The sequence below is a fragment of the Notamacropus eugenii genome, chromosome 5 (genome assembly GCF_028372415.1).
Source record: "Notamacropus eugenii isolate mMacEug1 chromosome 5, mMacEug1.pri_v2, whole genome shotgun sequence".
NCBI classification, from domain to species: Eukaryota; Metazoa; Chordata; class Mammalia; order Diprotodontia; family Macropodidae; genus Notamacropus; species Notamacropus eugenii.
This window is the reverse complement of record NC_092876.1, coordinates 12,163,587-12,291,644: the sequence shown is the minus strand read 5'-3', so window position 1 is coordinate 12,291,644 and position 128,058 is coordinate 12,163,587. Positions and strand designations below refer to the sequence as shown.

Sequence of the window (128,058 nt, the reverse complement as noted above, 5' to 3'; positions counted from 1 at the left end):
CAGGCCTGGGGAATGAAGGATCATGAGCAGGGCAAGCCTGGCTCTCCCAGCAGGCTCCAGGAGGAGGAGGCCCCTGCCCTTGCCCTCCCAGGGGCTTCCCGAGCTCTGCCTGCACAGACACTGTCGCACGTGCTGGGCCTCGTACACCAGATCGATGGAATCGACAAGATTGAACGCCTCGGAATCTGCCACCTTGGGCAGAGGGAACTTGCTGCTCACCCCGTTCACTACCAGCTCCGGGGGGGACCACATGGTGGGAGGGATCTGGGAGGAGAGAGGGGCCACGGGCAAAGGGTCACCCGTGCACCTTGCCCCACGTGTGCCAGGCCTGGGTGACCCTCGGGCCAGGGTCCTCTCACCTCCGCCTTGCCCTTGGTTCCAAACACCCACAATGAGTTGGACAGCTCAGAGCCCACCAGGGTACCGCAGGATGACCGTCACTGTGTCGTCCACGCCCAGCGGGACACACCAGCGGTCAGTAGCGAAGGCAGGCGTTGGGGAAGCCCCCCCCAATTCTCCCCTACCCTCCTCATGGAGCAGCCCCACGGCGTGGATCCGTTCAGGCCGCTGGCCCCCCGCCACCATGGACAGGAACTGGACGCAGTAGATGCCCAGGTCCAGCAGCCCGCCCCCCGCCTGCGCCCAGTCCGTCCGAGGAGCGATCCAGGTGGGCACCGTCGCTGCCAAAGGGCGCGTACACCAGGCGCACCTCCCTCAGGGTGCCCTGGCACAGCAGAGCCCGCAGCGCCTCGGTGGCGGGGAAGAACCGCGTCCACATGGCCTGCAGGGCGAGCCGGGTGGAGGCCAGGGCCGGCCGGGGCCTAGGACCCGGGAAAGCGCCCCCTCGGGCCCCCGCAGCGCTCCAAAGCCATGTCGTTCCGGACCTCCGCCACCGGGGGGCGCTCTCACCTCCATCAGGAAGGCCGCCACCATCTCGCGGACCCGGGCGGCCGTGACCCCGAGAGGCTTCTTCTCACCCGGGACCGGCTTGCCCGCAGCCAGGCTCGGCAGCACAGCGCCCACGTGCCGCGGCTGCGGGCGGACCTAGCCTGGGGGCGGGGCCAACTGAGGCTCCGCCCCCAGGGAAGGACGGGCCGCCCTTCAGCACAGGCCCCGCCCCTGAGCCTCCCTCCCGCCAGGTCTCCGCCCCCTGGGCCATCCTCCGCCGCTCTCCCTCGCTCGGTCCCTACCCGTCCCCAGGTTCAGGTCTCACCCACATCCGGGTCCTTCGCCATGTCCTCGTAGGAGCCGTAGGACCTGGGGATCTCGTGCCTTCTGGCGAAGTCCTGGGCCCCGGCCGGGTGTCTGGCGGCCACGGCTACCGTCTAAGGCCAGAGACCCGGTGCAGAGCCCGCTCGGGCCCAGCGGCGCTCCCCAGGGGTGCTGGCCACCCCAGCGACCTGGACCCCGGAGCCCAGCCCGCTCCCCTCTCCCGGCGCCCTACCTCTCGGTGACCCCAGAGCCCCCTCCCCTGCTCCACCTCTGGTTCCCAAGGGCCCAGGAGTCCCCGACCCCAGCCTCCCTCCGAGCCCAGCCCGCTCCCCACCCAGTCCCAGCCTCCTCAGCCCTCCCCGTGGGGACCTAGGATTCCCCTGCTCCGGCCTCCCCTGGAAGCCCGGCGTCCCCTCTGGCCTCGGCGGCCGGCCGGACCTGCCGCTCGGGGCGGGGCAGGCTCCTCAGGGCGGTGGCGAAGTCGTGGGAGATGCGGCCGGCCCACCCCAGCCCCCAGCGGAGAACTCCCTCCATCTCTGCGGGTCCCCGCGGCTTCTGGACTCCTGCTCAGCAGGCCATCCAGCCCTGCCTCTTGGCGGCTGCTCATCGGCTGCCTTTGGAATCCCCCTCCCCCCTCCCCAAAGAACCCAGGTCCGTCCTCACCTGCACCAGCCTTTGGCCCAAACGGAGCCAGAAAGACTCCCGCGGCTCAAAGAGATTAGACAAGGGTCCAAGTCGCTCAGACGCAAATCGGAACAACCCTGAGGAACCACGGCACTCCTATCAGATCGACTAACGTGACAGAAATAGAAAAGGATCCATGTTGGGGAGGACGTGGGAGAGCTGGAACACTACTTCATGGCTGGTGGAGCTGTGAGCAGGTCCAACCATTCTGGAGAGCAGTTCGGAACTGTGCCCACAGGGCTGTAAAAAATGAGCATGCGATATCTCTCCTAGGGCTGTACCCCAGAGATCGTAAAACGGGGGAGACGTCCCACATGTACAAAAATACTTATATCAGCTTTTTTTATGTGCGTGTTGGCAAAGAACTAGAAATTGAGGGAATGCTCATCCATTGCGGAATGGCTGAACGAGGCGCGGTACGTGAATGTAATGGAATACTATTGTGCTAGAAGAAATGAGGAGCAGGAGGACGTCAGAAAAACCTGAAAAGACTTATATGAACTGATGGTGAGCAAAATAAGCAGAACCAGGAGATACATAGTAACAGCCGCTGTGGGCAATGACTGACTTTGACAGGCTTAGCCCTTCTCAGCATTCCAGGATCAAAGACTCAAGATGGAAAATCCTGCCCACTACCAGAGAAAGAACTTTGGAGTCCGAATGCAGATGGAAGCAGCCGATTTGCTCTCTTTTTCTTTTGCTGGTTTTTTTCTCCTTCTTTCTTGTGGTTCTTTCCATTAGTCCTAATTCTTCTTTACGTCATGACTCATGTCATGATTTTAATATGAATGTATAAGCAGAGCCTATATCAGATTGCAAGGGGGGGAAATATAAAACTCAAAATCTTATATTAGTGAATGTTGAAAACTAAAAATTATTTTTAAAAAAGACACTCAGAAACCCAGAGAAGTTGCCAGGCACTTAGAGGGAGGGAACTCTGGTGAGCTTCGCACATCCTGAGTGCCCAGAGGAGGAAGCCCACCCTCACCTGACACTGGCAGGGCTCTTCTCCCTGCTTCTCTCTCTTTCCTCCTTGTCTCCCATTCACAGTTTCCACGCTGGCTCTTCACTTCTGACTTCCTTCAGCCACCCCAGCCTACCTTCCAAAAAACTTCAGCAGAAGCAAAGGTGGATAGAGTCCAATCCAATGAGATCCTTCTTTGTCTCCAGACTTTCTGGACATCTTTCCAGCTCTGAAAGCCTTGGCTCACAAGTCCTTGGTTCTCCTCCCTCCTCCTGGGGCTCCTTCCCAGGCAGGCCTCCTCTCCTCCCCTTCCCCTTCCTTGTTTCAGCTCCCGCTGTCTCACTGCTGAAGGGACTCTTCTCCTGACACCCTCTCCACAGCCATCCCCCAGGCCCTTTACCTGGGCCTCTTCCCTCCAGGCCATCTTTCCAAGGGGAGAGAAATGGAGGTGGCCCCATTACCTCCTTGTGGAGGATACCCAAAGCCATCCTTCCACCCTGGGTTTCCAGCTCCAATCTGCCTGCTCAATGTCTCCCCAGAGGGGCCTGTAGTCCTGTCTGAAGGGTACTCAGTCCCTTCTCCCCAAAACGTGCTCCATTCATCAAGGATGTAGGGATCCCCAGTGCTCCTCTGGACATGTACTCTGTCACCTTTCTCTTCCAAGGCCCCACAATGTACAAGTCACCTTCCTTGGCCTCCCTGACTCTCACTGGGTCAGGTCTCTTGGTGTTCCTAGGACCCTCCTCTACCCTTCAGCTCAACCAGGCCAATACCATCCTGCTGCCTGGCACACAGGTAGGGACAAGGAGTAATCTCTAGGGAGCTGTCCCTAAACCAGTAGCATTTAGTCTGTGCCTACTATGGAGCAGGGACTGCGCTAAAGACCCTCCACAAAGGCCTGACACTGGGCAGATAAAAACATGCACCACCTTGGTAAAGAGAACCTCCAGTTCCGACTTGTGCAGGACCCCGTAGCTATTTTTGTCTGGGGAAGTCAGGAAGGGGGGTGGGTTTCAGGGAGGCCTGAGGCTGAGGAGGCTGGCAACTGGATTCAGGGGTGGGCTGGGGGCACCGGGGACCCTCAGTACTAAGTCACAGGAACAGGACTGAAAGTCAGTTGGCCTGGGTCAGCTCTCATTAGGTGACTTTCTATTTGTCCATTCCCTACCACCAAATGAACCAGTAGAAAGAACCACTGTGGCCCATGTGGCCGTGTCACATGGGCAGGATCTGCCCGTCAGAGAGAGAGCCTGGGGTCTCCCAAACTCCTAGTTTCAGCCCCAAACCAATCTCCTTTGTGTTTGAGTTTGTGTTTCTCCTTCATTCTGGAAGAAGATCATAATATCAGAGAATGCTGACATGACTTGCAGTTGACTTGGATTTGAGAGAGAGAGGGCTGTGAAAGGTCACCAGCCTCACTTTCTCCTATGGAGTCATCCGGGTCCAGTGGTCTGATATTCATCAGGACAACTGAAGATGACCCAGGATACAGGTAGAAGGTTTGGAGATGTCCATGAAACTACAACTCCCAGAAGGATGCATTATGGGTTACTCCCTCTCTCATTTATTGTTCTGCTGTAAGTCTTTTGGGGAGTTGTAGTACTTTTGGTTTTATGCTCCCCAGAGTGCTACAAGGTGGAGATCAGGGTCCTTTAAGGAATCTAGAAGTTTCCAAGCTGGAACGTTGAGCCAGTTGCTAGGCAAGGGATAGGGCAGGGGGTTCAGTGGCTGCCAAGGAGCCCGGTACAGGGGACCTAGAGGAGGAGGAGAAGGCCAAGGGGTGGGGGGCAGGCTGGTGCTGGGAGGGGGGAATCCCCCCCACCTGGGCTCAGAGCATCAGGAAAGCTAGCTAGCACCTAGCCCCCCACCCAGGGACCTGCCTGCCCTTGGGAGACAGAGGAAACCAGGTTTGGGGGAAGAAGAACACATGAGAAACTGACCAGATAGCATGTCCCTTTCTTTTAGGGACCCTGAAATTTATCTCCTCCCAGTCCTCACGCTCAGTGGAACTCTCTTTCCCAAGCACAGAGGCATTCTGGCATTTTAGGGACCAAGGAGTCTGAGGCCCCCAGTCCTCATCCCTTCTTCCATCCAGCTGTCCTGGTCCATATGCCATAACTCCTTAAGGTACTCAAACATTTGGGGCAGAGTTGTTAGCCTTCAGAAATCACAACCATAGAGCTCCAGTTCATGTAGGGAACTATTAGTTCCCCCCCCCCGGAATAGTTTCCCAGTCTCTCACGTATCATGGAGCATCTGTTTCCCTTCCAGATCAGGAGAAAAAGCTGCTATTGTGCAGAAGTGGAAGGCATATTGGCTAAGGGAGAAATAGAGGAAGAGAGAAAGGGGGTGAAAGAGTGAGGGACTGTACGAGTGGGGTGGAGGAAGGGGCCAAGGCTGTGAAGCTGGTGCAGGTCTAGAGGCTAAAAAGTCAAGGTTTTCCCATCAAGCTGAAGAGGGAGAAGGCAGGACTTTTCTGTCCTCAATCCCTAATCATAGCCAAATTAGAAATACACTAGCCAGGACATCAACTGAGGGCAGGAAGAAAGCAAAGTGGAAGTCACTTCAGGGACCTCCTAGAAGAGGCAGAGGCCCTGGCTCCTTGATGTCTGATAGGGTCTGATGCCACACTCCTGGGTCCTGAAGGGGGTTGAGACATCAGGGTCATGCTTTTGGGTTCTGAGGGAAGTTGAGACTGGAGGGCCACATTCCTGGGTCTCTGAGGGAGGCTAAAACCCAAGAACAGGGAGCCTAAATCCTGAGGCCTGATCCCTGTATCATTAGGATGTCTCAGGACAGTGACCTGTGGAGGAAGGATTCGTGAGTTTTGCCTTTTTCTTCTGGGGGTGGGGTGGTGATAGGGTGGAGTCTGGAGACCCTGTACATCCTTAGGGGTGCAGGAAACTTGGGAGTAGGCTAGAGAAAGACAACCTAGGGGAGGGGATACCTAGATCCCTAGGGTAGGGGGACTTCTGGCCCCCAGAAGGCAAAGGTCACCTTCGTCCAGAACCAGCTTCAGTATCTCTCTCCTCAGGTGTCTGGGAGACGAGCTGGCAGCTGTGAGGCAGCAGAAGCTGGAGCAGCAGGTACTGGGGCCCCTCTGCTTATCCCTGTTCCCTGTTCCCCACAAAGCTGAGCCCCAGCCTGATGTGTGACCTCAGCGTGGCCACTATGCCTCTCTGGGCCTCAGTCTTCCCCTCTGTGAAACGGAACGGACAGGGTGGGAGCCTTGGGGCTAGAGGATCTCTAAGCGCTCTGAGGGCCTTCCTCAGCGGCGCCTGTTTGAGAAGAAGCAGAGACGCAAGCGCCAGGAGCCACTGATGGTCCAGGCCAATCCCGACGCTTCCCTGCGACCCAGGCGGCCCCGGCGGCGAGAGGAACGCGGCCCCGGGGAGAGCGGTGAGGGCTAGCTCCGGGAGACTTGGGGGCGGCCTGCTGGGCGTGGCGATTCGGCCTGTGGCCTGTGGCAGACCTGCCGTCGTCCTCTAGGTCCCGGGAACCCCTTTCTCCTGGAGAACGTGCCAGAGGCGCACCTGCGAGCTGGCGCGCACAGCATTCTGGGCAGCGTTAACTGTGGAGGGGACTGTGGCAGCGAACGCATCCCTCGACAGACCTTAGGAGGGGCTGGTAAACCCTGCCCTCGAGACCTCGCCTCCTGCCGCTGACTCCTGGGAGGAGGGCTCCTTCGCCCCCTCTCAGTCCTTTCTGACTCCCCCAGTCGTCTCCCCCTGGGGAGCCCAGCTGGTCCTGTCTCCCGGCTGCAGCGCTGCTTCTCGGGGCCCAGATGACCGTGTCCCAGCCTTTTTTTCCCTCAGGATCTAGGTCTCCCCCTCCCGTGGCCCCCGTCAGCCAGAGATCCGGTCATCCCAAAGGGCTTACCCTCAGCTCTCACTCTGTTTCCACAGATAGCTCAGACACAGAACTGGAAGAGGTCGCGGTGGAGGACGCCCCTGTCTCCCAGTCTCCCAGCAAAGAGCTGCTTGGAACCCGACGCCGGGGATGGGCGGCTCGACAGCGGTCAGGTGAAAGGAGCGTTCCCGGGGCGGGGGGCCGGCCGAAAGTCGGCATAAGCCGGGACGCGGGGTTGGGACAGGTGCCACCATTACCCGTTACACGTCACTGCCACCTCCTCAGGGAGAGTGGACACTGTGCAGAAGCCCAGCCCCTCGCAGACCCCAGTACACAAAACCGAGGAAGAGATGCCGGGGACACCCAAGGAGATGCTGGAAGGTGAGGAAGGCGGGGGGGGGGGGAGGGGGGGGGGTTCAGAATTGGCTCCTTCTCAAAGAAGAATACGGTCTCCTCCCCACTCTGGCCCAACATGAACTCTCTCTCTCTTTCTCTCTCTCCCTGTCTCTCTCTATCTCTCTGTCTCTCGGTGTCCCTGTCTCTATGTGTGTCTCTGTCTCTGTCTCTCTCTGTCTCTGTCTCTTCCTCTCTCTGTCTGTCTCTGTCTGTCTGTCTGTCTCTCTCTCTCTCTCCCTCTGTCTCTCTCACCTTGCAGATCTAGAAAGCCCTGCAGAGTACCAGACCGCTGAGGAGGAACTTGGAGAGCCTAGCCTTGGCGATAGCCAAGGGGACCAGATGGATCTGGGGGACAAGAACAGTCCTAGTGGACCAGGTAAGCTGGAAAATAAGCAGCCGCGCCCAGCCCCCCATCATTCCACTACCCGTGCTCTTAAGGGTCCACGGTTTTGGGTCCCCACGCTTCCCGCAGAGACCCAGGTCTCCAGAGACATAGCATTTCTAGTTTGTCAGCCCCCTATAGAAACTTGTAGAAATGCTGAGCCCCCAGAATTCCGGCCGCGGGAATTTCAGCACCCACCTCAGTGGATGCTGAGGTTCCTGCCCTCCAGCAATCAGGTCCTCGGGACCTGCTTTGGACCAGGAGTACCTAAGTACTTAAGTAGCCTAAGAGGTCTCACGCCTACCCATCCTGGACCTGGGAGTTGGAATGCCCTAGCCCAGAGCCCCCAGGACTGCCAGAGGTCCCAGGCCCCGTGCTCTTTCCACCTGCTAGGACCGTCACTGCCTCTGCCTCTGTTTCCCCCAGAGGAAGAGGAGGCGTCACAGGCGGACGATGAGGACAGCACGAGCTGTGATGCTTTGGACACGGCACTAGAATGTGGCTCGGAGTGGGGCCAAGACCACGGTGACTCAATGTCCAGCAAGGTTAGCTCAGAGCTGAAGAGGGGTTGGTGGATGAAAGGACTAATCAGAGCTCGAAATCTGCTCGGTGGGGCTGGCCTGGCCCTTAAGGAGCGCTTATTACAGCGTGGTTTGCAAGCCGGCCTGAATCAGGATGCAGAGCTCTAGTTTGAAGGAGGTGGGGCCACAGTGTGTGTGTCTCTTGGAAAGTGGAGGGAATGCAGAGCTCCTAGCCGCTGCAAGTGCCTGAGTGGCATTGCTGGGGACCAAAGAGCAAGGGGAGGCTAGGGCGGGGAGGGGGGATGGATTCCACGCTGGAGGAAGGCACCCTGTTCTGGATCTGACTGCCTGTGTTATGTCAGGGAAATAACGCACGTCTTTGAGCATCATGTCCCTTACCTGTTACATCTGTAAAGACATAGGGAGAGAGCATGTATCCAGTCTAGGACTCCACAGTAGTAAAGGGAGAGTGGCGAATCCCCGGAGGCCAATGAGGCCAGACTCACACCTGGGCCACTACACAGGATGAAGGGGAAGGCGAAGATGAAGTAGAGGCAGAGGTGGCGACCTTGGCCCTGGAGTCTTCAGAAGACATCAAGGCTGGGGAGGAGGGAGAAGACATGGACACAACCCAACACTCCTTCCTTCGTGCCCCTGGCCCAACGCCAGGGGAGGACATGGAAGCCTACGTACTGCGACCAGCTCCTCGCGGCTGGACGATGCAGTGCAGAATCAGTCGAGACAAGCGGGGCGTCTTCCCTTTCTACTACCTCTACTTGGAGTCACCCAACGGCAACAGGGTGCGTCCCGGCTGACCTGCGCTCTGAACCTTGGAGTCCCTTGTCCCCATTCCCAAGAGTGACTTCTCAGGCTACAACCCCATAGGGGAAGGACACCAGTTCCCCAAGCCCTAGGAGTCTAAGCCAGTGCCCTTACCCTGGAATTCCTATCGTTGTGATCCAAAATACCAGGCTCCCCCTATTTGGGGAACCTCCTCAGAAGCTAGGCTTTCCCTCACATGCCCCAGGCTTTCCACCTGTGCCCTTTAGGACTTAAGGGCCTTTGAGGCTGACCTGTGCTGCTCCTCACCTCCTGATCCCAGCCCAGCCCCCCCTCCCCATTGCAAGTCCTCAAAAACCAAGGGACAAGGATGTGGAGGGTGGCAGGGAGACTCTAAGATATTTAACTGAGGACCTCCACCCCACACCCTATGCCTAGCGTTTTCTCCTGGCTGGGCGCAAGAGGAAGAGGAGCAAGACTTCCAACTACCTCATTTCCCTGGATCCCACTGACCTGTCTCGAGATGGGGACAACTTTGTGGGCAAAGTCAGGTGGGTCAGAGGCTGGAGCATGGAAACCTGAGGACCCAGAGGGGCTGGAGGGAAAGGATCCTTGGATCTCTAAGGGGGTGGGGGCTGGAGCAAAAGGATACCTGAGCATGTAGAGGTGCCAGAGGGCAGAAGGGATCTATGAGGTTTTCACAGTGTTGCCCAGACTCTCAGAGATCTTATCCTACTGACAGGTCTAATGTCCTGGGCACTAAATTCACCATTTTCAACAACGGGGTGAACCCGGAGCGTACAACATTCACTCCAGAGCCTACCCGGATCCGAGAAGAGTTGGGGGCCGTGTGTTATGTGAGGGCCGATTTATAAAGGGAGGGGTTGGGAAAAAGAGGTACCAATGGTGATGGACAAATCCTGGGCCTTTCTTGCAGGAGACCAATGTGCTAGGATTCCGGGGACCCCGAAAGATGACAGTCATCATCCCCAGCATTGATCCCCAGAACCAAAGGCTCAAAGTCCAGCCACAAAATGTGAGTGAGACTGGAGGGGGAGGTGGGAGGTGGAGGAAATTCCTAAGTCCCTGAAAGTGAGGCTAAACACTGAGGCATTGGGGCCCATTGTTGAAGCTGCTGGACATGGGAGATGTGGACTCTGAGAGCAAGACTGAACACTGGGGACACAGCAGCGAGTATGCAGGCCACTGAGGTCCCCAAAACAGGTCTGTGGCTGGGTCCTTGTCTTTTCCTAGGAGCAGGAATCCCTTCTGAGCCGTCTACAGAGAGGGGCCAATCAAGGCCTGATCCTTCTACAGAACAAGGCCCCATCCTGGAGCCGCCAGAGTGGAGCCTATGTCCTCGACTTCAATGGGCGGGTCACAAGGGCCTCTGTCAAAAACTTTCAGATTGTGCACCCTGATGACTGTGAGCCCCTGAGGATGGGCCCCAGGGGGAAGAGCAGGGTGGGAAGGGAACCAGGACCCCACATCCCAGCAGCTTCTCAGGTGAACATAGAGCCCCACATCAGCCAGTCAACTAGCAATGAGTAGGCATCTAAGACCATCAGTCCCCACTCTCAATGAGCTCCTGTCCAAAGCAGGAAACTACATACAAGCAACTGTGTACAAAGAAAGTGTAGACAGGATAAACTGGAGATAAGCAGCAGAGAAGACACTAGCATCACTAGGGGACCAGGAAAGGCTTCTTGCAGAAGGTGGGGGCTTGTCTGGGACTAGAAAGGACCCAAGAGAGGAATGAGGAGACAGAGCATTCCCAGGTGTGGACCTGGAGAGAGAGCTAGCACTGAAACGGGCAGCAGAATTCCCTCTGACAGGAAAAGAGCCAGGATATCATTCCCCACCAGGGATGGGCCCAGGAGCACAGCTCCCAGCTGGGGTCCCTTGGACGCTGCCTCTCTTTCCCCGACTTCACCCCTGCAGCAGACCTTGGGCTGGGATGGGTACTGGGCTACATTTCCCAACAGACCTTGAGGCAGAGCCTGCTTTTGGGCCTCCTCTGCCCAGCTCTGTTGAAGCTCAGGTGCCTGCTGGGTGTTGTAGTCCCTCTTCTGGGAATGGGGCCGTGGGTCTCTGCAGCTGCCTCTCCTCTCCTCCAGCTGAGTACCTGGTGCTGCAGTTTGGTCGTGTGGCCCCGGACACATTCACCATGGATTTTCGATTCCCCCTTTGTCCCCTCCAGGCCTTTGCCATCTGCTTGTCTGGCTTTGACGGGAAGCTGGCGTGTGAGTGATACCCCCACCCCTGGGCCCACATGGGGCTGGTCCCCAATAAAGCGTTATCTTTCCCTCTGGTGGTTCTGGTCTGTTCTTCCTGGCTCAGCCTTCCCAAACCCTCTGGAGCTGGAACAAAAGAATTTACACCTTCCTTGAGGCCCTGGAGCAGGAGAGCCAGTGAGCAATATCCATGTTGACTAGGGCCATTTGGGAATCTGTAGTTCTATCTCCTTCCATAACTCGCCCCACCCCCCTACCCTACTGTCAGCATTTCATCCATGGACTCCTAGTCCTGGAGCCCTCTTTTTACAGGAGAGGAAAGTGAGGCCCAAGGAGTGAGGTGACTGCTCAAGGTCAAAAAGTTGGCAGTGCCAGGGTTAGTACTGAAGTCTCCTGACTTCAAGCCAACAAGGATTGGGAGTTGGTGGGTAAGAGGTGTCAGGCCCAGAGGAAGGCAAGAAAATGAAAAAGACTAAGAGAGTGAGAAACTGAGGCTTGCATCTGAGGGGTGACAACCTAGGGGAGCTCAGTGGCTTCACTCATTGGTTATTCCTGGGGTCACTTACCTTCTATTCAGGTTCCCCTGCCCCTTCCAAATTGAGGGGGTGGAGTGGGAAGAAATATTGTCAGAGACAGAGACCCAGAAAGATCCCTGAGTCCAAGAGATACAGAGAGCTCATCAGAGTGAGGAAGACCTAAAGATGGAATCCTCTCAAGAGACATTGGCAGAGATATTGACAGAAACTGCAAGAAATGAGGGAGATTGTCAAAAGGCCCCTTATGGACAGCCTTGCTCAGCAAGCTCCGCAGACTTTCTCCAATCTCCAGAATCAACTATCAACTCTTATTTGACACTGAAACCGGTTCCAACTGAGCTTTCCAGATTTGTTACCCATCCTTCCCCTTCACACTGTGGCCCAGCCAAACTGACCCTTTGCTGCTTTTACATGTGCCAATCCATGTCCCACCACTGTGACTTTGCATTGGCCATGCCCTATGCTTGGGGTGCTCTCCTTCCTCCCCTCCTACAAAATTCCAAATGAGGTCACAGAGAGTTGTACAGGACACAGTAATAACAATAATAGTGCTGTCTCATAGTTATTGTCACTACCCATTTATGGATGAGGAACCTAGGACTGAGAAGAGATAAGGGATTGGGGCTCAACAGTTAGAGTCCTAAGGCAGGATTTTAAGTCAGGTCTCCCTTGACTCCATATCCAGTCCTCTACATACGATGCCGTTGAGCTGTATCTCTTATGGGGAAAGAAGGGAGGATCAAGGAAAGAACAGCTTGCTTGGAATGGACGGAAGATAATAACTGTAAATGGACAACAGAGCTACTCACTTCCTCTTTTGTTTCTGTTGCGTCTGCCAAAAAGAATGATCTTTGCCCTGGAAATCACAAAATCAGAATGACTCATAGGCACTTGCTCCCCAAGATAAGGAAGGAGATAGTAAGAGAAGCCTCCCCTGCTTTGGGGTACTTCAAGTCTCTGGGCCCATCTTTGGGTCCTAAGGAACTGAAAGGAGTAATGGTTGAGTCACTGCCAGGGGCAGTGGAAAGATTTTGGAAAATGGTAGGTTTTTCTAAAGTCTGCCTGTTCATCTTTTCTTATAGCACAATAGTATTCATTATATTCATACACCTCAACTTTTTCAGTCATTCCCCAATGGATGGGCATCCCCTCAATTTCCACTTCTTGGCCAGGACACCACAAAAAAAAGCTGCAGTAAATATTTTTACACATGTGGGGCCTTTTCTCATTTTTATGATATCTTTGGGATACAGTCCTAGAAGCGATCATGCTTGGTCAAAAGGTATGCACATTTTTATGCATGCCTTTGGGCATAGTTCCAAACTGCTCTCCAGAATGGCTGGATCAGCTCAAACTCCACCAGCAATGAATTAGTGTTCCAGCTCTCCTCTATCTTCTTCAACGTATATCATTTTCCTTTTCATGTTAGCCAGTCTGATAGGTGTGATGTGCTGAGTTGTATTTTCAATTGATACTTTGTCAATTCTCTTATATTTACAATTTATTCAATTAAGAAAATTCTTTTCACATGCTATGGTTAAACTCATATGAAGATCCCAAATCTGGGGGACAGAGACATCCTTAGTTGGGATTGTTCTAAAATGTATTTAAGGCTTCTCCTTTTTATCAGGCTTAAAATCTGGCTCCGTGTATATATGTATCTGCTAGCTTTAAGGAAATAAATGATATCACCTAGCCTTTTTGGCTCATTTAACCAAACTTCCTGGTTGACGTTAGTAAGGAGAAGATTAGGGGCCAAGTTAAGGCTTTCTCCATGGAGTCAGCAGAATGGGGAACTGAGCCATGACTGGCCTTCATGGCACACAGGAAAGAGAGAGGGCTACACGGTTGGGCAGTGTGGGGCCTGCACAGGCTGGAGGCCAGGGTAACCATCAGCTTGGGGTCCAGTCAGAGGTGGACTAGTGGACCAGGGTGGACATTATTTTGTCCCATGGCTGGGTATGAGTAGCCAGACCTTTGAGCAACTGTCCAACCCCTCCATGAGCTATGGCAAGCAGGAAATAGATTTGAAGGCTTGAGTAGCCATCCCTCCTGTCCTGCTGAGAGACTTTCTTATGTCTTAGGGACAGTCAGAGGGCCCAGAACCTCAAGGGCTGCTCTGCGCAGCCCAGGGTGAGGACCATGAGCCACGTGCCTCCTCCACCTCCACAGTTAGGGTACCCAGCAGGGCAGGGGCGGAGAAGCAAACTCAAGGATTTTCAGAACTAGCTCACTTTTGGTGCTCCCCGAGTCCAACAGAGTTAGAGAAAGAGAGAGGTACAGGGCTTCTTCTTAGGGGGTTCTGGGGACCCTACACACCCAGATCCTCAGAACTAGCTGCTCTCTTCCAGTCTCCTGGTCCCTCCAGGATCCAGTGCCTTCTCCACAGCCCCGTCTGACAGCCTTCTCTCACACATCTTCCTTTTGTATCAATCACCTCCTGCACATGCTTCAATAACCTGGCCCCCATCACTTCCATTCAAATCATACTCCCTAGGTGCCCCTACAGCTCTATCCTGCCCCTTCTCTTCTCCCTATATGCTATTTTTTTGTGGTGACCTCCTGAATTCTCAGGGATCTAATTACCATCTCATGCATTTCCATGGCCAGCCTCAGTCTCCCTCAAGCTCCAGTCCCACACCCTCACCATTCTCACCAAACCCACCTCTTCTGCCTTCTCCATTCTTCCTGTTGCCCAGGTCCAGGCAACCTGGGATCACTCACAACCCCTTCCTCTCTCTCACTACCGATCTCATTGGCACCACCTCTGATCTCTGCCTCGGCCCTCCACTCACCTAGTCCCGACCCACATTCAGCCCGTCATCTTCTGACTTCTGGAGTACTAGACTGTCTCCTTGTTGGCCCCCTCACTCCAGTTTCTGCTTTCAGCTGCCCAAGTGGAGGAAGGTGTGATCATGGCATGCCCTCAGAGCCTCCCTTCCCCTTTGGGATGAAGCAAGCTCCCTGGGCTGGCATTCAGCTCTTGCCTCCTTCCCAGGAACCAAGCTGGCCTGGAGGCCTGTCCCCCAATCCTCTTTCCCTCCCTCTCCAGCTGCTGGATCCTCCCCACCACATACACTGCCTCCTCTTAGGATCTTCCAGTCTCAGCTCAGATACCACTTTCCTCTCCTGATCAATGCTCTCTCTCCTTAAACACCAGCCATTCACTGAACCCTATCCCAGTGGTCTCCATCAGTAGAATAAAAGCTCCTGGAGGGCAGGGCCATCTTTCCCAGGCTCACCCAGTATCTGGTCCCTGAACTCTGCCCCCATGCTACTGGGGGCCCTGGAGTGTCCTCCCAGTTACCCCCATGGGCCCTGATATTCAAGCCCCAGGCCCATCTCAGACTACAGTTATTTCAGACAAAAATCTTTTTATTTCATAATAAGTCAGGGGAGTCCAGGTCCTGCTGTCTCAGGAACAGGCTGTCTGCAGAGGCATGGAGATCATCAGGGTCTGGAGGAGAGACAGCAGACTGAAGACCCAGGCCTCCAGGTCTGCCCACCCATTCCACCTGTAGCCCAGGCATCTCCTGCCCCCACCTTGCTCTTCTGGTTGAAGGCAGCTCGGCACTGTTCCTGGTTAATATCGTGGGGGACAAAGATGTCCATGTGGTAGGGGATTCCTGGAACCTCTAGGACCAGTCGGTCCCCCCCAAGCTGAAGTGAGAGCTCCCTGGCAGAGGCCTAGAACAGACAGAGAGGCAGAATGAGACAAGCTCAGGGCCTGAACCCTGGTTAACTCTTTCTCAGTACCAGACCCTCAGACTGATGGGAAAATTCCAGGCTTCACCTTTCCCCACCCCAACTGGGTGCTCTCTTGTACTGGAGGTCCCATGTGCTCTTGGCACTTACCACTTTAGGCAAGACCACCTCAGCCAGAAGCAGGTCTGGAGCCTCTAGCCAGAGCCTTAGAGGGGGATCCTCAGTCCTAGAGCATGGGAGAGAGACAGGAACAATCAAAGAAGAAGCATTTATTAAGTGCCTACTGTGTTCAAGTACTAGGGCTACAGCGTGAAAAAGAAACTGGCCGTGTCTACAAAGGACTGATGCTTTGGTTTGTTTTTTTCAGACAAAGACTCACCTTCCCTCCCTCCCACTTCTTCTCACCTGCATAGCGAAGAAGCGTGACAAAAACGTGGATTATGAAGCGAAATGCTTCCATGAATTAGCCACGCACATAGCTTGCCTTCTTTCAGAGATGGCACCACAGAGAACAGACCAAAGAAGTCAGCAGGCACCCAGTAGCAGTGCAGGATATGTTGCCCCCAGCCCCTCTCACCCATCTCCAAGCTCCAGGATAGTTGGAGGCCGTTGCTGGCTTTGGGTGCGGATGCTCTGCTGGGATATGGAGCCTAGGAAGGGCCGGTATTTCAGCAGGCGCCACTCTGTGGGCAGCAAGGAACGGGTATCAACAGGCCATGCCTGGCCTCCCAGAGCCCTTCCAAGCACCAGACCTGAGGACTCTAAGTAAGGCCTCACCTCGGCTCAGCTGGGTCCCATATTTGTCCTCTAAACCTTCCATGGCCACCGTGACAAAAAATTCCAAGAAGAAGTCATTACTCTGGTGAGAAATGGGGAGATGACCCTCACAGCCTGAACCCCCCCAAATCCCATGGTCAGGCTCCTGCCCTGGCTCATCCCTGCTCCGTAGGCCCCAGGCTCCTCACAGCCTCTCGATTCCATACCCGCAGCTTCTTATAGAAGTCACTGTTGATGGCGACATCGTAGGCAGTGCAGCCATTTCCTCCTGACAAGAGAGGAGCAAAAGAGATGCTGAGGACGAGGACCTCCCAACCTCCCTCCTACCAGTCCTTGCCCAGGAACAGAGAAACCCAGGGGCAGGCTGGGTGAGGCGGAGACGTAGTGGCAATAAAAAAACAGACGGAGATAAGAGGATGAAGACAGAGAGAGAGATGAAAGGAGGGAACCACCCCAACTAGAGACAGACAGATGAGAAACAGAGATATCCCCAGCAACCTGGACACTGCCCTGGGAGGTTCTGGGGATGGGGGGGGCCGGGAAGGAAGCAATGCCTGGGGTGGAGGGCTGGTGTCCAGGCCCACCTCGGTCCAGCTCGGCATGGGGCTCTCCCAGGCTCATGGGGATGCGGAAGGCAGCCTGATCCCCCTCGAGCACACACAGCAGCTCCTGCTCACTGAGATCAGCTGGGGCTGGGATGGCATCCGACTGACAGACATTGATGAAAACCTTTCCCTCTGGGGAGTGAGTCTTGACGCAGAAACCTGGAGGAGGCAAGGCCATGGGGCAACCAAGGCAGGTTCCCAGAGAAAGAGGCAAGGGGACAAAGACCACCCTCCCTATCAGTTCAGATGGAGACACAGGCAGGGATGGAGGGTCAGGGAGTCACAGGCTCCCCCCTCACCCCACTCTGCTGCTGACCCTAGCCCCATGTGTTTGCTCCACCTCTCCACTTCCCCCCTCGGCCTCCGTGTTTGGTTTCCTCTCTCTTCTCTCCCTCCCTGTCTGTCCCCCACGTCCTCCCCCTTACCAGGTTTGGGCTGGATCTGCCTGGAGTCAGGCATGGGAGACTGGGCATCCAGGATCTTCTGCATGGCCTGTGGGGACACAGACCCCAGAATCATCGGGCGGAACCTCCACCTCCCCAGATCCAGTGGAGCCCCTTCGGGCACCTGCCTACCTGCAGCAGCATCTGCTCACACAGGCCCCTGTTCTCCTCCTCTGCCTCAGCTCTGGCCTCCTCCCTCAGCTCCGCAGCCAGCAAGGAGCTGTCCCGACCTGGGGCTGAAGCCATGGCCTCTGGGAGGGGGCTGCCCTGTGGTTCGCTTGGAGATCCTGGGGCTGGACCACCCTGGGGGCACGTCACGAAGGGTCAGGGCAGTGGGGAGTGGGGAGAAGGGGCCCCCCTTCTCTGCACTGCCCCTCCCCCACCAAGGCCGGGGCGCCGGGAGTCCAGGCTGTCCCCGGACAGGGCATGACCCCGGGTGACCCAAGGGACCCTCCCAGACAGGCCTAAAGGGGGCTCAGGGATTCCCAGTCGGGGTGTTCCTGGGGGCCAGGGAGAGTCTGGGAGTGGGGAGGGGGAGCTGCAGGGCCCACCCCTAAAGGACGCTCAGAGATCCTCAGCCTTGGGGGGCTGCGGGAACTAGGGGAGACATCCCCCTGGCCTTGACCCCTGGGGGTCCCGAGTCTAAAGAACGGCTAGAGATCGCAACTCTCTCCGGGACAGACCCGCTAGCCGGAATCCCAGAGGTGAGGAGGCGGGGTTCACGAACAAATCGCTCAGACCCCAGCCCTGGGACGGAAGACCCTCCCAGACGCCCCCAGCCCCACTTCCGGGGGCTAGCAGGTGTTGCAGTCACCTAGGAAGCCGCACTTCGGGCCTCGTGCCACACTTCCGGTGCACGGCCCCGCCTCATCGGCGATCGGTGCCACACTTCCGGTATGTCTCGCGAGCCAATGGGAGGCTGCAGCGGGAAAGGGAGGCGGGGTGTGCGATCCCGGGAGGAGGCGCTCGGTGGATTCCCAGTAGAGTCCCTGGGGAGCATCCTGGCGGCGGGCGGAGGGCACTGCTCGGGGGCTCGGCATGGCGGCGGCGGCGGCGGCGGCGGCGGCGAGCGGGGCTCCCAGCGCCCGGGACATCTTCTCCTCCCTGGACTACGGGCCTGCACCCGAGAGCCCCTCGCTGGCGCTGGTGAGCCTGTCCCGAACCCTCGGCCAGGCTCCCCCTAACGCCCTCCAGCCCCCGCGGCTCACCCCTGCCCTGCCCTGCACCCCCGCACCCAGGGCACCCCCCACCCAAGCCCCGCGCTGCTTGTCCCCCTGCACCCAGGGCACCCCCGCACCCAAGCCCCGCTCTGCTTGTTCCCCTGCACCCAGGGCACCCCTGCACCCTACCTCGCCCTGCTTGTCCCCCCTGCACCCCTACCTCGTCCTGCTTGTCCCCCCGCACTCCTGCCCAGCCCTGCTTGTCCCCCCGCACTCCTGCCCAGCCCTGCTTGTCCCCCCGCACTCCTGCCCAGCCCTGCTTGTCCCCCCTGCACCCCTACCTCGTCCTGCTTGTCCCCCCGCACTCCTGCCCAGCCCTGCTTGTCCCCCCGCACTCCTGCCCAGCCCTGCTTGTCCCCCCGCACTCCTGCCCAGCCCTGCTTGTCCCCCCGCACTCCTGCCCAGCCCTGCTTGTCCCCCCGCACCCCTACCTCGCCCTGCTTGTCCCCCCGCACTCCTGCCCAGCCCTGCTTGTCCCCCCGCACTCCTGCCCAGCCCTGCTTGTCCCCCCCGCACCCCTACCTCGCCCTGCTTGTCCCCCCGCACTCCTGCCCAGCCCTGCTTGTCCCCCCGCACTCCTGCCCAGCCCTGCTTGTCCCCCCGCACTCCTGCCCAGCCCTGCTTGTTCCCCCGCACCCCTACCAAGCCCTGCTTGTCCTGGGTACCCAGTGTACCCCCTACACCCAAGCCCAACCTCATTTGTTTCCCTGCCCCTCACACAGTGTAACCAATTACACTGCAGTCACCCCAGGCCCCAATTTTTTTCCCTCTACCTGTGTGCCGTAGATAGGGTTACCACCTACAATTCAAGGCACTCAAGGGATTGAGAGTGGTAGTTTAAGAAGCCTGCCCTAGACCCCTGTGCAACGAGACCCTGAGCCCTGCTTGCACTGTGTGCCCCTCATCCCAAGCCTCACTTATACCAGTGTACCCCATCCCCTGTGCCCTAATCCCAAGCTCCACTTACAGCCATGTTCCCCAGATTGCAACCTTGTTTGCCTTTCTTGCCCTATGGATCCTGAGCCGAGCTTGCCACCCCTGCACTCTGTCCTCTGGACCCTGGGTACATCCTAGCACCCAGACCTGTAGACCCCGCCCTGTGTATCCTCCCCAGGATTCTAGGGCTGCCCTATGGGCACTTCACCTGTTCCTCATGGTTCCTCTCCTCCTTTCCTCTATCCTGCGCACCCCAGTCTCCTGGCCCATCCCTGTGCCCCTACTGGTAGATGCCAGTCCCTGTCCCCTGTCCCATCTCCTGTTCCTCAGACTCCTGCCCTGGTCACCCCATCCAAATTGTACATTAATTATGCCTGGGTGTCAGGGCTCGTGGGGCCTTCCAGGTACTGTCTTGGCCTGTTGGGAATGGGCAGGCACCTGCATGCCTCCTAGTTTGGAAACTCTTCCTACCCTGGTCTCAGTATTTAGCCATCACAGCCTGGAGGCCACTAGACTTTGACCCTAGCCAAGTGCCTGGCTCCTTCTGGAATTTTTAGAACCTTCTTCATCCCCACCCCCAGGGCTGTAGGTTCTACCCTTTAATTTCCTTCAAGATGCTAAATGCCTGAGTCCCTTGAAGGCCAGAGGCACTGGCCACCTGAGACCCTGGGAGGGCAGGGAGAGAAGCCTGGATCCTGACACTACCCCATTTTACTCAGGCCTGGCTGGACACCCAGGGCTCAAACCTGGGCCACTTTGTGAATGGAAAGTGGTTGAAACCTGAGAGCCAAGGCACCATCAGCTGCAGGGACCCTTCCTCAGGTACCTGGGCCCTTGGGCCCCAGTGATCCCCCTCTCTCCAGGAGTCCTGGCCCCCTGCTTGTCACTCTCCCTCCCTGATTTTCAGGGGTGTTGGATGCCCTCATCTGGGGGAAAGGGATGGGCCAATATTGTCCTATGATTCTAAGAGCTCTGTGGCTAGGTAAGTTCCTAGCCAAATGCCACCAGGCCAAGAAGGAAGATGTGACTTTGGCTGTGGACGTGGCTCTGCGGGCTTTTGAAGGGTGGAGCCAGCTCCCTGGTGCCACTCGTGCTCAGCATCTGATTAGGTAAGGGGGCCCCAAACTTGGCCCCATGGGGGTGGAAGGGGTTGTGGGGCAAACATAGATGTTCCTGCCCTCTTTGGGACCTTCAGAACCCAGAGAAGCTCTCCTCTGAGCCTACTAAGCAAACAAAAGGAACAGTCCCTACCCTAAAGGAGGGTCTACTCCACTGGAACATAGTCTCTTCCATGAGTTTCTAGGGGAGCCAGAAACTTTGGCCTCCTGGGAGGGTGGGTAGAGACATGAGCCAGAGGCTGAGTTCCCCCATCCCCCTCATCCCCCAGGCTGGCAGAGATGATCCAGAAGCATCAAAAGCTCCTGTGGATTCTTGAGGCACTGGCATCAGGCCGCGTGGTGCGTGAGATCCGCGATGGGGACATTCCTCTGGCCCATCAGCTCCTGCAATACCATGCGTACTGGGCCCAGATTCAGGAACAGGCCCTCTCAGGATGGGAGCCCGTGGGTGAGAGCCCCCAGCCCCTGTCTTGGCACTTTCCCCTGGGTCTGCCCCACACCAGCATGTGCAATGCCAACCCTGTTCTTCATTCCCCAGGAGTGGTAGTTGTCATCCTCCCGCCAACATTTTCCTTCATTGAGATGATGTGGAGAATCTGCCCAGCCCTGGCAGTGGGTAAGTCAGGGCCAGAGGGTGAAACATCTGGGGCCTACCCTGGACTCCATTCTAAAGGCTCTGGGTTGGGAAGATGGCTCAGCCCCTCATCTGTCCCAGGGCTGAGGCTTCTAGGAAGGACTAGCCAGGACTGGAACCCCCCTCCCCTTTTCTTTAGTGGACCCTTCTATTTTGCACAAACTGTCCTCTATCTTTCGTCCCCTTCCCAGCCAAACTTTTCGAAAACAATCTACCACCCTCTCATCCTTTGCCCGTCCTCTCATTCTTTTCTAAACCATCACAGTCCAGTTTCCCTGCCCATTGTTGCTCTCTCTTCAACGTTATCCAGTGATCTCCGTGACCAGATGGCAATCTTCAGAGACCTTCTCCTTCTGCCGCTGTGGGGACCCTCTCCTTTCCAGCCTGCTTTCTTCTCCCGACTCCTCCCTCTCCCTCTCTGACTGCTCCTTCTTGGCCTCCCTTGATGGCTCCTCTCAACCACCCTGTTCTGGGCCCTCCTCTCCCTTGGTGACCTCATCAGTGCAACCCAAATCTTTGTCCAGCCCTGGTCTGTCTACCCTACTGAATGTCTCATAGGTACTTCAAACTCAGTTTATTCAAAACAACGAATTCTCTATCCTTCACAGCTGCATGCAGCAGCATCCTCCCAGTGATAATGATGCTAGCACTGTACTAAGCACTTTACCAAATCTACCGTATTTATCCTTACAACCCTGGAAGGGAGGTACTATGATTAACTCCATTTTACAGGGAGGGAAACTGAGGCACACAAAGCTTAAGTGACTTGCCCAGGATCACACCACTTGGAAGGGTCTGAGGCTGGATTTTAACTCTGGTCTTTCTGACTCCACATCGAACATTCTATCCACCAAGTCACCTAGCTCCCTGTCCCTTAGGTGCCCAACCTTGGAATAATCCTGAATTCCTCATTCTCTCTTATATCCCATGTACAAGTTGTTGCCAAGGCCTATGTTTTCACCTGCCTCCCATCTCTCAAAGATGCCCCCTTCTCTCCTCTGACAACCCTCCACCCTGGGACAAGCCCTGGACAGTGACCACAGCTGTGGGGGGCAGTGTGCTTCCCTCTAGTCTCTCCCCGCTCCAGTGCAGCCTCTGTTCAGCCACCAAAGCGCCCAGTCAGCCATCACCCCTTGCTCATTGAACTCCTGTGATTCTCTGCACCCTCCTGAGTCCACTTGGCGTTTGGGACCCTTGCCAGTACAGCCTCTGCCTGCCCACCCAGCTTCGCTCTGACTGGGCCAGGTAGCCGGCTAGCCTTCTCTGCCTGCATCTCTCCCACAACCCTTCTTCCTCTGTGACTTGGTAGCTCCGAAATGGACTTTTTCCTTCCTTCCCTTCATACAGTCCCTCTCCTTGCCCCAGTCTACCTTGGATGCCTTCTGTGTTGTGTCGTCCATGCTCAGGAGCTCATGGAGTATGATCCTGGCTTGTAACAGGGTCTTGTTTGTAGAGGTTTGTTGTATGACTTGCTCACTGATTTCTGGCCTCCATGCCAGGGTGCACCGTGGTGGTCCTTGGAGGCCCAGCCTCTCTGACTGCACTGCTTGTGGCTCAGCTGAGTGAGGAGGCTGGGCTGCCTCCAGGTGTCCTCAATGTGGTCATGGGAGCCACTTCCCTCGAGACCTTGCTTCCCACCCTGCCTGGCATTGCCAAGATCACCTTTTGTGGGACTGTAGAGGTACAGGGTTGGGGACTCAGGGTTTGGGAGGGCCCTGGTGTCCTGGCTGGGGATGGCTTGCCAAGGCCTGGGCAAGGTACCGAGTGATTGGGGTCCTCCTCGTCTCTCCCAGGAAGGCAAGGCCCTGCGTAAGGTGCTAGCCGGTAGTGGCACTGATCTTTCCCTGAGCCTGGGCACAGAGTCTCTGATGGTGATCACAGATACAGCCGACCTGGATTCAGCTGTGGAAGGGGTGGTGGATGCAGTCTGGTCTGACCGCAGCCCGGTGAGTGGCCTCTGGGGGGGACAATTGTGTGTGTCCTGCTGGCTTCCCACATGTAGCTGGTGAGCATGGTAGAGGACGGGAAGGGGTTGGAGCAGGGTGGGCTATGGAAAGAGGTCTTCCCAGACTGCCCAGCTGACTGGGACTTTGGGGCCTCAGGGTGGGCTGCGGCTGCTGGTGCAGGTGTGTGAATGGGAAAGGGTCACGGAGAGACTCAAGGCCCGCATGTGTGGGGTACGTCAAGGCCAGAGCTTGGACTGGGCCGTGGACATGGGATCACCCGGGGCCTCTGCCTGGGAGAAAGCTCAGAACTACATTCAGGAAGCCCAGAAACAGGGGGCACAGGTGAGGAGCCTGGAGTGGGCTGGGATGTGGGGAGATGCCATGGGATGTGCCTCTGGATGAGAGCAAAGGCTCCTGCCTCCTCTCTCCTTCATACAGATACTCCAAGCTGGGAACGTCCCCTCAAACAACCCCTTCTTTCCCCCAACACTGATCCTGGGTCTGGCCCCAGCAAGCCCATGTGCCCAGGCAGAGGTGAGTAAGCCCCCAGGTGGGGGACATCCCAGGCTCAGCCTCCACAGCTGGCACAGTGACCAGAGCCCTGTGGGAGGAACAATCAGGACTGGGGACACCCGGGTCCCTTGGGAGCAGCGGGACGTAGGTCAGGGCTGGGGGCACCAAGGTCCCTTGGGAGCGGGGGGACGTGGTTCAGGGCTGGGGGCACCCAGGTCGCCTGGGAGCAGCAGGACATGGGTCAGGACTGGACACCTGGGTGCGGGTCATGGGTCAGGGCTGGGGGTACCTGGGTCCTTTGGGAGCAGCAGGATGTGGATCAGGGCTGAGGGCACCTGGATCCCTTGGGAGAGGGAGGACGTGGGTCAAGGCTGGGGGCACCCGGGTCCCTTGGGCACCCGAGGGAGCCTTCTGACCTTTGTGCCCACGTGTGGCTGCAGGTACCGTGGCCTGTGGTTTTGCTCTTCCCATTCCGCACAGCAAAGGAGGCGCTGGCTCTGGTCAATGGCACCCCTCGAGGGGGCAGCGCCAGCGTGTGGAGTGAGAGGCTCACATTGGCCCTGGACCTGGCCTATAAGTAAGGAGGCCCCGTCACTGTACCTTTTCCTGCCTCAGTTTCCCTCTGTCAAATGGGAGTCATAATAGCACCTACCTCCCAGGAGGTTGTGAGGACCGTGTGCAAGGAGCAATTGTGAAGCTCTTGGCACAGGGCCTGGCACTTAGGAAGCATACAGAGGAAGTACATGTCCCTGTTCTTCTCATCCTTGCCGCAGGGATGGGGACGGTCTCTTAACCTCCTGCTGACCTCACTCTCACCAGGATCCCCAGGCCCTCAGGCTCACAGCCTCAGTCTCCCTCTGCCTCCAGCTGCTTAGTTAGACCCTACACCATCCAGGGCTCCCCAGATCATCTCACACACACCCCCCACCTTCAAAGTCTGTATCTCCCTCTATCTCTGGGTGTCCCTAATGATCTTGTATCCTGTTCTGTGCTCTCTTGCCAGGCTCCAAGTGGGCACTGTTTGGATCAACGCACATGGACTGAAGGATGCAGGCGCCCCAGTGGGAGGCTACAAGGAGAACGGGTCATCATGGCACGGGGGCCCTGATGTGAGTGACCCTCACACCCTCTGGCTCTCAGTCAGCCTCATCTCTCTCTGGGGGGTTGCCTGCTCCCCTAACTGGTGCTCATCCCTGGCTCCTGCAGGGCCTGTATGAGTACCTCCATCCTGTAGACTTCCCTCCTCGGACTGGAGGGCCCTCAGAGAGCGTGGACTATGACACATTTGGCCTGTGTGCCCCCCCTGTCCTGCCGTCTGGCCCTGACACCTCCTCCCCCAGGTCAGTTCCCTGTTCCCCCAAGCTCTCCTGCTCAGGCCCCGGAGGGAATTCCAGAGTGGGGTCTGAGGACAGAAGGCTCAGGGTCCTCACCAAGCGTCTCCCTTCAGCACCACTGTCCCATATGGAGTCTTTTTGGCTGGCCGCTTCCAGAATCCTGCTAGCCGCAGCTCAAGGCCCATCTTGGGCTCCAGTGGGAACGTTTGTGCACACGTGGCGGAGGGTAGTGCCAAGGACATCCGAGCGGCCGTAGAAGTGGCACACCAGGCGGCAGCCATGTGAGTGGAGTGACGGGAGGCAGGTGGGCTCGCCCCAGCTCCCATGGCTGCCCTCATCCCACCTCTCCTTTCCCTGTCCACCAGCTGGGCCAGCCGGGTACCAGGGACCCGGGCATCAACCCTGTGGGCACTGGCTGACGTGTTGTCCCAGAGAAGCCAGGCCCTAGTGGAACAGCTGACCAAAGTGACGGGCATTGACCTTGTGGGCGCTCAGACTGAAGTGGTGCTGAGCATCAACCGGCTGCGGGCCTGGGGAGCACAGGTCCATGCCCAAGGAGCCGGCCTGCACGTGAGCCTCTTCTCCATTCCTGCCCCCCATCCTTCAGTCCCCCATCCTAGCCCTTCTGGCAATCCCTGATCCTGTGACCCTCCTTCCTACAGAGCACCGGGCACCAAGGGCCTTTTCTGCGCCTTCGAGAGGCCGTAGGAGTTCTGGGCATCGTCTGCCCGGAGGAATGGCCCCTACTTGCCTTTGTGTCTCTCCTCGCCCCAGCCTTGGCTTATGGCAATGCTGTCATCATGGTGCCTAGTGGGGTTTGTCCACTGCCAGCCCTGCAGCTCTGTCAGGTACTGGACCCCAACTCTCCCTGCTGCCCACCCCTGAGCACCTTGGAGTGAACTTAGGCCACCTCCAGTGCCCATTTCTTCCTGCCAGGACATGGCCTGCCTGCTCCCACCTGGACTGGTGAATGTGGTGACAGGGGACCGAGACCACCTCACGCGCTGTCTGGCCCTTCATCAGGATTTACCTGCCCTGTGGTATTTCGGCTCTGCCCAGGTACTCTCCCTTCTGACCTGTGCCCCTAGCATGCCCCCAGCCCCTTTCCCAGATGCCAACCAGGAATCATTGGACCTAGTGGCCTCTGAAGCCTTATTCAGATCAGAGATTTTGAGCCTGAGCCCCAGTACCAGTCCTGGCCTCGGCCCTACCCCCTTGTGACCTCGGCATCTCTTCCCAGGGCTCCCGGTTTGTGGAATGGGCCTCAGCTGGGAACCTAAAGGCGATATGGGTGAACAGAGGTCAGAGCCTATCCTGGGATGAAGAGACAGAGGGGGCCAGACCCAAGCTGTGCCTTCATGCAGCCCGTACTAAGGCTCTCTGGCTGTCTTTGGGAGATGTCTGAACCCTGCTTCAGTCCTGCAACCCATGGTTGCTGAACATGTGGAAGGATTGAGCAGAAAGACTGCTGGAGCCCAGACTTATCCCCTCATTGTGGTCAACCTAAATAAACGATCTGACATACATCCAGTGTGCTTCTGAAGAGAAAGAAGGGGGCTGGGGAGGGGTCAGGGAAGCCCAGGGTTCATAGGGGTCTCCTTCCCTGGGCTTCAGCCTGGGGTGGGGGGACCCCCTCCCCTGCGGGGCAGCCTGGGCTCCCCAAGCCCTTTGGTGTGCCCTCAGGCCTTCTGTTCTGCTCTGGACAACTCTAGCTTCTTGGGGCTCTTCTCAGACCAGTGCAGACAGGGTGTGGCCAGGGCAGCTCCTCATACTTGGGATTGGGCCAGGTGGCTTAGCATGGAGATCACATTTCCTTTGGGCTACTAGTCCCTTCATTCCTCAGTTCCATACCCTGCCAGTCCCTTCTGTCCCTCTGACTCTGTCCCCGCAAGCTCCATCAGTATCCATCAATCTTTCTACATCTCAGTTCAACCATTGTATTAAGTGCTGCATGTCCTGCTAGGCCTGGGGACGCAGACAGGAATGAAGCTGTTCCTGCCTTCAAGCAGCTGCCATTCTGTGTGGAGAAGGAAGGGGGTGACAGCTGCCATGTTTCTATACAAAATACTTTCAGTGGAAAGCACCAGTGGCTAAGGAAGAACTGGAAGAATGTGGCATTTGAGCTGAGCTCCCAAAGGAGCTATGATTTCTAGCAGGCAGAGTAGAGGAGGGAGGACACTCCTAGCATGGGGAGGGAGGTGTGCTGGGGTGAAAACCCATACAAAGACATGGCGATGGGAGATGGAATGATAGAGAAGAAAAGATGGAGATTGGGGCTTAAACACAGTACATGAAGGGGATGAGGGTTGGAAGGACAAGCTGGACCCAGATTGTGAATGAGGCTGGGTTTTTCTCAACGTTTTTGATGATTTAAAAAAAATTACCATAATTTCCTCCATTATCCCTCACCTTGAAGAGCCATCTCATATGACAAGTATTAAAAACAAGAGAAAATCATTACTGATCAACACAGTGAAAAAGTCTTTGAATATATACAATGTAACACCTATGGACCTACAGTCGTCTCCTGTCTCTTCTTTCCTGCCTGGTTTGTCCTTTGTAATTTTGTTGCGTTTTTCTTGTAGTCATTCTTTCCATCTCTATCATTAAAGTTACTGTGTCTGTATTCTCAGCTCTGCTGACTTAATTCTCCATCAGTTCATGGAGATCCTTTCAAGCCTCTTTTATTACAGTGCAGCGATCTCCCATGACATTCACGTGCTTAGTCATGCCTCAACCCATGAGCACTTTGTTTCCAGTTCTTTGCCAATACAAAAAGTGCTGCTACAAATATTTTGGTGTATATCAATGACCTCCCTGGGATATAAGCCCAGTAATGTACTCTCTGGATCAAAGGATATGAACATTTTAGTCACTTTATTTGCATGATTCCGGACTGCTTTCATAAAAAAGTTGTACCATTTGACAGCTTCACCAACAATGTACCAGCGTAGTGTGAAGGGTTTGAAGTGGTAAACAGCAAGGGTTATTTCATCTGTGAAATAATAGGAAGGCAGTCAGTCTGTAGCACCTTCTTTCACCTGCCTCTGTTCCCATTTCCCTTCTCTGACTGCATCTTTTACTCCCTCTCCCAACTTTTTTAGTGAATCTCTGTGTCTGTCTCTCTATGCCATTTCTTCTTCTCCTGTTTCTTCTCTTCCACCAGCTGTCTCTCTGACCCTTTCTCCCTGAATCTTGCCATCCTTATCAGTGCTTGTCTCCCATGTCTCCCTTCTCTCATCCCTGTCCCTCCCGTCTCTCTGAGCCCTGCGTGACTCTGCCTCTTCTTTCCCTGACCCTGTTTCCCTTTCTCCTGTCTCTGCCTCCCTTTGTCCCCACCTGCCTTTCCTCATCACCGTCTGTCCCTGTTTTCCTCTCCCAACATTATCTCCATTCCCCTTGCTTACATCCCTGTCTCTTGTCTTTGTCCCTCCTGGTTGGCCATTGCTGTCTATCTGTCTTCCTTTCTCCTCATTACTGGCAGTCCTACTCCCTCCCCTATCTCAATCTTTTCCCCTATCTCTGCCTCCCATATCCCCGTCTCCATCTGTCAGGAATACGCACAGTGAGGGGCCAGGCTGGGGCTGGGACGGTCATCTTGAGTTGGGCCTTCGCCCTGTGCCTGTTTGGGCACTGTCATTCTGGATTCAAAACCTCAGAGCACCAAGGGTTTTTTAGAGATTCCCCATTCCAACCCTGTCCTTTCTCAGAAGAGGAGAGAGCCTTGGATAGATCTGATAGATCAGGGTTGTAGGGCCTCTGCAGAGGCTACAACCCAGTGCTCCAACCCAGACCTCCAAACTCCCAGCTGATTCAGGCCTAAGAAAGGACCCAGGCGTCCCCTGCCTCCTGCAGCTCAACTCAAAGCCACCAGAGGGCTCCTCCCCCATGGATTCCCAAACTTTTCCCCAAAACATCTTTCACTTTCGATCTCTGATGTCTGGGCCCAGACCTGCCCTGGGCCTTCCCGGCCTGGACAGGGACCCTGGTGCGGGGCTGGGGCAGAATGCCTGGGTCCCAAAGGGGATAGAGGAGGGCAGCCTGGGTCCCCAAGGGGTCTGAGAAAGGAGTGCCTAGGTTCTTGATGGGGCTAAGATAGATTGCCTAGATCTCCATTAGGGTTTTGGGGGGATTGGCTATCTGAGGAGAGAGGATGGGGGAGACGATGCCTGGGTCTCCAAGGGGTTTGAGAAAGGGGGTGCCTGCGTTGCCAAGGGAACTGAGGCAAGGGATGCCTTCCTGGAAGGTTGGGCATGATTCACAGTAATGAGGCGGGGGCAGGAAACAGGGTGGGGGAGGAAACTTAGCCACATGAAGGGGCTGGGGGAGGGCACCCGGACGCCTGGGTCCCTGGCTGAGCCGGCTCTGTCCCCCCCAGGGCCCGGCAGCGGCATGAGGGGCCCCAACTCAAGATGACCGTCCCAGCCCCAGCCTGGCCCCTCACTGTGCGTATTCCTGACAGATGGAGACAGGGATATGGGAGGCAGAGATGGGGGAAAAGACTGAGATAGGGGAGGGAGTAGGACTATCAGTAATGAGGAGAAAGGAAGACAGATAGACAGCAATGGCCAACCAGGAGGGACAAAGACAAGAGACAAGGATGTAAGCAAGGGGAATGGAGATAATGTTGGGAGAGGAAAACAGGGACAGACGGTGATGAGGAAAGGCAGGTGGGGACAAAGGGAGGCAGAGACAGGAGAAAGGGAAACAGGGTCAGGGAAAGAAGAGGCAGAGTCACGCAGGGCTCAGAGAGACAGGAGGGACAGGGATGAGAGAAGGGAGACATGGGAGACAAGCACTGATAGGGATGGCAAGATTCAGGGAGAAAGGGAGGTAAAGGCAGAAGTGGGGAGACAGGACAAAGAGACACAGGGGTGGGGCAAAAGGGCGACGGAGGCGGTCAGAGTCAAGGAGATACATCCAGACAGAATGAGTACTGAATCAATGCCCATCTAGGGGAAGGGACCCAGGGCCTCTCCCCAGCTCTGTCTTCCCAACACCCCAGGCTTCCAGGCTGCTGCTCCTGCTCCTCCTGCTCCCCCAGGAAGTCACTGCCAGTATCGATGATACCTGCACCTTCCCAGACAGTCCCATCAGCTCCACCTTCCTCCAGGCCATCACCGATTTGGTGAGAGCTGCCTCTGACTGCCCTCCCTGACTCTCTGTTTTGGTCTTGAATGTTCTCTCTCTCTGTTTCTGACCCTTTGGATTTATTTCTCATGTCCATCTCTCCCTCCAGTCTGACTACATGCTCACGGATTACCCAGTGGATGTCCCAGATAATCTCCAAGTGGTGAGTCTGGGGGTGAGGCGGGGCGGGGGGCGGGGGAGGGGGGAGGAGAATTAGGGGTGGACCCAGGTATCCCTACTTCAAGGACTAAGACACCTAGGCATCTCTCCCTAGGATGAGCAGTGTTGGGCCCTGTGGCACTTGGCCTTGGCCAAGAAAACCCTGGAGCACCTGAAGCTGGTGGCAGGGAAAAAGTTGGAAGACCCCCTGGAGGCTGTGTACACTGAGGTCAACTTTGTCAGTCAATGCATCAACCAGGTCAGTCTCTTGCTCTCTGTCCCTGATCCTAAGGGCCTTCTGCCTCCTCAAGGTCTTTGGGTCCACCACAGCTATATGAAGAGATGTGGTGGTCTCAGGCCTGGGCAGCTTGGCTGGGAGACAAAGGGATGAGGAGGCCTTCATCAGTTGCCCCAAGCTGCTGCCAGGGCTGGTTCTGAGAAGGGGGGACTAGTATGGTGTGTGACGCCCCCCACCTCCCTTCCTCGGCTCCCCAGTCCTTTCCCAGCTGCCTCCGTTTCCGTAAAGCCAACATCTCTCACCTCCTCCTGGATGTCTCCAGACACTTGGGGGCCCTGCAGCCCCTCATTACTCGCCAGAGCTTCCGGCCCTGCCAACAGTATCGCTGCCAGCCAGGTGAGGTGTCCAGGTGGGAACCCCCTCCCTTCAGGAGGAGGACTGGGGCTCCAAAAGGGAAAGGGCATAGCTTCTCCTTAGTACTCCCCTCTCCCTTCCCACAGAGCCCTCTACTGTCTCCACACTCCCCTCACCGGGCAGTCTTGAGGCCCTGGGAAGCACCCTGAGACCACCCCAGTCCTCTAGCTTCCATCTGCTGTCCCTGGGGGGGCTGCCATTTCTGCTGCTGATCGTGGTGGCTGCCTGGTGGTGCAAACGACGAAAGAGGCGGTTGAGGCCACCAGGATCCCCCAAGTCCCAGACACCCCAGGTGAGCTTGGCTCAACTCGGTGTGGGTGGGGTAGCGGGTGCCCCCCACCATGTGCACAGACAGCAGCTGACTCTGCCCCTGGGGGCCGCGGCTAGGGCCCCCCAGACTCTGTCCGCCAGGATATACAGTTGATGGTGCTTTGAACGACGACCTTGAAGGCCAAACCCGGGAGCTGGGGCTACCTCCTGAGGAAGCCTTCCATAAGCAACCCAGCTTAAGACTGGCCTCATTCTCTTCTCCTTGGATGAGCTCGAGTTACCGTTCTCTTCTGGGGGGCTAAGGGACCCCCCAGGCGGTGCCTGCGGTCCCCTTTTCCTCCTCCAGAGGGGTACCTGCAGGCTACCTTGGGGCCAGCCCACCTTGTGTACAAAGCTCTGAGGATGTATATAAAACGTTTTCTAATAGCTTTTGTTGGGTGGAATCTGTGGACAGAGACGGGGCAAGGCAGGAGATGCCCCGGCCGACCTCAGACCGGGATCTGGAGGCTGGTCACCGGCTTGGGCCGCGGCCACAAACAAAGAGCCCCTGGAGGGGCGGGGGCGGGCCTTCGGGGTTTCCCAGGAGGGGAAGGATGACCAAGCCCCGGAGAAAGGGGTCGCTCCCCACGCTGCGCCCCACGCCCCTTGGATTTGTCCAAAAGCGGAGTGGGCTAGCTGGCTGCGAGGCCAGGTGGTGAGCTCCCCATCTCTGGAGGTCTCCAGCGGAGGCTGCACGGCCGGATCCCCACGAAATGCCCGGAAGTCTAAATACAACTGTTCACCCCGGTGCTACCTGGGGAGGGGGGGAGGGGAGAAAACTGACGCCGCGCTCCAGGCCCACGGCTGGTAACTAAGCAACCGCAGCCCGTTGGGGCCGCTTGGAAGGGCTGGGGGACTGGGGGGCGGGGGAAGGCCTGGTCGGAACTCTGTGGGCTGCAGCCGCTCACGTGGTGGGACGGAATGGACGTGCGGATCGGGGGGAGGGGCGGGAGATCGCCCCTCACAAAGATGGCGTTGAAGGGGGGCGGGGGGCCCTCACAAACGTGGAGGACGACCGGCGCTCGGCAGCAGGAGCACGTGAATTTCCCTCAGCCTCACTGAGAAGGGTCTGCCTCTGCGCCTGCGCCAAACTCCAGCCCGCAGCTCGTGGCCTCGTTCTGGGGAGTTCTCCCTCCCATTGACCGCTGCGCATGCGCCACAGCCATTCGCCGTCCCTGGGGGCAGGACCGAGGCGTTCTTCCACCTATAGGAAGCCGTGGCGGCCTCGCGTCACTTCCGGCGCCCTTGCGAGGTGGATAAGGAGGCCCCGAAGTGGAAGAGCTCCTTCTTTTCCCGGGCGTCGTCGGCAATGGCGGACGGGCAGGTGAGCGCTCCGGCCTTGGTGCCGGGGCCCAGGCTCCTCGGGAGCCTCGGCGAGCGGCAGTGCGGCCCCGCAGGGCAGCATCCGGGCCGGCCAGCCATGAGGGGTAGCAACCCCGCAGGGTTAAGCCGTGGCGTCCCTGTCCCGGCGTCCGTGTCCCGCACCCGGCCTAGCCCCGGCTTCGGCCGCGGCGGGGGGGGGGGGGGGGGGGGGAGGGTCATGTGGCCGTGGGGCCCTGGGCCGGCCTTGACCCCCGCGTCTGCTGCTGTTTCCCCAGGTCCTGGTGATCGACGGGCGGGGCCATCTCCTTGGCCGCTTGGCGGCCATTGTGGCCAAGCAAGTCCTCCTGGGTAAGTGCGGGCGCCTCCGCGGCCCGCGTGGGCCCGGGGTGGGAGGCGAGGGGCCCGGGACGCGGCGAGGCCGGTGATGAGGAACATTCACCATCTTTCGTTCGAGTCTCACGACCATGAGACCAAACCATGCACCGCTCTGAGGCCCTGCCCACCAGAGCCCCTCACCCACCTCCACTGGGGCACTGACCCGCACCCTTCTCCCGCACGCAGGGCGGAAGGTGGTCGTGGTTCGCTGCGAAGGCATCAACATCTCAGGAAACTTCTACAGGAACAAATGTGAGTCGGGGGAGCTGTGGCTGGGCTGCTGGCAGGTGATGTCCTTTCTCAAGATGGTCTTCAGAGGCCGTGACCCATGGGCTCACTGTTGATTGTGCCTTAAGGCTCAGCTGATGCCAGCCCAGGAGAGGAGCCAGCCGCTTCTGGCATCCCGAGGGGGGTGGGGGAAACAGTAACCCGAGAACTTGGAGGCATCTTTTTAATTTCCTCTTAACTCCAGTGAAATACCTGGCCTTCCTCCGGAAGCGAATGAACACAAACCCTTCTAGAGGCCCTTATCACTTCAGAGCACCCAGCCGGATTTTCTGGAGGACTGTCAGAGGTGAGCGGGGTGAGGGCCTGACAGTATTGATTAAGGGGTATGGGATGCTGAGACTATGATGATAATGATACTTATCACACGTTCGAGTTTTACCGGCCATGAGATGAAAAGATCCATGCACCTCCATCTGAGATCTCTGGGGACCGCTGAGAATTCTTTGTTCTGAGGCTTAGAGATTTCTAGGTTTAGCTTCTCACCATGAATTATTCTCCCTAGGAATGCTTCCCCACAAGACCAAGCGAGGTCAGGCTGCCTTGGAACGCCTTAAGGTCTTTGATGGCATTCCTCCCCCATACGACAAGGTGAGCTTATCCAGAAGTGGTCTTGACCCTGGCGTCAGTGATGTCTTATGACTTACCTACATTGTTTGACACCTCCTTGAAAAAAGCTGTTATCTGAGACGCCTTCTTCTAGGTTGCCCCGGAGGGAGGTGGGCTTCTCCACATTGCTCTTTTGTACTCTCAATAGAGCACTGGCATTCCCTGTCTCCTTCTCATCTCTCCCAGCATCCCTAGTGTTCTGCCATCACCCACTGATTGGTTCCTTCCCCCTTGCAGCGGAAACGCATGGTTGTCCCAGCTGCTCTCAAAGTCGTCAGACTGAAGCCAACTAGAAAGGTGAGTACAAGTCAGCTACCAAGGAAGGAGGGATAGATACATATCAGCAAGTGTGCCAGCCCAAGAAAAAGTGGTTTTCTCTTCCCTTTGGGGTTTTTTTTCCCAGAACTAAGGATGCTGAGGGATTCTTTGGTCTTTGGTGGGTGGGAAGAAAAGGTGTCCTGGATGTGATTTTTTTTTTTTAATCCATTCCCCATACTACAGTTTGCATATCTGGGACGGCTGGCCCATGAGGTTGGCTGGAAGTATCAAGCAGTGACTGCTACATTGGAAGAGAAGAGGAAGGAGAAAGCCAAGATTCACTATAGAAAGAAAAAGAAACTTACGGTGAGGTCTGGGTTCTGGGGGGGGTAGGGAAACCCCCTGGCAAATGATGTTTGTTCTCACGATGGTCTTCGGATGCCCTCGGGTACTTGCCGACAAAGCCACATGGCTCAGCTGATGCCAGAAGGGTGCAGGATGAGGGCCTTGGTTGCCTCAGTTCTGGACCTACAATCACACTTTGTGTTTTCTCCCACAGAAACTCCGCAAGCAAGCTGAGAAGAATGTGGAGGGCAAAATACACAAATACACAAAGGTGCTGAAGAAGCACGGGCTGCTGGTGTGAGTCCAATAAAGTCTATCCTCTACGGCAACTGGATTCCTGGCTCCTTCTGTCCCCTTTTGCCAGCGCCTCCATCAGGGGAGGGAGCCCTCTGGGGGCCCCCACATATAGCAAGCAGGGCTTGGAAGGACGTTCAATGCTATAGGCCTGTCCTTAACTAAGGAAGGCAGGATGTCTGTTCTGAGGTGGGGGTGCCTGCCTCTAGGAAGAAGTGGTTCCCCTTCTGGGGTAAAGTGGCCCATGGGAATGTAGAGACGGGCTAGTCTATATCTGTAGCTCCCCCTAATATTGGGTTGAGGGGCCTGGGAAGCGGGAAGGTCCTGTGGGGCTGAAATTCTCTTCAAGGGCAGAGCTTTGTCTCTGTAATGCTTTGTACCCATAGCCTGGGTGCTTAATAAATAAAATGTTGAATTTTTCAAAGCATATTTTGGTTAAAAACCATTTAGGGCCTAGTGTTACCCATATTAAGATTTTTGCTTCCTCACCATCAGGTGCTATCAAGCTCTACTTGTACCACCATAAACTCTTTTCTGTGTCACTACCCTTGGTCTTTCTCTGCTAGTCTTTCATACATCTGCTTCCTGAGCTTGGGATCCTTGTCCACAGCCTCATCTTAAGCTTGTACAACAAACAAGGCTCTTCTGGAGTTGTCCCTTTGTGTTATTCTCTCAAGTAACCACTGGTTGGGTGTGCTGTCACCTACTTGTTTAGCTTTAGGCCAACTTACCAACCCCGGCTGATCCCATCTTTAACCTAGCACCCAAGAAACCCCACCTTAAGGCCACAGGATGTGAGCAGCTTTTCTCAAAGTATAGAGCCTTTCCCCTTCCCTGTTTATTATCTGTAAAATCTGTTTACAATCTTTCATCTCAGATCTACACTAGCATTTCTTTCTCTCTAATCCCTCTAATTCATTGGAAATGACCAGTGGCTGTGAACTCGTTCTCACTCCCATCTTTACATCTCAACTCCTTGAGATCTTGTTAATGTTATATTCCATTTTCTGAAAAATGGATGATCCCTTAAGCAAAGATTAACCGTTCTATAGGTACCCTTGGTCCCAACAGAGCCCATCTTTAGATTGCCCCCAGGTAGAGGGAACAAAAAAAATGAAACTTCACCCAGTCTGCGCTCAAAATGGAAGACTGGTACCTAAAAGTTAACACAAGGTGGCTTGGGAAGAAAGGAGCTAGCAATTGCAATCAAAGGTTTTGTGGGAAAATGGCACTTGGCTACAGATTGAAGAGATGATTAAAGTTCATATATTCCTTTCTGGGCTAGGAAGTGAAAGATGAACAAATGGAAGGCTGTTCTGGGACTGCTGAATTGCATAGGCTGGGATGACATGCCCAATTAGGGTGATGCATGAAAGCCTGAATGGAGGGCTTGGTTGGGGATAGCACTGGTTCTGACTTCACATGATTTTTGTGTGAGTGGAAGTTTAGAAGAGATGTAGTTGGGGAGTGGAGTTGAGCTGGTTTTGAACATGTTAGGTCTTAAGTACTTTAGGTTGTAGGAGGGATGGAGTGCTAGGCCTGCAGTCATTCTCATCTGAGTTCAAACCTAATCTCCACTATGAGTTGTGTGGTCCTGGAGAAAGAAATGGCTAATCATTTTCAGTATGCCAAGAAAACCCCTAATTGGGTAATGAATCACAACTGAAGGAGATAGAAGGTAGGGAGGAGAATGGGGCTAGACGTACTGACCTCAGTTCCCATGAGTGAAAACAAAGTGAGGATGAAGTGACCAAGTGAAATAACCTGGAGAGCTGACATCATGTATCCAGGAACGGGGTGGTCCCCAAGTAGGTTGCCCAATAGTAGTTGGACTACAGCGTCTTACAAATCATTGGTGACTTGTGAGCAGTTTGGGGCCCAATGCTAGAGGTGATGATTGTGAATGAGAAAGGGGGTAATCCATAATGATCGCCTGAGGGGATAGCTGTTGATGACTGGGAGAGCCTTGGGCAGGTTGAAGGTTGGAGGAAACCTGGGGGCCTGCGATTGATTATATGTGTACAAGACCAGGTCTTTGGTAAGGAAAAGGGGGCCACCTTGTCCAACAAGGTGGGAAAGGATGAGAGGTGGGTGATATAAAAAGGTTGTGGGGAAAAAAGGGACCTCACATGAATGGTGTAATTTCCTGCAGTTATGTTCAGTAGTAAAGGAGGTAGGAAGGGGGTGCATTTACTCCTGGGCAGGGGGGTGATCAGTGAGAGGAGAAGAGGACAAGGGATTTGAAGGTTTGATGACGATGTAGGATTGAGCAGATTCACTGGAATGTGAAGTAGAGGAAGGATGATAACCTGCAGACCTGAGAGTGGAGGGTGGGAGGTATCAAATTTGCAGTTGTGTCTGACTGATCCCACTTGGGGTTTCCTTGGCAGAGATCCTGGAGTAGTTTCCCATTTGCTTCACCTCGTTTTACAGATGAGACAGGCCCACAGGGTTAAGTGACTTCGCCAAGGTCACACAACTGATAAGTGTTTCAGGTCACATTTGCACTCAGGTCTTCCTCTAGCCAATGTCTCCCTCAAAGAGCTAAAAAAAAGTTTGAGTGGGCTGAGAGGGAGAGAGCCAAAGAATGACAGGTTAGAGTCAGAGGAATTCCTATTAAGGAAATGAATAGTCAGAGGCAGGTTAGGACAATCCCTGCATTGGGGCGTGGTGTAAACGGGCTATTCATGGGTTCTGAGAGGATGTAACTGGGAAGTCGGGAGTTGGGTGAGGGCAGGAGAGGGGGGTCCAACTTGGTGATAGGAAGAGAGAGCCAGTAGCTGACTCTTCCACTCCACTTCATTCTCTCCCTGGGTCTTTCCCCTCTGTCTACAACACACTCCAATCTCCTCCTTTTCATGGCAAAGGACCAGAAAAAAAGCTGTGGATTCTCCTGGCCTTCATTTCACAGCTCTTTGCAATCTGGCCTCTGACTTCATCAATCAATTCTCCAAAATCACAGCTTCTTTAGCTCGCCAGAACTGATGACCTTTTCTTAGTCCTCACCGTTTGGAGTGGCTCTGCAACATCTGAGAAGAGTCAGTAATCATTTAAGCTAGGTGGTACAGTGGATTTTATTTGGGTTGAGGCTGAGTTAAGAAAGGCTTCCAATGACAAACAACATTTTGTATTTGTTCCTGGAGGCCATAGGGAGCCCCGCTGGACTTCAGCGATTGTGGGGAGTGGTGATGATGTGGTCAGACCTGAGCTTTAGGAAAAACCCTTTGGTTGCTGAATGGAGGATGGACTGAGGGCAGGCTGTTCCACAAGTGGCCCAGGTGTGAGGGGCTGGGGGCAGGGTCAGAGGAGAGAAGGGGGCGCGTTGGGGAGATGCTGCAGAAGTGAAGTCTACAGCTTGGATATTGGGGTAAGAGTGAGGAGTCCAGGATGACTCCTAGATTGTGAGCCTGGGGGACATCTCTGGTCTCTGATGATAGCGTTACGTAGCTTTACAAATAATCTCACTTGCTCCTCATAACCCCTGGGAGGTAGAAGATATCCCCATTTTACAGAGGGGTTACATGATTTGTTCAGGGTCACAGCACTAGGAACCATCTGAGACTGTATTTGAACTCAGGTCTTCTTTACTCCAAGTGCACCACACTGCCACTTAGGGACCACTAGGTGGTGCTGAAGGGGATAGAGTGCAGGGCCTGGAGTCAAGAAGACTATTCCTGGGTTCCAGTCTGCCTTCAGTCCCTGGGCAAATCACTTCACCTTGTTTGCCTCAGTTTCCTCATCTGTAAAATGACCCGGAGAAGGAAATGGCAAGTCACTCTATATCTTTTCCAAATGGGTCACAAAGAGTCATATACATTTGAACAAGTATTTTCACATCTTTCCATGCTCACTTGGAAGGAAATAAGCTTTTATTAAGCACCTGTACCTATAGAGAGAATGAGAACAAATGAGAATATCTCATTTGATCCTCAAACAACCCTGGGAGGTAGGTGCTCTCATTAGCCCTTGTCCAAGGTCCCTCAGTAGTAAGTGTATGAGGCCAAATTTGAACCCAACACTCCAGGCCCAGCACTCCAGCTGCTACATGAGTTGAAGATCTCTGTGCAGATGACTCCCAGACCCTATCTGTATACAGCCCTAACCATTAACCTGATCCATCTCCAGCTGCCTATACAGGATAAATCGTTAACATAGGGAAGACACTGACCTTGAGAGGGAATGATAAAGCCTTCCTGGAGAAAGTAGAATTTTATCTGGGACTTGAAGGAAGCCAAGAAAGCTGGGAGGCAGAGATGAGAAGGGAGAACATGTCTCCCATCTTCAACCGCCTATCAGTCAAACATCTCAACGTGGATGTCCTGCAGACATCTTAATCTGAACATGCTGGAAACTGAACTTATCTTTCCTCCCAAGATCTCCCCTCTTCTAAAATTCCTTCTATATCATAGAGGATATATATATGACATATCATATATCACCATCCACCCAGGCACCTAGGTTTGAAACCTAGAAGTGTCCTGGACTCTTCACTCACACTGACTGTAAGAATCCAGACAGTTCCCTTCCCAACATCCCCTTCTCTCCATTCACCACCCTAGGTCATGACCTCTCTCCTGAACTCTCTCTGCTTGGCCTCACTCCTGCCTCATTCTCTCCATAAATAATTTTCCTAAAGCACAAGCCTGACCACATCATTCCTCCGCTCAGAAACTTCCACTGCCCATAATGACCTCTAGCACCAAATACACCACCTTGCCTCCCCCTGCCTTTAGAAATGTATGGCGCGTCCTTGGCCCCCTGCAGGGTCTGAGGCAGATCTCTGTGCGCCTCAGTTTTTGCAGGAGGTCTCTCGTTATCCCCCCAGTTCTGGCAAACTCCCCACATCACATCGGATTTACTTTGCTTCCTAAAATAAAGCTTATTGGTAACTTCTGTTTACGCATTGCTTTTTTAAAGGCCCTCAGGCAGCCAGGAGCCCTGGGACCTGAGTTCCAATCCAGCCTCAGACACTTACTGTGTGACTGTGGGCAAGTTACTTAACCTCACTTTGCCTCAGTTTCCTTATCTGTAAAATGGAGGCAATGATCACCCTACCCGAAGGGCTGTCGTGAGGATCACATGAGATGATAATTGTAAAGTGGTTGGCACAGCCTGGCACCCAGCAAGATCCCCACTTTCTCCCAGACTAATTCTTTATAATAAAGAATAAAAAGGAGGAAGAAAAAACTTTCACATCCAGAGAGTCTGACCACAGGCGGCCCCCGACTTGCGAAGTGGGGAAAAGGGCGGAGCTCCGGGTAACAGACGCCCGATGATTGATTGGCGGATGGGAGAGGACGCACGACGTTCCCCGGAAGTCCCGCCCCGCGCCGCGGTTCCTCCCACACCCCACGTGGTGTTTCTTTTTCTCCGCCCCCTGGCGGACACCACGTGTTTCTTCTCCGCTTCCCGGAAGTCCTGCCCACACCCGCTTGGTTCCGGTCTTGGTCCCCGCCTGCCCGCTCCCGCGTGTTGCGTCACTTCCTGCGCGGCCCTTGCCTCGTGTTTAAGGAGACCCCGGCGGCGGCTTTTCGGCCTTTTCCCGTCCGTCCGTCCGAGAAGTGAGGAGCGAGAGGCGAGTGAGGCGGCGGCATGGCGGACATCCAGGTGCGCGCATGCGCGAGCACGGGCCCGTGGCACGGGGGACGAAGGAACCCCCCAGGCAGAGTCGACTACCCCCCACGTGCCTCGGGGCCTCCGCGCCGACTCTGGGTCTCTGAAGGGGGGTGTCTCGGGGATCTCGGCTGTCCCTCGGGGTGTCCGCCCCATCTCTCTGTCTCTGAGGGTCTCTTGGGGTCTCTCAGGTATCTGTCTCTCTGTCTCTGAGGGTCTCTGCTGACCCTGGGGGTCCGTCCCACCTCTGTGTCTCTGAGGGTCCCTGCTGACCCTCGGGGTGTCCGCCCCACCTCTCTGTCTCTGAGGGTCTCTTGGGGTCTCTCAGGTATCTGTCTCTCTGTCTCTGAGGGTCTCTTGGGGTCTCTCAGGTATCTGTCTCTCTGTCTCTGAGGGTCTCTTGGGGTCTCTCAGGTATCTGTCTCTATGTCTCTGAGGGTCCCTGCTGACCCTGGGGGTCTGTCCCACCTCTGTGTCTCTGAGGGTCCCTGCTGACCCTCGGGGTGTCCGCCCCACCTCTGTGTCTCTGAGGGTCTCTGCTGACCCTGGGGGTGTCCGCCCCACCTCTCTGTCTCTGAGGGTCTCGGGGTCTCTCAGGGATCTCTGTGTCTCTGAGCGTCACCTCCCGCAGCCCTGTGTGTGTCCCCCAGCCCCGGGGCTCAGCCTCCAGGCGTGCCTCTCCCCCTGCAGACAGAGCGTGCCTACCAGAAGCAGCCGACCATCTTCCAGAACAAGAAGCGGGTGCTGCTCGGGGACACGGCCAAAGAGAAGCTGCCCAGATACTACAAGAACATCGGGTTGGGCTTCAAGACCCCCAAGGAGGTGAGTTCCAGCCCCCGCAGGCCCCGCCCCTGGCCTCCAGCCCCGCCCTCACCTTCCCTGTCCTCCCCCGCAGGCCATCGAGGGCACCTACATTGACAAGAAGTGCCCCTTCACGGGCAATGTCTCCATCAGGGGCCGCATCCTGTCTGGTGAGTCAGTGACCCGGTGGGAGGCGAAGTGGGGGGCCAGCCCTGCCGGGGACCGCCCTGACCTGCCCCGCTGCTCTCAGGTGTGGTGACCAAGATGAAGATGCAGAGGACCATCGTCATCCGCCGGGACTACCTGCATTACATCCGGAAATACAATCGATTTGAGAAGCGGCACAAGAATATGTCTGTGCACCTGTCGCCCTGCTTTCGGTGAGACCCGGTCCGGAGCCCCCCTTTCCAGACTTAGCACAGAGGCTGGAGGGCTCAGAACGGGAGCTGGGGTGTGATCCCTGCTCCCCCTCTCTGAGAGCAGCCAGGTTTTTAAAAGGGGGACAGGGACGCTGAGGGTCGTGAACCCTCACAAGGTGAGAGTATCCACACTGGCCTGACTATCAGGACTGATAGGAGGAAGCTGGGGTGAGACCCCTTAGAGCCAGGCACTGTGCCAGCCTCACACACGATGGAGGTGAAGCCAGAGAGCTGCCAAGCTTGTACTTGTAAAGGCAACTTGGTGTGCCAGGGACAGCAAGGCCAGTGTGACAGGAATGAAAGCCCAGAGGGAAAAGGGAGCTAAGTAGGCCAGGGTTATCAGGCACCTGGGAGATGGGGGCTGGGGAAGGAGGCCAGGCCCCGAAGAGACGCATCCAACTAGCCAAGTGTCTGAGGCCTCCTGACTCCAATGCTCTTCCCCCGGGCCACCGGCTGAATGTCCCCACCTAACCCTAATCCAGCTTTCTTTCCTAGACTGTGCAAATTCCAGAAAAAGTCTGGTCTCTGCCCTCAGGTCTCTTCCAGTCTGAGTCTGAAATGACATCTGTTTGGCCCAGGGAGCCCCTTTTCTCTCCATCAGGCTCAGTTTCCCCTTTCATTTTGATGGGGGGGACAGCAGTACAGCTGACCATCCTGTGATCTGTGTCCCCAGAGATGTCCAGATTGGAGACATTGTGACTGTGGGCGAGTGCAGGCCCCTTAGCAAGACCGTGAGGTTCAACGTGCTGAAGGTCACCAAGGCAGCTGGCACCAAGAAACAGTTTCAGAAGTTCTGAGCCCCTCCACACTGTTGGTGGGAGGGTGCGGGTGCTGGAGTGTCCACAAGGCTGGACCAGCTGCTCTGCTAATAAAGGCATCCTTCCCACATACTTTGTCGGTGTGCTGTGTGTGACCCTCACCCCCTCTGCCTACTGACCTTTCCTTACTCCCCCCTGGAGTCCCTGCAGCTCCTCAACCACCCCCAAACGCCCAGGAGAAGCCTGAGCAAGAAGCTGTGGCTGCACCTGGCTTTATGCTGCTTGGGGGGCACCCTGTGCATGGCAGCCCTGCCGCCCCTCTCTCTGAGAACCAGCCCTCAGGGTGTGGGACCTGGTCACCTCTGATTCTGGGGTTCCGTCCCCTGAGAAGTGATGATAAAGGGCTAGGGTGGGTGTCTGGGATGGAAGATGGGAAGCCCACCTCACAGCAGCTAAGACAGGCCATTTTGGGGAGAAACTTCAGACCTAGAGGTGCCGGGCAAGCAGCAGCATCCAAGGACCTGGTTGGGGGTCATCATCCTGGGTCAAGCTGATAACACCTGGCTCCCCATCCCCCACAGCCCGTACCGGGTCTCTGATGGACTCTGGTACGAGGGTTGGGAGAGGGGGCTCCAGGCCTGGCAGAATCGGGCTGGGCTCCTGCTGCTGCGCCCTCAGGGGACCTTTAAACCAGCCCCCCACCAATCCGCTGCCACCACCCGCCCAGGGTGGGGGTGTGGCAGATTCCTGTGAGAGGAAATCCTGGGGCCACATCAAAGGCCACTGAGCAACAGGAAGTGCTTCTGTACCCCACCCTCCTACACCACCTCCCCAGCAAGGCCCAGGATCCAGGGGTGGAGGGGAGACCCCACCCTTGTCTCCTGGCCAGAGGGGCTCAAGTAAGGGGGACCTAGTGGACCTCCAAGGCCTCAGGACCCAGCACAGGCTCAGCCTATGGCCAGGCCTCTTTCTTCTGTCCCCAAAGAGCCTGGGGCTCTCCCCCCATTCAGTGCTGAGATTGATCTGTGTCCTTCATTGGGCTGCACAGGGATGGAATGTCCAGTTTAGCAAAGTGAATGCTTCCTAAATCTCTGTATCCTGCCCTCATCCCTCCTGATCAGGTGTCCAGACGGGGAAAGGGGGAGGGGAAGGGCATAGTCCTTGAGTCAGAGACCAGAGCTCAGATCCAGACACTTACCAGCCATCTCGCTGGCCAAGTCACCTAAGATATCAGCTTCATCTGTAAAGTGCATGTGATGATGACAGCACCTACCTCCCCTGGTGGCTTTAAGGGGACAATATGAGGGTTACTGCTATATTAATGGTACCTGTTATTATCGCTGCTATCACACAGCTTCCTCTGACCTGCAGAAGAGATGTGACCAACAGGTTTAATCAGGAAGGATGGCTCAGGTTTGGGTCCTAGAAAAGTCCAGCTGATCTGGGGACCTGACTGGCCTGCTGTGGCCTCTGGGGAGACGGGACAGTTTTCACACAGATGACCACTCTCCAGGTTGTCCACCCACCAGCTGGTGGTGAGAGCCTTCCCCTGGGTCAAATATATTGGCCTTGACACCAGCTAGAGTAGGGGCCCAAGGGCTCGTGGCTGGCCAGGCTTGTCTCACCCACTGCCTTGCACTTGATGACCCTCCCCCACTAGAGACCTCTCCATCGAGTGGCTCACCCTCTGACCTTTGGCCCAACAAGGTCAGAAAGGGCAAACATCAGTTCTACTGGCTGTGCTAGCTTGGGCAAGTCATTGAAAGATTCTGGGTCTTGGTTTCCTCATCTGAAGCAAGGTTGCTAGTTGAGATGGCTTCAGGTCCCTTTCAACTCTAAATAATCAGGATAATCTGCTCTAAGAGAATTGGCAGAATTATTGGAGGAGGGATTGGGAAGGGGAGAGAGTGGAAGGGGTGGAGAAAAAATAAGGCTTTACGTGACTGAGAAAACCATGAAAATCAATCCACCTCAAAGGCAAGTCATGGCTCTGGGAAATTCACTGTTGATGAAGCTGTAGATGAGTCTGATTAAAATAAGCTGGCTTTTGTCCTCAAACATCAGAATAACTAACGTGCACATTTATTAAGTGCCTCCGGTATGCCAAGCACTGTGGCTAACAGCCAGGCATACAGAGAAAAGAAGGGGCAATGTGCAAACCACTCTAGGAATGATCCAGGCAGGACCCACTGGAGGCAGACTCACAGGGAAGGCCCTGGGATTAAGGACTGGGAAAGGCTCCTCATGGAAGGTGAAACTCTAGCTGACAACTGGAGGTGCCAGGCAAGCAAGAAAGGGACGTGCAGGGTGGGAAAACATAATAGCAGTTACCATGTATACCATGTTTACCATGTGCCTGGCATGGTGCTAAACACGTCACAATTATTTGGTCCCAAGAACAATCTTTCAAGGTGCATACTGTTTATCCCCATTTTACAGAGAAGAAAACTCCCACAGATAGAGGTGAAGTGACTTGCCCAGGGTCACACAGCTAGTGAGTGCCTCTGACTGGATTTGAGCTTCGGTCTTCCTGATTCCAGGTCCGGTTCAATATACTTCCAAATATGCTAAAAATGGCTTCATTTCCCAAACCCTTGGCCCTAGAGATCTTGTACCAGGCATATCTCCCAAAGAGGTCCTAGACTGCCTGGATAGCCCTACCAGCAATGTGTGTGGTAGCAAAGAAATGAAAACCAAAGGGAAACGCCAGAACACATCACAGTCTACGAAGGCCACAGAATATTCCTGCTACATAAGAGGTGATGACCTATGACCATGAAGAATTCAGGGAAGCCTGGGAAGACTTATTGTACCTGATAAAGAGAGGAGGAAGCTAAGCCAGAAAAATAGACTCCACATTGCCTGCAGCAATGTTACATGGAAAGTACCCCCCCAAAAAAAACCCAGAAAATGAACGTGCATTAAAAATAACACCCAACCTTAGTTCCAAAGAAGGAAGAGCATGCAGAAGTGGGGGACTGTGGGCGTGGACGGAGGGTGTGGGTGGGTGTCACACTTGGAGGTTGGTTGGGTTTGTTCAACTGTCTTTTTTTTTTTGTTTTCCTCTTTTAAGTTTTGTTGCAAGGGTAGCTCAATGTTTAGGGCGGAGGGGGAGGACAATGAGGTTTAGAAATAAAGATGATATGAAAACAAAGTACATCGATAATATTTTTAAGGGAAAAAATAGGTCCTTGAAATGCCCTGTGAGTTGCGAAATGTGTAAGAACTTGGTAATTCATTGGTTCTAGGTAGAAGGGAGCAGGAATCTAGGACAAGTTTAGGGTTGTGAACTTGAATAACTGGAAGTAGATGAGACCCTCAGCAAAATTCAGAATGTTTTGAAGGAGGGAGGAGGTTAGGTCATGATCTCTGGTGAGTTTGAGATTTTTTATTTTTCCCTTGGTCTGACCTGTGATTTCATTAAGTGTAGGGAGATTTCTAGGCTTTCCTGTTGCCGATTATGATGCCTGCAGTAATTGTTTCTCTTTTACCCGGGAACTGTAAGGGTCTTCTCCCAGTTTGATTTTTTTTTTTTTTTGATTTAAGGGGTATCCCTTGAATACCTACTTAAAAAAGCCTATTCATTGAATGGGTGTCTCCCATTGCATCCTGGGCCATCTTCAGTCATCTTGATGAATATCTGGCCACTGGATCCAGATGGCTCAGGAGAAGAAAGTGAGGTTGGTGACCTTGCACAGCTCTCCCTCACTCAAACCAAAGTCAACTGCAAGTCATGTCATCATCTTGATGTCACGGTCCTCTTCGAGAATGAAGGACAAACACAACAAAAACCTGATAGTTTCCAGGACATTCCTAAATCACTCAGTCCCAGCCAGGGTTAAAGTCATAGGCTGGCTCTCTCCTTCTTTGAGATTATTGATGAAGGTGAGGAATTCAGAAAAGTATGAGAAGACTTGTTGGAACTGATGCAGAGCAGAGGAAACAGACCCAGTAGAACAAGATGCAAAATGATGGGGCAGCTGATTATTTCTAATGTCCCTGGAAGTTGGTTGGGGGCAAGGGGGAAGGAGAGTGGTGGGGAATAGAGAAGGCAGGGAGAGGAATAGATTAGTGTCCATTTCTCCATAGTTTCCAATTTTCCAGGCCACTTCTGGGTTGGGCAACTGTGAAGTCTACCTACGTCACACACACAGTAAAGGATAGATCACTAGGACAAGGGTATTGTGGGCATCAGGAAGTAGGAAGGATCAGGAGACAAACTAGCTTCCCCAAGAAGCCTAGTTAGATTGGACTGGGAGACCCATTCCAAATCCTTATTTACTTCGGCTGTTTGTAGAACCAGTGTGGGTGGGGTCCACCACAAAATCCTTTCTTTTATTCTTTGTTCAATCTAGACCTAAGAGGAGGACTTTTTGGAGGGGTGGGGATCGGGAAAAGGCTACAGAAAACTAATGAAGCACCTATGTAATATCCCATTCACTAGTCATCCTTTTACTCTGTTTTAATAAATCAGTTCATTTTCTGAATTTTATCACTAAGGTTCATGGAAGCAGAGATTTCTGATGATGCTGAAAGGGACTGAAGTCAAACCCAGGCTGACCAACCTTGGTTCCCCTCCCAGCTGTGCTTCTGAACTTCCAGACTTTGCTATCTTGAGGGAAACTTTGCCCTCCACTCCCCTTCTCAGCTCCCTCTTTGAGGGCAGGAGATGTTGGGTTGTTGTTGTTACACTTGTATACCTACCTATACTTAGCCCAGAGCCTGGCACTTAATACATGTTAAAGACTTCTTCAAGGTCTTACTGGTAGTGAGTGGCAGAGTCAGGTTTCAAACCCACATCTTCTGACTAGAAAATCAATGCTTTTCTACTACAACATATTGGTAGGTTGAGGGCTCAAGGGTTTCCAAATATACCTTGAGGGCACAGGTACTGAGAGTTATATTGATATGTTCATATTTCCATATTTCAGAGTGATATTCCATTTCCTTTCCACTACATTAAATTTTGAATCTAGTCAGGTCACCCTAGGAATCCAAGGCACTAGAAAGTGGAGTAAGCAGCTTATGAGTTAGCAGGCAAGTTCCCTTTGCAATGGAAATAATGTCGTCATTGGGAAAGCCCATGCAAACCCAAAGGATGCTTGATGATCTCCCCAAGGCTGGTGGCTTGAGTGTAGCTTTACTTAGTGGGCAAATGATATCACAGTCCCTTGCTAGATAATTAATTAAGTGGCAGGCTGCCTCTCGGTAGGTTCAGAAACGATCCAGATGGGGGCTGTTATTGTTTCTGCAACAACTTCAAGTATATACTTAGCTCAGTCTACCTTTAGAGTTTTAAAAGTGTAAATGAAAGCCATATAGCTAGCAATATAGGGGCAGCTAGGTGGTGTAATGGATAGAGTGCCTGTCCTGAAGTCAGTAAAACTGATCTTCCTGAGTTCAAATCTGGTCTCAGACAATTACTAGCTCTGTGACCATGGGCAAGCCTGTTTGTCTCAGTTTTTCATCTGTAAAATGAGCTGGAGAATTAAATGGTAAATCACTCCAGTACATTTGCCAAGAAAATTCCAAATGAATCACAAAGAGCCGGACATGACTGAACAACAACAAATCAGAACTCTAAGCAAAAGTACAATCAGTTATTGATTTACAGACAACAGAGGATGTCTTCCACTCTCTAGGGTACGTGGGGTCTGTGGGTGCTGAATGTTGTATACATTAGGAGATTCATTCTTTCTGTGTCAGGTTTGCTGAACAGTTTTATTTTGTCACAAGGACAGGGTGGGGGTGGTGTGTCCACCGAGGGGAAGAGATCAAGCGATGACTGGCAAGAAATGAGTGTGGCATGAAACCCACAGATCAAAGAAGAAGCATTTATTAAGCACTTGCTGTATATCAGGCATAGTGTTAAGTTCTGGGGATCCAAATACAACAAAAAGAAAGATAACCTCTGACCTCATGGAGCTTACATGGAAATGAAAAGTGGTGGAAGGAGAGATGCTGAGGGAAGGGATGCTAGTGAAGTCCAGAGAAGGAAATATGGTTAGTCTGAGCCCTTCAGCAATGGGGTAAGGGGGCTACAGAGCAAATGTCATCAATAAAAATTTAAAAATTAAAAAAATTAGAAGGCACAGTGCTAGACTAAGGCTATTTAGTCTCAAGAAACACAATATAATTTCCCAAAGGCAATTCAAAGGCATCTTCTTCCTCCCTTTTAATACTAGGACCAGCTAATTGTCTATCTGAGGTGTCTGTCATATACATGAGCCCTGTGTACTGCCTATCAACAACACATCCTACTTTGTCTTCATTCAGTTGGTTTTTCCTGTGTGGATGGAAAACTGTAGGGAGCCATTGAGGACCACAACAGTTCCATGAGTTCATGAGGGCCTGATAAACCCACTCTATTGTACTAATGGAGCAAAGGTTGTTGGTTCAGCCCTCTGGGATCTCATACAATAGCCCCAAGGTTTTCGGGTCTTAGGTAAATATCTTACTATTTGACAAACATCCTGAGGCAGTCATTGGATCGTGAGTTTGTTAAGGAAAGAGGATTGGTGAAAGTAGTCACAGCACAAGCTTGCCACAAGTACGGAACTTAAGGCTTGTACTTCCTAATAATAAATGGAGTTTGTAACATCTCTGTCTCCAGCCTCATCACTGCGAGCCTGAGATCGAGAGGTCCCGTGGGTCGGGGGTCTCTTCACTGAGCCGGCCATAGCAGAAAACCTACATTTTTTTCAGTAACTATACTACATGGTGGGTGTGAGTATGGGGAAATGAATCTTTAAGGAGTAATCATATGGAAAAAAAGGATAAGTAGTATGTGCCACCAGAGTGTATATTAATATGGAATATGTATATGGAAAAGGATATGGGCCAATCATGCAGTGACTGATAACTGATGAAGAGCCCAGATTTTCCATTGGTGCCCAAACATTTTTAAGAGAAATAGAAGAAGCCCTGCAGAATGTTGAGTGGAACCTTGGTGAAGGTCTAGAAGGCTATGGGCACTAGATATGAAGGATGAGAAGGGATGGGAGGGTTTCACTCTGCACCTTTGGAGGAGCACCTACTTCAGTGGGATAGTCAATTTAGCAAATTAACAAAGTCAACATAAAGTCTTACCCTCGGTTTAAAAAATTCAGTTTCCCAAATACAAGATCAGAGAGGCTAGACAGCAGTTCATAAGAAAAAAGATCAGGGTGTCTTAGCGGACCACAGGTTCAATATAATTCAACAGTGAGACATAGCTAAGAAAGGTAATGTGATCTTGGGTTTCAGAAAGACACAGTATCCAGGTCAAGGGAGGTGATGGTCCCCTGTGCCCTCCTCTGATTAGACTTCATGTAGAGCACTTGGACTCAGGTCTGGGAGCTATAACTTAAGAAGAACATTTCATAGTCTTTCTAGGGTACCATTCTTTTCTCCCAGCCTCCGGTCCAAGCAATGTAAGGAACGGTTGAAGCAACTGGGCATGTGTCCTCCGGAGAAGAGAAGCCTGGGACCGGGATCCTCCAAATGTTCCAAAGATTGCTGAGTTCAACTTTGGAAAGGGCTGTTGTGCAGAAAAAGTGTCAGATTTGTTCCATTTGTCCCATGGGGAAGAGCAATGGGGCCACGGGGAGAAGTTGCAAGGTGGCAGATTTGAGCCTTCCTGATGTAAGCAAAAAAAAAAAAAAAATCCCTGATGATGGCAGCTGTCTCCTAGTGCTATGGGTTGTGTGCGAAGATAGCAAGCTTCTTGTCACTGGAGTTCTAAGAAAGATTGGCCGATTCCTTGGAGCGAAGGTTGTAGACAAGATTGTGCACGATTGAGTTGGACCAGGAACCTCCTAGATCCCCTCCTGTAGAAGGTGCAGCTCTCTCTGGGTCTGGAAGGAAGCAGAGGTGAGGAGGAAATGCATTTCAGGCTTAGGGGAGAATAGAGAGGCAAGGAGAAGGAGGTGGGACCTATTTGGCAGGACTGGAGTGTAGAGGAAGAAGATTGGAAAGGTAAGCTTGAACTAGCTTGTGACTTTAAATGGCAGCCAGGGGGTTTCTGTATTGGACCCTACAGAGAGGAGCGAGTCACTGGAGGTTAGATTTGTATTTTAGGAAATTCCCTTTGGCAGTGGGAGGGATGGGAAAAGAGAGACATTCGAGGCTAGAAGACCAGTTAGGAAAGAAACAAACATTTATTAGGCACCTACTATGTGCCAGACTTTGGGCTAAGCCCTTTAGAACTATTTCATTTGACCCTCACAACAACCCTGGGAGGTGGGTGCTGTTATTATCCTCATTTTATAGTTGAGGAAACTGAGGAAGAAGGTAAATGACTTGCCCCAAGTGACAGGTTAAAAAAAGAGGGAGTTTGGAAGACAGGCTGATTTGGGGGTGGGAGATAACTTCCGTTGTGGTTATGTCGGGTTAGCTGCGTCTACAGCAATGATGTGAAGCTTAAATAGAAAGGGATCCAATAAACCTTAGACAGTGAAGTCGGCAGCAGCTTATTGACTAGAAAGCCACATATCAACATTATCTATGTTCTACTGTATTGTTGTTTTCCTTTGTTAATTATTTCCCTGTTACATTTTCTTCTGCTTTGGGATACACTTCAAAGTGTTGCTGGGTGGCTTAGAGGACAGACACCAAGACACAAAGTCCAAAGGAATTGGTGATGTGGGGCTGGAGCTCAGGAGAGAGTAAGACTGGAGATGGAAGGCGGGGCTTCTTATATAGAAATGAAAATTAAACTTGTGTGACCCCACGAGTGGGTCATTCGATAAACCATTTATGAAGCGCCAACTACATGCCAGACAATGGGTCCAGCGCTGGACCTACTGTTGTGGTTGTGTTTGTCCTTCCTTCTGGAAGAGGACTGTGACATCAGGATGATGACATGACTTGCAGTTGACTCTGATTTGAGTGAGGGAGAGCTGTGCAAGGTCACCTACCTCACCTTCTTCTCCTGAGCCACCTGGATCCAGTGGCCCGACCTACAGAAAAAGGCGAGGACGATCCCCTTGGAGGAGCCCTCCTCTGATGGGAAGGCAGGGCTCTTAGTGCCCAGCCCTGGGCCCTTTCTGTGTCCAGCGGAGGCCAGTTCTTCCCCCGAATCTCGCCTGCCCCCAGCCCTGGCCGGAACCGGGAGGGAGCGGGATATCCTGGGAGCTCCCAGGCTCCTCCTCGCAGGTGTTTCCGCAATCCCAGCAGCTGCCTCTGCCCTGGGGGTTCATTATTTACCTCTGGAGTTGCCAGCCCTCTAGGCCCCACCCCGAAGTTTTTGTGAGTTCGGACCCCCCCCCCCCAGTCCCACCCGCCCGGGGCCACTGAAGGGGCGGATCCCGATGGAAGCCCAGCCCCTTCTTCTCCCTAGTTATTGGGGCTCTCTCCCCGCCCTCCCCAACCCAAGGAAAAAGCATACAGATCCAAATACAGACAGGTATACAGACGGACGTGAGGACAGACAGAACCACGCACGCTCCCTGTCCTTCAGAGAGCCACTGAGGGCCGGGCCCGGGGGCAGGGGAGGGTCCGGGCTGACAGCCCGTCTGGCAAGGCTCGCTGTATGACCTTGGGCAGATGCTTGCCCCTCTCCGCCACACGGGACATTGGAAGGGGCAGGGCGGTTGCCCGGGCACGGTTGGATAGTTTTGGTCCTGTCTCCACCCACTGCTAGAGGGGAAGTGGGCCAGGGGACATTCCCGGAACGGAGGTGGGGGAGTGCACGGCGCAGATGGAGCAGGGGTAGAACGGAAGAGAGGGGAGGCCGAAGTTCCAGCCGGGGTGGGCTGGGCGTGGGGGAAGGCAGGATGCAGTAGAGGAACTGACCGAGGTCAGTCACGGGAGCCCCAGGCCAGCGTGAGCGGGGCGGGCCGGGCTGGGCTGGGGAGCCCGGGGCTGGAGGCGGACATCGGAGTGCCCCGAGGGGACGGGGAGCCAGGGTGCCTCGAGCAGGAGGGGGAACTGGGGGGCCTAGGAAGTTTGGTTCTCGCGGGGGCGTGGCCGGGCCTCTGGGATCCTTGGGGGAAGTGGAGAAGGGGAGGGCACGGTCCGACGGAACATCGCGTTCCTTTAGGGGATAGGGCTGGGGGAGAGGTTAGAACCAAGGCACGTGTAGGCCTCCCCATGAGGGGTGGGGCCTTCAGTAGTTTTGGAGGTGAACGTGCCATCGCTGGTGGGGAGTGTGGGGTGGTGGTAGAGGTCTCCCCGTTTCTGATGAGCCGCACTGATTGGGGTCAGCACCTGGGTCCATGGAGTGTCTGTGACTCAGTTTCTCTCTTCAGGTCTCAGCATGGGTAGGCCCTTTCCTAACCCCCAGGGTCTCCCTTTCCTATTGTTGCTGCTTCTCCCAGAGCTGAGGGTGCTGAGTGCAGGTGAGGGAGAGAGGGAGCCTGGAGCCTGGGAAGGGTTGGGAGGCAGGGCTGCGGGTCACAGGAAGCCCTGCGCTCACAGCGTCCCTTCCCCCTTTCCTGTCTCTCCTGGCTGTCCCTGTGTCTTTTCTCTCCCATGCTGTCCCTGTCCAACCTCTGGCCGCCTGACCTCGGACCTGCAGAGGCACCCTCCTTGTTCTACCAGCTCACTGCCGTATCAGTGGCCCCTAAGGGGACTCCCAGGTTCTGGGCCTCAGGGTGGCTGGGTCCCCAGCTCTTCCTGACCTATAGCTCTGGTGGCAATGCAGAGCCCTGGGGGGCCTGGCGCTGGGAGCCTCAGGAACCCTGGTTTTGGGAGAAGGAGACCTGGTACCTGAAGACCCAAGAACGGTTGCTGCAGGAAGCCCTGAGTCTCTCTAAGAAGCAGGGTGAGGTTGGATGGATGCTGGGCTGGAGGGGGCTCCTGGAAGGGGGAGCTTCCTCCCTCATATCCTCATCTGGGGCCTCCCCCAGGGGCCCACACTTTTCAGGGCCTGGTGGGCTGCCAACTGAACCCCGACAACTCATCTCATCACACTGCTCGATATGCCCTGGATGGGGCAGACCTCTTGACCTTTGACCCTGTGTCCAGAGTTTGGTCAGGAGACACTGTGGAGGCCTGGAATGTGAAGGAAAGCTGGGCCAATGAGAGCCAGCGGGCTGAGAAGGATGCAGAATTCCTGCTTACCACCTGCCCCCAGAAGCTCAAAAGTCACCTGCAGAAGGGTCAGGGCAACTTCCATTGGAAAGGTACGTGAGCAGCTGGCATCAGAGTTGCCAGAAGTCACCACAAGTCAGTGGACTCCAAGGTCTGGCTCCTACCCAGGCCAGAGAAGAAGGAGATGGACAGAGAAAGAGGGCAGCGGGATCCTGATGCCCAGTACCAGAAGGGGATCAGGGATGGAGTCCCCCTTACATAGGCAAAGAAGAGGTGGACCAGGGAGGGTGAGGCTCATCTGGGGGAGGTCTCAGAGTCTGGGGGCTGCATCACAGAGCTGGAAGAGATCTTTGTTATTCATTTCAGTTTTATCTGACTCTTCGTGACCCCATTTGGGGTTTTCTTGCCAAAGATACTGGAAGCTCATTTTACAGATGAGGAAACTGAGGCCAACAGGGTGAAGTGACTTGCCTGTAGTCACAGTTAGTAATTGTCTGAGGCCAGATTTGAACTGACTTCAGGTCTGGGCACCCTGTGCACTCTGGTGCCATCTAGCCGCCCTGTACAGACCTTAGTTCCAACCCTCCACTGATGTGGGAACTGAGACCCAGACAGGAGAAGGCACTTGCCCCAGGTCACCCAGGTGACTGACTTGGGGGCTGGTCTTGTGGGTGCCATTGATCTGGGCTCATTTTCCCTTAGAGGCCCCAGAGGTGCGAGCTGGAGGCCATGTCGAGTCAGGGTCCACCCAGTCCATCCTCACTTGCCAGGCCTTCTCCTTCTTCCCACCGGAACTGGAGCTGAGCTTCCTTTGGAAGGGGCAGCCAGTGGCTGCGAAGGGAGTGGAACCATGGCCCAACGGGGGCGGTGCCTTCTATTCCCGGGGCACTCTGCTGGTTCCCTTTGGGGATGAAGCCCTCTATAGCTGCGTGGTGCAACACCCTGCACTGGCCAGCTCCATCACTGTGAACTTCGGTAAGAGCAGGGGGCTTCTAGGGCCACTGGATCCTTGGTCCCAATTCATCAATCAACATTTCTCAAGCACTTTGTACGCCCACTGATCAATCCTTTCCCACCTCCCCACACCTGCAGAGGCGTCTGGCGGACTGCCCATGCCGATCAGAGTCAGCTTGGTGGCAGGCTCCCTGCTCTTCCTGGTGTCCCTGGGGGCTGTGGTGGCTTGTGTGGTGATCTGTAGGAAGAGAGGAGGACGCCCAGGTAAGCCGTGGTCCGGAACTCCGCTGGGGCCAGGAGAAACAGAGGAGAGATGGACCTCAGAGCCTTGCCCTCTCATCCTGGTTCCTCCTTTTCTTTTTCTCGCCCATTTTAGCTCCCTGGATTTTCCGGAGGCGTGCAGGAGACGACGTGGGGTCCCTGCTCTCGGCCCCAGGGTCTCCCCAGGACTCCAGCCCCTAAGATCCCGGCGTCCTGCCTGGCTGCTGCTGGACCCCCTCTCCACCCTTGCAGGGGGTTGTCTCTGGATGCTGTGCGATCCCCTGATAGAGTCCTGTCTCCCGCCCCCTCCGCATCCTCGGCCCTTTCCAGGCAGCCCTCCTCGATTTCACCTTTGACAGTGCAGAAATGTTGATATACTCCTCTCTCCCAAACAAAACAAGAGGCTGTTGGGTCCAGATCTCTGCTGTGTCCTTTTCTTCCAATTCTGTTTGAGGGGAGTCAGAGTGGGGATTCACCGTATGGGGGGAGGGGAAGTCCTTCCCGGGGTCTAACCTTCGTCTCACTTGCTGCTGCTGCGCAAGCTCCTGTGGCTGTGGCTGCAGCTGCAGCAGGGATTGCTCGGCACCGGGGGCGGGGCTCCCCACTGAGTTCTGTCTGTCCCGCACGCCTGCCTCGGGTTTGGAGCCCCAGCTGCGTCCCGGGCCCCGAGGCTGCTGGGAACTGTAGTTTCCTAAATGTTCCGCAGGCATTATGAACCAACGGGAGGAGGGGATGGAGGCCCCCTCCCCCCTCCCCCCAGCAGATACCGCCCCTGGGCTCCCACCCTGCGGACGTGGCGCCGTGAGCCCAATGAGCGCCCAAGAAGGGGAAGGCTCCGCCCCGGCCTGGGGCCTGAGCGGCGGGATTGGCTGGAGGGCGGGGCCACAAGGAGCCTGCGATCCGGGCGGGGGGATGAAAGGAGGGAGCAGGGAGCTGGGCTCCCTCTGAGCTAGCGCCGAGGGACGGGACGGGACGGGACGGGGTGGTGAGGAACCCCGGAGTGGAACGCGGGCCCCTGCAACCCCACCCTTCCCCAGTCCAGTCCTCCAGGCAGCCCCTCTCTGCATCCCTAGTCCTCTAGCCCCTTTCTAGATCCCTAACCCGCCCTCCATCCCCTCTCTGGCCCCCAACCCTTTCCCCAGTCCTCCTCTGTGCCCCAACCCACCCTCTGTCCCCCAACACTCTCTCCGTCCTCTCTCTGTCCCCCAAGACGCCCTCCATCCTCCCTCTGGCCCCCCAACCCTCCCTCCATCCTCTCTCCTGCCCCCAACCCTTCCCCCAGTCCTTTTCTGTGCCCCAACCCACCCTCTCTCCGTCCTCTCTCTGGCCCCCAAGACGCCTCCATCCTCTCTCCTGCCCCCAACCCTTCCCTCAGTCCTCTGGCCCCCAATCCTTCCTCTATCCCCTCTGCGACCCACAACCCACCTCCCTTTCTTTCTGGACCCCCAATTTCCAACTCCTCTGTTCTCCAATCAGCAGCTCTACTCCGTGCCACCCCCATCCCCCAGCACATGCTCCTATTCCTTTCTTTGTAATCCCTGCAATTTTGTGCCCCTCTCCCCTATGCTCCTTTGTCCCACATCCCTTAGCACTTCTGTGCCCCTTTCCCCAGCCCCTCAGTCCCCTAGATATGTCCCAATACTCTTAGCTAATGTATGCCTCCTGTGCCATCTCCATTCCTCTTTGTGCCACTACCTACTGTCCATGCCTTCCCTGTGCCCCACCTCACCCCCTCAATTCATTCTCCAGCTCTCACCTATGCCTTCATCCCCAGTCTCCTTTCCGTGCCACTCCCATTGCCCAGACCCTATCTTGCCCTCAGACCCATCCCCCACTATGTACCCCTGCCCCCTCTTCTAGCCCCTCTGTGAGTTCTTAACCTATTTCCTAATCTGCCACCCCTGAGCTATGTCCTCCAGCTCCTTGGTGCCCCATAGTCCCCACTCTATATCCTAGTTCTTTCTTGTATGCCTATCCTCCACCCCCCTCTGCCCCCTTCCATGGTTACCCAGTCCCTTTCTGTACCCTACCCCCTCCCAACCCCTCTCTATTAAACCCTGGCCCAATCCTTTCCCTCTGCCCACTGCAGCCCCCTTCTCGCTTTCCCTTATCACTATCTCACTGCATCCTTTGCTCTTCCAGCTCCCCCAATGTGCGGCTTTCCCTTCTGCCCACCATTTCTCCTTCTGTGTTTCCTTCATCCTTCCACCAACACCAGTCTCTTGTCATCTGTCCCCGTACCCTTATCCATCTCCTGATCTCTAACCCCAAAGTTTGCCTTTCTTTCTCTTTTTTCACCTGCTCCCTCCATCTTAAGTTAACTCATTTCTCCTAGTTTTCATCTAGCTACACCTACTAGCTTTTCAGCCCTTCACCCCTTTCCTGCATACCTCCCATGCCACCTCCACATCACCCTGGGTGCCTCCACCCCTGTCCTCTACTTTTTGTGACCTCCCCCCCACCCTCCGTTGGTGCCTTTGTCTCCCCCCCATCTCTTAGACCCTCTCTGTACCATTTCCCATTGCCCAGCCCAGTAACCCCCTGACCCTTTCCCACTTCAGTATCACCACCTCCTGTCTCATGCCAATTCCCTGCCCCTCCCCACCACTTTGACCCATTTGCCATCTCTGGACCCTGTCCACCTCCTCCTTTCTAATCATCGCCCAGTCTGTCCTGGGACTCTGTGCTCAGGCCTTCTTGACCTCTCTCCTTCAGGAATGACGTGGCTGTGGTCACTGCTGCTGCTGGGGCTAGACCTGGGCAAAGAGGCATGGGGCAAGCCCCCCCCAGATACCGGGGTTCCTCTCTCAAGCCGGGTGCACCAACAGGCCCCACTGAGTGAGGCCAAGCATGACGATACCCATGGAGACTTCCAGTTTGACCACGAGGCCTTCCTGGGCCGGGAGGCAGCTCGGGAGTTTGACCAGCTTAGCCCAGAAGAGAGCAAAGCAAGGCTCGGGTATGAGATGCGCGCACGTGCGCACATGTGCACGTGTGTGTGCGTGTGCGCGTGTGTGTGTGTGTGTGTGTGTATTACTACTGGATGGGATTGATGTGGCGGGGGCGGGGAAGTTAGCATCTCCTGCCGTATAAGGACAGTGGAAGAACCATGGGCTGTTTACCCTACAGCCAAGAAGGCTGAGGAATGAGTGGTTGTGGGTGCGGGGTGGCTTTGAGATCTGTTCTCAAGAATTTGGAAGGGTTGTCAAGTGGAAAGGATTGGCCTCCGAGGGGAGGGGTGTGGGGCGGAGTTAGGGAGGAAGGGCCTTGGAGGAAAGGGAGGATGATTTAGGTTCAATGTCAGGAAAACTTACCAATGAGGGTGGAGTCTACCTGGGCAGAATGGGGGTGTCACCCCCTCCCTGCTGAATAACCACTTGGCTGGGGGGTGGGGCTTAGCGAGGTGGTCACCAAGGTCAGGTCATTCAATTAACAAGCACTTCCGGGCCACCCAAAAAGGCCAGTCCCTGGCTTCAAGGAGCTCGCATTCTACCAGGTCCCTGTTCTCTCTGAGGGTGCTTGACCCCCTCCTTGTCACCCCCCCCCCTCCACCCTTGCACTCCGCTGCAGGCGGATCGTAGATCGAATGGACCGAGATGGGGATGCTGATGGCTGGGTGTCACTAGAAGAACTACGAGCCTGGATAGCTCACACTCAGCAGCGCCACATCCGAGACTCGGTTACAGCTGCTTGGGACACCTATGATACTGACCAAGATGGCCGTGTGGGCTGGGGGGAGCTGCGCAACATCACCTATGGTCACTACCAGCCTGGTAAGGAATGGAGCCTCCAATCCCTTGGTCCCTCTGGCCTGGTCTCTGACCCTGTACCAGCCAGCGGCCCCCCCAGAGACTCAGGCTGTGCCTGCTGCCCTTGCCAGGCCTCCTCCCTCCTTCCCCTTCTCTTCTGAAAGACGCCTTTAGCATGCAGGGCTGGGAAGGTAACCCCAGCAATGTGGTGTGACCAGCGTCAGTCACTGCCTGCCTTCTGGCTTGCTTTAAGTGCATTCTGTGACTTCATCTGGGGCTCCTGGAATGGGGCTGGGTGAGGGTATCCCCTGAAGAGTGCCCTCTCCCCCAATCTCTTGATGAGATTACAAGGTGTGCTTCATACAATAGACACTGTCCTGAGCTGGAACAGACACAGCTGGGCTGGTACACGCAGACTTGAACTTTTTTTTCTGACTGCATGTGGCCACTATCCACTGCCCTTGGCCAGGAGGAGGGGAGCCCTCTGGTTCCCACATTAAATGGGGGTGGCGCCTATAGGCATGTAGGCCTTCAGAGCCTCCTTCTCCTCCTAGGCTCCAGGGCTCAGCTACCTGTCAAAGTCTCTCACAGGTCTCTCCCTTGAGGCCCAGTCCATGGCCTGGCCTTCCCTTGCTGGCACTCCCAGGGAGGGGAGCCCTGCCTCAGTTCCCTCCTCTGTCCCCCCTCATCCCAGGAGAGGAGTTCTCCGATGTGGAGGATGCAGAGACCTATAAGAAGCTTCTGGCTCGAGATGAGAGGCGATTCCGGGCAGCTGACCAAGATGGGGACCTGCAGGCCACCCGGGAAGAGTTCACAGCCTTCCTGCACCCCGAGGAGTTTCCCCACATGCGAGACACTGTTATTGCTGTAAGGATGCTGGCGCTGTGCCACCTCCCCCACCCCACCCCACCCCATCCCACCTCATTCTCCCTTTTGGTCGCAGATGTTGCCTGGGAGGGAGCCCGATTCCTCACCTTGAAGAGGGCTGCACCCTGCCAGATGGTCTCTCAAGACCTATGACCCTATGATCTACAGCCCTTAAGCCTGGCTCCTCTTCCCCCAGGAGACTCTGGAGGATCTGGACAAGAATGGAGATGGTTATGTGCAAGTGGAGGAGTATATAGGTGAGACTGCTGCCACCGTGGGAGTGAGTGGAGGGAAGGGATGCTCTGCCCTGGCCTGAAGGGATCCTGACACCCTTCCTCCATCTCCCCACATGCCCAGCGGACCTGTACTCCCCAGAGCCAGAGGGAGGTGAAGAACCCGCCTGGGTGCAGACAGAGCGGCAGCAATTCCGAGATTTCCGGGACCTAAATGGGGATGGACACTTGGATGGTCGTGAGATTGGGCACTGGGTACTGCCCCCAGCCCAGGACCAGCCGCTGGTAGAGGCTAATCACCTGCTGCAGGAGAGTGATACTGACAAGGTGGGAAGCTGGTGGGGGTGGGGGGAGTGGGCACCAGGGCCTCGCCACAATGGGGCCTGACACCTGACGGAACCTCCCTACAGGATGGACGCCTGAGCAAACAGGAGATCCTGGGCAACTGGAACATGTTTGTGGGCAGCCAGGCTACAAACTATGGTGAGGACCTGACTCGGCATCACGATGAGCTCTGAGCACCCTGCTCTGCCCTGCAGACACCAGCCTGGCCCCAGCGCCCAGCCCAGGATGCCTAGATCCGATAGACTCCAACCAGCACTTACTAAATACTCCTGCCCCTTTTTAAAATGTTCTTTTCAGTTCCACTCTCACCCTTCCTCTATCCTTCTCCCACTCATTGAGATGGCAAAAATGCCCATTATACACATATTAGTTAGCAAACCCTCATTTATTAATGGTGACTGTGTGCCAAGCACTAGGCTAGCGTGGGCTAAGAGTCAGGGCCCTCCCAACCACAACATTGCTTCAATCTGTCCCATTCTTAACCACCCAAGCTGGGGAGCCCCAGGATTCCTGGTAGAGAACTTGGGGGCCCATCTTTATAGACCTAGGGTCTAGGAGTCCTAACCCAAGGCTCTGAGCCTGTTCTGTGGATCCCCTGGAGATATTTCCTCTCTGGACCCTTTCTGGGTGTACACCTTTCCTGGTCACAAGTCACAGCTCCCAGACCTGGCCTGCAGCATTAGGGTCGGAATTGGGGCCCCCAAACAAAAGAGTGGAGAAAGTGTGAGCCCCAAGTCAGCAGAAAGGACTGATTCTCCTTAGGCCCTCCTTCTAGGCCTCACAGCCCACCTTCTGACCACGGATGATGGGTGGGAGGGAGGGAGGGGCTCAATAAAAGCTGAGGCCTCAAGTTCTTGGAATCTGACTTATTTTGAGTTGGGCAGGCAATGGGACAGCTGGGTGCACACAGGTGCCAGGGAACCAGAGGCTAACACATTTATTATCCGTTTGTTATGTCCAGAATCAGGCCCTCCCTCCCCCTATCCCTCACTGGGCCCCTTCAGGCCTGCATTACAGGGCGAGACTTCTTGGCCTCCAGCTGTACCCCAGAACCTGCAAAGCCAGTGCCACCCTAGGGAAGAGGACAAGTGTGGGTGAGGGCAGTGATGGGGCATCAGGAAGACAGAGGGGCAATGGAAAGGAGTTTGGGGAGAAAGGACACAGATGGCCACTTACCCTCTGGAGTAGGATGATGTCCTTGTCTGTTAGTGGAACCCCGCTGATGGGGTCTACCATGTCTTTGCGGATCAGACGCTCTACACACTCCACAGTCACTACAGCCCCCCTAGGAAAGGAGGGAGGGAAGGTCGGTGAGGCCAAGCTTGCCAGGCCTCTGCTCACCCCAGCCATGAGGAGCCCACAACTCACGAAGGTCGCAGGACGGCACAGGGGGTAGAGTTGCTCAGGCTGTCCCGTGTCACTGCGCAGACGTAGCGCTCGCTCCGAGTGATCAGTCCCACCCTATCCACGGAACCATCCACAGGTGTGAAATGGACAGATATGAGGTCTGACAGGCGCAAGGGTTTTCCGGACATTGGGCATGTCACGATGCGCGACTGCTCCCGACACATGCACACACAGAGACAGAAGAGGTGGGCTCAGAGGAAGGGCTTCCTAAGTTTTGGGGTCAGCATGGGACAGGGGTAGTCTTCTCTCACCGGCTTTTCCAGTTTGGTGGCCTTAGCTTCAGGGGTCAGTGATGGGATCCAGAAACTGGGTAACTCCTTTGCCTTCTCCTTGTCCCCAGCCTCGGGGCCTGAGTTGGGTCCTAGTTGAGGCTCTCCTGGGGTAAGAAGAACACCTAGCTTAGTGTGATGTGGTGCTCTGCCGGGCAGGGAGCAGTGGGATGGCCCATGGCCCTTCCTCACCTGGGCTGGCCCCCGTTCGAGGGGTGAAAGGGTTCAGGGGCCGACTGACGATGGCCGCCTCCTTTTCCAGAAAGCCCCGGAGCTGGTCCTGGGCAGCTGCACGGCTCAGCTCTCGCCGCTCCTCCTTCTGGGCACCTCGCTGCTTCTCATAAGCCTGGGGGGAGGTGGAGGATCAAGCCTGTGGCCCTCTGGGCCCTTCGGGGTTCCCTTGCCTTCAGGGGCCCTTTACCTTTGTCTGCCGGGCAATCTCTCGCTTCTGGTGCAGGATGTACTCCAGGATTGCTTCACGCTCATAAAGAAAGCCATCAGGGCTGCAAGGCACATGGGCAGGCAGAGTCACCACAGAGACAGGAGATGTCCCTGGAGACCCAGCAGCCACATATGGAGGCACCAATAAGGACCAGGGTAAATGCAGAGATGCTCAATCACTGGTGTGTGCTCGCACCCCCCATACAATCAACGCTGACTGAACTTGGTATACGCCATGTGCCGGGAACATCCACCAGATACACCACAGACAGGGCCTCAGTGAGTTTGCAATGTAACAGAGAGATGAGGGCCCAGGCCCCATAATTTGGGGAGCGCCACCGGGACAGCATGGGTATGTGGCTGGGGGAGGGGGAGAGAGAGCATACCCCCAGTTTGGAGCCCCTCTCTGCTCCCCATTCACCTGGACCCAAGCATCTAGCTCTCTTCTTGCAAGGCTGAACTCAAGGGAAACCTTCTGCAAGAGGTCTTCCTGATTTCTTTAGCTGTTTGTCGTCCCTGCCCCTGCTGTACACCACTCTGGCCATCTCTGCTGACCCATGACCATGCCACAAGCTCCACTAGAAGGCAGGGCCAGACCAAGAAGGCCCTTCTAGGCACAGAGGATGGCCTGGGCAAAGGAGGAGCTGATAAAGGGCTTAAGCACTGGCTGGCAAGACCAGGGATGGAGACGAGGACCAAGGACCCAACCCTCCCCAGCTCACGTGACCACAGGGTCGTGGCAGGGCTGCAGAGAGAGGCAGCAACAGTCAAAGTCCTTGACAGCATCCCGACTCAGGCGCACATTCTGAGTCCCATAGCCCGAGGCCGCTGGAAGGGGAGACATGGGGGCACTGTGGGCCCAACACTAGAGAAACCCAGACCCGCCCCCCCCGACCCCCCACCCCAGCGGCAGAGCCAGAGACAAGGAAGTCTTCAGGGAGGTCCTGAGAAGGTCCCCCCCCGCCATTACCAGTGTCTTTTTTCTTCTCATGATATGTGTACACAGCGCCAGCAGTGCAGTTCTTCCCGTGACGGGTCATTCTGGGAGGAAAGAGAAGCGGCTGAGGGCCCAGCCACTGCTGCAGGGGACCAGAGCCAAGGGCCCAGGATAGCAGATCTTGACCTTCAAGGCCATCTTGGCTAATCCCCCCTACAATGATGCAGACAGGGCTCCCTGGGCCCACTCTCTTTGGTCCTAACCACCAGGACGTGTGGCTTCACCTGGATGAGAAATCTCCTCTTGCCTGGGGGATCATTTTTGGCATAATTAATACTAGTATCTGAAGGGGTGATATGCCAGGCTCACATCTTTTCTTCTCCAATATTCAACAAGTATTAAGTGCCCACTATGTGCACTAGGTGGTGAGGACTGAAGGAAACCAATGGTCTCCACCTTCAAGGATCAGTTGTTCCACTGAGTGGAAACGTGAGCCCAGAGAGGAGAGGCCCGCTGAGCTGCTTGGGTCCGCTGGGCACCTGGCCCACCCTGGCCTGGCTTCTCTTCTGGCCACCTGTTCTCTCACCAGTGAGCTCCTTTGCCCTGACCTCAAAGGCTCCTCCAAGGTCCTCTCTCTTGGCTGCCAGGACACTGAGGGCTCCTGCTTCTCCCCCGACCTCTCTGACCACTGCCAAGTCTGGCTGTCTGCCTGAGGCCCTTCCTCAGCCACCTTTTCTCTACATACTCTTGCACTACTCAACCATCTCATCTGTGCCAATAATCAGTGCACTGCACACAGCAGGCCCTTAATCAGTACCTCTGGATCGAACCTCTTTCTAGCTGAGCCCCAAGGATTTCACCTCTGCTTGCTGAACATGCAGGCAGACCTTGGTCAGTCTGATCCAAACTCACCTAGTCTTCCCCAAACTGGCTCTCCCATTTCCCCAATCTCCTGGCCTATAGCTCATCACTCCCTCCCCTCCCACAGCCCATGACTCACTAGGGCTGAGACCCTGATAACTCCCTCTCATCATTGTTATCTCCTCACTACAGGCACACAGTCAGTACTTCTTTGTCCCAGTCTCTGGCTCCTGCCCCCTTCTTTCATGCCTAACTATCCATATTCCATCTCTGCTAACGAATCCTTTGGGGTTTCCCAAGGCCCAGCCTCCCCCTGTAGCAGGCGATATCCTGGCCCCAAATATGCATCCTTGGTGCTGGCCTTGAGTTTCTAGATCTGTTCCCCACGCTCACTCCTGGGGTACAACACTTTCCTTTTCCCTTTCAGTCAAGGCTCTGATCAGGTTTGGCCTCCACGCTAGGCCATCGTCCCTCAGTCCAGCAGGTCAAGACCAAGGAAGCAGAGTCAGCAGTTCAGCTGCTTGGGGGCAGCACAGGGGTTGGGGCATTCCATTTCCAAGCCTTTGCATTGCCGGTTCCTCATGCCAAGAATACCTTTCTCTCCTTTCTGGCATCTCTGGCCCCCTTCAATGTGAAGCCCTTTCTGACCCCCTAGTGACCTTGTATTTAGTGTAGACGCGTTGTTTCCTCCAACAGACTCTAAGCTCCTGAGGGCAGGGCTCTCAGCCTCCATTTTCCAAGGTACCCTGGGTCATGTTCGAGGTGAACACTCAACTGGGAGCCTCAAGCCCTTGAGATCAAATCCAGCCCTTGCCATTTACTAGCATGTGACTTTAGCCCAGCCACTTCCCCTGTGTGTCTCAGTTTCCTGATATGTGAAAGGAGGTCCAAGGTCTCTGTCTGGCAGACTGTCATGCTCTGGAGGCACATTTAGATGGCCTAAGTTCCTCTACAGTAAGAGCCTGGACCAAGTGGCATGGGTGGCCCTGGGAGAGAGCCCAGATGCCTGACCACCAGCTAGCAATGGCCCTAGGGAAGGGATCTCTGGCCAGATGCCCTGAGGGTACTCCTGGGCTTCCTCTCCTCTCTAAGATCTAGTCCCTTCCAACTCTCCCTCTCAGTTGATCTCCTCATTCCCTCCCTATCTACCCTACCCTACCAAACTCTTCCTGTGTGTTTTTGTTCCCTATTCACCAGCTGGGATCTCACCAACACCTTGATAGGCCTGAGATGGGCCAGAAAAAGGCTGCCAAGACATAGATCAAGAGCTGCCTGGGACCTTCACATTCTAGGGTCACACAGGTGCCACCCTAGGTCTTCCTGGCTCTGATTTCAGGGATCTAGCAACCAAAGCACACAGGCACATAAGGACTGGCTGAAGGCCCTGGGGATGGATGAGAGCTGCCTTCAAGTATGTGAAGGGCTACCATGTAGAAAATCCCATGACATCTGACTTCTTTAACTGCAGAAGGTAGCACAGGCAGGATGGGAAAAAGCTGGGAGATGCCAATTTTGGACCCCTGGCAAGAAATACTTCCTAACAGTTGGAGCTGGCCAGGAATGGGCTGGGATTCTTTGGGAGGTAGTGGAGTCCCCATCCTTGCGGATCCTCAAGCAGAGATTGTCTTTAAACTCTCTCAAGGGACCAGATGGCCATTGAAACCTTTTCCAAATCAAACCTCAGAAGTTCTGGGAAAACCTAACCCAAACATCACCTACCCCAAAAGGCCTTCTCTGAGCACCTCCCTGATGGAAACAACCAACCACTCAGACCTAAGGGTGACCTGACACACCTAAGGCACCGTGCTGCCATGAAGCCTGAGGGGAGGGATCCTGTCTCATATAAACATTGTCTCCTCCTATCACTGAGCACAGAGCAAGGATTTAACAAGGTTTTATAAAAGAATGAATGCAGCCTAGGATCGAAAAATACTATGACGTCACATTACTTCCTCTGGCAGATTTTCAGTTCCCTAAGATTTCTTCTGAGTTCAAATCTAGACTCAGACGTTTACTAGCTGTGTGACCCTGGGCAAGTCACTACCGTTTTGTCATGTGCTACGTGAGCAGGAGAAAGAGTGGCAAACCTCTCCAGTACCTCGGCCAAGAAAACCCCAGATGGGGTCACGCCGAGTCAGACAACAGAACGGCAACAAAAGGGGGTGGCTCAGCGGGCTCTGCTTGAAGACCCCGAATGACAGGGAGCTCACTACTTCTCAAGGCAGCCCATTCCACACTAGAATAGCTTTTTAATTTGTTTGCTTATTTTTAAAAATTGGGTTTCGCTATCACAGGGACGCGCGATGTCCAGGCTGAGGCCCGGCCCCCCCCCCCAGCTGCCCCCCCCCCCCCCCGCAGTCCCCTCCCCCATTCCTCCCGGGCTGGAGGCCCAAAGAACCCGACACTAAGAGGGGCGGGCCGGAAGGAGCACAGAGCCGGGGATCTCTAAGCACGGGGGAGGCCTCGGGCGCCCGGCTCACCTGGGCCCGGGATCCCCAAGAACGAACAGGAACGCTCGGGAACGCCGCTCTCACAGCTGCCCACCAACGGCCCTGAGTCCTCGACGAGCCGGAAGTGAGGCGCCACCAAACCCCGCCCCTCCGGCTGGCCCGCCCCCTTCCGCCGTCCCCGGAAGCGCACCGCCCCCGGGCATCCGCCACGTGTCCCCCTTGCCTCCGTTCCCCCCGGGCTCGCCATCCGCTCCACCAAGGTTCCGGGAAGTGGCAGCCGGGGGCGGGGCTGGAGGTCCCGGCCCCACTCCCTGAATCTGGGCTGGTCCCAGCTGGGCCTGGGCTCCAGGGCTTGTGGCCCAAACGGCTGGGTGATGCAGGGAAATTCCCAGAGCCCCTAGAGAGTTCTCAGTTTCCTCCTCTGGCCATGGTGGTGGTGTGTGCCCGTGTGTGTGTATGTGTGTGGTGGGGGTTAGGGGTCACTGGGGATCCATTCTTCCTGGCCCAGGCAAGGAGAAGGGAGGGTTCCCCCGTCCTGATGGTCATGGTCAGGGTCAGGTCAAGTCTATCTTTCTACCTGGCTCCTTTAAACACCTGGGCCTGAGCTGGGCCCCACCCCTCCCAGGTGGGGCCCCACCCCTTCTCAGCTGCGCTGGCCACCTAGGGCCACTGGGAGCCGGCTCCTGCTCCCTCACCTTCTGGCCACACAGCCCCCAAATCTGGGCCCTGTGTGGTCTCTTCCCTGGGCAGGTGAGTGAGTCACTGGCCAGGAAAGCCTTTTCCTAAACCTGCCCTTTGTGGAGGCCACCTCTCCTTGGCCTGAGAGTTCAGGCCCCCAGGACTCCATCCCTTTACGGCTCAGGTGTTCAGGCATCTGCTTTTCTCCCCTACCCCCCGTAAAGATCCAGACTCTTGAACCTCTAGCTCTACATTCTGGGGGACACAGTAATCCAGGCCTTCATTTAACTCCTATCCCTCTTAGAAACTCAGCTGCCCCCTCACAGCCCTAGGTCAGGCAGTTGTCTGGACTCTTTGTTAACCAAGCCTGGGGCTCTCTCTCCACAGCCCAGGCCTCTCCTATAATCTTTGCCCTCGGATATGGGATGTGATATGTGACCCTTGAGCAGTGAGCAAAGTCTGGGGAATTCCGAGCTGGGAGTGGAGAGGGTGAGTTGGAAAGGGGGTGGACCTGGTCTGCCTGCCAGCCTGCCAGCAACCTCAGCCCTGGCCCTGAGGCCCCCTAGTGGGGAGAGTGGATTTCCCTCTGATGGTACTCAGGTGTACAGGTTGGGGGAAGTGAAGATCGTATCCCTATCCCTACAATGATTTGTCTGTCTGTTGGGGGTGCTCCCTAGGTTGGTTGTCTCTACCCCGATATGAGGGGCTCCCCATTCCTGCTACTGCTATACCTCGGACTGACTTCTCGAGCCTCTCAGCCTGACCTCAGGAAAGATCATGGTGAGTGCCTAAAGAAGGATCAGGGAAAGAAGAGGGCAGGAGTGGACAGGGTCAGCCACAGCTGTCTGCCCACTGAGCATCCAGGTATCTGGTCCCTGACCCTAAGGAACAGCGGATGCCCTGAGTAATCCTCAGGTATTTGGGCCACTGCCCTTATTATGGGCAGGCAAGTATATGGTTTTCTACCATTCTCTCTGGGGGTCATGAAGACATCTGTGCCTCTAAATTCATCCCCCAGATCTGAATAGATAGTCCTCTGCCTTTACTTTCCGGGTCATCTGTATCTAACCTACCAGCATTTTCCCCTACCTCCAACTCAGAGACCTGGGCCAGCTATTTACCAGTTCCCTTGCCTGACTTTAGGTTCTGCTGCTGGCCCGGATCCCACAGCTGTGTTCTTAGGAGCCCCTAGAGCCCAGAGTTTCCTGGGGAGTGGGCCTGGGCCTCGGCGCTTCCCCCGGGCTAATCATTGGGATTTGGAGCTTCTGACCCCTGGGAACTTGGAACGGGAATGCTGGGAGGAGCAGTGTTCCTGGGAAGAGGCTCGGGAGGTCTTTGAAGACAGGACCTTGACGGTATGTGAGGAGAACCAAGGTCAGGCAGGCTGGGACTGAAACCTGGGCTCTAGATGCCCAGAAGTGCTGGGCCTGGAGAGCCAGTGGTAGAATGGGTTCAAGATCATTATCCTTGAATGCCAGTCATGGTGGACTAGGTTTAGGGGTCTGGGAGGTATAGGGAACTGGCCTGAGAGGCCAGGGAATTTGGGGTGCTTAGTTAGGGATGAATAATAGGGCAGGGACTGAGGTGAGATGGGGGGAAAGGGCAGGGATGCCTAGTGATAGGGCAGGGTAATTGACTGATTCCTTAAGGGTTTGGAGGTTAGAACTAGGGTGAGTATTGGGGTAGGGAATATATTCTGTGAATCAGAGGGCAGTTGAAGGGCTGGGCTTGTACTTATGACCTGTAAAGATGAGGTCAAGAATGGGGAAAGTAAAGGGTTGGAACTATGGTGAGGGTAGGGAGGGGTTATTGGGACCAGGGGTACCAGAAAGTGGGTGGGTACTGGATTGTGTCAAGAACCTGGCCTCAGAGAGATCACTGAAGAAAACAGAAAAGTCTCTTGGGGGTTGGGGGGGGTCCATGTGGGTGGGTTCCCCCAACCCTGTCTGCAATGCCTGTAGGAGGGGTGGGGCCTGATCCTGGGGGCTAGGCCTAACTTGTCCCAAAGCTCTGGGGGAGCCGGATCTAGAAGGGGTGGGTGGGTACCTGTGGGGAGGGGTGGAGCCCAGGAGGGGGCGGTACCAAAGGGGCAGGCTCTGCCAGGACAGTGGGTAGGGCTTAAATTGCCTCTGCTTCTGCCCCAGGATCTCTTCTGGGAGACCTACCCCTTCAATGGGAAGGGTGGCGCTGGTGAGTACCAGGTTAACCCCTGGGGACCCCACCCCATTATTATGAGCCCCACCTCAGGAGGAGGTCCTGGGAGCCCAGGGCCCACCCCTTCCTTAACCAATTCAACTTGATACCATGGGATCCAAGCCAGACCTAGGCCCTGCCCTCATCCTGTCTCCAAACCTTAAATGGCCCAGCTGGATCTTGGGGATCCTGAGGCCCTTTGTAACCTGGGCCCAGCCCACCTTTCTGGGGCTGGGGCTGGGCTCCCTTCCAAGCACTTTGCAGGCTGGCCTAACTGTCTTCCTTCTGTTCCTCTCTCGACTTTCTCCTCATTTTCACTTTGTAGGAGGCCTAGTTTCCTTCCAGGCTTACCTGACAGGCCTCACCTCATTCTCCCAGTGGCTTGCTGGCCTCTGCTTTGGTTTTGGCTTTGGTCTTCTTTTGTATCCTCTTATAGTTAGGGTGACACTATGTATCCACTTGCTTTGTATATCATTGTGAGACTACTTAGGGATACTTTATATCTATTTTGTTTCCACTTCTACACAGACACACTTCTCCAGGGCAGACCCCACTGTTGGCTTTTTGAATCCTCAGTTCAGAGTACCTAGCTCAACCTCACCCTAGTTTAAATGCTTATTGACAGAAAAATAATTATAGAAAGAGTGGGAGAGATACTCTGGTTGTAGACAAGAGTCTAAATAAAATATGTGTAAAGAAAATCCAGGTGAATTTCTGGGAGGGGAAGCCTAAAGAGGGGTCAGAATCAGGAAAGATCTTCAGGAGCTGAAGCTAGAGTGGAGTGAGGAAGGGTGAGCTTTCCAGACACAGGTGAGAGAGCCAATACAAAAGAACAGAGAGGGACACTCCCGGGCAAGAGTAGTAAGAACTGCAGCTCCAAAGTTTTAACAGAATAAATCTTCCCTCCCCATCACTAAAGGCACACTAGGGGCCTATTGAGGTAGTGGGAAGTCATTCTTAAGGTTTTCATTCCCTAAGGAGAGTCTGGTGAGGCTGGACGTCTGGGGGTGGGGTGCTTGCTGCATCATTCCCTCTCCCCACCCCCAGCCCAGTAACCTTGTGTTAAGAAAGTATGAGCCCTAGTAATGGTGCTGAGGTGAGAGTGAGATCTCAACGGCTCCAGAGACCTGACCCGCCCTCACTCCTTTCTTCTCCCACAGGGCATGCCCGAGTGGATGTAGCAGCACTGGCGGTGGGGCTGGGGGCTGGCCTACTAGTCTTGATCCTGGCAGCCTTGGGCATATTTTGGTGTCTACATAGGCGGAAACAGTTGCGTGGAAGCCCTGGGCCCTCTCCCCAAAGGTGAGGGGCTGGGGAGACCAGAAGCTGGGGCTAGCCAGGGGCTTCCTTCTCACTTATTATGATGAGCCTGGTAGCAAAGGCTAGCGTTGTGACTGGAGGTGGGGCTCATCGGACACGTCCAGTGGACTCTAGTTCATGGAGGAGGCCTGGGTCCCTGTGGATGGGTGGGCCAGTCTTGATGGGCAATTTTTTTCTCCTTCAGTCTCCATCTAGTCGGATCTCCCCCTCTCTGTCCCTTCCCCCCCATCTGGGTCTCACCTGCCTGGTCTTGCCTAGTAATACTGTTCACAGCGTTACTCTCCCCTCTTTAGGATCTTTATCTCTCTCACTGGCTCTCTCCCCATCACTTCTCTCTTTCCTCCCCCTCTTTTTTTGAGCCTCCCCCTTCAGGGGCTGACTGTCTCTCCACACCTACAGAGCCTTGCCTGTGACGGAGGACGTGCCCTTGACCCCTTTGCCGCCTGCCCCCGGCCTCCCCACTTACGAACAGGCATTGGTAGCCTCGGGGGTGCACGACGCCCCCCCGCCCCCCTACCAGAGGTACCTGCACGGAGGGGTGGAGTCTAAATGGAATCCCTCCCGGGGGCGGGGCCCGCGGGACGACAACCGGGGATTGGAGGAGAAGCCTTGGGAATGAAAGCCCCTCCCCGGCGCGCTTCTGACTCCTTTTTCTCCACCTTCTCCCCGTAGCACTCCGCGGCCCCGCTGAGAAGACGACCTCCCCCTCCCCCTCCCCCCAGGCCAGCCCGCGCCTTCTCTGCCCCGTGACACCCCCCCCCCCCCCGGAAGCTCAGAACGGGGAGGCTGGAAAGGATTTGTCTGGGAAGTCCACAGCCCTCCCTCTTCTCTTTCCCCCCTGTCCCTGCGTGTGCTCGGGCCCGGTTCCACACACGTGGCCCTCTCCCCCTTCAGGACACACGCAGGCTTCTCGTGTGTGCCAGGCTTCCCAGGGCACTAGAGGTATGTGCACACGTGGCCCAGCCTCGGTGCGTGCACACCGACGTCCGAGTGGGACAAGTCTCTGTAATGGCGCTCCCGCCCCATCCACATAGTGGCCGGTGCCAGTCTCCCCAGGGGGTGCCCTAGGTGTGTCGCAACTTCTCCGGGATAGCTGGTGCGTCCCTGCCCCTTCGGAGCCTCGGTCTGGCCAGTCCCAATCGTACCGGGGGGAGGGGGAGGGGCCGCCTCTGCCTCCCCTTCCTCTCCCCCCCGCCGCCACCCCTGGCCTTGGCTGCCCCCGCTCTGGGCCCAGGGGGAGCAGCGCTCGGGCAGAGGCCGGCCTCGCTCCGGCACGTCGGGCGGGCCGCGGCCGCGTCTGCGCGCTAGCTGCGGCAGGGGCGGGCCAGGCTGGGGCGGGCCAGGCTGGGGGCTCCTTTCTCCAGCCCAGCCGGCCTCGGCCCCTCCCTCCTCCCTCCCTCCCTCCGGCCTGCCGTCCCTCCGCCCGCCGCGGCCCGCTCGCTCCCTCTCTCGCGCTCCAGCCTTCGCTCTCCGGCTCGGGCCTTTTTGCACATTTGCATTTGCACGGGATTGTGGGAGGAAGCGGAGCGCAGCCAGCCAGCCCGCCGCCCCCCGCCCTCCTCCCTCCTCTCCCCTCCCCCTCCCTCCCGCCCTCCTCCCTCCTCCCTCCTCCTTCCCCGCAGCCAGCCGCCTTGTGCAAAGATGGCTGCACCGTGAGCGAGGAGGCGGAGGCGGCGGCGGCGGCGGCGGCGGCGGCGCCGGACGAGCGGCAGAGAGCGCCCGCAGCGGCCCCGCGCAGCGCAGCGCCCAGCCCCCCACGGCCGGCCCCGACCCGCGGGGCGCCCCCGCAGCGCGCCGAGCCCCGGGGAGCCCCAGGCCCCCGCCTCCCCTCCCCCCGCCCCGCTCCCCTCCCCTCCCCCCGGCCCCGTAGGCGCGGGCCCCGCGGCGGAGGCAGGGAGAGGCCCCGGGCCCCGGCCGGGCGGCGGCGGCGGCGGCAAGTGCCCCGCGCCCCCTCCCCGCGCCCCCTCCCCGCGCCCCCTCCCCTTCCCCTCTCCCCGCCCCCACCGCGGCCCCTTCATGGACAGGAACTACCCGAGCGCCGGCTTCGGGGACCCGCTCGGCGCCGGGGCGGGCTGGAGCTACGAGAGATCAGCGAAGGCTAGGTAAGGAGGCCGGGGCGGCAGGGCCGGGGCCGGGGCCGGGGAGGAGGCGGGCCGGGGGGCGGCCCCCCGCCGTCCAGGGCCCGGCGCTGCCTGTGCAGCAGCTCCCCCCACCCTCCCCCCACCTCGGGGCGCGCTGGAAGGCAGGAAGAGAAAGAGAGGGAGGGAGTGCCGACCCCCAAGTCTGCCCCGGCCCCCTCCCGCTTCCCCACCCCAATCCCATTGTTTAGCCTGCTGCGCGAGGCGCCCCCCCATCCCCAGCGGGTGGCACAGGGCAAGCCCGCCCCCCCTTGAGGACCAGGAAGGGGTGAGCCCCGAATGGGTAGGCAGGTCTGTGGACACACCCCCCCTTCTTCTCCTGAAGAACTCTTCCATCCCCCGAGCCGGGGGGCCTGGACAATGGGGGGGCAGGAACCCCCCCACACACACTGGCAGTTGAGCTTTAGGATCTGCAGGCCCCAGTACCTGGGCCATGTTTACTCCGCCATCCTAGCTGGTATTTACATGCGAGGAGCCTCCTCCTTAGTTTCTTGCCTGTTCTGTCTTCCTGTCTGTCTGGCCCAGGCAGCACTCTCAGTGGCTTCTCCAGCGCCTTCCCCGTGTTTAGGAATTTGCGATCTGTCTGGGATTTGTCCAGTGACGGCAGGGAGGCTCATGTTGACCCGTGGGGGCCACATGTTGCTGTCTCCGTTTCTCTCCTGGAGGGCTTTGTGTCTGCCTGCTGGCTTAGGTGACCCCTACCTGAGGCTTGAGCTGTGTGCATGCCCACGGCATCTCTAAGGGTGTGACTGACTGTGATCCCTCTGTTTGATTGGGTTGTTCCCACCTCGCTCTGACCGTTAAAGGGTGGCTGTGTTTGGTGATGGTTACAGGGTTTTTTCCCCCCACGTGTAGAGCGAAGTTGTGCCTGAGATAGCTGTGCTGTGTATGAGTGTGTTAGCTTCTCTTTGGAACACACGTGTCCCTGGGCAGCTTGTGTGCATATATGTGTTTACTCAGAGCTGGGCTTGTCTGGGCTGCCTGTGTGGTACCCCTCAGATCTCTCACTTCCTTGGACCTCCTGTGACCCTGGGGCCAATGAGGTGCCTGTAGCTAATAGGGAGCCAGCCTAGCACAGTCTTTCTCTGTAGTCCCAGGGGGCCTGAGGTCTGGGCTGACAGGGGATCTTGGTGGCCTCTTGATTCCTATCTCCGTGTGACAATGGGTTTATTCCTTTGTGTCTCCAGAGGATAGGGACCCCAGGCCCTCCCCTCTGTTGTGGTCCTGCTGGTTTCCAACCTGGAAATTTCTCATCCCCACAAAGAGAAGGAAAGAAGCCCCAGTGGAAACCCTTGGCCCTAAGAGGGTGGGATCCGGCTGACCTGGTTTCTAATGCCTCGGATAACCTTCCTGCCTCTTTCCCCTTCCCCAGCTTAGTTTATGGCGGCTCCAGGACTTCTCACCCGGAGACAGACATCTTGCACCGCCAGGCTTATGCAGCCCCTCACCCACTTCAGGGGTATGCCACCAATCATCACCCTGCAGGTAGGACCATTGGACCCAGATCCCGGAGGCCCCTCAGCTGCCTTTCCATCCTCATATCCCAGCATCGACTGCTTATGCTTCCCTTGACCTGTCCCCCTAGCCTTTGCTCTCTGAGGGGAACTAACAGGCTATATTGGATTCAGGCCCGGCCTGACATTCAGTCCTGCCTTTGCCCCTTTGTATGACCCAGGACAAATTCTTACCTGTTCTGGACTCAGTTTCTTTTCTCTGCCAAGTGAGCTCCCTAAGATCTCTGACCTCCAGAATCTGATTGTGGAAGCCTCCCTCACTGTTCCCACTGTGGCTCCCACTGGCCTTTCGCATTAGAAAGTCAGTCTGGGCACCAGTGGGAGGGTAACAGAGGCCCTTCCTGAGAGCTCCCTCCTTCCTCATCCTCCTAGGCAGATGCCCAGCCTCCTTCCTGCCTCTCTGGCCACGCCCCCTTCCCCTGGCCACACCCCCTCCCCCTGGGTGCCCATTCTTTTCTTCTGGTGGCAGGGGCCAGGTTGGGCTGCCCTCATTTCATGGCACTTTTCGTCCCAGACTGAGCTTGGAGGGGCCCCTCTTACCCTCCCACATGTGCTTCCCCAGGGCTTTCTGGCTTGTTTGACACGGGCCTCCACCATGCTGGTTCAGCTGGCCCAGACGCCTCGGTCATGAATCTCATCTCTGCCCTGGAGTCCCGGGCCCCCCAGCCAGGCCCATCTGCTTCCTCTCTCCTGTCCCAGTTCCGAAGTCCATCCTGGCAGACAGGTAGCCTAGGCCAGGGTGGAAGGGGTTGGGAGCTGGACGGGGAAGCCTGGGATCTGCGCGACCTTGGCTTGCTGTCTGACCCTCGGCCCCTTTCCCCAGCCATGCACACACCTGGCCCCACGGAGCTGTTCATCTCGGGGGCCCTGCCCGGCTCGGGAACATTCCCATCCTCCTCAGCTTTGTCTGCCTACCAGCACCCAGCCTCGTTTGGGGGCCGACCCTTCCCGGTGCCATCCTCCCTAAGCCTCCAGGACCCACCCTTCAGCCCCCCGGCCAATGGGCTCCTGTCTCCACATGACGTCTTGCACCTGAAGCCTTCCCAGGCCCCGACAGTGCCCTCCTCACTGGGCTTCGAGAGGCTGGCGGGGGGTGGCGTCCTGGGGCCTGCCAGCCTGGGGCCTGCTCAGACTCCCCCTTATCGCACAGGCCCGCCCGAACCTCCCCCGCCTCCCCGCCATCTCCCTGCTCAGTTTAACCTCCTGGCCTCCTCCTCCTCAGAGCAGTCCTCTCCCCAGCTGTACAACTTCTCTGGGGCTGCCCCCCCTGGACCCCCCCCTGAGCGGGCCTTGCCCCGGCAAGACAGTGTCATCAAGCACTACCAGAGGCCGGCCAGTGCCCAGCCCCCACCCCCACCTCCGCCACCCCCGCCGACCCACTCCCTACAGCACTACCTGAGCTGTGGTGGTAGCTACCCACCCCCAACCATGGGCCACCGGGCTAGCCTGGCCTGTAGTCCTCTAGGTGGGGAGCCCTCTCCTGGAGCTGGGGAGGCAGCTAAGGGGGGGCAGGGGGCTGGCACAGGGAGCACAGGGGCTGGGGGCCGGGCAGCAGGCCCAGAGGCTGGGCCAGGGACGGGGGGACAGGGGGCTAGTGCTGCAGGGGGTGGCTATCGCCCCATCATTCAGTCCCCTGGTTACAAGGCAGCCAAGGGGGGTTATGGGGCTGGGGCAGGAACGGCGCGTCCCCCCCCATCCCGCTCCACGGCCACACCTAAGTGCCAGAGCCTGGGGGGTGGGGGCTATGCTACTGGGACTGGAAAGCCCAGTGGGGCAGGCAGTGGGGGAGGTCAAGCTTATTCCCCAGGCCAGCCCCAGGGCCTCCTGGGTCCCCAGGCCTATAGCCAGGGTTTCAGTGCCACCCAGGCCCAGGACCTGAGTAAGGGGCCTGGCTATACAGCAGGGCCTCCCCAGGCTCAGCCTGGTGGGCCCCCCCAGCAGCCTCCACCAAGCCTGACCACCTGCCAAAGCTACTCACCTGACCAGCTCCAGAGCCTTCCATATGGGGTACAGAGTGAAGGCTACCCTGGCCCTGCCCCCCACTCCCAGGGCCTTCCTACAGCCAGCCCCTCCCTCAGCTATAGCACAGGCCACTCTCCAGCCCTCTCAGGCCACAGTGGGGCCTGGGGCCACACACCAGCCTCCTTAGGTGGCGGTGGGGGTGGGGAAGCTAGTCCATCCCACATCATTCGACCCTTGCAGTCACCCCCAGCCACTGGGGGAGGGCGGCCCCCAGGGGTGGCCAGCCCTGGGGCCCCTGGAAAGTACCTGAGTTCAGTGTTGGCCTCTCCGACCTTCCTGGGACCCCCTGGAGGTGCGGGTGGCTACCCAGGGGCAGGGGGAGCTGGGGGCTATAAGGGCAAAGGAGACGGGGGAGAGCTGCTGGGAGGACCAGGGAGCGGGGGAACAGGGCAGCGCACAGAGGATGAGGACTTCCTCATCCAGCACTTGCTCCAGGCCCCCAGCCCGCCTCGGGGCTCAGGCCCTGAAGGGCTAGTGGGAGAGTGCGAGGAGCAGAGGGGCAGCGAGGGGCCCGGCAGCGGGAACGGTGCCAAGGCCACTGCGGCCTATGACCTAGCCAAGGAAGAGCAGCAGCGCTACCACCTGCAGAGCGTGATCCGGACCAGTGCCAGCCTGGATGATGGGGCCGCGCTGGAGCTGGGGCTGGGGCGGATGAAGGACAAGAAGAAGTCTGCCAGCAGCGAGCGGGGCGGTAGCACCCCCGAAGCCCTGGCCACCTCGGTGGTCCACTACGGGGCAGGGGCCAAGGACCTGGGGGCCTACCTGCAGAAGACTCCGCCCCCGCCTGCCCCAGCCCCGCCCACTCCCTCCCATCACAACCTGCTCTTGGAGGGGGCCCCTGAGCTCCCTCTGGTCTTGCCCCCCCCTCCGCCTCCACCCCCTCCCCAGCTCCTGCCTTCAGTGCTGAGCCATGCGCCCAGCCCCCCAGCTCCCCCTCCTGCCCCTCCTCCCCGCAAAGTGGGTGTGCATCTCCTAGAGCCCACCCCTCGAGACTCTGGACCTCTCCAACTCGAGGCCCACCTACGGGGGCCCCCTGGCCTCGAGGCTTCCCCCAGCCCCCGGCTGCGCCCTGATGAGGGACTGGAGGCCCCTGGGGCCATGCAGGACCTGCTGGGTGCCCTGGAGCCCCTGCCTGCGCCACCTGCTGAGGCAGGCGGCCCTCAGCCTGGGGAGGCCAAGGACCCAGCAGGAGCCTACCGCAGCCCCAGCCCGCAGGGCCCCAAGGCCCCACGCTTTGTGCCCTTGACGTCAATCTGCTTCCCCGATTCACTGCTGCAGGATGAGGAACGGAGCTTCTTCCCCACCATGGAAGAGATGTTTGGTGGAGGAACCAGCGATGATTATCCCAAGACGGGGCCCCCAGAGGACGAGGCTGACCCCAAAGGCAGTGGCAGCGGAGCTGCCCCTCCTGGTCCTCCCACTTATGATCCTTATGGTCCCTACTGCCCCAGCGGACCAACAAGTGGGGGCCCTGAGCCACCCGGGCTGGGCTTGGACCCTGGCAAGACCCCTGTTGAACTGCCATCCACGGTTAACACAGAGCCCCTAGGCCTGATCCAGGCTGGGCAGCACCAGCCACCTCCACCGCCCCCACCACCCCCACCTCCACCCCCAGAGCCCAAGGGCGGCCTCACCTCACCCATCTTCTGCTCCTCCAAGCCCAAAAAGCTGCTGAAGACCTCATCCTTCCACCTGCTCCGGCGGCGGGACCCCCCCTTCCAGACTCCCAAGAAACTTTATGCCCAGGAGTACGAGTTTGAAGCTGACGAGGACAAGGCTGACGTGCCTGCCGATATCCGCCTCAACTCCCGCCGCCTCCCTGACCTACTGCCGGATCTCGTGTCCAGCTGCAGATCACGCCCGGCTCTTTCACCCTTGGGGGACATTGACTTCTGCCCGCCAGCTCCTGGTCCTACTGGGCCCCGGCGGCGGGGAAGGAAGCCCATGAAAGCCAAACGGGATGGCCCACCTCGGCCCCGGGGACGGCCCCGCATCCGGCCTTTGGCTGAACCTCCTCCTGGGCCCCAACTGGGTCCCCATGTACCTGGCACCCAGGCAGATGGAGCCAGGAAGCCCAGGGGCCGGGGTCGAGGCCGGGGGAGGAAGGCGGATGAGCCCAGCACTGAGGGACTGGAGCCCCTGAAGCCACTTAAGGTGAAGGCATTGGGATACCTCCCTTCCTGGGGTGTATCTGTGGGGGTGAGGGAGGGGCTCCCTGGGTCCCTGTGGGGAGAAATTTGTAAAAGTCCTCCCTTCTCTTCCAGATCAAACTGGCAGTGCCCAAAGTGGGTGAGGGTGGCGGCCCTGTGGTGGGCGAGCCAGCATCCTCTGGCCCCATGGACAGTGGCTTGGACTCTAGCCAGACCCGGGAGAAGATCCAGGCAAAGATCAAGGAGGTAGAAGAAAAGCAGCCAGAGATGAAGTCGGGTTTCATGGCCTCTTTCCTGGACTTCTTGAAGTCGGGCAAGCGGCAGCAGCTGCCCTCAGGCTCAGGGCCGCCTCCCAGCCCCTCCAAGGCAGGGCCCACCCGGACTCTGGCGCCCCCCCCACCTCCACCCCCACCCCCTGCCCCTGCATTTGGGCTCGGCGGGGCCCTAGAGGCCGCTGAGAGCGATGGCCTGGGCTTAGGCTGCCCCTCTCCTTGTAAGCGGCTGGACGAGGAGCTGAAGCGCAACCTGGAGACCCTGCCCTCCTTCTCCTCGGATGAGGAGGACTCGGTGGCCAAGAACCGGGACCTGCAGGAGAGCATCTCCTCCGCCATCTCGGCCCTGGATGATCCGCCTGCCCCCAAAGATGCTGGTCCGGCTGCCACCCCCGCCACAGCCTCCAGCCCTGGTGAGGCCCCTCATCAGGGAGCGTGGTGGCGGGCGGAGTGGGCCCAGAGGCTGGCCCTGCCGGGGGCAAGCCTCCTGAAGGGAGGAGGGCCTGGAGCTGCAGGAGAGGGGGGTGTCCTCAGGGGCCTTTAGGGCCTCGAGTGGAGGGAATGTGAAGGGCTTAGAGGCTACTCTCAACCCACCTGTGGCAGCTAGGAGAGAGTGCTGGGCAAGTCCTGGGTTCAGATCTGCCCTCAGAAAAGGGCCTCACTGTGTGACTGGCAAGTCACTTAACTGCTTGCCCAGGAGCTCAGGCTCCTGCCTCAGTTTCTTCCACTGTGAAACAGCACACCTACCTCCCAGGGTTGTTGTGAGGATCAAATGAGATCACATTTGTAAAATGCTTAGCGCAGTGCCTTGCACCGAGCATTCGTTTAATAAATGTCTGTCTCCTTCCTTCCTTCCTTCCATCTAGGGGGGAGGAAAAAGGAGGGGGTCATGGGGAAAGGGTTTGAGAGAGTGTGCAGGCTTGCTTGGGGAGGGCTGGGTGGCTGGAGCTGCAGGCTCTGAAAGGTGCCACCTTCTGTCCTTGTTCCCTCAGAGGCCCCCATCCTGGAAGAGAAGCCTCCCCCATCACCTGCTCCGTCTTCTCCTCCCTCGCCCCCTTCCCCTCCACCCTTGGTACCCCCAGAGCCTCCCTCCTCCTCCTCCCCACCCCTTCCACCCCCACCACCTGCACCTCCTGCCATCCCTGCTGTGCCAATGGCACTGCTCCCTCCGCCAGAGGTGCCAGCCCTGGCCCCAGCCCCGGCCCCATCCCCCGAGGAGCCCGAGCCCCCTGATGCTCGGCCCTTGCACTTAGCCAAGAAGCAGGAGACGGCGGCTGTGTGTGGCGAGACTGACGATGAGGCAGGGGAGAGTGGAGGTGAGGGCATCTTCCGTGAGAGGGATGAGTTTGTCATCCGGGCAGAGGACATCCCAGCCCTCAAGGTGAGTGGGGGAGGCCTCCCTGGCTGCTGCTGTGAGCTTGCTCAGCCCCCTTCTAAGCAGACCTTCAGTATCTTCAGTAAAATGGGAGTGAGGTGTTAGCTTGGCCAATCTCTAGGTGGCTCCCGGGTTTGTGTCTGGGGCTGGAGGCAGAGCTTGTGCTCTTGGCCATGCCTCATGGGCTTTTCAGTGAGGAATCCTAAGAACAGATCCCTAGCATGACTGGGCCCACTGGCTGCAGAGACCCAGAACGGACTTCTGGTGTCTTGGCTGAGCAGACGAAGGAAGGAGGCATCACTGCTTGGGGTCAGGAAGCTAGGCTGGGCTCCTGAGATAGGTATCGAGAGGAAGCTTGGATGGGGTGACAGTGACGGGGCTTCCAACCCCCTCCTTTTAGCCAGAGGAAGGCTGTGGCCCATGCTGGGGAAGGGGCTTGCCTGATTGTGTCTTGGGAGTGGAATATGGCCCCAAGACTTCTGACTCCAGAGGCTGGGCATCTTTTGGCCTTTGCCCCTGGAGTTGGCAGGAGGAAGCTGGTGAGGCAAACTGGCCTCAGTTACTTGTAAAGTGTCTAGCATGGTGCTGGGCACGTGGTAGGCCCTTACCCAGTACTGGAGTCCAGGGTCCTCTAGATAAAGGTTGGGTTTGAAGGGGATCGGGAGGCAGAGTCCAGAGGCTTCTGCCATCCCTGGAGTGACCTTGGGCCACTTTAGGGGCCCATTTTTGCCTGTCAGTTCTGGGGAGCATTGATCCCATAATGTCCTGAGGAGCCAGGAGAGGGGGAATGGCAGATGTGAGGGTGCTGGGCTTAAGAACCTGAAACTGAGGGTGCTTGTCTGAAGCTAGGGAGGGGCCTGAGGGTCAGGGAAGAGAGCAGGGTCAGAGGAAGCACGGGTGCTGCTCGCAGGAGATGGGGCCCCACTGACACTGGTCCCTCCTCACAGCTGGCCCTGCAGACCGGTCGGGAACCACCCCCCATCTGGAGAGTACAAAAGGCTCTCCTCCAGAAGTTCACTCCAGAGATCAAGGATGGACAGAGGCAGTTCTGCGCTACTAGCAACGTAAAGCTGGTTGGGAATATGCTGGGTTTGGGGCATGTGGTGGCTGGCTTCCTGGAGGCAGGCAGGAGCAGGGCATGCGAGGGGCTAGGACCCTGACTCTTCCTTCTATTCCCCCCTCCCCCTTTACCAGTACTTGGGGTATTTTGGGGATGCCAAGAACCGATACCAACGTCTCTATGTGAAGTTTCTGGAGAACGTGAACAAGAAGGATTATGTGAGAGTCTGTGCGCGAAAGCCTTGGCATCGGCCCCCCATGCCTGTCAGGTACGCACGGGCAGGGCCCTGGCGGGATGGGCCCTGGGAGAAATGGCAAAGGGTCTTGGAGTGCTAGGAAGCAAAGGGCCAGTTGAAAAATACAAAAGAATTCAATTTTTGCCTTGTCTTTCTTTGTGCTCAGGCGGCCAGGACAGCCAAAGGCTGTTCCAGCATCAGCTGGGACAGCAGCCCCAGGGGCTGGGGTGTCCCTCTCCAAGCCTTCAGCTCCCCCTTCAAAGCCAGAGCCCCCCGAGAAAGCTCCTGAGAAGCCCCCTGAGAAGGCCCCTGAGAAGCCCCCTGAGAAGCCCCCCGAGAAGCTCCCTGAGAAGTTCCCTGAAAAGTCCCCTGAGAAGTCCCCGGAGCCGGCCCCAGAGAAACCACCTCCTCCAGCCCGCCCTCCCGACAAGGAGCGGGCCCTGCGGTCAGAGCGGGCCACCCGAGGGGAGCGGGGACCCCGGCCTGGTCCACCTGCAGCAGAGGCAACCCCAGCCAGGCCTCCACGCCCTCCAAAGGCCCGGCCAGCCAAGGTGAAGGCTGAGCCTCCCCCAAAGAAGAGAAAGAAGTGGCTGAAGGAGGCGAGTGAACGTTCGGCCGCAACCAGAGGCAGCTCTTCCGAGTCCGAGTCCTCTCCCGGGCCCCCCAGTGAGGACGGTGAGGGCCAGGCTGAGGTCCCTGAGCAAGGGGCCTGCCTTGGCACGGCTGGCATGGGGATGGGGGGGGTTGGCTTGGAGATGAGTGAGGTGTGTGGTTGGTGGGGGAGAGGGCAGCAGGGGCAGAGGGCAGAAGGGTCCATTGAGATTAGAGAACTTAGCGTGGCTAGCTGAAGATAGGAGGGGGCGGCCTGGTAGAAGGAGCCTTCCTTCCTTCCTGACAGAGCGGGCAGCCCCTGGGCGGCTCCTGAAGACTCGGGCCATGAGAGAGATGTACCGTAGCTATGTGGAGATGTTGGTGAGCACAGCCCTGGACCCTGATATGATCCAGGCCTTGGAGGACACACATGGTGAGTGGATGGGGCCTCCTTGTTGGAGCCCTAGGGGCTGAGGGCCAAGATGCTGGGGGTCCTCATATCTGTCTCTCCTCAGATGAGCTGTACCTGCCCCCGATGAGAAAGATTGATGGAATTCTCAATGAGCACAAGAAAAAAGTTCTCAAGCGCCTTTCCCTCAGCCCAGCCCTACAGGTGCCTGAAGAGGGGGCAGGAAAGGGGGAGCCAGGGGTCTCATGCTGGTAGCACAGGACACTTTCTGCCAGGGTCAGGGGTCTGGTGCTGGTGGCCTAGGATGCCCTGTGACACAGTTCTTCTCCTCCCAGGATGCCCTGCACACCTTTCCCCAGCTGCAGGTAGAGCGTGGCAGTGGTGGGCCTGGGGGAGCAGAGGGTGCCCCTGGGACGGGCTCTGGTGCTGTGCGGCTTCGGCCTGCAGGGGACCCATATAACCGGAAGACCCTGAGCAAGCTGAAGAGGACTGTGGCCCGAGCACAGGTACCTCAGCTGGAGTCCTAGGTGGGAGGGGCTGAAGGCGGCCCAGGCTGGGCCTCCTTTGGTGCTCAGGCTTCCTCTGCCCTTTTCCCTGGCCTAGGAGTTCAAGGTGGAGCTGGACAAGTCAAGCTTCTACACACTCTATCACGCTCTCCACCACTACAAATACCACACCTTCCTCCGCTGCAGGGACCAGGTAGTGCTCCAGCCCTTTTCCCAGTCCACTTGGAGACCTTCTTCCTGTGCCAGCTCCCCTGGGGCTATCTGTCCATTTCCCTCCCTCTGGTACCTCATGTGTCCTGGCCTCTGCGCCTGTCCCAGTCTCCTCCACTCTGGCCATCCCGTGTGTCCTGGCCGCTATCCCTGTCCCCATCTCTTTCCTGCTGGCGGCCTGCGTGTCCTGTCCCTGGGGCCTTGTCCTATGGCCCAAGGGCCTTCAGCTCAGCTTCTCTTGTCTCCTCATCTCCAGACGCTGGCCATCGAGGGTGGTGCAGATGACTTAGGCCAGGAAGAGGTGGTACAGCAGTGTATGAGAAATCAGCCCTGGCTGGAACAACTGTTTGATTCATTCAGTGACCTCTTGGCCCAGGCCCAGGCCCAGGCCCAAGGCCGCTGCGTGTGACCCTGGGGGCTGGGCCACAGACTTGCCCTGCTGGGTTGTAGCCCCCTCCCTGCCCCCCCCAGCCCCTTTCACTGTACAGAGAAATTATTTATATATATATGTATAAATGTCTATTTAGTCCCCTCCCTCCTTTGCCCTCCCCTCCTCTGCCCTCCCCCCATGTACATAATGTATAGGAAAAGTCTATGTATGGGTGGGAGGGTCCAGGGAGTGCTCCCCCTTCCAACTGAGACCTTTTCTCCAAGGGCCATCCCCACGCAGGGAGAGGCTGGGGGGGCAGGGGATCTCAGCTTGTTAATTATTTTTCATCTTATTTATTGTACATACCTTTGGGGAGGGGGAAGAGAAGGGGTCTTTGCTCCGGTCCCCCCACTTTTCCTCCCTACAGCGCTTTGTGTCTGGTCCCTGGCCCAGCCCTGGCCCAGCTCGCTCCAGTTTCTGAGTGTTGTCTGAATGTGGTTCTATTTTTTATCAGTCTGTCCGTTCCCCAGCCCCTTCCGCTACCCTGTTGTCTCTCGCTCTGTCTTTCTCTCGGGCTTCTAAACAATTCACCTTGTATACACTGTGTACACAGAACCAGCCAGGCTCCCCAACAGCAACCACTTTATTTGCATGGGCTGGCCCTCGTGTGCCTCTGTCCTGCGCTCCGGTGGGGGGGGGAGGGGGAGGGGGACAAGGTAGTTCTGAGAAACCCATGGGTGGGTGCGTTTCCTATGATCCTATAAAAATGGGAGCTGTCCCAGTGCTGCTGAAGTAGGGAATGAACTCCCCGTCGCTGGAGACCACTTGTTGGCATTAGCCTCTGAGCACCAGACAAGCCTGAGGAGACCACAGGCTCTTCCTCTCCACAAGGAAGGAATGAGGTGCAGAGGAGGGGACAGAAGTCTTTGGAAGTAGGCAGGGTTGTGGCCTGGACTTCCCTCCCCTGTGGGGCTGGAAGTGACCAGCTCACTCCCAGAGTAGGGACCAGGCTCAGAGGCAGCAGCTGCCCCCCTGTGAAGGGGGTAGGGGGGCCTTCCCTGTGCAGTTGGCACCAGGAAGCATTGTCTAGCTGCTCATCCAGCCCAGGGATTCTTGGTCCTGTTCTGAGCTTGGTCATGGGTCCCTTCCCCAGGAACTGGTTGACACTTGGTCTGGTATTGGCAGTGATGTTTATTGAGAGGTGGGGTGGCAGAGTATATACAATCGTGATTTAGAGGGAGAAAGGGAAGGTATGCACTGTGAGAAAGGCACTGGGTGACCCCATCCCAGGGGCCTTGTTGGTGTAGTGTAACTGGCCATGGAGGGGTGGGAGTGGGGTGCTTCAGGGATTCCCCTGCACTCCCTCCCCAATAGTCAATCCATGCCATTGGATAGGAGAGGTAACGGATCCCAGACAGCCAGGCGGGTACACTATCTCCTGAGGTGCTGCTCCGGTCCCCAAGGCAGAAGGGTTAAAGGAGGAGGCAGGGGCAACCACTGCTCCCAGCCTTCTTCCTAGGGGGGGTTGGGGGACTGGGGGGCATCTCTTGCTCCTGGTACTTCCTGTGGAGGAAGGTACTTTATTTGGGGGAATCATGGTTAGGCCTGAGAGTGAGCGGGTACACGAAGCTGTAATGGGGCCCTACTAGGAGTCGAGGTGGGGATGGGTTTGTGTGGGATATGAGGGTGTCTGGTGGCTAGGGACCTTCCAGCTTACCAGGAAGGGGCACCGAGGCTTGGAGAGGTAGACATGGGAACCCCTGTTATTTGTTCACTAGGCTGAGGGGGAGGCAATTCCTGAGGGTCATGGAGGGGTGCGGAGGCCTGTTCTCACCGGACAGCTCGAACCAGCTGTTCGAAGGCTTCATCCACATTGAGCCGAAGTTTGGCTGATGCTTCAAAATAGGCTATGTGGCGTGAGGTACAGAAGGCTGAGGCCTCAGAGCGGGGCACCTGGGGCAGTGGGGAGAAGGGCCTGAATGACTGCCCCCGGGAACCTGCCCTTCCCTGCCCTGCTCCCCACAGGGTCTGACCTGCCTCTGGGTCTCCAGATCGGCCTTGTTGCCCACCAGCACGATGGGGAAATCATCTCTGTCTTTGACCCGGAGGATCTGGGTGTGGAGCTTGCCTACTTCGTTAAAGCTGAGGCAGGGAGGGTGGACAGAAGAGCCGGAAAGCAGAGTTAGGCAGAAGCCAACTGCCCACCCCCTGCTGTTTTAGAGGCCCTGCCGGTGCCAAGGCTAGCCCTCACTCCTCCCCGCCTTCAGGTTCCAAATCTGGCCCCTCCTGCCAGCACCAAGGCTAGCCCGGATGTTCGGCTCATGCACCCTGTAGGGGGTGGGGCAGCCAGGTAGCTCACCTCTGCCGGTCATTGATAGCGTATACCAGCAGGAAGCCGTGGCCGGCCCTCATGTATTGCTCCCTCATGGCCCCAAACTCCTCTTGCCCGGCGGTGTCCAGGACTGGGGAGGGGCAAAAAGGGCTTGGGGGGGCCCTACCCCTTCCACCCCCCCTGCCGGCCGCACCTCTCACTCCCTTCCCCCTCCCTAGTAAGCCCCTTTCCCCTCTCACTGTCCAGCCGGGCCGGGATCCCGTCCACACTGCACAGCTTGGTGTAGGAGTCCTCGATGGTCGGGTCATAGTCGGACACGAAGTAGGACTGCCGCGAGGGGATGAAAAGTCAGCCTGGGCCGACCCCAGGCCCTGCCCCCCTGCGTGGGCCCATCTCTGCCCGCCCGCCCCACTCTCCCCCCCCAGGCTCTGGCTGGTCCAGCCCCTCCCTTCCCCGAAGCTGCCAGGTCCAGCCCCTCCCTCCCCAGCCTGGGATGCGGCCAGATCCCGCTGTGGGCCCTGCCCGGAAGAGGGGGAGCCCTCCCGCCTCCAGCTCCAGCTCCAGCCCTCGCTCCCGCCCTTCCTGCCTGGGCTGCCTCCCTTCCCCCACCACCCCCGGCCAGGGCCAAGGCCGGGCCACGGACCGGACTCGGGGCTGGGGTGGGGGTGTGGTGGCGGGGCCAGAGCCGGGGGACCGCAGGGACCCGGACTGGGAGAGAGTGGTTTGGTGCGGCACGTGTGGAGGAGGCCTGCACAGCCCTGGGGGAGGGGCTCCGGGGGGCGGGGCTCCCGCGGGACCGGGGTGGGGGCCGTGGTCGCCCGGGAGGGGGGTGCCCGGGGAGGCGCCCTCCGCTACCTGGATGAACTGGATAGTGAGCGCGCTCTTGCCCACGCCGCCGCCTCCCACGACCACCAGCTTGTGCGTCTCCCCGGCCGGGGCCGGGGCCGAGAGGGCCGCCCCTGGACGGCTCCGCCCGCGCCCCTGCCCGGCCCCAGCTCCAGCCGCCGCAGTTGCAGCCACCCCGCTCATGTCGCCGGCCACTGCCGCCGCCGCCGCCTCGGGGCCCAGGGAGGTGCCCGGCCCGGCCCGGCTGGGGCGGGGCCATGCTAATAAGGGCATGGGGGCGGAGCCATGCTAATGAGCCCAGGAGGGCGCTCGGGGCTAAGTTACTAAAGTCCCAGGTGGGACTTCCAGGGCCTGTGGGGGGGGCGGAGCGACGCCATCACGGCCCGCCTATGGGAGGCGGAGCGCTCAGAGCGAAGTTAATAAGCTCGTGGAATTTCCTGGCCTGGGCGGGGCTGCACTGAGGAGGTCCCACATTAGTTAGGGTCAGGGCAGTGTCCTGTCGGCGGAGGTGGGACCATGCAAACGACTGTTCCCTTCGGGCCTCTCGGGGCCAAGCTAAGGAGAGGCACGGGGAACTGACTGGGGCCCGGAGGCGGGGCTATGCTAACATAGTCGGAGTCTCGCCCTGATGGGGTCTCGGGAGGCGGGTTTATGCGAATGAAGGGGCGGGATCTTACTCTCGGCTGGATCGTGAAGTCATCGCATTCCAAACTCATGAGCCCGGAGGCCAGAGACTGGAAGAAGGGGCGACGGGGTCCCCGAGGTGTGGGGCTGGACCAAATCTCTTCCCATCCAAATATTTCAATCCTTCCCTAACCCGTTTATCTTACTGGATGAAACTGAGACCCAGAGAGGGAGGGAGGGCAAGCGGCTAGCCCTGAGTCTCCAGCTCAGTCCATCAAATGATGTTTTATTTGTAAAACACTTAGTAAATCCTTGTTCCCGTCATCCCTCCCTCCCATCTCCCATCAGGGTCAGATCCTTTAGGATGGGACGCCGGGGTCCCTGGGGAGAGGTTGAGAACCATCATTGGGTTAGGCGATGCACTTTGGTTTAGCTGATCCCCTCGGTCTCACCTGACTACAACTCCCGAAGGCCTCTGCCGCAGGGCTTTTCCTTCCGGCCGCGCGCAGGGCACTGTGGGGTTGGGCTGGAAGGAGGTGGGGGGCGGGGGAAGGCCGCCCTCGACGCTGCCAACCCCACCTACCTTCTTCCCTTCCTCCCTCCCTAGCTCTGCTCGGCCTTTCCCTTTTCCGCGCGTCCAAGAACTACGCCACCCGGCGGCACCCGCGCGCCACCGCGCTGCTGACCGGGAAGCGCAGTTCCCTGGCCGGCTGCTGTGGGCGAGCGGAGCATCGGTGGGACTGCATCTCCCGGCGTGCCCCGCGGCGGCTCGCGCCCGGCCCCGCCCCGCCCCGCCTTGCCCCGCCCGCGCCGGGGCCCCTGAGCCGCAGCCTGAGGAGCGAGTGAGAGGAGATCGAGACGAGAGGAGAGAGAGGAGGCCGCGGAGCCAGGAGGAGGCGGAGGCGGAGGCGGAGGAGGAGGAGGAGCGGCGGCGGCGAGCGGGTGAGGGGCGGACGGGCTAGGGGAAGGCCGGGCGAGGGAGGGACTGACGGGGCCGGCAGAGAAGCGCCGAGGCCCAGGCCGCCACCGCCGCCGCCACGGCCGCCGGGGTAAGATGGCCGCCCGGCCCAGGCCCCCGAGCGGAGCAGCGCCGCCGTCTACGCGGCCCGGCCCGTCTACGCGGCCGCAGGAACCCGGGGGGAGGGGCTGCTGGCCTGGGGCGCGGCCGGGGGCCCAGAGAGCCCCCCGGGCCGGGCCGGGCGGGCAGCTGGACCTCTCGCGGCTGGGCAGACCCGGCTTGTGGGAGGTGGGGCCGGGCACGGAGAGGAGCACCCAGGCTGTCAGAGGAGGGCCCAGGACGGAGGGGGCCGCGGCCCCTGGTCATGCCGGTGGGGGCCGGAAGGGCCCGAACAAGGGCCTGGTCTTGAGATGGAGGCCAGCTGGCCCTCGGCCAGAGCCGGGCCCCTGCCCCCAGCCCGGCCCGCGTCCTGTCCTCTGCCACCCACCGGGCCCGGGGGGCCTTTCCAGGGGAAGGCTGGGCCGCTGGTTCTGAGAGGGAGCCGGGGCCCTCGGCGGAGGCAGGAGGGCTCCGTGAGCATCCGGGGGGCCGGGGGCCAGGACTGGGGCTAGCAGCTAGGCTGGCTTCTTTCTGAGCCTGGCTGCCTGGAGACGAGGGGTCGCAGCAGGCCTGAGAAAGCTCCGTGGGGCAAGAGGGGTTACCTGTGGTTGTCTGGGGGGCATCAGGAGAAGGATCTGCTTGTGGGGTTGAGGAGCTGGGAGGTCAGTGGAGGTTAGGGATTCCTCTGGGGCCTGAATGTCAAGAGGGGGAGGGGAGGGGAGGAAGAAGACGTAGAGAGGATCCTGGAGCTGAAGGATGTTTCTGTGGTGCCTAGAGTTACCTCTGGGTGTTTGTTGGGCATCAGGTGGATGGAGCCTGGGGCAGGCTGGGAGCAAAGGAAAGGGTTTGCTTTTTGGGGGGATCTGCCTGGAGACCAACCCCTCCCCTCCCCAGGTGACCATGGAGGATGAGGAGGAGCCGAGGGGCACCTCGGCAGAGGAGCCTCACGATGAGAGGAGAGAGGTCCCTGGCCTGCCTGACAGAGACCCTGCCCTGGCCCCCAGCCCAGCCCCCTTGCCCTCAGCCGTCATCCTGGTGAGTGGGTTAAGCTCAGGTGTCCCCCTGGGTCCCTGGGCAGAGGGTGTCTGTGGGCCCAGACTTCTGAGTGCTTCTCTTCTCTCCTGTTTCTCAGCGGGCTCTCCAGCAGGCAGTAGGAGGTTCACTGCAGGGGGAGCTGACCAGCGAGAAAGGTAGGGAGCATCTGGGGTTGTGCCTTGGCGTCTCACTCTCCTCAGGCTTCTGCTGGCCCTTGCTTTGGGCCTCTGCCCCTGATCTCTCTCTCCCCCTCCCTCCTAGATGTTCCTCGGTCTCGAGGGCCCCGAAGGAAACGCTGCCGGAGCCCCAGAGCTGAGCTTTGCCTCAGGGGAGCAGGCGGGACTGATGCTGCTGCCGTGAGTTTGGGGGCTGGGCAGTGGCTCCCTTGGGGGCCTGGGGCCATTTGCCAAGGTCCCAGATGGCTTCAGGTTCTGGGGCTGCTCCTCTGGTTACAGGTGGTGGACCTTGCTGCCCAGAGTTTTCTGGCTGGACTCATGGGAGTTCTTGAGGCCCCAGACTCTTGGATCTCAAGCCGGCTGGACCTCCCGGCTGTGGAGTGAGTGGTGTAATTGGAGGGAAAGTCGAAGCTGGGTTGGGTGGGATGGGGTAATCTTGTCCTTTGATTCCTGGCTGTCATCCATCCCCCTACAGGGAGGAACCCACTGAGATGCTGGAGCTGGTGGCAGAGGTCCATCTGGGAGATGGGGCTCCCCTCTCTCTGCCCATTTCCCACCCACTCCACAGCAGCCGGGCCTGGCGGGTCAGCAAGTCAGGTGACCAGGGTGGGGAGCCAGGAGTGAGAGGGCAGGGCTGCTTTGGAAACCCCAAGGCTCAGCATCCTCATGGCACCCTCTTCTCTCCTCCTCCCACAGGGTCTCTGCTGCATCCCGGCTTCCTGGGCTCTACCAGTGCCTCCTCCCGCCTCCCGCTGCTGACCATGGGCACGGGAGATGGGGGGCCAGCCCCGCCACCGGCCCCCTCCTCTACCTCCTCCTCTCCTTCATCCTCCCCCCGGTCCTCATCATCCTCCCCCCCACCCCCCCCACCCCCTCCCACTGCTCCCCGCTATGACATCTACGACCCCTTCCACCCCACAGATGAGGCCTATTCGCCACCACCTGCACCTGAGCAGAAGTATGACCCCTTTGAGCCCACAGGCTCCAACCCCAGCTCCTCGGGGGGCACGCCGTCTCCTGGGGAAGAGGAGGAGGAGGAGGACGAGGAGGAGGAAGAAGAGGAAGAAGAAGAGGAGGAAGAGGAGGAGGAGGACGAAGAAGGCCTCTCGCATAGTATCAGCCGTATTTCTGAGACTCTGGCTGGCATATACGACGACAATAGTCTGAGCCAGGACTTCCCCAGCGGAGAGAGCCCTGGGCCGGAGCCCCCACCCCCACCAGGCTCCGGCTCCCCACCCCAGGCTGACTCTACGCGGGCGGAGGGGGGCCCCCCACGCCGACGGGTCTTTGTAGTGGGGGCCGAGGCAGAAGCCACGAGAGGGGAGGGCAAGCTGTCCCTGGAGGTAGTCACTGCTGGCGCCCCCTTCCCTGCAGCTGCCCCACCTCTGGACTCTGAGATTGAGGAAGGGGAGATCGTACAGCCAGAGGAGGAGCTGCGCTTTGCCCCTGCAGCCCTGTTCCGCGGAGCTGGGGGCCGAGCGCCCCGGCCGGCTCCCCCTGTGACTGGGGCTGCCACCACTGCCCCAGTTGTGTCGCTGCCCCCTCCGCCGGTGCGGGGCCCTGAGGGTGACGACTTCCTGTCTCTGCACGCAGAGTCTGACGGGGAGGGGGCCCTGCAGGTGGACCTGGGTGATCCCGTCCCCACTGTACCTCCCGCAACGTCCTCAGACCCCCGCTGGACTGGCCTGGATCTCCGGCGCAAGATCCTGACCCAGCGGCGGGAGCGTTATCGGCAGCGATCACCCTCCCCAGCTGCGGCTCCCACTGCCCCGCCACAGCCGCCCAGGAAGAAGTCCAAGCGGGATCACAAGCGAGAGGCCAAGGAGACTGCGGCTCCACCAGCCCCACCCAGCCCGCCGGCCCCCATGGCCTGGGACCCCAAGAAGCACCGGTCACGGGACCACAAGCCCAGTTCTCGGTCCTCACGCCGCCGGTCGCGCTCCCGCTCCCGCTCCCCGCGGCCACGGTCCTCCTGGTCTCCAAGCTCTGAGAGGAGGAGAGGGGGGCGCCGGTCCCGATCCCGAGAGAAGCGGAGGAGGCGGCGGCGAAGATCGTCTGCATCTCCCCCTCCTGCTTCCTCGTCCTCCAGGCGGGAGCGTCACCGGACCAAGCACCGCAGCGAAGGCAGCAGCAAGAAAAAGAAGAAGCGATCGCGGTCAAGGGGCGAGAAGCGGGGTGGGGGGGACCCTGAAAAGGTGTCAGTGGCCGGGACGGAGAGGGAGAGCCGGCGACGGGGGGCTGTCCCCCCGTCCATCCAGGACCTCACGGACCATGACCTCTTTTCCATCAAGCGGACCATCACGGTGGGGAGGGCCGAGAAGCCCACATCACACTCGGCTTCTGTGGCTGGGAGTGGCCCTGCCCCTGCCTCGCCTCTGCCCAAGCGCGAGGTTCTTTATGACTCAGAGGGGCTGAGCTGTGAGGAAAGGGGGGGTGGGGGTGGAAAGGGGTCTAGTGAGAAGGAGCGCAAGCGGTCGGCAGCCGTGGCCCCCAGGGAGAAGGGGAGGAAGAAGGCGGCCTCCTCAGAGGGTACAGAGCGCGAGCGGGACAAAGGGTCCAAGAAGGCCCGGCCGTCCTCTGGCAAAGAAGGGGCCCCCAAGACTGCCAGCACGGGCAGTGGGCGCAAGGTCAAACTTCAATCCAAGGTGGCGGTCCTGATCCGAGAAGGGGTCAGCAGCACAACCTCTGCCAAGGAGGTGGCCACAGCAACGGCCCCCAGCTCCATTGGGGTCAAGTTTAGCCGTGACCGTGAGAGCCGGTCTCCCTTCCTGAAGGCTGATGAGAAGGCATCTGGTGAGCCTGGCAAAGGGGTGGTCCCAGGAGGCCCCAAGCTCAAAAAGGCCAAAATCAAGGCAAAGGCTGGCCTCAAAAAGGTCAAAGGGTCAAAGGTGAAGACGAAAGGCACCAAAACTAAGAAGAAGAAGGCTGGTGGAAGTGGGGCTGGGACCACCCTGAAGAAGTCCAAGGCTGACAGCTGTAGCCAGGCTGGACCCAAAGGTGCCGAGGAGACATCTTGGTCAGGGGAGGAACGGGCCCCGGGAAAGCCCCCTAGTCCCCCAACCCCAAAGGCCGCCCCGCCACCCCCAGCCCTCACGCCCGACTCACAGACTGTGGACAGCAGTTGCAAGACTCCCGATGTATCCTTCTTGCCTGAGGAACCTGCCAGGGCTGGAGGCCGGGGTCGAGGCCGAGACCAGGAAGATGGGGACGAGGATGGGGAGGAAGAGGAGGAGGAAGAGGAGCAGCCTGGCACCACCACAGCCTCAGGGGGCGGAGGAGCCGGGGGAGCAGCAGGGGTTGGTGGCATTGGCACAGCTGAGGTGGCACCGGAGGAGGGCCCTCCAGCCCGGCCCTCCCAGCCCCCAGCTCCCCCACCCCCCATGCCTTGGAATTTGCCAGCCGGGGTGGATTGTGCCACCAGTGGCGTGCTGGCCTGTGAGTCAGGGCTGATCTGGAGGGGTGTGGGGATGGGGAAGGACATAGAGCAAGGGAGAAGGATCTAGGGATGCAGTAAGGAGGGCATGAGGACAGTAGGAGGGCATGAGGACAGTAGAAGGGACTGGGGTGTGGTGTGTATGGGCTATCGATGAGCCAGGCTGACCCATCATCTTCCCTGGTCTCTCTGCCTCTTAGTGACGGCCCTGCTCTTCAAGATGGAGGAAGCCAATCTGGCCAGCCGGGCCAAAGCCCAGGAGCTGATCCAGGCCACCAACCAGGTGGGGATCCATCAGGGGCTGAGGGCACCTGGGCATGGACTGGCAGGCCCTGAGCACCCGCCTTCATCTTTCCTCTCCCCACAGATCCTTGGCCATGCAAAGCCACCTTCAGCCCTGGGTGGGGCTCAGGCCCCAGCTGGGACTGTACTGGGGCTCCCCCCTGGGCCCTCAGGCTACCTGCTTCATGGCGGAGGCAGCATGGGGCTGCCTCTGGGTGGTTGCAGCTCCTCTCCGCCTTCTCCTGGAGGTCTAGCTGGGGGCTCTGACCGCAGGGAAGGCAGCAGCAGCTCTGATGGGCGAATGGACACAGACAAAGTGAGTGCCCATGGAGTGGGATGCATCCTGAGGGAAGGGAGCAGGCCCACAGTTAGGGGTCTGGCAGATCTAGTCTTACTGGAGAGAGCAAAGTTTGGGCATTCCGAGGGAGCCAGCAGGCTTCCTAGAGAAGGTGGCATTTGATTTGGGGCTTGAAGAAGCCTGCCAGGTCAGTAGTTGGAGTGGAGGAGGGAGAGTGTTCCCGGCCTGTGGGGTGGCCAGTGAAGATGCCCAGAGCTAGGAGGCAGGATGACTGGGAGGCTAGGAGCATTTTATTGAGGAGGGGGTATTAGGGAGTGAGGCGTAAAGGTAATGGGAAGGCAGGAGGGGGCTGGGCTGTGACAGCCATTCAGAATTACATGGTTGAACCTGGAGGCCACAGGGAGTTACTGGAGTTCATTGAGTAGGGGGTGACATGGTTGGCCCTGTGCTTTAAGAAAGTCATTGTAGTGGCTGAATGGAGGATGGACTGGAGGGGGAGACTGGAGGCCAGAGATGAGGGCATGATGGTCTGCACCAGGGTGGGGGCAGGGCAGAGAGGAGATGCTGCCTGGGGGAAATCACCAGCCCTGGCACCGTATTGAGTCTGAGGGGGGAGAAAGAGGGAGGAGTTGAGGGTATCTCCCAGGTGGGAACCTGGGGGCCTGTGAGGGTCGTGGGGAAGGCAGCGCAGGTGAGGTTGTTTAAAGGGAGCAGAATGAGTTCACTTTTGCACATACTGAATTTGAGATGTCTGAAAGTCAGTTGGAGACTTGGGCTTGGGGATCAGCAGGTTTTGAGGCAGAAAAAAATGGATTTGAGGATGATCAGCACAGAGGTGGGGGCTGAGGAGATCCCCAAGTGTGGGAGGACAGAGGGAGAAGGGCAGAGGGCCCAGGAAAGAGCCCTGAGCAACCCCTAGGGTGAGAGGGCCTGATCTAGAGGAGGAGCCGGCAGAGAGGGAGTGGATATCAGGGCAGCAGAAGGAGAGCCCGGAGGGGGAGGGAGACACAGAGGCCTGGCGCTGGATTTGTCAGGAAATAGTGGGGAGCCAGGAGGGCCCCACCTCCTGATGACCTTTTCCTTGTCTATCTGTGTCTCAGTACCTGAAAAAGCTGCACACACAGGAGCGGGCAGTAGAGGAGGTGAAGCTGGCCATCAAGCCATATTATCAGAAGAAGGACATTACCAAGGATGAGTACAAAGACATCCTGAGGAAGGCCGTGCACAAGGTGGGGCTGGGCAGAGGGGCCAGGAGGGTGGGGCTGGCTGGACCTGGGCCTGGGCAACTGTTCATCATCACTTCCCCACCCCCAGATCTGCCACAGCAAGAGTGGGGAAATCAACCCTGTGAAGGTGAGCAATCTGGTCCGGGCCTACGTCCAGCGCTACCGCTACTTCCGCAAGCACGGCCGCAAACCTGGGGACCCTTCAGGGCCTTCTCGACAGTCCAAGGAGCCCGCGCCTCCAGACAAGTGTGGCCCGGTCCTGCCTGTGCCCCCGCTCTGAGCCCTGCCCGTCTGCCTCTCCTTCCTTCCTCTCCCACCCACCTCCCCCCACCACAGCTTCGTGGGATTGGGGGGCGTTGGGGGAGGGGACCCATCTGGCCCACCCCCCAGGCCCACTTCTGCCCTCCTTGTGCCCTTTTGTTCCCAGCCCTAGTTAAGGATTTCATGAAATGTTACACCCTCCAGCTCTGCTTCTGGTCCCTTCTTTTTCTGGGGGTCGCACAGGAAGATGGGGAGGGTATTGGAGACTGGCTGAGCCCAGCTCTGTTCTCACAGAACCTGGACCTGTGGAAGGAGGCGAGGAACCTCCTTTCCCCAGGGATACTGGGGCAGCCCCTGGTTATATCCCAAAGTTGGACTTTTGGAGGGGCCTCCAAGGCCTGAGGCATCCACCTGTGCCCCTCCTTATGGCGGTCCGTACCTTCTGGAAAGCAGGAGTGCGGGCCAGGCCAGCCTACACTCAGAAAGGTGGGGGCCCCTAGAGCTCAAGGCCCTTTACTTAGATTGGGAAGCAGGAGCCACCCCACTGCACAGAAGAACAACAACTTGTCCAAGGTCAACTGAAGAGACACGATGTCAACCCTTTTATTTTACAGGGAGGGTACAGGCTTAGAGAAGAGGGTCAGGGTGCTTTGCCCTGGGTGTCGTGGATCCAGGATGAGAATGAGAGGAAAGCTCATCACTGAGCCCCGGACTCCCATTGCATGCTATGGGCCAGTCCCTGCAGATAGTCGTGGAGCTGGGCAGGTGCCAGGGACAAGGAGAGGCTGCTAGAGATGTGCAGGTCCACCTCCTCTTCCAACGAGGATGCTCCTTCAGCCTGCGCCACTTCATGGAGTGCCCTCAGTGCAGTGGGTACCACCTAGAGAGGAAAGAGTGGCTAAAAAGGGGAAGCCTCCCTCCCAGTTGGAGGAAATGACCGTGGTACCAAGGGTTCCTTAGGGTCAGCCCTGCAAGCTACTGGAATTCACTGAGTCCTCCCTTTGCCCAGTGGCTGGCTAGGCCTGGGCATAGAGCTAGAATAGAAACCCAGGTCCTAAGGGCAGAGCCTCCCATGTTCACAGGCTTTCGTGGGAGTACCAGTCTGAATCCCAGTCCACCCCCATCATGGCACAGAGGAACACACTTGTCTGATGTCACTTAAGTAACAGAACCAGGGATTAAAGCTAGATTCCCTAACTCTGGGCCTTCAATGGTTAATGGCAAGAGGGGCACCTCTGGGTCTGTTGGGGCACCTTGACCATGACAAGCTTCTTGGTCCATAGCTGTGACTCAGTGGGCCAAGATTCCCCTAGGCAGAACCAGAGAGTGTACTGGGGTGAGCGGTGACTGCCTTCCAGGAAGGAGATCAGATCTGAAGGGTACATAAAAGAGAAGGGGGTGCTCAAGGCAGAGGTACTCACCTGGCCTGCCCTGCCCTGCCCGGCCCAGCCTCACCCAGTCTCACCATTCACAAACTGTGGAATGTAGCAGACTTGCTGGCCATCTCTTTCCTTGGTGACTTCCGTCCCTGTGGCCCCAGGGGACATTTGCTCTCCTAGGGCCCAGTGGGCCCTGCAGTGGCCCAGGCGCTGTGCCCTCAATTCATTCTGGGAGGTCCACAGGGCCAGTCCGGCCCCCAGGCTGCCCAGCACCCTGCTGATATAATGTGCTGCCCGCTGGTCAGTGAGGGTACTGCTGGGCTCAGGCAGGGCCAGTGGGGTTCCATCCAGCTCAGTCCAGGCCACATCCTCAGGTCCTGGCCCTACCAGCCTGAGGCCTTTGAGGCAACACAGGCATTTCTGAAGGACTTGGCGCCCCCGGTAGAAGGCTGTCACCTCATACTCAGACTCTGGAGACAGATGGGCAGATTTGAAGACCCCAGGCATCCAAAAGGCCCCACCTCCCTCTCTTGCAGACCAAGACCTCTCTCTTCCAGCTGCCTTGTACTTACGGAGGCCACTGGCAAAAAGTGGCATCAGGGGGTTGCAGGACAGGGCTGGTTCTGGTGTCTGGGGCAGCTGCTCCAGGACAGAGCTGGGGCTGAAGGCTAGGGGATGGAGCAGAGGAAGTGGCTCAGCTGGGAAAAGCCTGTGTCTGGGCTGGCTGGGTTTGGCTGCACCCTCCACTCTGGCCTACCTTCTTGGAATTGCCCCTGCTGCTGCTGTGTGGATAAGGTCAGGGCCTCCAGGATCTCCTGGATGAGCTCTTCCTGCGAAGGGGAAGCACGGAGGTGGTACCATGGGGAGCATCTGAGCCTGCGACCTCTGCCACCAGCACTGCTGGCCAACCAGGGCCCTCACCTGGTGCTGGGACTCGGCAGTCGCGCCAGCCTCGCAGGCCTCCCCCTCCACTGGCAAGAACTCGTAGATCTTGTGCGGGTACTGCGCGTCTCGGCTGCGGTTGCTGATCACGCGCAAGTTCTGCTTGCGGTCCAGGGCTGCCCTAAAATTCCGCTTCCACGTGGCCGGGTCCGGCTCATCGATACCAGGACGATAGCTGCCGCTGGCCTCCGCCCATGCCTGCCAGGCCCAGGCGGGCGTGGGACGGATGGCAAAGTCTGGCTTCTCCTTGGCCTCCCACCCCCACTCCAGGGGAGGCAGGGCCATGCCCCCTCCCTCCTAGCCCCTCCCACTCCAAAAGAGCCAGGGTCACCACCCCCTCACCCCGCGAGAGGTTGGGCTGTGCCCTCGCACCTGGAAGATGCGGAAATCCCCTTGCTGCAGGTCCTGGCGGAGCCCGTGCTTCCAGGGGATGAGGAAGCGCGTGCGCTCCTCATCCACCCAGGTGGCGCCCAGGTGCCCCGAGTCCAGCTGCTCCCGCAGCCAGGGCAGGATCCGAGGCTTGGTCTTGTTGGCCATGACCCAGCGGGGCTGTGGGGGCATTGAGGAAGCTGGAGGCTACTGTGGGCTACTCAAAGGCTAGGGCTAGGGTGCGGGGTGGCGTGGCAGGCTTCGGGCCAGGGCAGAAGCGGGACGCTGAGATCCCTGGGCCCATTCTGTGGATCAGGAAACTGAAGCCCGTAGCAGAGCTGGGCACGGCTCCCATGGGTCCCCCCGCCAGCCCATGCCCTGTACTTTCGCTTTACCTAGTTCCGGGCCGGGGGAATTAGGCACTTAAGGTTCCTGCTTCCCGCTCGGGTCTGTCGCTCCTTGCCCGGTCCCGGTCAGCTGATTCCGTAGGGCAAATCCCCGCCCCGAGGAATCAACCCAACCAGTAGGCAAGGCGGGAGAGACGACAGGCGAATGATACCCCGCCCCTGGCCCAGTGCGGGTCGGCTTAGGGACTCAGGCAAGGAAGAAAGTCGTTTAAAAGGTTTGGATTTAGGTGCGAGGTGGGGGGTGGGGAGGAAAGTTCCGAGAGGCTCCGCCCTCTGCAACAACGGACTCGGAAACTACGTTTTCCATGGGCCTTTGCGCGCCGGGAACATCGTTCCTCGAAATTGGGGGCCCTAGTGCTTGCTGGGAGTTGTAGTTTTTGACGGGGAGACACCCTGGCCTACCATCCCTTCTTTCCAAGACTTAGGTTTTCAGGGTAAGCCAACTGGGCCCGAGGTGGGCACTAAGCAGGTCAAGTTCTGCGAGAACCCCGTTCCAGGTGTATTCCTGAGCCGGGTCCAGGAGGAAAGGGTCCTAGGGCCGGAATTGGGAGCAGTGGGGCTGGACACCCTTGGCAGCTCTCTCCGGTCTTCGCTCCCTCTACCATGCTCTGGGTCTCCCACGACTTTGCACCCCACTCCGCAGGATCTCTTTCCGGGTTCCTGGGTTCCCTCCTGTCTCTCTCCAGATCTCCGCTCTCCGTCTATGTTTCTCCGGGTCTCTGGCTCACGCTCAGGTTTCTCTGTCTCTCTCCAGATTTCTGCCCCCTCCGTATCTTTCCACGTCTTCAGCCTCCTCGAGGGACCCTGCCCCTCTGCGGCCTATCGCTCCCGAGCTCTTCCGGTCTCCCCTCAACCCCGCCTCGGTTCTCCGGGGCTGAGATGAGCTGCTGGGGAAGATCCCAGTTCACGTTGCCCGGGAATTCGTGCGGGCCGAAGATTGGGATGGGCGGGACCAATGGGTGGGGCCACAGGCTGAACTGGGCACTCTCCGGGGATGATTGGCAGGAGGCGTATCCTGGGCGGACTCCCGGCTGTCAGAAGGCTTGGAGCACTACCGCCTCCTACTGTCCAGTCGAGACCAATGGGCTGCCTCGGTTTCCCGGAGCGCTCCCACCCCACCGCCTTTGACCGCTTCACGCCAATCAGAAAGGCTCCTGGGAACTGCGCCGGGGAAGGCATGCGCAGTGCCGCGGGCCCACCAATGAGCGCATCGACGCGGTGAGGCGGGGCCACGGTGGGATGGATGGCCCTGGTTGCGCGGGGTCCGCCGGGAAGGCGACGAGTGGGCGGGGTTAAAGTTACCCCTAACCAATGACAACGCTAAACGTAAAGATGGGCTTGTCAGTTGTCCAATGAGAGTGCGCGAGAGGAGGTGCCGACGGCGAGCAGGGGGCGGTGCGCCCGCTAAAAGGCGGCCCCGGGGGAGCCGCGGGCGGGGGGCTAGTCGGGGGGAGAGAAGATGGCGGCGGCAGCCGAGGCCACGAACTGCATCATGGAGGTGAGTAGGGCCAGGCGGCGGCGGCGGCGGCGGCGGCGGCGGCAGCAGCGCTAGCTGGGGGCTTCCTCCAAGGCGGCGGCGATCGGCGTCGGGGGCTGCTCGGGGGCAATCTGGGAGGGCGGCGTGGAGGCGGCGGCGGCGGCGGGAGGGGAGGGGATGGAAGCCCCGCGGACCCCCGCCCACAGCCCTAACATCAGCTGCTGGGCAGGGGATCTCAAAGCACGTTGAGGATTCGGTGCAGAGGAGGCCTCGCAAGAGGGCGGGGGGCTCGAGGGCGGTGGGGGGACCACGTGGGGCTCGGGGGGACCGGGCACCATTTCCGGTCCGAGCGCCACTTCCTTCCCTCAGCCCCACGTGGCCCCCGTCGGCGGACCTGGGGGCCTCCGTGTGTGGCCCCCGGGAAAACAAAGGAGTGGCGGACTTCCCGGAGGAGGGGGTGGCGGCGGGACCCCCGGGGGTCCCGAGGGACGGGGGACGGAGATCTCCAAGCGCAGGAAAGGGATCGGGGCGGGGGGCGGTCCTCGGCCCACGGCGCGGGGAGCAGAGGAGGGGGCGGCGGGGGGAGCGGGCGGGGCCCCCGGGCCCGGCAGCCCTGGGGGAGCCCAGGGACACGCGAGGTCAAGGCCCCCGGGACGGGCTATTCCTGGTGGCCGGGCCTGCGCAGGCGCTGCCCAGGCGGGCAGGGTGACAGGGAGGGAGGGGGCCGCGGGTGGCTGCCCGCAGCTGTCTGCGTTCGTCTGCTGGGGGGGTTGGAGGTGGTAGAGGGAAGGCCCCAGGGAGTCAGCATCGCTGAAGGGCTCTTGCCCAAGCTATCTCCAGAGAGCCGCAGCTGGGGCTGGGGGGGACCCCTCTCCCCCTGCCCCCCCCACCTGTCCCCCAGAGCCCCTGAGCCTGGCCCCCGGGAGCTAACCGTCTCTCCCTGTTACTCTCTCCTAGAGTTTTGTGGCCACCTTGGCTAATGGGATGAGCCTCCAGCCTCCACTTGAAGAAGTAAATATCCTTTTGTGAGCCTCCCCTCCTCTCCCCGACCTGGGTCCCCCTTTCATTGTGACCTTGGGGAAAGTCTCTTTTCTCCATGCCTCAGTTTCCCCTCTGGTGTGGACCAGAAGGTCTTTAAGCACTCCAGTCTTGGAGGCACATTCTTGCTATATGGCCCCTGCCTCTCCTTGATCCTGGTCGGGCCCTTCCTCTTTCTGGACCGTAAAATGAGGCAGTAGAAAGATTGGCTCTAATCCCATCTTTTGGCTCAAAAGAATCCTGAGGAGGATTTTCCTCTGTTGGCTGACAGTTCCAGAATTGTACCCCTAGGCGGGCCTTGGCTTGCCATCCCATTGTCCCCTAAGAATGATAAGGAGGCAGCCTTCCCTTCCTCTCCCTCCCCCTCCAAATTCCGGCCTCTGGAGCCCGCTCTGACCCTGGGCCTTGTGCTCCGCTCTGTAAAATAAAGGCCTGGACTTGTAGCCTAACCTGGCATCTTGACTTTCACATCGTAGGAAATGGGTCTGAGGTGACCTTGAACAAACGACTTTCTCTTGGGTTTGCCAGCACCCAGCCTGTCCTTTAAAAGGAAGCAGTTTGGCTAGGACATCTTTGATCACCCTGCTGTTACAGGGTCTTAGGGAAGGCTCACTCTCTTAAGTAGAACTATGTCTCTTCCTCTAAAGCCCAGGCAAAATCTTCCTTAACTCTGCTTCCAGCAGCCCCCTTTCCCAAATCTGCATCACTCTCCCATTCCCCAGACCCCAAGTGTTACCAATGTTCCCCCCCAACCCCCGGCTGTGGGCTGAGCTAGAGATTGGAGAGTAGGCGCCGCTGAGGTATCAAGGGGCCTCTGGGGGGGAAACTGAGGCAGGGATTGTGGGGAGGGGGGAATGGAGATGGGGAGGTAGGAATGGGAGAGGGAAAGAGTCCCTGGGGATGGAGGTGGCCTTGAGGACTTTTTAGGAGAGAATAAATACTGGGGTCATGGCACCTCTCCCCCAAAAAGTGACCCCCTTGTCCCAACCCAGGTGTCCTGTGCACAGCCCGAGAGCAGTGAGAAGCCCAACGCTGAGGATATGACATCCAAGGATTATTACTTCGACTCTTACGCCCACTTTGGCATCCATGAGGTGAGGGGGGGCTCCCCCATGTGGCAGGCCCTGCACAAGCTCAGTGGGGATGGGCAATGCTCTGGTCAGCCTGTAGTCTGTGGCCCTGTGTGAGCCTCCTGCTCTCTGCTGCCCTCTCGTGGCAGGCACGGGCACTGTAGGGGCTCCCAGTGAGGCCCCTCCACGAAGGTCCAGGCCAGTCCGGATCCCAGCCTCTTTTTCCTCCTGCAGGAGATGCTCAAGGACGAGGTACGGACACTCACTTACCGCAATTCTATGTTCCATAACCGGCACTTGTTCAAGGACAAGGTGGTTCTGGATGTCGGCTCCGGCACCGGCATCCTCTGCATGTTTGCAGCCAAGGCTGGGGCCCGGAAGGTCATTGGGGTGAGTTGAGGAGGGGATGGGCTGGGATTGGGGGGAGAAGAAGGAGGATGAGGCCCAGGTGGCCCCTGACCCTGCCACTGCTCCTTCCCCCAGATTGAGTGCTCTAGCATCTCTGACTATGCCGTCAAGATTGTCAAGGCCAACAAACTTGACCACGGTAAGTGGTCGGGCTTCTGGGGAGGGGTTGGGGGCTATGGTGCCTGGCTGTCCCAGGGTGCTGAGGCCTGGTCTTGTCCTGCCCACAGTGGTGACCATCATCAAAGGGAAGGTGGAGGAGGTGGAGCTGCCTGTGGATAAGGTGGATGTGATCATCAGTGAGTGGATGGGTTACTGCCTCTTCTACGAATCCATGCTTAACACTGTTCTTCATGCCCGAGACAAGTGGCTGGTGAGGCCCCCTGGATATCCGCCTCCCCCCCCCCCCCCCAAGCCCTGAGCCCTGCTTCCTTCTCCCATCCCATGGACCGGGCCCTGCTCCTTCTCTCATCTCCTGGACCCCTTTCCCTGCAGGCCCCCGATGGGCTCATCTTCCCTGACCGGGCAACACTGTATGTGACCGCCATCGAAGACCGGCAGTACAAAGACTACAAGATTCACTGTGAGTGTGTTTGGGTGGGAGGGTGTCTGGGGAGGGTGTGTCTGGGTGGATGGGAGTGGGGAGGGCGTGTGTGGAGAGAGGCGATTGCTCTGGTTCAGGCCTGCATGCCTTTTGTTCCATTTCTCAGGGTGGGAAAATGTCTATGGCTTTGACATGTCCTGTATTAAGGACGTGGCCATCAAGGAGCCTCTCGTGGATGTGGTTGACCCCAAGCAGCTGGTGACCAATGCCTGCCTCATCAAGGTGTGCTCTGGGACTGCCTCTGGGTTGTTGGTGTTGAGCTGAGGTGGGAGAGCCAGGTCCTTCCCTGCTGCGCGCCCCTCCCCCTCCATGTGGCCTGGCCCATCAGGCTCCAGGACAGACCCAATATCTGTCTCTGACCCTGGAGCTCAAGGTGCCCTGAGGAACCTCTCAGGCTGGGAGCTAGGGGTGGAACAAGGGGGACATTGTGACCACAAGTTCTGTCCCTTGGCAGGAAGTGGACATCTACACAGTGCGCGTGGATGACCTGACCTTCACCTCCCCCTTCTGTCTGCAAGTGAAGAGGAATGATTACGTCCATGCCCTGGTGGCTTACTTCAACATTGAATTCACCCGCTGCCATAAGCGCACAGGCTTCTCCACAAGTGAGCCCCGGACAGAGGCAGGGCCAGGGGCAGGGATACCCCTCCTCCCCAGGGGAGAGAGGCAGGCAGCCAAAAGGCATTAGGATAGCCTGACTGGTCTCACCAAGGTGGGGGTTGCTGAAGAAGGGCCCTGCTTACTCAAGGTCCCCTAAGTGGTGATGCTTGGTGGTCTTGGATGGGCTTCGCAGTTACAGGCTGATGAGCTCAAGGGCTTGGCCTGCTGCACCCTTGGGTCTTGGGCACTGGTCACTGTGATGTCTGAATCCCCATTGGTGACCTGAGAAAGTTTGTTGGGCAGGTGTGGTGACTTTTGAGAGGCTTCTGTGACCAGCTATTGAATTTGGATTCCTTGGGACAATTTGGGAATCCTTTTGAAAAGATTGGAAGGCTTGCCATGTTGGACAAGCCTGTGTCCTCTAGATTGGGTGACTAAGCTAGGCCAGGCTGTGGGGGAGGGAGGCAGAGGGGACAGTCAGGACCCCTTTCCTCTGGTGGGGCTGCTGTGACCTCTCTCTGACCTCCCACTTGGTTCCCTCTTGCTTAGGTCCTGAGTCCCCTTACACACACTGGAAGCAAACTGTCTTCTACATGGAGGATTACCTCACAGTGAAGACAGGCGAGGAGATCTTTGGCACCATTGGCATGCGGCCCAATGCCAAAAACAACGTAAGCAAGTGGCAGCTTTAGATCCTAGTGTGGGCTGACACTGCCTCAGAGGAGGGCATGGTCAGCATTGTCTGGGGTCAGGCCTCTTGGCCCTAGTGTGTGAGGCCCTGGGGGGTAGGGGCAGGTGCTTGGGAGCTCCCTCTGTCCTTCCTCACGCTTCACCGTTCCCCCTGCAGCGAGACCTCGACTTCACCATCGACCTGGACTTCAAAGGCCAGTTGTGTGAGCTCTCGTGTTCCACTGACTACCGGATGCGCTGAGATGGCCCTGTGGGCTGATCCCGTGGGCCCTTGCCCCAGCCGGCCCAACCGCTCCAGGCCTCCTGCCTCAGCCAGCCCACCCCACCCCAGGGAGCTGCCATCCTGGGGGCTGAGGGGGCCAGCTTGATGGTTTGAGGGCCCCCTATAGCCCCTTCCCCTGTCCTCTGTCCTCCACCCCCAAGCCCCAGCTCCCTCCCATGGGTGAGTGAGGGGCCCAGGGGCGACATCGTGACTGTGTTTTTCATAACTTATGTTTTTATATGGTTGCATCCATGACAATAAATCGTCAGCTGGGATGTGGGGAGCAGAGCTTGGGCTGGGCAGGCCAACGTCTTCAACTCCGCTGCACCCCTGATTCCCACATCTCTGGGCCCTCCTTGTGTCTCTCCTTAGAACCTCCCTCCCCTTGGGTCATTTTCCCTATGATCGTGCTCCACCTGGGGATTCTCCTACTTTCTGAAAGCCCCTTTTCCTTCCTCCTCAGAAGTGGCCTCTAAACCACCCTGCTCCCTTTGACTCACTGTCCTCAGAAAAAGTGGCCAGGAGTAGGGGTGGGATGGGCGCACCTGGGCCACCAGTGCCTGCCTGGGCTTTGTTCCAGCCAACCAGGGAGATCCTGCCATCCTCTGGTAGAGAGCCTGGGCTTCAGGAACCTTGTGCCCCCTTCCCTACCTGCCCCAAAAGGGAGCTTATCTATACTCACCTTATCCTGCCCCAAATGTGGCTCAGGTCTTTGTCTACACAAGAGTCCCCGTCCACCCCCAACAATGGCTTATCTTGTGAGTTGTGTCTCCAGAAATACTGTTGAGTATTTTCAGCTGTTTCAGACTCTCTTGGCAAAGATACTGGAATGGTTTGCCATTTCCTTTTCCATCCCATTTTGTAGATGAGGAAATGGGAAAACAGTGAAGCGACTGACTCAGGGTCACACAGCTACTATGTGAGGCTGAATTTGAACCTGGCCAGGGCTCTACTATGCCATCTGGCTGCCCTCCATAAAACTAGCAGGCCAGAACTTTGGGAGCCCCCCAGGTTCTTTGAGGTCCCAGTTCAATTTATTTCCACTTTCCAGGCCTCAGTTTCTAAATCTAAAGTGGGGGAAGGGCAGGTAAATATGACCCTTGTATCTATACCCAAATACCACCTTGGGAGACAACATTCACACAGGACCCCGAATAGGGGGCCTGGCTACACCTTTCTCTAGTGCCCACTGCCAAGGTGGCCTACCCTCCCTCCTCTGCAGGTGTTTGGGGGAGAGTGACTCTTGTGCCCTTAGAAGGCCTCTCCAGGCCTTCAGCTCTGCACAGTGCAGGCAGTGGGCATCCTGACGTCCTCACTCTTCTCCACCTCAGACCCATGAGATTTTGCACTCTCAAGCTGCCAGAGTCTGTTCTAGGGAGGAAAGCTAGAGCTCTGGATGAGGAGGGGTGGGGTTCCTGCCGGGCACAGACTTGGACGGTGGGACCCTGAGTCCGCGTGTCTGGGTCAGCCCTGCCATCCCTGTCTCTGCCAACACGCAGCCCGGGGCAGTCGGACCCTGAGGGACGGAGCGCACACATGCGCGGAGTCCACGGGGGCTGGGGGAAGACGCGCCCCCCGTGCGTGACGTGGGCGGGGGAAGGGGACAACCGAGCGCAGGCGCAGACGGAAGAGGGGCAGGGGGAGCCCGCGATCGCGTCTGCAGGGGGAGGGGGGCTCCCTGCCCGTCGGAGATCTCCAAGCACAGTGAGTAGCGAGGCCACAGCCTTTGGGAAGGGCGCAGGAGCTGGAGAAGGGAGGCCCGGGCTCTGGGGGCAGGCATCGCAGGACAGCTCCCTGAGGTGGGCTGTGGCTGGGGGCGGACATCCGGGGACCCTGAGGACCGGGGTTGGGGTCCCGGATCAGTAAGCCGCGGGGGGGCGGCACATCGGGGTCTCCATCACTCGGATCCCCGCCCCACCCCCTCCTCCCCCGGCTCTCAGCGGCTCAGGCTCTGGAGCATGCGCGGTGGACAAGCCTGGACTTCTGGACCGGTTCTCTAAGCCCCCTCCTAACTGCCCCTTGGTTTCCTGAAGCTGCCAAACAGCGTGGACTGGCACCTGCGTGGGGTGGGGTCCGGGGCTGCCCCTGTCCCATTCCTGGAGCTGGAGGGTGGTGGGGCGAGGGCACTTGGGGTACAGATCCAGTACCCGCCCGCAGGCCCCGAACTACATCTCCCGGCAGGCCCTGCGGTGGCCCGTCCATGCGCGGCCCCTTCCGTGGTCCCCACAGCCTCATGGGAGTTGTAGTCAAAATTCCTGGGGGCTGAGGTGCTCCCGGGTCGGAGGAAGGGTGGGGTGGGGGGTGAGGGCCAACTCGTGGTCCCCCTCCCTGGGTCCCAGGGTGCCATGGCCGAGGCCCGCCAAGCAGCGACCTTCCGCCTAGACCTGGGCCAGGGGACTCCCGGGCGGAGGTGGTGGAATCCAGCCTTGAAGGAGGTCGGCAGCGCAGGGCTGCGCTCCTGGAGGCGGAGCCTGGCCCAGTGCAGGGTAAGGTCGGGGGCTCTGCCAGCTCCCTTGCCTGCCCCCCAATCACCTGCTCGGTCCAGCTCGAGAGCATGCCCAGCTCGAGAGCATGCCCAGCATCCTCGTGCCCATGCAAGCCCTTCTTACAGGGCTGACTGCTGGGAACTTTAGTGGTCTTTCGGTGCCTTTGGGGAGCCCCGAGTCGCCCTGGGGTCCCCGATCCAGTGTTCGGGATCTGAGCCCATCCCCCTGGCCCTGGTCCTGAGACCCTTCTTGCTGGTCCCTAAGGCCCCATTCCGGGGTCACTGACCCCACCTCTGCAACCCCCAAGTCACTTCCAGCTTCCCCCCACCCAAACCCAGTTCGGAGACCTCCAAGCCCATCCATCGGCTGCATGTAGGAGTCAGCCCGTGGCATCTGTCCTGGCAGGATGACATCTTATCCGGAGCCTGCCCCGCTGGCCCGGCCAGCGGCCTCTTCCTCCTGGCTGCCATCCAGGGCTCCCGGTTCATGCAGCTGGACCCCTCTTTGGGGCTGGTGGATTGGATCAAAGCCAGCCTGCCTGACTGGTGAGGCTCCCCAGGGTGCAGGGCCAGCCAGGCCCAGGCTTCACTCCTGCCTACCCCAGTTTCTCTATCTGGTGGATCTCTAAGCACCCACCTGCCCCTTGGTAGTTTAGGACAAGGCCCAGCCAGGGGTGTAGGGGTGGGGTGGGGGTGGGGGTGTGCACACTCCTAAGTTCAGAGTCCTGGCCATTTGAGTCTCCTGGCCCAGGGGCTGAGCCCCAGCCTGGTCCCCTCTCCTCAGGGGTGCGCGCTGGCTCCCAGGCTTCCAAGGGGCTCTGGCAGCCACCATCTTCGCTGGGAGCCTCTGGATGGCCCTGCTGCTGACCCTGCATGTGGTACTGCGGCTCCTTCTGCGCTACCAGGGCTGGCTGAGTGAGCCTCGTGGGACCCTGTCCTTTCCCACACGCTCCTGGCTGGTATGAGGAGCTTTGGGGCCCAGCTTTCCAGTCCTTGTGAACCCTGTTGGTCTCTGTCTGTCAGTGTGTCTGCTTTGTCTTGGAGGGGTGGGGGACCAGAAAGAACGGGGAAAGGATCTGGGTCAGGGCCCAGTGCTTCCTGCCTCCAGGCCCTGGTCAGAATCTTTTCCGGCCGTCGCCCGACGCTCTACACATACCAACGCTCCCTGCCCTGCCTCCCACTGCCCTCTACAGCGGACACTGTGGCCAAGGTGGGCATAGCAGAGATGGGAGCCATCTCTGATACCCAAGAATCAGGGATTGTAGGAGTTAGGGATATGGGAACCCAAGGTGTCAGAGTTATGGGGACCCAGGAAAGTGGTGACTTGGGGACCCAGGGAGTCAGAGTTATAGGGTCCCGGGACTGTAGGAACTTGAAGACCCTGAGAGTCAGGGGTATAGGGACCCAGGAAGTCAGTTACAGGGACCCTAGGGTATTGGGTCTTGGGAACCCAGTGAGTCAAAGGCTTGGGGACCCAGGAAATCAGAGACCTGAAGGCTTAGAATCTTGGAGCCTCAGAGGCAGATGGCCATGGCCAGATACATACTATGTGTCTCCAGTACTTGGAGTCTGTGCGACCGCTGCTGTCGGATGAGGATTTCCGGGCCCTGAGCAGCCAGGCCCAGACGTTCCTACACACAGAGGCCTCCCGGCTACAAGCTCTTCTGGGCCTCAAAGCCTGGTGGGCAGCCAACTACGTGAGTGCCCTGTCTCCACAGCCCAGCGTATACCAACATGGGGTGATGGGCTTGGCCATTCTCTGAGCCAGCTCTACCTTCCCCAGGTGAGTGACTGGTGGGGACAGTACATCTACCTACAGTCCCGAAGCCCTCTGCTGGGCAACAGCAACTTCTATATTCTGGTGAGCCCCCTCTACTTGGCATCCGTGGCCAAGCCCAGGTTCTGCTTTCAAGCGTCTTTTAAGAGGTTCCTGCACGCCTGCTTCTGGGGTACAAAGGGCTCGGGTCCTGCCATTCTGACAGAGAAGGCAAGGTTGAAGCAGCTTGAGTCTGCAGTTCTAGGCAGTATAGACAGCAGTCACCTTGGAGGGAGGGAGGCCCTGGCAGCGAGTGGGGGCAGGGGCCTGGGATTGGCCTTCTGCACAAAGGGAAGGGCTAGGATGCAGAAAAGACAGCAGGGCATCCCAGGCCTCTGGGTCGGCCGGTGCCCAGGTGTGCCTGCTGTAACCTGTCCCGTCCTTCCCACAGGACTTTCTGTCCATGGCCCCCACTCCTCTGCAGGCTGCTAGAGCTGGGAATGCCGTGTATGCCATGATGAGATTCCGGGAGCAGCTTGGCCGTGGGGAGATTGAGCCTGTAAGAGGCTGGAGGGGACCTGACCCAGAGCAAGGGTACCTCGGGAGCTGGGTCAGTGCCTCTCCCAGCCCTGGTTCATGCAGTTTCCTGCCTTCCCTGGTCCAGGCAACACTGCTGGGGATGCGCCCGCTGTGCTCGGCTCAGTACCGCCACATGTTTAACACCACTCGGATCCCTGGGGTCTCCAGAGGTGAGAAATGCTGGGACCTCTGACCCTTTCCTCCACACAAGAGGTTCTAGTGACCTCAGAACACCCCTCCCTCCCCCCCAGAGCACTGGATTTGGAGTCAGGAAGACCTGAATTCAAATCCTGCATGGGACAGTTATGAGCTTTTATGAAGTGGCTGCTGGTACTAGGCAGGGCCAAATACAGGCTGCTTTCTAGGGGCCTTGACCTCCTCTTCTGTACCGTCAGTGATGAGACATAGCCAGGGCCTCCCACAGATCATGAGAGGATGCCTGTAAAACCATTTGTGACCCATAAAAGACCCTGCATAATCGCTGATTTTCATAATCATTTGGAACCCCCATTTTGGCACCTGAGCCTGGGCGCCATTGACCTTCTCCTCAGACCAGCTGTATCACGTCAGTGATAGCGCCAGCCGCTATGTGGCTGTCATGCACCGGGGCCGCTTCTTCCGCCTGGGGACACATGGAGGGCAGGGGGGCCGTCTGCTGAGCCCCCGGGTGCTGGAGCAGAAGCTTCAGCACATTCTGGATGACCCAGCCCCAGCCCAGCCCTCAGAGGAGCACTTGGCTGCCCTGACGGCGGCCCCCAGGTCAGTGGGCTTCCTAGAGGGCTGAAGGCCGCAGGGTTCAGGGTGTTCGGCCCTGCCCTGACCCCAGCCCTGGCCCTGACAGGGCCCTGTGGGCTCAGGCTCGGGCCTCCTTGCAGGCGGGGGACAGGAGCACACAGGCCACCCTGGAGGTGGTGGAAGGTGCTGCCTTCTTCGTGTGTCTAGAGGAGACCCCAGGACCCTCGAATGCATCCCCTGAGGCACTGCTAGATGAGCTGGCACGGTCCTTGTTGGTGGGAAGTGGCTACAGCAGGTGAGCCCTATATCCCAAGCCCTGTCCATGCCTGGGCCCCTTCCCTTTCCCCTCACCCCCCACCCCCCAGGTTTGGTTCCTTGTCCCCATCTCAGGCTGCAGAGCTCATCCCAGATGCCCCAGGGCCTCCTCCCCCTCCTCCTCCCAGTCTCAGCAGAGACCACTCTGCCAGGCAACTCCTGCTGTTGCCCCCACAGGTGGTTGGACAAGTCTCTGAATCTCGTGGTCTTTGCCAGTGGACGCATGGGGCTGAACGTGGAACACTCCTGGGCTGACAACCCTGTCCCTTCGCACATGTGGGAGGCATGACCGCTGTACCCAAGACCCCTCTGAGACCCCTGAGAGGCTTCCTGGAGATGGATGTCTCCCCCGCCAGAGATGTGCCCAGAGAAGCCTCTCAGAGGCCAGCCTCTGCAGGGGCCAGTCCCTGAGGGAAGCCCAGGGGTGTGGGGTCAGGGATCCTAGGGGACCATGGCCTAAGGTGAGGGCCTAATGAGCTTCTCTCTTCCCCCCAGGCTGTATTGGCTACTGAGTGCTTTGAACTTGGCTATGCGGCTGATGGGCATTGCAGAGGGTCCCCCAGCTCCACAGTAGGACCACCTGAGCGTCTCCTGTGGACAGTGCCTGAGGAGGTGAGAGTCCCCAGGGTCTTGTCTTTGTGGGTTTGCATCTCTGGCCTGGCCTTGGCCCCCTCACAGTGGTCCCTACCCTGGGCAGGTGACCGCCTCCATCCCCCTGGCTCTGCGGGAGGCCCAGGCCTTGGCAAGAGACACCGAGTGCCATATCCTCCCATTCACCCACTTTGGGAGAGGATTTACCCGGCGCTGCCATACCCTGGGAAGCAGCTTTGTGCAGCTGGCCCTGCAGCTGGCCAGATTTCGGGTCAGTACCCCTCGGAGAAGGAGATGGAGGGGACTGTCTTATGCATCCGCAAGTATGCTGTGGATGTCAAAATGTAGGCTAGTGTGTGGTGGGGGCCATAGGAAGGGACACATGGCTGGCCGGAATCAACAAATATATTGATCTAGCTGGAGAGGCAGGCAGTGTAGACCAGGAGGGTGTAGATGGGCTGGGTGTCTGTGCCTGGCCCAACACCGCCCCTTGTGTCTGGCCCATCAGGACCAAGGTGGCTTCTGTCTGACCTATGAGGCGTGCATGACGAGATTGTTTCACGAGGGCCGTACAGAGACTGTGCGGCCGTGCACAGTGGAAGCCTGTGCCTTTGTCAGAGCCATGGAGGACCCGAGGCTGACGGTAGGCGGACCCCTGTGCCTGTGCTCCGACGTTAGCCCGGAGCCCTGGGGGATGGTGACCTCTGGCTGACCTCCCTTGCAGGATGCCCGGCGCCTGGCCCTCTTCCGAGTTGCAGCAGAGAAGCACTGGGCGCTGCGTCGAGCGGCCCTGATGGGCCAGGGCGTCGATCGGCACCTCTTTTGCCTCTACCTCCTGTCTCAGTTTCTCCGTCTCCCGTCCCCATTCTTGACTCAGGTCAGCAACCCCTGCCCCAGGGAAGACGGAGGCAGCTTTGGGGAATGGGGAAAGCTTTAAGGTCTCCTGGCCCACGCCCTCCTCCCACGCCCCCTGTCCAGGTTCGAGCTGAGCGATGGAAGCTCTCCACCAGCCAGAGCCCAACGCAGCGGCCACAACTGCTGGATCCCGTCGGTCACCCACATTATGTTTGCTGCGGGGGCGGCTTTGGGCCTGTGAGTGGGGCCTGGGGTGGGGGATGCCCAGGGTGCCAGAGGGGGGCAGGGCTGGGGCTGCGGTGGGGCTCCAGGGTGGAGTGGCCAGGTGGGGGGGGGGGGGTGAGGACCATGGCACTGGGGACTTCTCTCCTCCACTGGCATCAGGCAGATGATGATGGCTACGGTGTGTCCTACACCTTCATGGGCGAGAGCGCGGTCACCTTCCACATCTCCTGCAGGGTCTCCAGCCCTGACACGGTTAGAGCCCTTGTCCTTTCCTGACCTTGCAGGGGTTAGGAGGTATCCAGGCCTCCTGGCTCCACCCCCTTCCCTATCCTCACTTCCCTCATCGAGGAGCCCCTGGAGGTCACAGGAGCCTAGATTTGGAGCTTTCAGGGACCTGGGTGTCATCCAGCCCAATTATTCTGCAGATGAGGACCCTGAGGCCCAGAGAGGTCAAGGAGGCCTACCTGAGGTCACACAAGTAGGGAGTGGCAGTGTTAGGATTTGAATTCACTACCACTGTGACGTTACATGGTAGGAATCCTGAGCCCATCCCTGAAGTACCCTGGTGACCAAGGCCTCTGTCCTTGCCTTCTCAGGGACCCAGGGATCTAAGGTCCCATCCTGGGTCCCCCTTTGGACCACTGGTGTCCAGGGCCCCTCATACTCCCTCCTTTGGGGAACCTCAATATCTCCTCGGAGATCTGGGTTTCTGGGCCCTCTCTTACCCATCTTCTGTCTCTGCAGGATTCCCGGAGGTTTGGGCAGCACATTGAGAATGCAATGCTGGATGTGGCCGCGCTGTTTGGCCTAGCCATTGGACCCCGCACAGGGGCCCGGCCAGGTGAGGTGGCCAGGGAGGACAAGAATTCTGGGAGGGGCTCCCAAGGGCCTGAGCCTCAGCAGGCACCCTCTGCTCCCAGCGATCTGGGGCGTTGAGGGAGCAGCTCTTACTTGTGGGGGCTGGACAGATTGGCAGACCCTCGAAGAAGACTGAGGGGCAAAGCTGGCATCATGGTGTCTGGAATAAGGGGGACCAGCCTCACCTACCATCTGCTCATTGTCACCTGGTCCCGCTTCATCGTCATCCTGAGCTAATCTTTGCCCATCTTCTCCCTGTATTCTCCTCCTTGATGTGAACTCAGGCCCCCATCCCACCACCAGCCACAGCCCATCCACAGGCAAAGGCCAACCCCGACCTGATACTCTTGTGGAGGGTAGGGAACCCCCAACCTCCCTCCATTCCATAGGCTGGGGTCAACCCCAACCTTACCTCATTCCATAGTCTGTCAATCCAATCCTGACCCCATACCATAGGTTAAGATCATACTCAGTCTTAACCTGTTCCATAAATTAAGGCCAACTTCAATCATACCCCATTCCACAGGCTAAACCTAGCCCCAGTTTTATTTCATTCCATGGGCTGAGGTCAACTTCAGCATTACTCCATTCCACAGGCTAAACCCAGGCTCAGCTCTAGCTGATCCATAAGCTAAGCTCAACCCCAACCACAGCCTTGAATGTAACTTGATCTCAGCCTAGTCACAGGTCCTTGGCAGCCAATCTCCCCTGAGCCCAGGCCAGACTCTTCAACAACACCCCAGTCTCAAGTCTGTCAGACCATTCTAAATGCCAACCTTCACGCCCACCTCCCCATCAGCCCCAATGTCATCTGAAGCAGATTCCCAAACTCATCCCAGTCTGCTCAGAGTCACAGTAAATTCACCTGGCACACCCGCAGGCCAACCTCAGCCCTGCGGCATGGGAACATCCAAGGACCTACAGCCCATCTTCAATGCGACCCTTCACTGAACTCACCTAAGGAAGTCCTTATTAAGTACCCACGTGTACCAGGTTGAGCGTTGAGGCAGGGAAAGTGGAGACAATGAAATAGTCCCTTGCCCTTGAGGCGAGGAAAAAAGTGGACCTGGATGAGGAAATAGAGACCTGTAAGGGCTGGGGAGGGAGTGTTACCGATTAGAAAGGTCTGTTGTCGGGGGAGACATTTGACTGAACCTTGGAAAGAGCTGAGGGTTTTAAGAAGTGGAGGATGCATGGGCGAAGGCAGGGAGGTAGGTCAGTGGTTAGACCTCCAGGCCTGGCCCTCGCTAGCTAGGTGAGTCATTTTGCCTTTGTCTGCCTCAGTTTCATTACCTGTTAAATGGGAGTAGTAACAGCACCTATTTCCCAGGGTTGTTGGGAAGATCAAATGAGATATTTGTAACGTGCTTTGCTAACCTTAAAGAGCTGTATGAATAAATTTGAGCTATTGTTTGATGATGCCGAGGATAATGATGATGAATAGCCAACAGGCCAGTTTGGCTAGATGAAATGAAGGAAGAATGGATGAAGGGAGAGATGATGGGAAGTCGGTCTGTGAAGAAAGACTGGAGTGCAGGAAGGGTGGTGCAGTGGATAGAGCATGTGAGAAATGAGTATTTCTCTTCTATTTCATAACTAATTATTACATTAGGACAAAGGTTTTTCCTCGTTTCTACTTTCTCATCTGGAAACTAACCACTTAGAGATGGTCAAATGTCACTTAGAGATTTACCCAGGCCAAGATCTAATCTGACAGTAAAAGAAATTCTAAGTGTGGGCTAATTTCTGTTCGTTATGTTGGCTCAGGCTGGCCTGGGGAAAGATTGATTCTTCCTGTTACTGAGACAGGTAATATGGAAATTGATGTCTCTTTGACTAAGAGTTGAATGACCTAAGTCATGTACCCCAAGACCTTCATTTTAATAGCCCCCACCTATCTTTGTGTTAACCAGTCCAGGATTGCCATCGCTCATTGAGCAAGTATTGAGAGGGTCTATGAACTATGACCCCTCCGCCCCCCTACCATGAGAGATTTTTTGGTCTTAGAGGCCAAATAACTATCCTTTCAGTAATAACCTGCTGGCCTTAATAATAAAATGGTTAAATTAGCCAGAAACTCTGTCTCTTGAACCTTTTTAAACATCACAAGCACCAGCCTCTGAAGTCAGGAGAACCTGCATTCAAAGCTGGGTTCAGATACTTACTAGCTCAGTGATTGTGGGCAAGTTCCTTAACCTTGATGGCTTTTCCAAAAAAGTAAAAGGAAAAAGACAAGCATGCAATAAAACTTGTATTTATCAGGGAGCCAGTGGAGTTTGTTGAGCTGGAGAGTCACACTGTACACTTCATACAACTCGGGTATTCCAGCACTGTTCATTGTGGCCTCTAGCTCCCCTTACTTGCCTCAATGACAGAGGATGAAAGCTTTTGTAAATTGACACCTGCAAAGAGAAGTGGCCCCGAATATTTTCTTTTTAAAAATAAATTTGTATTGATAGCTTTTGTTTTTATATTATCCAAATTTCTGTCAGTATCTTCCTCCTCCCAACTCTCAAAGGATCCTCTTCTATCACAAAGAAAATGTAGGAAGAGGAAGAAATCAGCAAAGCCAGGTCAGTCAATATGGTGAAAAAGTCCTCAAATATATGAAGCATCCCCAGCCTTGAACCTAGCACCTCTGCAGAGGAGCGAAGTGAGGAGGCCCAGAACATTTCCCATTTGTTGTAGCGCTACCTTTGGGATTACTTCCCTAACTCCTCGTGTTGGTGGCTAGGTACAGGGTGGCAGATAAAACTGCCGGAGTTCTAGAGGTAACCCTGAGGGGATGGATTCTAGTACTGTCACTCAAGATGCCCCAGTTAACAGTTCTTGACTTGATTCGTTTTTAGGAAAGGCATTTACTAAATGTACGATGGCCAAAAGCTGCCTTTTTTCCTTTGGGTTTATGGCTAGATTTCTTTCTCAAAGACCAAGCCTTAAGCCCAATTCACTTTGGAGTTGATAGATTGGACAATAGGTTCCTGCCCTCCTAGCACAGAGTGAAGGTAAATACTAAATGCTGTTTCTTTCTTGACAGGAACCTTGAGGATCTTCCCCTCCCAGTTTGATTTTTTTTTTAATTAAAGGGACCATCCCTTGCATAACTACTTAAAGAGGCTTATTCACTGAAATGGGCTTATCTCACTCAAAATGAGAACCTGAAAAGACCTTAGCCTCCCAGGGTCTCCCATTGCATCCTGGGCCATCTCCAATCCTCCTGATGAATATCTGCTGGTCACTGGACCTAGATGGCTGTGGAGGAAAAAATGAGACTGATGACCTTGCACAGCCCTCTCTCATTCAAACCAAAGTCAACTACAAGTCATGTCATCATCTCCCTGATGTCATGGTCCTGTTTGAGAACAAAGAAAAACCACACGACAGTTATAAGAGCAATAGGTACAAACATTTCTCCCCAAATCCTGGGTCATGGTCACATGAAGACACTTAGAAGACAATGGTAATGAGGCACACACGTAGTGTGGTAATACAATAACTCAACTCCTGGTAGCTTATGGCCTTCTGCAGTCCATACCAGGCATTCTTCTAGGCTGCGAGGGGTCATTAATGGATTAATGAATGTCTTTCCACCTCCTTGGATCATCATTCTCTTGTCAGCAGGACATCTTGTCCACCAGTGACCCATTCTCTCTGATCCCAGCTGGATACACTCTCTGATACTGGCTCAGTCTCTCTAAGGCCATGGTCAATATGGCAGATGGGCAGATGAAGAGGAGTAGGAAAGAAAAATTCTCTTCTTCCCCAGAAGGGATCACCTCACAGGCCTGTGGCTCACTTGTAAAGGAGCGGTTTCCATCCCTGGACAACCCAGATGCCTGATAGGCTTAAGGCTGAAATTTCTTAACCTACTTAACATTTCCAAGGCAGAACATGGTTATCTTGTTTCATAAGCTAAGCAGAGTTTATTTCTAACTGAATCAAGAGGTTCCTAATTCATAAAGTAGGTTCATCTACTATGTGCTCAGCACTGTGCTAAGCCCTGGGCATACAAAAAGAGCCCTCAAGGAGCTTGTAGTCTAAAAGGGGAAACAACACACACATACACACACACACACACACACACACACACACACAGCAGTGGATAATAAACAGAATAAATAAATAAGTAGGATAAATAGGAAATAATTTCAAGAGGGAAAGCACTGGATTAAAGGAATTCCTCCCTGTAGAAGTTGGGACTTGAAGGAAGCCAGGGTCAGAGCAGAGGAAGGAGAGCATTCCCTGCATGGGGAACAGCCAGAAAGATGAGGAGGGCCTGCACCAGGAGGGGGCAGTGTCAGAGAGATGATGCAAAGATGAAATCCACAGACCTTGATACCATATTGAATGGGGGTGGTGGTGAGAGACAGTAAAGTGTCCAGGATGGTTGGGAGCCAGAGGGAGTGGAAGGATGGTGTTGCCCTCCACAGTAACAGAAAGAGGAGGGAGTGGTTTAGAAGGAAACATAATAAGTTCTGTTTTGGACATATTGAGTTTAAGATGACTGCTAGACATCCAGGTGGAGATGTCTGAAAGGCAGAGGTGTTAGATTGCGGGTCAACAAAGAGACTGAGGCAAAAAAGAGATTTGAGAATCTTCAACATAAAAATGATCATTAAATCCATGGGAACTGTTGAGGTCACCAAGAGAGAGGAGGAAAGAAGAGGGCCCAGGACAGTCTTGGCTGTATCGGAGGGATACTGATGGTGGGAGGAAGTGATCTGAAGGAGGATCCAGCAAAGAAGACAGAGAAGGCACTTCAAGAGAAGGAGGAGGAGAACGGGGGAGGTGGGTGTACCTGAAAACCTATAGAGAAGAAATTATCAAGGTGGAGAGAGTAATCAACAGTGTTAAAGGCTGCAGAGAGGCCAAGGAGAATGAGGACAGAGAAAAGGCTACTGGATTTGATGATTAGGAGAGCACTGGTAATTTTAGAGAGAACAGAGCAGGCCCTCTTATTTGAAAAACTTTATGCTCTGATGTGAAAATATCCATAGGGAAAGACTAGCAAAGAAAGACGAGTGGAAGGAAGCAGGAAAGCCAAGTTCCACTCTGATCTTGTAGCAGCTTAGCCCCTCACATGGTCTGAAGCCTTCAACTGAATAACCATAGCAGGGAGTTCACACCAAAGGGGAGCCTACAATTTTCTAACCAGGGGCAAGCCCACAGTGCTGTTACTCAGACCCAAACCTGGGAGGCTTCTAAAGTTCAGAGCAGAAGGGTAAGGATCAAACTTTGTTCTAGATCAGACAGGTTTAACCACTGAAAACTTAGAGATCTTTAGCCTGACCTGCCACTGAGATCTTTGAAGAATATGGGACTCAGTCCTCAGAGAAAGCATCAGGCCCAAGAAAGTATAAAACTGGACCAAGTAAGGCATAGGCACTACCTTCAGAAGTGCACAGAGTCTGACCCTAAGATAAAGTCCTAAATTAGGACACAAGCCTGGAACAAACAAACGTAAAAATCCCACCATAAAAAGCTATGGTGACAGGGATGTTCAAAATCACACTTGGAAGAAGAGAATGGTTTCAAAACATTTTCAAGCCAAGCCTCAAAGAAAAACGTCTTAGGTAAAAGTTCAACTAGAATTCCTTGGAAAAAATGAAGTCAAAGTTTGTTTGTTTTTTTAAAGTAACTAATATAAAGAGTAACCTTGACTCTGTTTTTGGATGTGAATAAAAATCACCTTCATCAGCTAATTACAGTGATAGGATTAAGAAACTTAAATCTATACAACCAAAAGAAATCTTTTTTTTTTTCTTTAGGACAAGAAGACAAAGAAACCTTAATCTGTTTTGATCACTTTGAATTACAGATAAAGATCAAAGCACAGTACTTTGTGCCTAGTAAGCCTCAAATGTTTTATTCATTCATGAAAACAGATTTGATCTTTGTGGATACTCTTTCATCATTACAATGAAAACATGGTATTTTGAGGCTCATTTTTAAAGTAAAGTTTAGTTACTTCAAATTAAATGAGTTGAGTTTCCCTTTTTTTGGTTTAATGAGTATGACATTTTTGAATGAATATTTGATAAATATTCATCTTAAAAAAATTCTCTAGATGCACATCCAAATGAAATACCCATGAAGGAAATACCAGTCTAATCACTGATAACTAGAGAAATGAAAATCAAGAGAACTTTGAGGTTTTGCCTTAACTCTCAGTAGACTGGCAAAAACACAAGATGGGTCCAAGATGAGGATTTTGGGATCAATGGGCATATTATTGCGTTTTTGGTGGATCTGTGAACTTGTCCAGCACTTTTGGAAATCAAGTTGGAATTAAGCAAAGAAAATGGTTAAAATGTCCATATGCTTTGATTCAGAGATCCCCTTTCTATGCAAATAATCCAGAAAGGGCAAGAATCAAAAGAAAATTACTGTGTTTAATAAAATATTTATACAGCATTTTTTTTTTTGGTAGCAAAGAACTAGAAATGTGGTAGATTCTCAAGGACTAGGGAATGACAAAACAAGTTGTGAATCCAGAGAGATGGATGTGATTAAACAGACAGCTCACTAACCAATATAGATTTTAAGAAGAATGGTATAGCTGATGAAAAATGAAAGGAAGGGGTGTGTGTGTGTGTGTGTGTGTGTGTGTGTGTGTGTGTGTGTGTGATTGCTTCACTCAGTTAACACACACACACACACACACACACACACACACACACACACACACACACACACACACCAGTTAAAGTAACTAACAAACTATACTCTAGCCCTGACAGTTTTACTAGGGAGAAGGCAATTAACCAACCAAAGGTATTTAACTGATGTACACTCTGTCATGTCCCTGAGAATCTTCTCTAAAAGAGCAAGCTAGTTCAGAACTGGTATAGTTCACAGACTATCTTTTTGGGGGGGATGGTTTTGTACCCACTGTTCTTACTAAGTAAATATCTGAATAGCCAGTAGAATCTAGGGCCCTACTCTCTTAGGCCCAGCCTCTGTTATTCAACGCTGACGCTGACGTACTTAAGACTTAACCTTACCCAGTTCTCATCAGTACCCACTATGAAAATTGTCCTGGCAAGCTGGTTATGCTTCAGAATTCCTGGTTCTGAGAGCGGTCAGGCTCTGTTCCTTGGGGAGTAGGTAGATTTTCCTGGGTAATATTTAGAGCACTGCCTTTGTTATGGGTCTATGTTCCTTGGCCCCATTGCTCTGCCTTGGAATTAGGATCACCAGTAAGTAAACCCTTTGTCTAAAGACTCTCTCTAAGCCTGAGCCCCCAATGGCTCTGGGGTTTTGAATAGAGCACATCTGCCCACCAGGCAGCTATACCTTTCTTCTTAAAATCTATATTGGTTAGTGAGCTGTCTGTTCAATCACATCTTTTGATTCTTGCCCTTTCTGGATTATTTGCGTAGAAAGCACCATGCCATCATCACCAGTGACTGTTCTTCCACTATGAAAAACCCTGATAAGGTCAAAGAAAACTTTTATGAAGACCTGGAGATCCTCATCATCAATGAAAAATTTTATGAAGACCTGGAGATCCTCATCGTCAATATGCCCAAACAGGACAAACTTATAAATCTGGGTGACTTTAATGCCAGAGAAGATATAGACTATCAGACATGGCAGGGAGTCCTTGGTAGGAATGGAGCTGGGTACAACCACAACAATGGTCACTTACTACTGAAAACTTGTGCATGTCATGACCTTCTCATCACCCACACTGTCTTCCATTTACCTAAACACAATAAAAACTTCATGGATGCACCCTTGTAGCAAACATTGGCATTTAATAGACTATGTGATTGTAAGGAAAAGAGACAGATAGGATGTGACAGTGATGAGGGCAATGGGTGGTGCAGAGTGTTGGACTGATCACAGAGTTATCTTCTCCAAGATAAATATTCGCATTCAACAAAAGCAGTGGCCCCAAGTCAAGATGACTACCAGGAAATCTAAAGTCAACAGATTAGAACACTTCTCCAAACATAAACAGTGTTTCGCTAACTTGAAGGGCAAACTGAGCCAACACAGGTTGGCAACCCTGGAGCAGAAAAGAAGTGATCACCTTTTGGAGATTTGGCGTACAGCTCCACATTTACTCATCTGGACAGAACATTTACAAATATCAAGGCTGGTTTGATGAAAATAATGGAAATTCAGAAGCTGTTAAATGAAAAATGATGTTGTTTCTTCTTTCACAATATGACTAATGTGGAAATATGTTTAATATGATTACACATGGATAGCATATGCCAGATTGCATGCCATCTTGGTGGGGAGAGAGGCAGAAAAATTCAGAACTCAGCATCTTATGAAAGTGAATGTGGAAAACTAAAAACAAACAAATAAATAAAAGAAGCTCCAACTATCCCATCGGAAAGCTTGCACTTGACCCTGGGTCAACCCTGGCACTCTGCTTTCTTTGTTGTGTTTCTATACAATACCTGGCCTGACCTGGGGCTGGTGCAGGGCCCCACAACATTACTTTGTTCTGCCACTGCCCAGGTCAGGATGACTGACGTCTTGTAAATAAAATTCCTCAATTAACCTAATTAACCCTAATAAAGCTTATTAATATCCAAGTTGGCATGGGTCCCTCATTTTTGGTATCTCGGCATTCTCTTGGAGGGTCGGTCACCCTACAAATGGCATAACTAGGGCAGAACAGATCTGTCCTTTATGAGAACTTGTCCCTAAAATCTTGTAATGGCATGTTTGTCATGGTGTCCCACTAAACATGCCTTCAGCAGTCTCCCAACTCTGTATTCTCCTCTCCCAGCATTACACTATTTCCCACTGGTTTTTCAACTCTGTACCTCCCTCTATATAGCCTGTCTTCTCCATCTAGTTGCATTTTTGTGGCTGGATGGCTGATCTCCAAGTGTTGTTGTCAATGTTTTGCTGTCAGTATAGCTGGAGGAGTCTGGTGGAATGACTCAGGGATTTGTGCTTGGCCCTTTGCTCGTCAGTATTTTTGTCCATGACTTGGGTAGAGGTAGAGATTACCTTCTCATTAAGTCTGAAAAGAACACAAAAACGGATGGATAGGGAATGTATTAAAAACAAAGTGGCATACTAAAGCTCAGGCTGGAGCACTGGGCTCCAAGATGAAATTCATTAGGGGTAAATGCAAAGTCTTGCTCTGAAGTCCAAAACATCAGGGCAGCTAAGTGTCACAGCAGGTAGTGTGCCAGGCCTGGAGACAAGAAGACTCATCTTTTTGTTTGTTTCTTTGCCTCAGTTTGTGTCCCTACTGCCCAGCAAAGAGCCTGGCACATAGTAGGCACTTCAGAAAAGCTCATTGATTGATTGATAAGAATGGCAAGGTTTGTACTTGATGGGTACAAAGAAAATTTCTATCACCTAGCTCAGTGTATTTGGAGAATTTAAATTCTAGCAAACTTTTGGGCTTGTTTACATCAACTCTCTGGTTCTGAAAAGAGATAGAAAGAACATGGGCCATATTGTGGTACGGACTGACCACTTCCCAAAGTATGCATGGGCATTCACTCCACCAGACAGACAGCTTCTAGTCTTGCTGAAGAACTGTGGGCAAAGCTTCTCAAAGAAATGCTAATGCTAATATATTCAAGGGGACCCACAGCCTGAGCTTTAAAATTTCCCATTGCTGAACGTGTTCGGAACATTGAGCCTTGACCAGCAACTTCAGAGAAGTCAGCAGAGGGCAGTTCTAGTGTCAAGGTGGGTTTGGTTGAATCAATTAATTAAATCACTCCCCCTCTTTAAAGTAAGTTATAAAGTACCACCCCACTGTTGTTCAGTCACATCTGCCTCTTTGTGATTCCCTTTGGGGTTTTCTTGGCAAAGATATTGGAGTGGTTTGCTGTTTCCTTCTCCAGCTCATTTTACAGTTGAGAAAACCAAGGCAAACAGAGTTAAATGACTTGCCCAGGGTCGCACAGCTAAGATGTGTCTGAGGCTGGATTTAAACTCAGGTCTTTCGGACTCTAGGCCCGGAGCTCTATGCACTTTGCCACTTAGCTGCCCCCACATCGACCTTATACAGGTGAGAAACAAAGCATCTTAATCAGCCATAGGTTTTAGATCAAAGGAAGAAAAGTCAATTGGACTGAAATTTCCCGGGAAGAGTGGATTGTCTAAGAAACTTGGGAACACCTTGTGGTACCTGTGGAAAGCCAGGGAGCTAGTTCAGAACTAAAGGTATTTGAGCAGAGAAGATGGAAGGTTTCCAGGGTGAGTGAGTAGAGGAGGAAGGCGCTTGGTCTCACTGCTTTCTATTCTTTGGTTTCTTTTCTTGACCCTTGACCTCAGGACAGCCTGCTGAAGCACCCATCTTCCCCATCCATATCCCAGCAGCTTCCTTGGATTAACTGATGACAGACTGGGTAAATAATAATAATAAAATAATAATACTAATAATGGCTAGAACTGAGATATCACTTTTACGTTTGCAAAGAGGAGATAACATGTTCGTTTCATTTAATCCTCACAATAACCCTGTGAGGAAAAGTGTACAGGGAAATGGGATTTTTTGTTTTTAATTTGTATTTTTTCCCACTTAATAGTATTTTTTTCCAATGACACGTAGAGATCATTTTCAGCTTCCCTTTTATAAGATTTTGAGTTCTAAATTGTTTTCTCCCTCCTTCCCCTCCCCGCTCCCCAAGATGACAAGCTATTAGATTTAGACTAGCCATCTTGGTTGGTTGCTGTCCGTGGTTCTGGAAGAGGACCAAAATGACATCACCAGGATAAAGTGAAGTTTCAGCGTGTCTGACTGTGGTTGATCAGACCAGTACAAGCTTGGAATGCTCGACCACAGGTTGGGCACAGATGGTCCATGTGAATATTTGGGGTGGATATCTCAAATTTGTGCATCTTACGTTTACTTTGTGCTGTCTCAATTTTGCTTTGTTCAAAGAGTACAGCACCCTTCCTGATGTGGGCACGTCATGCTGAGCGGTCCTGTGCCAGTGTCTCCCATGTCACGCAATCAAATCCAAAGTTCTTGAGAGAGACCTTGAGAGTGTCCTTGTATCACTTCTCCTGATCACCATATGACTGCCCCATGCAAGTTCTCCATAAAATAGATTTTTGCATTCAAACAACATGGCCAGTCCATTGGAGTTGTGCTCTCTGAAGCATAGCTTGACTTGGCAGTTCAACTCGAGCAAGAACTTCAGTGTCTGGTACCTTATTATGTCAGGTGATCCTCAGAATCTTCCTAAGACAGTTCAAATGGAAGCAATTCAGTTTCCTGGCGTGGCATGGTAGACTGTCCATGTTTCACAAGCATATAATAATGAGGTCAACACATCAGCTCTATAGACCTTCAGCTTGGTAGTCAGTCTAATACCTCTTCTCTCCCAAACTTTTCTTTGGAGCCTCTCAAACACTGAGGTAGCTCCGGCAAGGTGTGCATCAGCTTGATTGTCAATGTGTACGTCCCTGGAAAGTACACTACCAAGGTAAGTGAACTTATCCACAGCCTTCAAAACTTCTCCATTTGTGGTAACTAATGTTTCTACATACAGATGGTGTGATGGTGGCTGATGGAGCACCTGTGTTTTCTTGGTGTTAATTATTAGGCCAAAATGAGCACAGGCATCAGAGAATTCATCCATACTTTGTTGCATCTCAGGTTCACAGGCTGCATTGAGTGCACAATCATCTGCAAACAGAAAATCACTCACTATGTTATCCAATTTGAGGCTATCCATATACAGTCATATTAAACATATTTCCACATTAGTTATGTTGTAAAGAAGAATCAGAACAAACAGGGAAAACCATGAGAAAGAAAAAACAAAACAGGAGCAAAAAAAGAGAAAGTAGTCTGCTTTGCACTGCATTCAGACTCCATAGTTCTTCTCTGAATGTGGACAGCCTTTTCCATAGTGAATGTTTTGGAACAGGAAATATTTTAACAAACAACTCTCCCCACCCCCAAAAGAAAGCAAATCGAACACCCTTTCAAGTTTAATTTTTGTTGTTAACATGTTGTGGATAACTAACAAAACAGTAAATTAAATTTTGATTTATGGTCTTTGCCAATTTGAAGTATAAATGCCCACACTGAAGATTTAACAACCAGCTGTCTTTAAGTCCAGTACAAGCTGGCTCCAGAACACCTCTGTCATTATTAGCCCTATTTTACAGGGAGGAAATTGAGGCAAAGGTTAAGTGACTTATCCAAGGTCACAAAGCTAAAAAGTTTCTGAGGCAGGATTTGAACTCAGATTTTCTTCCTGCCTCCAAGTCCAGGGCACTAGCCACTGTGTCAGACTGTACAAAGAACCCAGCAGAAAGCTATGTTACACCTAAGGGAGAAAAGGAAAATAAGCATCTATATAGTACTTACTGTGTGCCAAGCACTGTGCTAAGAACTGTTTACAAATACTACTTCATTTCATCATCACAATAAGCCTGGGAGGCAGGTGCTGCTATTATCCGCATTTTACACTTGAGGAAACTGAGGCAAACAGCAATTAAGTGACCTGTCCAGGGTCCCACAGTAAGAGTCTGAGAGCTCAGGTCTTCCTTACTGTAGACCCAGTGTTCTGTGAACTGTGGTGCCACCTAGTTGCCTTGGGAAATATCTTGAAGATTTCATCAAAGGGTTTTCCAGCAACTGTGAGATAGCCCTTTAATCTCTAAGCTTGAGCCCACTTTTCCCTGAGTTTTGGGACTTTTGGGAGAGTGGGAGGGATCTCTTTTGGAGAGGAGTTTTGTATCAGCTATTTTTTACTAACTCTACCTTACCAGATACCTGTTTCTAAAAGTTATGTAAGTCTAACATCTGACTAATTGTTTATAAACTGACAATCATGCAGGCAGTACTCCGGTGGGGGCTCATGAGCCATGTGGCACCAAAAAGACACTCCCACCCCCAGCTTCTTGGAACTACCCCTAGAATCTTATGGGGGAGATGTAGCTAGCCTTGCTTTAGGGGACCTGATTGATTTATGTGTTTTATGTGTACAACTTCCCAGGACACTCCCACAGACTACCAAGTCTATCTATTGACTTGTGCTTTGGAGGCTCAGGCTGATATATTGGCTATCTCTTGGCTGAGAAACCAGCAGAAAAAAACTTACTAATTAGCAATGACTTCAACCCAGTAAGGCTTGAATGAAACAAATGTAGGGGACTGAGTACAAATTCAAGAGAGGGAAGAGCACTTTATTGAGAAGCTGGGAAATGAGGAAAGGGTTTTGTAACTTGACCCTCTTCCCTTTTGATTTTTCTCACAAGTTTTTGTGCCCTAGGGAGAGACTGTGTGTCCACCACACCAACTAAATCTTTCTGTATAAGATCTCTCTTGCTATTTCCCATTTTAGTACCAATTTAGGAGAGAGACAGAGAAACAGACACAGAGACAGAGAGACAGACAGACACAGACAGAGAGAAGTAAAGAGGGGGAGGGAGAAAGAGAGAAGAAAAAGGAGACAGTAGATAGACATAGACATAGGGAAATGGAGAACCACTGTGGACATCATGTGGCTGCTACCGGGAGTTGTTGTGATGGTACCAACTGTGGTCAGAGCTACAACCTAGGTCTGGCAAGAAGATGTAAGATACTGATTGAGATTTTGGGGTGGGTGTGCTTGCCAGGGAGAATTCCAGAATGCTTTGGATGGTCAGCTGATTACAGAGCAAGGAGTCACAGTGATGAGCTGCCAGGTACCTTTGCCTCTTAGTCCCATCTTCAAGGTCCCTGCAAGCAGCCCCTTCCCCAACCTTTCTTTTCATCTTTGGGAGTGCCAAGGGTGCTCAGGAAGACTGATGGGATATGACGGAGCTGAGTATTCCATCGAGTATTTCTCAACAAATATCTTAAGCCTTATCTTTGCATACTAAGTGTATGTGGACACACACACACATACGTGGGGTTTTTTCCAGATTGATAAAAATTTTAAATCAAAATTGGTTAAATTTATGTTGACACTTTGGATTAACTAAAATAAATCTAATTAAAAAATAAATTAGGAGCAAACTGCTAATATAAAGCAATATATAGACATATATATTAGTATTCCAACAAAGTAATATAATAGTGATGCTTTCATTTGCATGTTTTTGCCTCTTGAAAGTACTTCATAGATCTAAATCTATACAAATTAATCAGTTTATTCAAGCTCCAACTTGTAGAGATGTCTACAAAAAAATTTGACATGCTTTCTAAAGTAATTGAGAAATCCTGAAATGTATGTAGTCAAAAGTGTACAACCTAAAACACTGCATCTGTAAGGACTGCTGTTGCTTCAACTATTATGTTTCATTATTATGCTTCATAATTTATTATGCTTCATACTTTACTAGTAATTTCTCCTCATTCATACTTGTACATCATGAAACACGCACGTAGATTTCTTGTGGGATTATAAAACAAGCAGAAAGGGTGATGAATGGGAAAGAGACACCTCAAATTTGGTAATGAGGACTCAAGAGCAGAGATGAAATATTTTATTATTGTAATAATTTTGGACCATATTTCTCAGGGATTTTTTGCTGTTACAAAGGACATGACATTCGATGATCCTAGGGTTCCACTCATTGCCCCTGTAATTCTGAGTTTCAGGCTGGCTAAGCCTAAACTCGCTTCCCTGATCACCATTTCATGTTCATAACCATCATGTCAGTTTCATCCTTCTGGTGGGTGTCTCTATCTCATTTTCCCTACCTTCCCATTATGGGAACACCTAATTTTTGTTTTAACACTGTCCATTGTATTACATCTTCTCCATCTTCCAGACGGACCTGTGTCCTTCCCTTGGAAATCTCTCTGTATATATTTTGTTTTGTCTAGCAGTAATACAGGTTGCGTGGACTTTATGTTGAGCCAATAAGCTAGGTCATAAGGGTAATGTCACTCGCTCTTACATACTACTCCTTCTCAGACAAACTAAGTGTCCTTTTCTCTGTAGGAGCGGTTTCCCTTTCAAACCACTCTCAGGAAAACAATGGGAAGAAAAATGTCGAAAGTCCTCCCAATGTCAGTCAACGTTTTATAGCTTCTTCCAATAAAAAATATGCCATTTGCCCAGAAATATATTGCTCTAAGAGATAGAGAACCATCAGGGACAACATGAGGCATAATGCCCTGGGAAATTGTAAGAAGGGATCAATGATTCTCTCTCTACAACTTGAACTCCTATGCAGAGAATTTCTCTGCAAAATATATACTGCACTTATAAAATTTATTTTATTGGACTTATGATGAAAAATGTTATCCACTTCCAGAGAAAGAACTAATGGAGTCTGAATGCAGATTGAAGCAGTCTTTTTTTTTAAGCTTTATTATTCTTGTGATTTGTTTTTTGGTCTGCATTTTCTTTTGCAACATGGTTAATATGAAAATATTTTGTATGATTGAACATATATAATCTATATCAAATTGCTTGTCTTCTCAGTGATGGGGGAGGGAGAAATTTTTGAATTAAAACATTTAAAAATGAATGTTAAGTGATTTTATGTGTAATTGATAAAAAATAAAAATTAAATGTAAAACATTTATTTTCTCTCTCCTAAGAGCTCTTCTCCGTTGTTCTTCTTCACTACATTTGTGCAAGGATACACAGTAATGAACAATGCACTGGTTAACTCCGTTTATCTTAAAACCAACTTTCAAGGGAACAGGCCAGTAAAGAAAGATTCAAGAAATAAGGACAAATTTCAGGAAGAAATCCCTAGTATCTTGGGTTTGATGGAGTGTGAGGGAAGGCATCTCTGGTTCTAGCCTCAGTAACTCAGGGGCAAGTTAGGTGGTGCAGTGGATAGAGCACCAGGGCTGGAATCAGGAGGACCTGAGTTCAAATCTCACCTTAAACACTTGACATTCACTAGCTGTGTGACCTTGGGCAAGTCACTTAACTCCAATTGCCTCATCCTGGGTCATCTCCAGTCATCCTGATGAATATCTGGTCACTGGATTTAGATGGC

The 128,058-nt window shown here is 55.9% G+C and overlaps 17 protein-coding genes, 1 long non-coding RNA gene and 5 other non-coding genes across 54 annotated transcripts in view; 17 read left to right on the top strand and 6 right to left on the bottom strand.

Moving 5' to 3' along the window:
- Positions 1–4,019, bottom strand: part of LOC140503388 (trans-1,2-dihydrobenzene-1,2-diol dehydrogenase-like) — a 4,739-nt gene extending 720 nt beyond the window's left edge. The window contains 7 exon segments of the mRNA XM_072607327.1: positions 1–264; positions 360–408; positions 410–654; positions 656–781; positions 910–1,049; positions 1,214–1,325; positions 1,651–4,019. The exon segment at positions 1–264 is cut by the window's left edge and continues 720 nt beyond it. Of these exon segments, the coding sequence (XP_072463428.1) occupies positions 1–264; positions 360–408; positions 410–654; positions 656–781; positions 910–1,049; positions 1,214–1,325; positions 1,651–1,746 (1,032 nt within the window). The 5' untranslated portion in view covers positions 1,747–4,019.
- Positions 4,020–4,555: 536 nt separating this feature from the next.
- On the top strand, positions 4,556–11,093 carry LOC140503387 (tubby-related protein 2-like). Of its 3 annotated transcripts, XM_072607325.1 has the most exons (16): positions 4,556–4,603; positions 4,826–4,987; positions 5,645–5,680; positions 5,895–5,946; positions 6,133–6,259; positions 6,350–6,487; positions 6,766–6,882; positions 6,995–7,090; positions 7,365–7,481; positions 7,881–8,032; positions 8,533–8,808; positions 9,227–9,339; positions 9,531–9,645; positions 9,726–9,824; positions 10,043–10,214; positions 10,906–11,093. In XM_072607325.1, the coding sequence occupies exons 3-16, from the start codon at positions 5,646–5,648 to the stop codon at positions 11,037–11,039; spliced, it is 1,743 nt and encodes a 580-aa protein (XP_072463426.1). In that variant the 5' UTR covers positions 4,556–4,603; positions 4,826–4,987; position 5,645; the 3' UTR covers positions 11,040–11,093. The 3 variants fall into 3 exon arrangements, with proteins under 3 accessions (XP_072463426.1, XP_072463427.1, XP_072463425.1); XM_072607326.1 differs by lacking the exon at positions 4,556–4,603 and having other exon boundaries at positions 4,610–4,987; positions 7,914–8,032; XM_072607324.1 differs by lacking the exon at positions 4,556–4,603 and having other exon boundaries at positions 4,610–4,987.
- A 3,822-nt stretch (positions 11,094–14,915) lies between these two features.
- PIH1D1 (PIH1 domain containing 1) lies at positions 14,916–17,982 on the bottom strand. Of its 3 annotated transcripts, none has more exons than XM_072607315.1 (10): positions 17,903–17,982; positions 17,221–17,391; positions 17,071–17,137; positions 16,625–16,804; positions 16,247–16,308; positions 16,041–16,122; positions 15,841–15,946; positions 15,414–15,489; positions 15,102–15,245; positions 14,916–15,015 (listed from the first exon to the last, which is right to left on the bottom strand). In XM_072607315.1, the coding sequence occupies exons 2-10, from the start codon at positions 17,332–17,334 to the stop codon at positions 14,974–14,976; spliced, it is 873 nt and encodes a 290-aa protein (XP_072463416.1). In that variant the 5' UTR covers positions 17,335–17,391; positions 17,903–17,982; the 3' UTR covers positions 14,916–14,973. The 3 variants fall into 3 exon arrangements, with proteins under 3 accessions (XP_072463416.1, XP_072463415.1, XP_072463417.1); XM_072607314.1 differs by having other exon boundaries at positions 17,772–17,934; XM_072607316.1 differs by having other exon boundaries at positions 17,640–17,931.
- A 38-nt stretch (positions 17,983–18,020) lies between these two features.
- Positions 18,021–26,315, top strand: ALDH16A1 (aldehyde dehydrogenase 16 family member A1). Its single transcript, XM_072607312.1, has 17 exons — positions 18,021–18,234; positions 19,964–20,066; positions 20,227–20,353; positions 20,632–20,810; positions 20,901–20,978; positions 22,496–22,677; positions 22,790–22,942; positions 23,099–23,284; positions 23,381–23,476; positions 23,896–24,032; positions 24,459–24,564; positions 24,662–24,795; positions 24,903–25,070; positions 25,155–25,359; positions 25,452–25,637; positions 25,726–25,848; positions 26,030–26,315. The coding sequence occupies exons 1-17, from the start codon at positions 18,127–18,129 to the stop codon at positions 26,192–26,194; spliced, it is 2,436 nt and encodes an 811-aa protein (XP_072463413.1). The 5' UTR covers positions 18,021–18,126; the 3' UTR covers positions 26,195–26,315.
- A 1,334-nt stretch (positions 26,316–27,649) lies between these two features.
- LOC140503386 (uncharacterized) lies at positions 27,650–30,708 on the bottom strand. The gene is made up of 2 exons (XR_011966784.1): positions 30,619–30,708; positions 27,650–27,784 (listed from the first exon to the last, which is right to left on the bottom strand). It is a non-coding gene; the product is annotated as an uncharacterized lncRNA (long non-coding RNA).
- On the top strand, positions 28,695–31,426 carry FLT3LG (fms related receptor tyrosine kinase 3 ligand). Of its 5 annotated transcripts, none has more exons than XM_072607320.1 (8): positions 28,695–28,777; positions 29,168–29,234; positions 29,795–29,917; positions 30,029–30,082; positions 30,194–30,337; positions 30,574–30,712; positions 30,817–31,022; positions 31,118–31,426. In XM_072607320.1, exons 2-8 carry the CDS (start codon positions 29,202–29,204, stop codon positions 31,163–31,165), a joined length of 747 nt encoding a protein of 248 aa, XP_072463421.1. In that variant the 5' UTR covers positions 28,695–28,777; positions 29,168–29,201; the 3' UTR covers positions 31,166–31,426. The 5 variants fall into 5 exon arrangements, with proteins under 5 accessions (XP_072463421.1, XP_072463418.1, XP_072463422.1 ...); XM_072607321.1 differs by having other exon boundaries at positions 28,744–28,866; XM_072607317.1 differs by having other exon boundaries at positions 30,817–31,154.
- A 550-nt stretch (positions 31,427–31,976) lies between these two features.
- RPL13A (ribosomal protein L13a) lies at positions 31,977–34,563 on the top strand. The gene is made up of 8 exons (XM_072607323.1): positions 31,977–32,363; positions 32,638–32,710; positions 32,924–32,989; positions 33,210–33,311; positions 33,528–33,613; positions 33,869–33,928; positions 34,133–34,255; positions 34,449–34,563. The coding sequence occupies exons 1-8, from the start codon at positions 32,349–32,351 to the stop codon at positions 34,533–34,535; spliced, it is 612 nt and encodes a 203-aa protein (XP_072463424.1). The 5' UTR covers positions 31,977–32,348; the 3' UTR covers positions 34,536–34,563.
- Positions 32,777–32,859, top strand: LOC140509372 (small nucleolar RNA Z195/SNORD33/SNORD32 family). Its single transcript, XR_011968697.1, has one exon. It is a non-coding gene; the product is annotated as a small nucleolar RNA Z195/SNORD33/SNORD32 family (small nucleolar RNA).
- On the top strand, positions 33,020–33,112 carry LOC140509382 (small nucleolar RNA SNORD35). Its single transcript, XR_011968706.1, has one exon. It is a non-coding gene; the product is annotated as a small nucleolar RNA SNORD35 (small nucleolar RNA).
- On the top strand, positions 33,361–33,448 carry LOC140509373 (small nucleolar RNA Z195/SNORD33/SNORD32 family). Its single transcript, XR_011968698.1, has one exon. It is a non-coding gene; the product is annotated as a small nucleolar RNA Z195/SNORD33/SNORD32 family (small nucleolar RNA).
- On the top strand, positions 33,643–33,717 carry LOC140509375 (small nucleolar RNA SNORD34). Its single transcript, XR_011968700.1, has one exon. It is a non-coding gene; the product is annotated as a small nucleolar RNA SNORD34 (small nucleolar RNA).
- LOC140509380 (small nucleolar RNA SNORD35) lies at positions 34,294–34,379 on the top strand. The gene has a single exon (XR_011968705.1). It is a non-coding gene; the product is annotated as a small nucleolar RNA SNORD35 (small nucleolar RNA).
- A 5,433-nt stretch (positions 34,564–39,996) lies between the features above and the next one.
- Positions 39,997–42,249, top strand: RPS11 (ribosomal protein S11). Its single transcript, XM_072607311.1, has 5 exons — positions 39,997–40,135; positions 40,832–40,963; positions 41,037–41,112; positions 41,193–41,322; positions 42,035–42,249. Exons 1-5 carry the CDS (start codon positions 40,121–40,123, stop codon positions 42,156–42,158), a joined length of 477 nt encoding a protein of 158 aa, XP_072463412.1. The 5' UTR covers positions 39,997–40,120; the 3' UTR covers positions 42,159–42,249.
- A 7,628-nt stretch (positions 42,250–49,877) lies between these two features.
- FCGRT (Fc gamma receptor and transporter) lies at positions 49,878–54,765 on the top strand. 10 transcript variants are annotated; one of them, XM_072607300.1, is made up of 7 exons: positions 49,878–49,970; positions 52,349–52,438; positions 52,618–52,863; positions 52,949–53,224; positions 53,835–54,107; positions 54,225–54,350; positions 54,463–54,765. In XM_072607300.1, exons 2-7 carry the CDS (start codon positions 52,357–52,359, stop codon positions 54,546–54,548), a joined length of 1,089 nt encoding a protein of 362 aa, XP_072463401.1. In that variant the 5' UTR covers positions 49,878–49,970; positions 52,349–52,356; the 3' UTR covers positions 54,549–54,765. The 10 variants fall into 10 exon arrangements, with proteins under 10 accessions (XP_072463401.1, XP_072463396.1, XP_072463400.1 ...); XM_072607295.1 differs by lacking the exon at positions 49,878–49,970 and adding an exon at positions 51,260–51,347; XM_072607299.1 differs by lacking the exon at positions 49,878–49,970 and adding an exon at positions 51,549–51,628.
- Positions 54,766–54,892: 127 nt separating this feature from the next.
- On the top strand, positions 54,893–60,391 carry RCN3 (reticulocalbin 3). Of its 2 annotated transcripts, none has more exons than XM_072607306.1 (7): positions 54,893–55,332; positions 57,063–57,306; positions 57,918–58,120; positions 58,791–58,963; positions 59,160–59,220; positions 59,321–59,523; positions 59,607–60,391. In XM_072607306.1, the coding sequence occupies exons 2-7, from the start codon at positions 57,065–57,067 to the stop codon at positions 59,712–59,714; spliced, it is 990 nt and encodes a 329-aa protein (XP_072463407.1). In that variant the 5' UTR covers positions 54,893–55,332; positions 57,063–57,064; the 3' UTR covers positions 59,715–60,391. The 2 variants fall into 2 exon arrangements, with proteins under 2 accessions (XP_072463407.1, XP_072463408.1); XM_072607307.1 differs by having other exon boundaries at positions 55,281–55,397.
- On the bottom strand, positions 59,908–66,120 carry NOSIP (nitric oxide synthase interacting protein). 2 transcript variants are annotated; one of them, XM_072607309.1, is made up of 9 exons: positions 65,937–66,120; positions 62,629–62,699; positions 62,381–62,486; positions 61,639–61,720; positions 61,410–61,563; positions 61,200–61,324; positions 60,910–61,002; positions 60,718–60,826; positions 59,908–60,613 (listed from the first exon to the last, which is right to left on the bottom strand). In XM_072607309.1, exons 2-9 carry the CDS (start codon positions 62,696–62,698, stop codon positions 60,522–60,524), a joined length of 831 nt encoding a protein of 276 aa, XP_072463410.1. In that variant the 5' UTR covers position 62,699; positions 65,937–66,120; the 3' UTR covers positions 59,908–60,521. The 2 variants fall into 2 exon arrangements, with proteins under 2 accessions (XP_072463410.1, XP_072463409.1); XM_072607308.1 differs by having other exon boundaries at positions 60,910–61,097; positions 65,937–66,107.
- A 242-nt stretch (positions 66,121–66,362) lies between these two features.
- Positions 66,363–71,264, top strand: PRRG2 (proline rich and Gla domain 2). 3 transcript variants are annotated; one of them, XM_072607304.1, is made up of 7 exons: positions 66,363–66,656; positions 67,262–67,364; positions 67,728–67,939; positions 68,729–68,774; positions 69,938–70,079; positions 70,497–70,619; positions 70,770–71,264. In XM_072607304.1, exons 1-7 carry the CDS (start codon positions 66,363–66,365, stop codon positions 70,786–70,788), a joined length of 939 nt encoding a protein of 312 aa, XP_072463405.1. In that variant the 3' UTR covers positions 70,789–71,264. The 3 variants fall into 3 exon arrangements, with proteins under 3 accessions (XP_072463405.1, XP_072463404.1, XP_072463406.1); XM_072607303.1 differs by lacking the exon at positions 70,770–71,264 and having other exon boundaries at positions 70,497–70,750; XM_072607305.1 differs by lacking the exons at positions 66,363–66,656; positions 70,770–71,264 and adding an exon at positions 66,673–67,073 and having other exon boundaries at positions 70,497–70,743.
- Positions 71,265–72,041: 777 nt separating this feature from the next.
- Positions 72,042–83,601, top strand: PRR12 (proline rich 12). 2 transcript variants are annotated; one of them, XM_072607278.1, is made up of 14 exons: positions 72,042–72,199; positions 73,608–73,720; positions 74,312–74,473; positions 74,573–77,925; positions 78,036–78,606; positions 79,186–79,574; positions 80,516–80,632; positions 80,763–80,896; positions 81,030–81,529; positions 81,762–81,887; positions 81,970–82,067; positions 82,199–82,369; positions 82,467–82,562; positions 82,836–83,601. In XM_072607278.1, the coding sequence occupies exons 1-14, from the start codon at positions 72,114–72,116 to the stop codon at positions 82,986–82,988; spliced, it is 6,069 nt and encodes a 2,022-aa protein (XP_072463379.1). In that variant the 5' UTR covers positions 72,042–72,113; the 3' UTR covers positions 82,989–83,601. The 2 variants fall into 2 exon arrangements, with proteins under 2 accessions (XP_072463379.1, XP_072463377.1); XM_072607276.1 differs by having other exon boundaries at positions 81,030–81,538.
- Positions 83,602–84,122: 521 nt separating this feature from the next.
- RRAS (RAS related) lies at positions 84,123–86,401 on the bottom strand. The gene is given in 7 exon segments (XM_072607310.1): positions 84,123–84,512; positions 84,784–84,902; positions 84,983–85,091; positions 85,309–85,411; positions 85,521–85,608; positions 86,137–86,323; positions 86,325–86,401. Coding segments are annotated over 7 exon segments (759 nt in total). The 5' UTR covers positions 86,387–86,401; the 3' UTR covers positions 84,123–84,421.
- A 1,153-nt stretch (positions 86,402–87,554) lies between these two features.
- SCAF1 (SR-related CTD associated factor 1) lies at positions 87,555–94,722 on the top strand. 3 transcript variants are annotated; one of them, XM_072607280.1, is made up of 11 exons: positions 87,555–87,693; positions 88,703–88,843; positions 88,941–88,998; positions 89,105–89,199; positions 89,299–89,399; positions 89,495–89,616; positions 89,716–92,454; positions 92,653–92,735; positions 92,820–93,050; positions 94,133–94,261; positions 94,347–94,722. In XM_072607280.1, exons 2-11 carry the CDS (start codon positions 88,709–88,711, stop codon positions 94,536–94,538), a joined length of 3,885 nt encoding a protein of 1,294 aa, XP_072463381.1. In that variant the 5' UTR covers positions 87,555–87,693; positions 88,703–88,708; the 3' UTR covers positions 94,539–94,722. The 3 variants fall into 3 exon arrangements, with proteins under 3 accessions (XP_072463381.1, XP_072463382.1, XP_072463380.1); XM_072607281.1 differs by lacking the exon at positions 87,555–87,693 and adding an exon at positions 87,704–87,800; XM_072607279.1 differs by lacking the exon at positions 87,555–87,693 and having other exon boundaries at positions 88,510–88,843.
- Positions 94,723–95,093: 371 nt separating this feature from the next.
- IRF3 (interferon regulatory factor 3) lies at positions 95,094–98,587 on the bottom strand. 5 transcript variants are annotated; one of them, XM_072607290.1, is made up of 8 exons: positions 98,019–98,587; positions 97,213–97,389; positions 96,820–97,038; positions 96,656–96,728; positions 96,471–96,566; positions 95,985–96,368; positions 95,753–95,891; positions 95,094–95,399 (listed from the first exon to the last, which is right to left on the bottom strand). In XM_072607290.1, the coding sequence occupies exons 1-8, from the start codon at positions 98,019–98,021 to the stop codon at positions 95,381–95,383; spliced, it is 1,110 nt and encodes a 369-aa protein (XP_072463391.1). In that variant the 5' UTR covers positions 98,022–98,587; the 3' UTR covers positions 95,094–95,380. The 5 variants fall into 5 exon arrangements, with proteins under 5 accessions (XP_072463391.1, XP_072463390.1, XP_072463388.1 ...); XM_072607289.1 differs by having other exon boundaries at positions 97,605–98,585; XM_072607287.1 differs by having other exon boundaries at positions 95,773–95,891; positions 97,605–98,579.
- A 366-nt stretch (positions 98,588–98,953) lies between these two features.
- Positions 98,954–104,037, top strand: PRMT1 (protein arginine methyltransferase 1). The gene is given in 12 exon segments (XM_072607292.1): positions 98,954–99,059; positions 99,062–99,114; positions 100,051–100,104; positions 101,124–101,225; positions 101,436–101,591; positions 101,685–101,748; positions 101,837–101,979; positions 102,102–102,189; positions 102,317–102,432; positions 102,665–102,815; positions 103,360–103,481; positions 103,658–104,037. Coding segments are annotated over 12 exon segments (1,224 nt in total). The 5' UTR covers positions 98,954–98,968; the 3' UTR covers positions 103,742–104,037.
- A 98-nt stretch (positions 104,038–104,135) lies between these two features.
- On the top strand, positions 104,136–113,580 carry CPT1C (carnitine palmitoyltransferase 1C). 4 transcript variants are annotated; one of them, XM_072607282.1, is made up of 19 exons: positions 104,136–105,466; positions 106,102–106,248; positions 106,654–106,793; positions 107,032–107,206; positions 107,356–107,457; positions 107,807–107,944; positions 108,031–108,108; positions 108,455–108,562; positions 108,668–108,752; positions 109,134–109,341; positions 109,424–109,612; positions 109,810–109,915; positions 110,128–110,244; positions 110,330–110,494; positions 110,732–110,866; positions 110,948–111,100; positions 111,202–111,315; positions 111,463–111,555; positions 112,048–113,580. In XM_072607282.1, exons 1-19 carry the CDS (start codon positions 105,299–105,301, stop codon positions 112,237–112,239), a joined length of 2,613 nt encoding a protein of 870 aa, XP_072463383.1. In that variant the 5' UTR covers positions 104,136–105,298; the 3' UTR covers positions 112,240–113,580. The 4 variants fall into 4 exon arrangements, with proteins under 4 accessions (XP_072463383.1, XP_072463384.1, XP_072463386.1 ...); XM_072607284.1 differs by having other exon boundaries at positions 105,384–105,828; XM_072607283.1 differs by lacking the exon at positions 110,330–110,494.
- The last annotated feature ends 14,478 nt before the right edge of the window (positions 113,581–128,058 follow it).

What these genes read in the sequence shown, in the direction of transcription:
- LOC140503387 (XM_072607325.1), top strand. Translation starts at nt 5,646, where the DNA reads ATGTCTCAGGACAGTGACCTGTGGAGGAAGGATTC. An exon ending in ACCCAAGGAGATGCTGGAAG is followed by an intron (nt 7,091 to 7,364) that starts GTGAGGAAGGCG and finishes CTCACCTTGCAG; the next exon opens with ATCTAGAAAGCCCTGCAGAG. An exon ending in TCAAAGTCCAGCCACAAAAT is followed by an intron (nt 9,825 to 10,042) that starts GTGAGTGAGACT and finishes GTCTTTTCCTAG; the next exon opens with GAGCAGGAATCCCTTCTGAG.
- PIH1D1 (XM_072607315.1), bottom strand. Translation starts at nt 17,334, where the DNA reads ATGGCTTCAGCCCCAGGTCGGGACAGCTCCTTGCTGGCTGCGGAGCTG. An exon ending in CCATGCCGAGCTGGACCGAG is followed by an intron (nt 16,309 to 16,624) that starts GTGGGCCTGGAC and finishes CTCTCTTGTCAG; the next exon opens with GAGGAAATGGCTGCACTGCC. An exon ending in ATCCTGGAGCTTGGAGATGG is followed by an intron (nt 15,490 to 15,840) that starts GTGAGAGGGGCT and finishes CCCATGCTCTAG; the next exon opens with GACTGAGGATCCCCCTCTAA.
- ALDH16A1 (XM_072607312.1), top strand. Translation starts at nt 18,127, where the DNA reads ATGGCGGCGGCGGCGGCGGCGGCGGCGGCGAGCGGGGCTCCCAGCGCC. An exon ending in CAGCCCTGCAGCTCTGTCAG is followed by an intron (nt 25,638 to 25,725) that starts GTACTGGACCCC and finishes TCTTCCTGCCAG; the next exon opens with GACATGGCCTGCCTGCTCCC. An exon ending in GGTATTTCGGCTCTGCCCAG is followed by an intron (nt 25,849 to 26,029) that starts GTACTCTCCCTT and finishes ATCTCTTCCCAG; the next exon opens with GGCTCCCGGTTTGTGGAATG.
- FLT3LG (XM_072607317.1), top strand. Translation starts at nt 29,202, where the DNA reads ATGACCGTCCCAGCCCCAGCCTGGCCCCTCACT. An exon ending in CCCCAGCCTGGCCCCTCACT is followed by an intron (nt 29,235 to 29,794) that starts GTGCGTATTCCT and finishes CCAACACCCCAG; the next exon opens with GCTTCCAGGCTGCTGCTCCT. An exon ending in TCAGTCAATGCATCAACCAG is followed by an intron (nt 30,338 to 30,573) that starts GTCAGTCTCTTG and finishes TCGGCTCCCCAG; the next exon opens with TCCTTTCCCAGCTGCCTCCG.
- RPL13A (XM_072607323.1), top strand. An exon ending in GGCCAAGCAAGTCCTCCTGG is followed by an intron (nt 32,711 to 32,923) that starts GTAAGTGCGGGC and finishes TCCCGCACGCAG; the next exon opens with GGCGGAAGGTGGTCGTGGTT. An exon ending in TTCCTCCCCCATACGACAAG is followed by an intron (nt 33,614 to 33,868) that starts GTGAGCTTATCC and finishes TCCCCCTTGCAG; the next exon opens with CGGAAACGCATGGTTGTCCC.
- RPS11 (XM_072607311.1), top strand. An exon ending in GCTTCAAGACCCCCAAGGAG is followed by an intron (nt 40,964 to 41,036) that starts GTGAGTTCCAGC and finishes CCTCCCCCGCAG; the next exon opens with GCCATCGAGGGCACCTACAT. An exon ending in CAGGGGCCGCATCCTGTCTG is followed by an intron (nt 41,113 to 41,192) that starts GTGAGTCAGTGA and finishes CGCTGCTCTCAG; the next exon opens with GTGTGGTGACCAAGATGAAG.
- FCGRT (XM_072607300.1), top strand. Translation starts at nt 52,357, where the DNA reads ATGGGTAGGCCCTTTCCTAACCCCCAGGGTCTCCCTTTCCTATTGTTG. An exon ending in GCTGAGGGTGCTGAGTGCAG is followed by an intron (nt 52,439 to 52,617) that starts GTGAGGGAGAGA and finishes TCGGACCTGCAG; the next exon opens with AGGCACCCTCCTTGTTCTAC. An exon ending in GAAGAGAGGAGGACGCCCAG is followed by an intron (nt 54,351 to 54,462) that starts GTAAGCCGTGGT and finishes CGCCCATTTTAG; the next exon opens with CTCCCTGGATTTTCCGGAGG.
- RCN3 (XM_072607306.1), top strand. Translation starts at nt 57,065, where the DNA reads ATGACGTGGCTGTGGTCACTGCTGCTGCTGGGGCTAGACCTGGGCAAA. An exon ending in CTATGGTCACTACCAGCCTG is followed by an intron (nt 58,121 to 58,790) that starts GTAAGGAATGGA and finishes CCCTCATCCCAG; the next exon opens with GAGAGGAGTTCTCCGATGTG. An exon ending in TGCGAGACACTGTTATTGCT is followed by an intron (nt 58,964 to 59,159) that starts GTAAGGATGCTG and finishes CTCTTCCCCCAG; the next exon opens with GAGACTCTGGAGGATCTGGA.
- NOSIP (XM_072607308.1), bottom strand. Translation starts at nt 62,698, where the DNA reads ATGACCCGTCACGGGAAGAACTGCACTGCTGGCGCTGTGTACACATAT. An exon ending in AGATTGCCCGGCAGACAAAG is followed by an intron (nt 61,564 to 61,638) that starts GTAAAGGGCCCC and finishes ACCTCCCCCCAG; the next exon opens with GCTTATGAGAAGCAGCGAGG. An exon ending in ACATCATCCTACTCCAGAGG is followed by an intron (nt 60,614 to 60,717) that starts GTAAGTGGCCAT and finishes CCTCTTCCCTAG; the next exon opens with GGTGGCACTGGCTTTGCAGG.
- PRRG2 (XM_072607303.1), top strand. Translation starts at nt 66,363, where the DNA reads ATGTGTGTGGTGGGGGTTAGGGGTCACTGGGGATCCATTCTTCCTGGC. An exon ending in GTGGTCTCTTCCCTGGGCAG is followed by an intron (nt 66,657 to 67,261) that starts GTGAGTGAGTCA and finishes GGTGCTCCCTAG; the next exon opens with GTTGGTTGTCTCTACCCCGA. An exon ending in TTGAAGACAGGACCTTGACG is followed by an intron (nt 67,940 to 68,728) that starts GTATGTGAGGAG and finishes CTTCTGCCCCAG; the next exon opens with GATCTCTTCTGGGAGACCTA.
- PRR12 (XM_072607276.1), top strand. Translation starts at nt 72,114, where the DNA reads ATGGACAGGAACTACCCGAGCGCCGGCTTCGGGGACCCGCTCGGCGCC. An exon ending in AGCCCCTGAAGCCACTTAAG is followed by an intron (nt 77,926 to 78,035) that starts GTGAAGGCATTG and finishes CTTCTCTTCCAG; the next exon opens with ATCAAACTGGCAGTGCCCAA. An exon ending in GGACTGTGGCCCGAGCACAG is followed by an intron (nt 82,370 to 82,466) that starts GTACCTCAGCTG and finishes TCCCTGGCCTAG; the next exon opens with GAGTTCAAGGTGGAGCTGGA.
- SCAF1 (XM_072607279.1), top strand. Translation starts at nt 88,565, where the DNA reads ATGTTTCTGTGGTGCCTAGAGTTACCTCTGGGTGTTTGTTGGGCATCA. An exon ending in CACCAGTGGCGTGCTGGCCT is followed by an intron (nt 92,455 to 92,652) that starts GTGAGTCAGGGC and finishes TCTGCCTCTTAG; the next exon opens with TGACGGCCCTGCTCTTCAAG. An exon ending in TGATCCAGGCCACCAACCAG is followed by an intron (nt 92,736 to 92,819) that starts GTGGGGATCCAT and finishes CTCTCCCCACAG; the next exon opens with ATCCTTGGCCATGCAAAGCC.
- IRF3 (XM_072607286.1), bottom strand. Translation starts at nt 97,401, where the DNA reads ATGCCCCCACAGCCCCGCTGGGTCATGGCCAACAAGACCAAGCCTCGG. An exon ending in CATTCCACAGTTTGTGAATG is followed by an intron (nt 95,892 to 95,984) that starts GTGAGACTGGGT and finishes TGTACCCTTCAG; the next exon opens with ATCTGATCTCCTTCCTGGAA. An exon ending in AGAAGCTTGTCATGGTCAAG is followed by an intron (nt 95,400 to 95,772) that starts GTGCCCCAACAG and finishes TTTCCTCTCTAG; the next exon opens with GTGGTACCCACTGCACTGAG.
- CPT1C (XM_072607282.1), top strand. Translation starts at nt 105,299, where the DNA reads ATGCGCGGAGTCCACGGGGGCTGGGGGAAGACGCGCCCCCCGTGCGTG. An exon ending in TTCCCACACGCTCCTGGCTG is followed by an intron (nt 107,207 to 107,355) that starts GTATGAGGAGCT and finishes TCCTGCCTCCAG; the next exon opens with GCCCTGGTCAGAATCTTTTC. An exon ending in GTGGGAAGTGGCTACAGCAG is followed by an intron (nt 109,613 to 109,809) that starts GTGAGCCCTATA and finishes TTGCCCCCACAG; the next exon opens with GTGGTTGGACAAGTCTCTGA.